Raw genomic sequence first — 144,179 nt, 5'->3', positions numbered from 1 at the left:
TGAGACTGCAGCCACCAATATGCTCTCCAACAGTGACACAGCCATTTCACAATGAATGAACATTAACAGCAATGATACTAGTTTCTTTTCCATGAAACAAATCCTATCCTCCAGTGGTGAATCTTCCCTGTACCACAGTGCTAGGGTATTGCAGCTGCAGAGCTATTTAACCCAGGCAAAACAGACAGCTCAGCCTCCTGCCAGCAAGAACCATTGCCATGTACATTCTGCCTAGCTGCAACGGCTGGCTAAGGGTGTAGACCGCTGAAGGAAACTGTGCCCAGCCTCAACGTATTATTGTTCTGTGCTTCAGTTTTCACATTTCAAAGTGGGCAGCTCAAACAAAGCTGCAAAACTTTAATATCTTCTTACAGAAAAATCACACATTAAGAAAGCCACATTAGAAAAACAGCATAGGATAATACACGTGAGCATCAAGGACAGCCAATAACAAAGACTAAGATAGAAACTTCCCCCAAATGTGACTGAAGAACAATATGCTTAAATAAGGTACAATTTGGAAAAGCAGTCATGGTATATTTGGATACTCTATACAATACAATGTTGAGCAAATGTTTTATAAATCTAGGATAAATTTCAAGTGATTGCCCTGGAAATCTCAGGCGAGAAGACTGTCCTGAGTGGCTTTTTTGCTGATGCTGCTCTAGCTGAATGAGCTCTAATCTGACACTCAAAAGTGACAATCCTGTTTAAGAAGAATAAAGAATAAAACATACATGAGAATAAACATTATGGCACAGCTCTCCACATCAGCAGCTAACCTAAAGGGCTGCTAGCAGAACTAACAAGTGCATGGCATTTGTTTCAGACTTCAAAACCCTTCAGACCTTTACTTACAACATGCTTTTCATAAAGACTCAGAAATTAGCACTTAATTTCATTCTTCATCTTCTGTGATGATTGTTCAATTCAATACTCTCACATTCGTGTCTATCTGCAGTCGACTACTACCAGTAAATTTTGGGACAGATTTTCACCTAACAATTAATGAGCGGTTAGCATCACTCAATTAATGCCAACTACATTGCATCAACATACACCAGATGAGTATATGGCTCTGTCAAATGGTGCGACCTCTTCTATAAAACAGAGAAAAGGATTCACTGAGTGGAAAAGTAATTCAGCAATTACTTGTTTAAATAGACAGCATACAGTCCATTTATCATTGGGGGACATTTTGTAAAGAATTTGCATCAGGCATTTACACATTTTAAAACATTCCTTTATTCCAAATAAAAGAAAGTTTGAATACACAAGAAATTCAAAAACATTTCAGAAAATTTCAGAGCAAGTTTTCTTCAGCTTCTCTACCTTCTCTCAAAAACTCCAAGATGCCTTGGATCTGTCATTACAACACATTTGAAATGCAAGAACGCTATCTTTCTTTGCAACAGCTTAGTCCTCAATTTAAAAGCCTACAGGGTTTGTTCGCATCTAGTTTCTTCAAAATCATTTCTTCCTTTCTCTCCACTGATAGAAGAGCTCTGGAGGCCCTGAGAGTCTAAAACATCTTCATGGGTGCTTGAGTAATGATTTAAAGCTGTCATGAGTCCAAGACTTCCTTGAGCCCTACGTCACAGGCAGTTTGAATGTAAACTAAAAGGGAGTCCAAAAGAAAACCTTCTTCCCTTCCACTACAGTAAACACAGCAAGATCAAGTAAGTGAACAATTCCTGTGGAATCGGAAATGAAAAGCATTAGCCTACTGGTGTTACATATTTCTGGCACTTCATACACTGACAGATTATTTATGGACTGTAGAACCGCAGAAACCAACTCAGATTTTGTAAGCGCAAACGTGTATCACATCACTAGAAGTGTGTATTACTTTCATTGTTATGTTCAGGTTTTTCTTCCACTCCCCCACTTAGTTCTCAAATTTTTATGTTGCTTTCTGAATTGCAGCAAACATCTATTGGGTTCTTATAAAAAGACAGGTGCCTCATTTGCAGAATGAGGAGAGTTAATTTTCAGAAGGAGGGGTGGGTGGAAATCTTTATATTTTCTTTTAATATAATATGGGTAAGAGTCTTGTACAAAATCATTCCTTGATAAACTAGTAGCTGGAGGAGCAATTTCTTTTCTGTATATGGTATTATGATATTGCAAGTAAAAATCCAACTTCCAATGACTAGGAAGTTTTCTATTTGTACAATTTGGTTCTTCTTGGGAAGCATCAATAATTTTATATAACCCTCATAAAGTAAAAGCAACAGCTTTTTAGATTAATTCTGCAATCCAGAAAACACAAAACCTTAATTAAAACATTCTTGGCACCAAACATAAATTAAAAACTACCTTCTGGCCTCTTTCACTCAAGGGCAGTATAGCCACTAGTTCAGGAGTTTGCATGACACATTTAAACTCTGATAATTTACAAAACATGCAAGTTGAGAACTTCCTCCAGGCAGAAGTGATACAAGGGAGAATGTAAAAAGAAGGATGCTATTTCCCTGGGTTTTTGGTCTCTCGCTCCAAGTTCTTTCCAGAAAAAACAAACATCTCGGACACTTCTTTTGAACTAAGTATAGGCCAATATGTAGCACTTCAGTTTTACTTTGGTTTAAGACCTTTGGGAGAAGAAAAGTATTCTCACTGCTTGGCCAGTGTATTTCCACAATACAAATCCTACACCTTACGTAGAAAACCTATGGCATGCACAGAACCGGCAGAGTCTTGGCAGATTTAAGTCAGCAAGCAACAGAGTATTCATACATCTTTTTAAAGCCTTAACACTCTGGTAAGGCACAACAATTTTTACTCAACCATCAGAAAGTTCATCTGCAATATTTGACCATCATTCAAATCATACTTTTTATTTTTTTTTTATTAATGCAGAAGCAATAAAAGCATCACAAAAATATTTTTCCGGGTAGAAGATGTTGCTCTCTTCAAACACCCTTTGTTTTGAAAACAAAACTGTATGTTTTTTCCTGGATCAAGAGTAAATTTGAGCTTTGGCTAAAAAGGAAGGAAATCAGAAAAACCTTAAGAGCAGAACCCTGACACAATATACAATACTAATACTTTTTTAAAAAATGCAACATGTAACCTACATGAAATGCAATTTAAGCCCAGTTTTATTACAGAGTTGTGAAAAGGTTAAACACTGAAGAACTTGCAAAAAATCATCTTTGTAATCCAAACAGACTCTCATCCCCACTGCTGCATCTCAGCAAACAGACTAGGTGGTTTTTGATTTTGGGGACCCATGACAACTACATATAAATGGAAAAGAGACTTGTCTCCTAGACATCACTAGGTTTATTTCAACTTGGAAGACCTAAACATCACTGACAGTGAATCAAATCATCTTATTCAATGCTTCCTCAGAAACAGAATAAAGCAGATTCAAATATGCTGAAGATAAAGTGATGAAGAATTCAGAGTTAAGCAAGCTCCTTTTCAGACTCAAATACTGCAACAATGATGTGTGATTTAGAGATGAATCTTCCGCAACTAAGATTGTCATTGCCTGTGCTGGTGGTTTAAGGGTACAACACCCAATATATCTTTCACATGAAATGATGGCAGCCATATGTAAAACATCACATCATTGTCAAACTCATACTTTTCAGAGCCCAAAAAGCATCATGCATTCTGTATCAGGATTGCTTGGCCACATTCACTCTGTTTCAATATGTTTTAGGATAAAATCTTAGAGATTCATTATTCAGGTCACTCCAAATGCGAGTTTTCAAGCAAATAAAGCACCAAGATTTTTTAAGAGACTAAATTTAAAATAAGCAGTTCACATGAAATGCTAATGCTGCCTTTGTTTCTGTGTGTTTACAGGCACATGGTAACAACACATACTGATATTTTTCATTGAAAAGTTTGATATTATATAAAAGATACATCCTGCCTCTCCCTTTGTGTGTAATTTGGACAAACGTGTTTTTCTTGGAGCCACGAATCACAGAGAAAGCCAAGCAAAACAAAATAAGATGACTAATGCACTCGTTCTGTTTTAAATCTAACCAACTGAAAAATACGCACTCATTACACATTACACTTCTTTGCAATATACTGTTCTGGGCAAGGCAAAGTTATTCTAAATAATAAGTTGCCTTTGTCACTGACAAAATTCAAGACATTCTGTTTCTTCTGAAGGGTTCACAACACTGAACAAATATGAAAAAGCATCCTTAAATTAACATGATTATAAAGATCTGTGACTCATTGTTCCTGTGAAAAATTAAAAATGCATCATTTGAGGCAAAGAAAGCTAAATCCATAACTGAAGACCCTGCAAGCAACCAAAAATATAGAACAGTAACTAGATCATGCACATACATTACAAATATGCCACAAATAAGAGCCACAAAGTTGCAGTCAAATCTGACACCTACTCCAGTTGCACTGTCCAAAGACCCTTACCAACTCATTTTAAAATGCAGTTACACACGACATGAGCAAAGCTTGGACTTCAGCCCTCCCAGCTCTGTTAAAACCTAACACTGATAATTATCTCAGCTATCTAAACGCACGGCCTCGCAGCGGATTCAAACCCACATTTCCTACCCTCTATGTTGCACAGGTGCTACTATGCAATATCTCGCATATATTGCGGTCTGGAATTAACCCTATTGCAAGATGCAGGATATTAAATATAGAGCCAAGCTACATAAGATGTCCCATGATAAGACCTTGTTTTAGTTGTGTAAAGGCAATTCCTGCCAATTAACAAACATCTGCCCTTACAATACATGCAGATGATTACCTTGAAAAACCATGGTATTGAAATAAGTTAGATATTCTTAAAGAACCTTAATTAAAACATAGGGGGAGACAGAACCAAAACTGAAGTTTAATACTAAACTGTACAGGTCATCCCAATCAAGACTTTTTTTTCAGTTGCTAGGTCATGTAAATACAGACAGGTCCTGCCAGGTGCCTGAATAGATTAACAGTGGCCAGGGGTTAAGAGTGAAGGGAGAGAAGGAGAATCAGAGATAAGAACTGAATTTTCAGTGAAATCCCAGTTTTATCTTCCTTATCTACTACTTGCATTAGATGTACATCAGCAACCAAAAATACCAGTCAAAAAGAATTCAGACATGCATCTTCCACTTCAACTAATCCCAAAGCTCTGGTTAAATTATATATGCTCCTTTAACAGGAAGAAAAAAAGGCTCAGCTTTCCTGTTTCATCTTCCCTTTTTTCATCTATTAAATGATAGGATCATACTGCAAAACCCTCAAACAAATTTTTGCTGATTATTTTTTTTAAAGTGTATTGTATCAGTCCAATGGACATTATAAGAGCAGCATTTTACCGATACTAAAGTCATTTGCAGAAATTAACGCAACCATTCATATCTTCACATCACATCCGCAACTGAAGACTACTGTTTCAACTATTTATTCTGTGTTTCTTCAAGCATAGAATAAATCCATGTTTTCTTTTGATTGTCTTTAAAAATGACAGCATGGCTTCTTGCAAGTCAGTCAGCCAGTTTTCCTAACAGAAATCAATTACTGCACTAAAAAAAAAACAAAGTTTAGCATGTGGCTTTATAATTTAATGTTTAAGGAGAATTTATTAGAGAGATTATTCTCCTGTCTGCATATAATTTTTTTTCCTTTGTAACACCTAACATATTATGGGAGAAGATAGGCATCTGAATACACAGCAACTCAGCACACAACTTCACATTTTCTAGACAAAAAATAACGTTTCTACCTAAAAGTGTATCTACATGTATTACCACCAAGTCAAACAAAGGGAGTCATATACATCTTAAAAGAAACCTGAGCTAGCAACTTTGTCTGAAAATGAGCAGAATTCATTTTAGACTGACTCATATTCCTAATTTTAGTACAAAACCTAAATTACTCTATTCAGAATTGCGTATGTTTATATTCATAAGGGATAAAAAAGTATTTTGTTAGACTACAGTTATGTTAATACACTAGTTTTGTTTTTATTGCAAAATAAATGCTACCAAAATAAACATTTAACTGAAATCTAGAGTAGCAGAAAACAATAAATCTCCCCACAATGTAAGTCAACATCAAACCAGCATCTCGATGAAACCGAGATCAGATCTGAGTTGCCAAATTTGACATGACATTTAGGGCACACTGTTTCCCAGTAAGTAAACATTCCTGAATGTTTAGTCACTATGGGATAAGTGACCACTTTTATTTATTTAAATAAAGCCAGTCTATTTATAAGTATCATTAATTGAATATATTATTAAGGAAATATATAATGACATTTTTGTGCATGTTACTGTAGCTTCATCATTATTTTATAGGAAAGCTGAGGCAAGCTAAAGAGAAGCAGTGGCAACAAAACTCGCAACAATCACATATGCCAAAAATTAGGATTTACTTAACATTAGCAGCAAGTATTAAAGGCCAACAATAAAGAGACTCCAGTTTCTAGCCAATCCACATACCCTTGAAGGGTTTGTGTTCTGGAAAAGTGGTAGTGGAGGAGCATTCATAAATCAGATAGTCAGTATCAACTAGGTTTTGAAAGCTGTTTTGAGGGGCATATATTTTTTTCCAAGTCATCCCCAAAACTTTGGTGCTTTTTCCGCCCCTCCCTTATTGTTGCTATCTTTAACACATCTTCTTAGACAAGCTTACTCAAGTGACCAGAAAAAAGCCCAGAAAATTTTAAATTTATCTTTCACTGTCTCTCTCTGGCTTTGTTTTTTTTAATCAGATATCTTTTTTTAAAATGTTCAAAGTTCAGAGAAATGGGGTTGGCAAACTCTGCTTCTCTAAAGCTGCTCTTTGCATCAGCAGTAGCTTTAGGCAACACAACAGCTTTTCCCACCAAAGCAAAAATGGAAGAAAAAAAGCCAGAAGTTGTCTAGTTTCTTTTCATGCACGTTTCTGTTCTTCTGTAAGCCAGCAGTATCATAGGTTTCTGTGCTGCTGAGCTGAGCCCTAATTAAACGTAACAAAAAAAAATTAGTTGCATGTTTTGAATCTCCTTTTGGCAAGTACAACAGTGCAATGTTAATAAAGGAAGTAAATTTAATAAAGAGAAATACTTCATCCAAGGCAGAATAATTAAAAGACATACTGTGCTGTCAGCTAAAGTGCTAGATCCTCTACACTTTAATCTGTAAGTTATTTCATGAGAAATACTCAGTGTTATGCAAAGATACCAAGAAAGTACTACAACGTAAATTGGATCAATCTTTTTCTTAAAACAAACTTGATATTTATCCATATCAGTTACACAAACAGTGAAAGATTTTTAAATGTATACTAGACATTTTACAGATAAATAATAAAACAAGGTTCTGTCCTAAACAGCTCACAATTTAGGTTACAAAAATAAGATGTCTTAGAGAATCAAACATACACAGCTAGGTCCTGTTCTAAAGAGCTCCCAGTTTGTGTCACGGTGGAAAGGAACAGATGAGCAGGTCGAAAATTAAAAACACAACTTGATTTCTGGCAGTCACTACCCACCTCTGTCTTTGGGCAACATGAGGTAAGACAATGTGTTTAGTTAAGCAGCAAAGGAAGATTCTAATACAAGAGTCATTTCAGGATCCTGTGAAAAGAACTGAATACAGGGAAGATGCAGTTCATTGTTCTTTCTAGTGCAAGCAAATAAAAACAGCAGATAAGAGACAGCTAGAAAACGGTGAGATAACAAGACATGCAGGTTTGGGAATTTATACAGTCTCGGGTTACTTCCTTAAATTCTACATTTTCTGGATTAGGTGGTATTCAGGATGGGTACCAATCTCCCAAGTTTCAAAACTGGCAAACCTTTTGGGTGTGCTTTAAACTATGAAGGAAAGAGGGAGATGGGGAGCTGTTACGTAACTCAAATGATCCATCATGTGGTTCCAACATACAAAGTAAGGCAGGAAATGGAGTTCTGAAACAAAAGATGAAGAATAAGAAGAGTATTACTAGAAAGTGTTAACAAAAGCAAGGAGAATGGAAAACAAGCAAGAATTAGGAGTCATTAAATTATAATGTACGGCCATGGGGGGCGGGGGGAAAAAAAAAAAAAAAAAAATCAAAGACCTCTTTGCCACACTGTCAAGAAGGGCATGAAAACATATCGTGCATCTTCTCACACCACAACTAACATATATTTCTTTAGATGACATTTAAGGTCTACCTGCTAACAGCTGGAACCCACCAGCAACCCACCCAAGAGCTCAATGACAGCAGCCTTCTTAAGCAAACGACCCATTACAGCTGCACGTTCTATACCAATTTTTTCTCATCTTCCAAGAAGTTAGACCTTGCCAGTTTGGGGAAGGGGATGTTAAATCCAAAACTATGTACGCCTACAAAACTTTACAACTGTAAAATAGGAAAAACTGGCAGGTGAACAAGCATATTAAATGTTTTCTAAAGCTTACTGGTTTTGTGATGATACTGTACTCTAAAACCTTGAGTCATGATTTGCAACATTACTGTGAATTCGGTAAAAAGCATTACTTCTACTGATAGCCAGAATCTAGTGTTGAACACTTCACTCAACATTACTGTACAGGCTGTACAATTCCCAATCTTATATTCAGTCTGTCATGTGTGTAACAAGTTCCCCAGTTAAATGACCAGATCTTAGGTTGTGTGTAAAGTCTAGTAAGTTATATTTATTAATCAAATTACATCATATACCATTATGAAGCATATCTCTGCCTTACATTCTAGATGCAAAACAAAATGTTATGTAAGAGACAAATGTTCAAAATACCAGATACAAAGACCAGAATCAGGAAGTCTAGGTCTCTATTCCTTTGACCATAGATTAGATTCAGAAACAGATCCAGTAAGACACCTTTTCACAGATCACAATCTTCATTCACCAAGGATGCCAAAAGTGTGCTGCCAAGTAGGTCAGGCACATTTTTATGTACTCATCACATATCTTAGTAAGGCACAAAATAGTCAAGTTTCTCTCAGAGTTAAAAATCCTTCAACAAGAGTTAGTTTTATACCCATCAGCAACTGCTCACAGCTGGATACAGACCCAAACAAATAAAGCACATTTTGGAAAAGCTAAAAGCCTTCTTTACTCAATTCTAGTTCCCATATTTTCTATTGCTGCTAAAGAATTAGAATAGCTTTCAGAAGAGTATACTTTTTATACTGTGACAGAACAATCCACCTCTCACTTTAAATTGGAATATGGACACAATCTGTAAACTTAGGTCAGTTACTGCAGCTATATGTTGCTCCATATTTAAAACAAAACTAATCTGGCATTTCTTAAAATCTTAAGTAGCATAGTTTAACATCTATAATGTACAAACCTATAGAAGCAAGAAAAGCTGCTCATGTTTGCCAATAGCGGAAGAGGAATATAACCAGAACATCTCACAGTTCCTGGATCTCTGAATACACAATATAATATTGTTTTCTTCAGTTTGGTTCTGTTAGAGGAGAATTACAGATGGTCCTCACAAACTTTTTAAACAAACAGTGAATTTTTGCACAAAAGCAGCTTTTTGACTAATCATCAAAAGAGGAAAATGCCCCACAAGTTTTATGAATTCGAGTTTAAATATAAAAAATAAAGAAAAACAAATTAGAGAATACACTAAAAAAGCTGCCTGAATAAAGAGTAAATAATGAGGACGCAAACGGACCTTCTACAAAGATAACATAACCTGGAAAAAATGAAAAATTTCTAAGCAACATCCATTTTTCTGAACCTCAAGTCACAGTGCATGCAAAAGATTTAAAAAAATATACCCAAACTGAACTGTCATAGTTTCTTGTTCACACAGATGTTATTACTATCAAGAAAGTACGATAAAACCAGAAAGCCTATCTTCACTTAGTTTTTAGTATAAAGGAGACACTAACTAAGAACAGGAAGTTAGAAATAGTGACCAAGGTAACTACTTAAATGAAGAGGAGAAGAAATGTAAAGCATATTACTGCAAAACTATTCATATTTCAAAACAGCTGGTTTGTAAAGAGCTTTCTGAAGCAACAGGTAAAGTACTAAAAGCCACCACGTAGAGGTACAGCAAGAAATCAAAACCAGCTAGATGTTACATGAACAGAAAAACAGATGTTATAGCTGAACAGAAGGCTACAAAGAGCTCACATATTAAATGGAAAAGCCTATAAAAGAAATGGAAAAAGGAGTAGAAATAAACAAATCTTTCCCTCACAGAAGAAAAATAAAAACAACAGGAAGGCATAAGACTTAGTGTGTGGTCAATAACAGAACTAAGAACTGCAAAGATCATTAATTAAAAAAAATACAGGAAGACAAAACTACTGTTGCTTTTTATGGTCTTCCTTTGAGAATTATTAAAAGAATGTGACATTTGATTGTTTATTTTCCTAAGTCACACACTGTCTTTTAGAAAGGTTTGCATATTGTAGACTTTAGGATGAATGCAAGATTAATTTCTTTCTCACAGTACTATTCCTATTCTGTAATTCAGGCAAAATTCTGGCCTCACTAATATTGAGGTCAGTAACAAGACTCCTGTTAATCAGGTCAAGATTTCAATGTTTATCTTTCCAAGTTCTTACCTGCCTCCTCTCACTTCCTTCTTGGTAGAGATTTACTGTTTCAGACTTGAGTTTCAAAACCTTATAAATCCTTGACACAATCAAGCATGACGAGCTTGAAAGGGACACAAGATACTGAAATCCTTTCTTCTTGTCACTCTGCACAGGTATAGACGCTACGAAATTTTCTGCTGGTAAGCCAAAAACATCATATCCATTTATGTATACCTTTATGCCGAAAATGGATTTGACAGTATGTAGAAAAGTCACTACATATCTCAGAAGATACTGCCATTAGAAGACAGTACACATTTATCAACTTTTTCTGTCCCCGCCATTTAACAAGCATTCCAAAGAAATACAAATGTACAGTTGAAACTATTCAAACTCTTGCAGTGCCATTAGCTTTCAAAACATGAAGACACAAGATGATGCAGAGAGTAAGTTCTGTGTTGCAGCGAGATAGACGATCACGCAAAAGGTCTTTTCATCTCTGGACTGTGAAATATGCATAAAATAATAAAATAATGAGAAAACCTTTGTGAAATTAAGTATTTCAAAAGACAGAAAAGTGACTGAGGTATGTTGCAGCCCACTGAAATCTTTTTTAACTCTTAGATAACAGACAAGAAAATAAGTACCACATATGAAGGTTCCTGTTCCACTAGTATGTTACTCCCCTGTAAAAGCAGCACCTGAAAGTACAAACACAGGCATATAGCTCAATCCCATCCTTTGTGAAAAGATTCCATTACAAGTAGTAATCATTATTGAACCTTTTAGCCCAGATGTAATTTCTTACATGTTACAACAAGTTTCACATGCATTGTGAATTTCAGCCAAGGTTGATGAAGTTCAATAACTTGGCTAACCAACCATGTGTACTACTCATTACAGAAGTAATAAATAGATTCATTAAAATAGACATGAAAAAGCAGTATGAACATCTGACACCATTTCCAGCTTACTCAATAAGAAAAATAGATTACAGAAGTCCAAGAGGACCTTTTAATATGTACAATATGTAACAAGTAGACAATTGGAGTCTATGTAAAGCACAGCAATATTAGTATTCCACAATATTAAGCCAGAGTGAAAACAGAGTGATAGTACTTATGGAAAACTCAATTGCTATAACCTACCATAAATTTTCAGAATACAGCACTGTAAATTAAAGGGAATCCTCTTCTATTAACATTTTTCAAAGTTTGAAAAAAATAGCTTTTAGTAGTTTTTTAATTGTTCAAAATACATCCAGGACTAGTCCCTGACTGACAGCTACAAAGCACACAACAGAATAAGTTAAAAGTTCCACCCCACAGACACGTTCCCCCCTGTAAACTGTGCTTTCCTACATCAATTACCCAGATAACGTATTCTGGCCAAAAATACACTTCCTGCAAGAATCAGGCTCTCCTGTAAAAGCACTGTACTCCCATTCCCCAAAAACACTGGTACAACAAAATTCATTCCTACTACGAAGTTTCGGACTTCCACAAAGAAAATACCTGGGAAAAAAATTAGTGACGTGTAAGTTTGTTTTTTAAGGTGTATTTAAGTAAGAAGCAAACACCAAAGCTCCTGTACAGACACCAACGTTTTTATGGCAGGGCTACTCGTGGTTTAAGATAACCCATGCTGAGTTTGGTCCACAGCACATGGATCACAGGACTTAAAAAATTCAGTCTTTTTCTGCAATACTTTTCCCATGATTTCTTCATTAAGCAAGCAGCTTTTTGTCAAGAAAATTAATAAGTCTGTTGAAGTCAGAGTAACAATATGAAACAAACAAACAAAAAAGATAGCTGCATACACATTACCAAACTGTATTAGGCTGAAGGATGATTATTTTTTCTCCCTCACCCTCCCCACCCAACCATATTTTAGAAGGGCTTAAACCCAAGCCTTCATTGTCACTATTCTGCTGGTGAAGGATGGCATGAAAACAGTCCCTAAACACAACTGTGGTAGCAGAAGACCCTGCGGTAGAAGTTACATCTGCAAAATTATATTTTTGTTGGGCAACTTATTTTTCTCATGAAAGGTTATTTTATGCTACTAGGGCAAAGTATACACACGCTGGCTACACCCAAGCCAGACATGCCTTTCTGTTAATAATAGTGAAACTTGTGATACATAGAGCCTAGAATTCACCAAAAAATTAAAATATACATGGAGGAACACCTCTTTCATGCTTTTAAGAGCCCAGTAAATACAAAAGTATCCCATGAAAACAATCTCAGGGAGAGCTAGGACTTGGCCAACAAAAATAATCCGATGTTATATATTCTGACCTTTCTGTCTGCCTCACAATAAGCTTTGAACCCAAAACTCCATAAAAAATATCTACGTCAGTTCTCCACATGTGAAACACTTCCAGCATGAAAACATGCAACCGTGCAAAGGCTGTAACAGTGCATTCACCACAAGTTATGCTGGTTTAGCAAGAACATAAGGACACATCTCCTTAGCAAAACCCCAGTATTTCCCTTCTCTCTGCACCATCAAGTTGCAACAGAATTACATACAGAAATTCATCTTAATAAAAATAGGCAGAAGTTTCAACTTATTAATCCACAGGAATTCATGCACTTATGAAAACTAATTTTGATTCAGACAAACTGTTTCTGGTAGATTCAGGAAAAGCTATAGATAATAGGAAAAGACCATTCAAAAAGTACTGTCACAAGCTTACTTTCCCATCCCTTTTTTCTGCTCTCATATGAAAAAGGGATGCAAATAATAGACAATTACTGGAAAGCCAACACCTTGCTGTTTATTTGCCATAATAAAACATACAAGAAAGAAGTTTACACTTAAAGAGCTTTGAGAAAAGTTAACATAGGAACAGAACTAAAAAACCAACAATACAGACCATAATAGACAGATGTATTTTCTCTTAAAATTTTTTTTTTCCAATACAAACTATCCAACAACAGGCTGACTTTTTCAAGGCTGACAAAATTCAGGTGTTACAGCATAAGAAAGATTCCAAAACCATACAAAAAAATCATAAAGTGAATCTGAAACAGAGGACTATCTTGAGCCGTTCCTTTGTAGAAGTCCTGCCAGTTGTGTAACCTTTAAATACTATTTCATCTGGAAACAGACAAGAGAAATTAGAAAATAAACTTTGTGCTTTCAAAGAAAAATTGCAGATTTTCATTGAAAAGTGTGCAAATCTAGCTTAAAAATAAAGCTGAACAATTCCTTACTGACAGATTCAGACAAGCATCTGTGGGCTTAGACCACCAAACTCCATGCAATACAGTGAAAGACAATGAACATATTTAAGACAGACTAATGCTATTAAAGTGAGAGTGCTCAATGGTATTTGTAAGGGTCTGTTTTATTCCTCCCATATGATCTGAGTTTGACTTAAATGAGACCATTCACTGATATAATTAGGATTCAGCAAATGTTACCTTCTTCGTGAAGGCTGACAAAACCAGCCTCAGTAAAAATGCTGTGCGCCCCACAAATAATCTCAGTAACTTTTGCAACTAGAATTGTTCCCCATATTCACAAAATTCTTTTCTCTGCAGGTACAGAGCAGTCAATTTTTGATTTCTTAAGAAATAAAGGTGTTCTGTTTCACCACACTTTTCCTGTCTCTCCACTGCCAATAGATATAGGGCATAGTGGTGAAAGCTAGCCAGCACCTATTGATGAGACCTTAAATGATCTTCACAAGACATGTAGAGAAGCTTTAAAAGTTTAATTTTGCTCCTCTTATGGGTAGTAGCTTAAATAGCCATTACTTGATTGGCACAACAAATGCAACAAAGGTTAACCACACCTGCCTCTATCAAGGCTCTGAAGGCAGATTCTGCTTTTTAAGTACAAAAAAGATTCAGAACAATACTAATCTAGGAAGTGCTCAAACACTACTACAGGACATACAGAAGCAATAGCTCACAAATCAGGAATTCAGAAATTTTGAAGCTATGCAATATGTCACTCCCCCAATAAAACAAGCTTTTATACTTCTTTGATAAACAGAAGAAAGTAAAAAGCTACCAAAAGTAACTACTTTTTTAAAAATACAATAAAATGATGACAGAAAAACAAATCTTGGGATCTTTCCAAATTAATGTAAGTACTGTATGCTTGCTGAAAAGAGAGATTCCTAGCTTTCCAATAGTTTAAAGTTCTATTTCCACCCTGACGTATCAGACCGTAGATGCTATTAATCCCAGAATTAACACAATTAATCCCACATCCTAGACCACTCAAACTTTACTGCTTTTTTCCCAGTAAGGGAGACAGAAAAGTTTCTAGTATTTTGGGAGCAGGATGATTTAAGAGGGGTAGCCATTCTACATTGCTCATGGATGTAAAGTGTTCAAATAATGTCCCATATGAGAGAGATTTCTGAGTTAGATGCAGGTGATACAGCAAAAGGCACATGATGAATTGCAGAGCTACATAATTTGTATTTATCACAAAAGCATCACTATGTGTGAACACATAAATCTAATTATCTACATGTTACCATGATGATTAATACTAAGTAAATTATCAAGTTATCCATTGTCAAAATGCTACCTTCTACAGTTTCACAATGTTCAGTTATGTTTGTGTATATATGCAAACCCTTGCTGCAATTAACTATGGCATTTGATACTGGGAATACAGCTCATTAAATATACAATACATCTGAAAAGCTGCGTAGGCTCTATTCTGATAGTTGAGCTCAAAACAGAGTTCAAGCTCTAAGTCTCTTCCCCTGAGTTCACATACCTGATCCTCAGGTATTGGCTACACTTGTTTAAGGAGATGCAAATCAGCCATAAATCAATTTAAAAAGAAAGAATTAAAGAATATAGCTGCTAACTCTATTTTAGTAGTTAAGAAAAAGAAGTAGGTTGCTTTGCACTTCCTTTGTTTTATTCAAATGTGTTTTTGCAAATGCCATCTGCTGCTAAAATTTACTAATCATTTTTAGCTGTAACTTAAACAGACTTTCAGAGTTTAAAAACATAATGGTATGCTATAACAACTTAAAAATGGCTATCGCAAAACTTGTGTTATTAACTATGTCAAGCCGGTTTTCCACACTTACAACATAATACACCAACAGCATCATCAGGAGAAAAAAGCTATGAGAGCGGGGAATAAAACAGGAAAACTTGTTTATCATTCATAAATTAAAGGGCCAGTTATTCAAAACAACTTCTTCAATCATAAAGCAGATGTTTAATTACAATAAATTATAAGCACATTTCCCAACCTTTTGCATCAGTATGACAAAAGTTGCTAATACTGAAGTTCTGTACAAGAAATAAATGAAAAAAAGATAACTTCTGACACCAGAAGTACATGTAGACTGAAAGCTCACTGGAGCAGTGACTCATCTTTTAAGTACTGATTAATAGTACTAATAACCTAACACACAACTTTTCTCCCGGTTAAGGCATCTTCATTGCATAGCAATAAAAGTGCCAGGGGAAAAAAAAAAAAAAAAAAAATCGCATGTAACCAAACGTTAACCGACAATTATTTTTAAGAAATAATCTAAAACATTTCCACAATTATAAAATTACATGCTTTACTCTGGTAAAACATAATCAAGAAAAGCAATATAGCAAGCCACATTATGACTGAAACTTCTGGATTTTCTTAAGTATTTGGGAAAAAAAAAAAAAAATGAAGCTGCTCAAAGCCAAAAACAGTTTTCATTTTCTTGAGATAATTTGTGCTTGTTCAGGGCAACCCTCACAAAAGCAATTAACAGATTTCTTTTGACCTTCATACAGCAGAAAAGTTACAACTGCAGTTTGAGCAACGGTTTGGTTGTGATTATCAATACAGTTTTGTGATAAAATCTTTGAAAATCATTAAGAAAAACCCTACTTTGTGGAATCTGCCTGACTGCACAGAACATACACATTTTACCGTTCCACAATATACTGCAATACTAGTTACAATTTGCCACTCATGCATACTCTAGCAGTCACAATAGGTTAGATGCAACTGCTTCCAATACAGAAAACAGAACATGTAGTTTCAAGGTCATATAGCTATATGAATCTTAAAAACAGATAGCAATATTGGTACAAGTTATAGAAAACCATGTTAGCTATACAACCGTCGCCCTGATATTAAAACATAGTAATATTCTTTTTAAAAAAAATTGTTTGATTTGAGGAGGTTGCTTACACACGCAGTTGGAAATACCACATCTTTTTATAAAATTAAATCTAGAGGAACAGCTAACACTTTTTAAAATTTAAAATTCTGGCCCTAATAATTATGAACACAAACAGCAAAATTACAAGAGCATTTACCAAAAAGCAGCAAAAAGCACCAGGTCGCCTTTGTTTAGTATTTTCAAAGAGCAACACAGCCCTCTAGTGGAAAAATAAGAACGTATGACTTTATTCATACAAGCAGCAAGCATGCTAGGGAAGTATTTTCCCCGTAACCTAACTGATGTTGAGACTTTTAAAACAAAAAAACCACACACAAAATTGCACGCTATCTTTAATTCTTCACAATGGAATAAGTCTTACTGACTTTAAGAGAAAATACTGACAATTTACACTACTCATGTCTAAATGTACATAGAACAGTAAGTTCTTAAAACCAGAAGGATTGACGCAAAAAGACTGTTAAGTCAGTCTTACTACTTTTTACTACATCAGCTTTACCATGACAAAAAGTTACCTCAACTTCTAATGTGATACTCAAACTAAAATTTTGATTGAGCTTAAAACACAGATGAGAAAAAATCTGAAGAATATTTGGACTGCACTGTCAGAAGAAAAAGCTTCCAAACTAAAAAAATAAGAAAACATTTTACTAATAATTCTGGATCTGCTATAATCTCTTTATATTTTAAGGACAGAATACTTCATTAACGTTTTCCAAGTTGCTAATGAAAACTAATGAAGTGTTTATAAATCTCATTTTTAGTACAACTTTTTTCCCACACACATTTTGCAGCAATTTTAAGGACTAAGTTAAGAAAGTGGGTATGTAAACTAGGAAAGTCATACAGTCCATATTCCTAGACAATAATTAAAAGAAGGTCCACAGAGCAGACAGTCTCCCCATTTTACAGACACATTAAGAGAAGTTAATGGCAATGAAGTAACATTTGAGAATCCAGTACGTGTGATACCACTAAAACTCTACCACTGTTGAAGTTATCCAAGTATTCCCCTAGTATTTAAGCAAGCTTCCCTATTTTTCAGAAGATGAAGAGATTTTTCAACTACAAGAAAAAAAAATGTCTGGCAAGCTACATTGGATTCCCTGTACTAGATTCACAAATAAAGTCAATTAACACATCATTCCATCTTTGCTGATCTGTTTTTAACTTTGCTATCTTAAAGCGGTGTATATGGATGAATAAGAAAATAACTTCTATGTTCATCCATGTTTCAAGGGTTCCTCAGCATTCTTCAAACTTTATCTTGAGCATCCAGGAATGCAGTAATTGAAAATGCATTTTTCTGCATTTTGATAGACTGCAGTCTACCAGCTTACATGTTGATCTTTGTTCTGCCCATGTTGAAATGAAAAATTTCTCAACAAATGTACGGATACCATAAAGTTAGGTTCAAATATACCACTGAAGGTGGTATACATATACATACAATGAAAGGGCTGAGTGATTTTTTTTCCCTCATATTGAGTACAAATGCTCAACAAGTAATCATTCTTTTTCAATCACTTTTTACTTAATGGACAGCAATATTTCCTTGGAAATATTTACACTTACCTCTTAAAGAAAGCATGTTAGTGTTCTGAAAACACAGTAATTGTTTACTTCTCAAAATACTCAGGGAAGGAAATACCAGCTCCAAAATACAAGAGTTTAAAAGGAGTATCTACAACACAAAATGGAGCACAGCACTGAAATCCTAAAATAACTGGGGAATAAGCTCCGAAGTTGGTAAGACTCCGCTTGAATTAGCTAATTAGTATTTCCACATGGAGTCTCAAAGAATTGTGTAGACATACTAAAGCTCACAGGGATCTCTACATTGCAATCCATTATATGACACTGACAAAGCAATTTGCCAAAAGTCACAAAGCATGGCTAAGAGTTAAGCTAAGACTGATACATTTTAAAGACTCAGACAACAGAGTTTCAAGAAAACTTCAGGTTCTGACAATTATGTCCAAATTAATTGGACAAGAGCACTGTTAGCCAACTCCAAAGGGGGAGCACTCCCTTCACATGCCACCAAGAAGTTTGAGCCTTATTTTTCTCCATTAAACAGGTCAATCAGAAGGCATAACCAGCACAAACCCAGCTCAGATTATATCCTCTCTCAGAAGCCCTTAGAGCTAGAAAAAAAAGAACATAGATTACATAAGAAGCATAAACCCTAGAACTGCTTTCTCCTTAATCCATGTTCCATGGCAATTTGTAAGTAATATCAGACACAAAGCCTAGGATTATAGCAATATTAAATGCAACATGGTATGCAAGAGTTTTGAGTTATATAGGCGTAACACCAACTTAATCACATACTTGCTACACCATCTTCATAGCTTTGGACTCTGTATGTCCTAACCTCATATAGCAGCACAAGCCCAAGGGTTATTTCACTAATGCTCCCACTCTTCTTGGTATGCTTCTGGCCAGGGGTGATATCCTTCCCTCACCTACTAATAGAAATCAAGGAAGTGCATCTGTGTATGTGCATATATCTCTGTGCATATATGTCACAAGCAAAGAAGATCTGGTGCAAGGATATGCTCGCTTACTTGTGATCAATCCAGATTATAAACGAGAAACAAGGGAAAAAAATCTTGACAAAAGCATCTTGGATTAATCTTTTGCCATATATGAAACACTTTCAGCTCATTCAGCAAGTCTGAACAGTAGCTCTTCTGCTGAAAGCAAACCCAGGTAAATTTTAAGTGTTCTGAGACTGCACAGTTGCATACAAAGCAAATTCTACTGCTGGATGCAATGTAAAGACATGCTGTACTAAGAATCTGGAACACAAACCTTACTAGAAAACACAAATTCCTCACTGAGACAGGTAAGTACAGCACTTCCTATCCTAACTGCAATACCAATCTGTAGCAGCATATCATGCGATGACAGCGGGACATGTGCTGTTAATGCCTAAATTACAAGCTACAATAAAGCTCTACATTTATCTGACTGCTGTGGGATAACATTCCCTTAAATAATTAAGAGGTAAAGACCAAGAGAATTCAGAGTGATAAGTCCTGCTATTAACACATTTTCCAGAACGTCTCCAAGGTTTTCCATGTCCTCATAAATACATTTAAGTCAAGATCCTGCACAAAAAAAAAGACACCAAATAATTTGCATAAAGACTGTTTCAATATTGATGTAATCCCACCATAAAGAAAAATGCAAACCACAAAAGGGAACAAAAGATTAACAGTTATCTAGGAATTGTGCAGACCCCCTCATTTACCAAAAAAAATTCAGATCTAGCACCAAACCACACCAGTGGTGTAATATTTGTGACTCCTCCACAAATCTAAGCCACAGAAAAAGATACATCCCGTGCAGGTTGCTGAGTGAAACTTCAAACAGCCTAGCAAATTAAGTAGCAGAAATCCTGTCTTCTGAGAAGAAAGGCAAAGCCCCCAAGCACCAAAGCTTCATTATAAAATGAAACAAAAGCAGATAATTAGATATCTCAAATACTCACCCGCTATAGAAGTAATACTATGTTACAGATACCTAAACAAGCTGAGTGTCTAAAAGGAGTTATGAACCTGCTAGAAAATACAATTAAAAGGGATTTCAAAAGGTCATAAACGTATTTTTTTCCCCGAAAGGAGCATCAAATATGACATTCTATCACACCATCACATTCATCAAGTTGACTCAAAAATACCCTCAGATAAAGGTTCCACAGCCTCCTTTACCTGAGTTTATTTACTGCCATTATGAAGTTTTTCTGAACACTTTATCTGAACCCCCCTGCAGCCATACAAACCTTACTCCTTGTCCTAGCCACCAAGATCATAAACACCATCCCTTCCCTTTCACAGCCATCCTTTATATATTTACATAATGCAAAATGCCTCCATCAATATTTTTCTAGACAAAAATCAGCTGTTCCAGACTTGATGTCTTTCCTGTGGTTCTCCTCTAAGCTCCAAATTCTCCACACTTTTAAAAAAAGTAGTACACAAAGAAGTTTTTTAACTAGAGGTTTTATATGGATAAAATACAAACCAAGTTTGAATACCAAAAGTGCATACATATTTAAACAACTGATGTCAAAGTAGCCTGTAAGATAAAGTCTGCCGTATATTACCTCATGTGTAATGTTAACCTACCTATTCCTGAATTTGCTCCTGTGATTATAACCACTTTTCCACTCAAGTCACGACCCTGAAGTATTTCCATTGCAGTACTGTTTCCATCATATTTTTGTCTAGCAGTAGGTTTTACTGGATTATCTTCAACTGTAAAGGCCAGTCTTGGGTCAAGGTAGGTAGTCCTTTTGTTTATGTGGCTGCAAAAGAACACAAAAATTCAACTGCTTGACCCTTCTGTACTCTGCATTTAGATGTTCAGTATTTCAACTGAATCAATTCCAGTTGATTATTTAAATTCCCAAAAATAAAATTATTTTTTCAGTTTTGTTAAAATGATCCCAATTACTTTTTTTATCAACCCATTTTTCCAATTGTGACAGCATCCATTATTAATTCTATTCACATACTTCACAACACCATTCTGAACTTCGTGTGAACCCCTGACATAGAAAGCAGAATTTTGTCAAGGGAAAAATAGCATCGTATTAGGGAAGATCATGTTCTCCTAGGAACTGTATTAAAAGCGGCCTACACTACTCCCTTGAAACAATATACCAATGAGAAATGTAGCTCAGTACTTTTTTTCTCAAACAACTGAAAACAAATAACTTCACATGAGCTCAGCAAATGGCACAATTTGGGTCAGGCTCACCTTTCTACATAAATGGAGTGTTAGTTTTCTTCAGACAATTATCAGAAAGCGACACTAAGCAACAACTTTCAGGCTTCAACCTTTAATTATAGGACAGAGAGGCTACACTTACTATTTTGGCCTGTGAATATTCTTCATTCTGCCAAGTAAATTTAAGATAACTACCCTGTTTTGACTCTACCATTGAAAAGATACAAAAGGAAACGTTCCCAGAAATCTCCCTCTGCTGCTGTGAACTTCCTCCTCCCTCACCTTTCTAAAAATCTTTGCTAGCTCAATCCCTGTCCTCTTTTCTTTCTGCGCTTTAGATTGCAAATGAATCAGAGCTGCAGAAATTTTGTTCTCTTCTTGCATGTTTAAAGCACTACTGCAATGTTAATAACCAGCCATGAAGTTCTGCGTATGTTTCTAAAGTTACGGGTACAGGGTTTATCCATAAAGGTGCACAAACAAAATGAGCCTATGTAAACATTGCCTGAGGGCCAGCTCACATTTTGAGATGTGGCTGTGCAAGTCACTTCAACCTGCCACCCAAGCTAGTATTTCTGTCACCCAAGCTGGTATTTCTGTGCACATGGAAGAATTCAGAAAACCACAAACGGGTGTTTAGACACTGCTACAACTGTAATATCTGCATATGGATTCTGAAGTTGTACTTATTAACTTCTTTGTCCTTCCACCTGATATTATCACAGTATCATAACTCAACAAGGCTACCCAACATGAAACACAGTTGTCCTACTTGTCCATATTCTACATTTGGACATACTTACTCTACAAAATAGACTTGTCCATTTTCATCAGTCTCCTGCTCCCATCCATATGGCAGACCTAGGAAACGTAAAACATTATCTTTTTGCAGGCATTAGAGTACACTGAGATTTGAAGTTTAAATGATTTCTGAGATAGATGTGGCAAAATTCTGCATTAATTCCGTAGGTAATGCAGCTACCTGCTGCACTTCAATACTGAAACTTAAAAGAAGGATTGCTTCCCTGATCACACGCAATTGCTCTCTATTAAGAGTACAATACACAGATCTAGTACAACTGTAATGACTAGTATATTAAATACATTCTAAAAATTTTTTATAGTTTATTTCATGTTATAGCACAAACTGGCAAAAAGCAACCATGTTTGCTAGTACACACACAAGTCTATACTGCACACAGTTTAGTATCTATCCCTGATAAAGTAAATAGCAAACACATTGAACAAAAATATAGGAAAAGTTACACATAGCACATACCAAAAGTTGGAAGACCATAACCCTCAAGTGGGTATGGGATATGTTAAATCAAAGTTGGAAGGACAGATAAAAGAACAAAAATGAAAAACGATTACTAAATAAATTCTTATATAAAAGACTCTACAGAAGAACTTAACAGGTAGCATTCCCAGTGTTTCTAATCCTGGCTCAAAAATACTCAATTATAATTCCATCAGCTCAAAATCTACTGAAAACATTCCAGTTAGTTATAGTCACATTAACAATGCCAAAAGAAATATGGCTTGCCAACAGCATAGTTCCCCTAGGTATGCCATACAGAAGCTTTAGGAAAATCTAAGTTAAGGCACTGATCCAAGGTCCTTAAGAAGTCATATACCTTTGGAAGTGCCCTGCAACACTGGCCGTCTTCTGTTATGGCACAAACATACAACCGGGTTAGGGAAAACAAGTAAAATGAAAACTAATGGGACTTCCTTCTGTGCCAGAGATATTCTTTGATCAAATATATTCTTTGAAGAACATAATCCAACTATAAATATTATCTGATGGACACCAGGACATCAGAACACAGTCAGGGAATTCCAGCCTTTGACTATATGCTTTACAAGCCCCAGTAAAACAATCCCTTCATCCTGGAATTAGTACTTTGGCTTTATGGACCAATACAAGAAAGCCATAAAATTGCAAAGTGACCACTCCACACAGACACAATCACATAGTTAAAACCCCACTGAAATCAGCTGTATTTTGCAAGCTCAGTTTTCCTAGGTGATCAGTGTCAACTAGAAGATAAAAACGAGATCTAGATCCTGCACAAATTCCAGCTGATGTTTGTAACATAATTTCAGTTCACTACAAAGGCTTAACACAAACCTCCTGCAACACGTTTCCTCTTCCCAGACTTAGGATGTTCCCACTGTGTTTTTTCTTCCAGGTGGCTGTAAGAAAAGAAAAGTTTAAGATTTTTAAAAATTGCCTAATAATTTTTCTGATGTAATCCAATTTTTTTCATACAGTAAACACAGTACAACTGTTGTTTTTTTTTAAATATGGTTCAGGAAATGGGTTGCCTTCTACAAAAAAAAAGAACATGTCAACCCTTTGTTTAAGAAAGTTGTTTAGACAGGCTTCCATATTGTCACAGTAACTGACTGTGTTCATACCTGACTCGTCACAAAGACCTTTAAAGGTCTTAAACCAAAATAACCCTATTCCTACTACGTTTAAAGTTCATATTATTGATAAAACACCTAAAAAAATTTTCCAGAATATGCAGAAGTATCACAGATATAGAGTTTATGTTCAAGGTAGCAGTAGTGTAACACCTCTTCATGTCGAGTATTTCTAGACACACCAGGCAAGATTTTCAGCTGATAAAGATATAGTAATGTTATATCATTAAACTAAATTGAATTAGTTCACTTTCAGAAAAGTTAAAAAACAGAACTATTCAATTGTTTGTGTAAAACTACTCTCAGCAACATATTATTTTCTAGGTTTGCTACTTTCACCAAGTGATTCCTTTTTGAAAGGGCTTTTGAAGTCAAAGGAAATGTAGCAAAACTTGAGCTAAGACAAACAAACATCTAGAGAGAATTTACAGTGTTTATAAACGAAGTGGTGACAAACTAAAGCATTCCGTCTAGTGTTTGTAAAGCAGAACTTGGGAGGAAGATACCAACTCACTACAGGTGAGAATGCACTATACTTTCCCCCTTTTTTGCAAAAGGGAATAAATCTTGCAGCTTTAAACAGACTGAAACAGATTCCAAGATCAGCATGGTTGCAGAAACCACAAGAGAGGAGAAAAATATATAAATATATATTCCACTGAGTTAGTGAGCCCTGTAGCACATCACCTTTTGTAACTCATTTTCCGAGTGGCACAAACAGATGGTGCCAAATGTAAATTTTTATCTCTTGTCAAAGGTGTGGTATACTGAAGAGCTGAGGGAATGCATTTATAACTTTTAATTTCCGTGGTACCTGTTTCTTCTCTATTCCTACAAGGAGGAAAACGAAAAACACCCTACAATATTGTCCAAGCCTCAACCGCCCGTACGTACGAAGACTACCCGCAGAACTATGAAGTGTACTCCCACAGCCGTGCGACAGCCCGCTCCCGTGTCCAGGAGTGCCTAGAGCTGCCCCCAGCATGGCTCCCACGCGCGGCAGGCGGCCGTGGCTCTGCCCGGCGGCGGGCAGCACAGCACAGACCCGCCCGCTGCCCGCGGACACCCGCGGCGCTCAGCAGCGGGAGGCTGCCGCTGGAGAGCCCAGCCCACACCCCCGCTCCCAGGACGCGAGAGGGCACCGCACGCGGAAATCGAGTCCCATCGAGAGCGGCCCCGCCGCCAAGCCCGGCTCCGGCCCCAGCCGCCCCACGGCGAGTGCTCGCCCCTGTGGTAAAGGGCAAGAAATGGCGGCTCCTGGCCCCCCCCGCCCCCACGCTGAGGGGGCAGCAGTGGCGGCTCCGGAGATGCTGCCCCAGGGCGAAGAGGCGGCTGGCCTGAGGGCTCCAGGCGTGCTCGCTCCCCTCCCTTACTTCGCGTAGTAAACCCAGCCGTCCCTGGTGGTGCGCTCCTCCCAGCCCGGCGGCAGCTCCTCCTCGCTGTCCGTGTCCTCCAGACCCGCGTACTTCAGCGCCGCCATTGGGACAAGCGCTCCACGCAGCCCCACACTGCCGCTGCCACCACCGCCAGCCAGCGGGAGCGCGACACACCGCCCCTTCCGGTCTGCCCAGCCAATGGCGCGGCGCGGCGGCCCAGGGGTACCATGGGAAGTGTAGTCCTTCGCCGTGGGGCGACTGAAGGAGCGGGAAGCGGTTTCCTCAGCTCGCGGGGGCCATGGCTGAATGGTGACTTCACCCTCAGTCTGGTGGGTTTTACCTGTGTCACTGAGTTTTTAACACCTAAAGGGCCCCGGACTGAGCAGAGATCGTCATAGATGCCACAAGAATCTCAGATTTCGGGGGCATTAAGTGTTTCCAGCCCTCTGTTTTCAGAAACATGCATTAATACAACGAGGTTCTGGAAAGCAATGAAAAATGAACTGTTTTTTAAGCTTTTTGCCATTAGTTGTCACTTCCTGGTCTCCGGGACGAGATTCTCCATCGTGGCCATGTTAGAGGTCCTCCGTGTCGCTTTGCTTGGTGAGAAGACCTGGCTGGAGAGAAGTACCTTGCTGCGCCAAACGCCCACCTTGGAGGCCACAGGCTGCCTCCCCCACCCAGCTGCACAGGCCCCTTTAGCCAAGCCTGTGTCACCTGGCGACGTAAATACAGGCAGCTGCAAAAACTGAAGCACTACAGGTCAGTGAAACGACAGTAACCTATAGTAACTCCTGTCCTGGCAGCTGAAGCCCAGGCAGCCCACTTTGCAGCTGTAACAGATGAAGAAATATCTGTTACGGTTACTCAGCTGACATGGCATATGCCCCCTGACCTACCTCAGTGCTTTTAATCCCGCACCCATATGCTGACATATTCATATCTATTTATATAAGAAAACCCAACTGTCAGCATTTGTAACAGCGACTACCTATTACAGTCCTTTGGCAGGTGTTTTGACAAAAAAAAACCTGTCCAAACCCCGTGTTGGACAGAGCCTGTAATCACTGAGGCCTGCACCAGGGGGCAGTGCAACCCCACAAATGCGTTAGAGTGCGCTGACTCCTTTTGGGTAACATTTTTACGCACTATTTGAGCCGCTGACCTATATGGCTCACTCACTCCCCATTAATGGCATTCATACCTGTGAAGAAAAAGCAGCTTGAACGTTCTCCTGCCCTGCTGCTCCCATCACTTTGCAGGATCGTCTGAGGAATTACACCTAAACTATCTCCTTCTGCTAGAAACAAAAACTCCTATATCATCAAGAGCCAGTTTTCATATGAGAGTATTACTGGGATTATTACAAAAGTCTGTAACCTTAATCTCTTGGGTAAACATATGGAAAGGGAAACGTCAGTGACATGCTCACTTCTAGTCTAGGAAGCTGCTGAAATACTCCGTAGGTGACTGAGTGGAAAGATGTGGCAGGTTGTCAAGAAAATAGATTATTCAAGTCAATATTTGAAGTACAGAAAAAGTGTATTCATCTAGCAGTAGTACTGTAGGAAAAGGCAGTTGTTGCTTTTCTTCCTGTTGCAGTCTGTTAGTATTCAGCATCCAGCATTCCATGAATTGCATTCAGTGGGAACACGGAAATCATTTGTCTGACAGTTGTCCTATCCCAACCATCTGTGTTGCATGAAGTATGCATTATGTCCTAATGTAAATGGCAGCATTACAGTTTTTCAGTGATAAGGTTGTATAGTGTACCTTAGATTAGAAAGAGAAATAGAATTTTAAAATTGGGCATACGTAAGTGTATGTGTCTATATACCCATTAAATAGAACTACTGCCTCTCATGTAAAAATATTTATCCTATGAATGAAAAAGCAAAGGCTTTACCTGACAGCACAACATGGATATTAACAAATTGCCTTGAAGTCCTTGGTACATGAGTAATATGATACCACAGAAGTTCTATGGGTTTATATTGTTTTCAGTGCAATTTCAGTTTCTACAAAAATATTTGAGAAACACAACACTTCCCTCTTTAAAACTTCAGAATGAACAGAGACTCCAACAGTTATGATACTTCTCACAAATATTTCTTCCCCTCTACTTTTAACCACCTCTTACTTTTCAGGAAGTTTTCACTGGGGGCAAAAAAGGTCACAGTTTTGATAATTTGGTGATTTGTGTTACTTACTTAATTGTTTCAAAGAATGTGGAAATTCAATTTCAATTTCAGGTTCTGGCAAATGGAAGATTCACCCTCTTTCAAATGGTTGGAAGTCATCCTTTGTCATCTTTTACAGCTCTTTCTTTTTACATCAATTACCTACATAATCCAAGTTATGTCCAGAAACTTCATGTGTACATAATGGGATTTAGGTATGATTTCAGTGGGGGTCCATGCAAGTTCAGGTTTCTGTCCATTTGTACTAAATTGCAGAACTAGTTCTGTTAGGTTTCTCAAATGCCAGAAGGAAATGGCCATGATTTCTGTAAGAGCAGGACTGTAACTTTAGGACATAGATTGAGGCCTGTAACAGTTTTACCACAAATTAAGACACTTTTTCGGATCCTAAAATGATAGGAGTAACACAGCCTTCCTCCTTATTACTTCTTCCCCATTAGCTCTGTGTTAGGAAAGCAAGAAATTGTATCTAAATTGACTAAGGGTATGCACTTATCTTTGAGGTATACACTATGTGCATTGTTTGGTTGTTTTTTGGGGTTTTGGGGTTTGTTTGCGTTTTTTTAGTAATAGCGGTTGTGTAAAGTTACTCTCCATTTTCTTGCACTGCAGAAAAAGAATGGGTCTCTGTATATTGCAGTGATCTCAGTCATCATGTGCATTCAGGCAGGGTAGTAAATAATCCATTCTGCTTAAAATCTTCTATCACTTTCTTTCACAGTCATATTTTTGCAAATAGTGTTTCAAAGATACCATTCTGATCCATTGCTGCAGCAATCCTGTAAATTAATTCCTCTGATGATTTTAAGCCTCACAGACCAAGATTAATTCCACAGCCTGCCAGAAAGTGGATAAATTAAAACAAGATGACTTTTAGAAATGGATGTTGATTTCACAACAACATAAATGTCAGTTAGAATCTTAATCTCATTTTCTGTTAGCCGTACTTTAAACCATCAAAATCAAATGTATTTGTCTAGCTTCTCCATGAGAAACATTGATAAAAATGTGGTCATATAATTACACTGGCAAGCCTAAGGCAGCAAAAACTTAACATTTCCTTAACATTAGTCACAGTCTTATATGCTTTGCTGAATCATGTCCATTGTCTGTCAAAATCTGAGTACTGATTTATCTGACAAGGATTTGCGCACTGAGAGTTAACTGGACAAGAGAAAAATAATCATGATATATTGCAAAACATCCAGATGACACAGCAAAAAGTTGATTCCCCCTTTTGATAGAGCACTTATCTATTTGTTAGAAATCATGATTCAGGAATATGACAAAAATCCGAACAGCCTTCAGATCATATATTTTCAGCAGCTGCAAAAACATGTTTGCATAGGCTACAGCTGTTTCTTTTCAGGTGAAAATTCTGCCTCTGTGACTCATGCCTTTCTTACCTAAGCATTAGACCAAAGCAGTGTAGTCTGCATAAGGCTATGATTTTAATCCACTGGGACATGATAAATGAGTATTTGAGCTACTGCCTAGTGTGAATGCACCATGTCCTTCAAGTGAACAAATCAATTATTTTTTTCTTGGTGGAGTTAAACTCAGATTTCCATAAAAATGTTTACAAGGTCACTTTTGACTTTCAAGTTATGAAAACTGTTTAAGCTTTTAAAATCCCTGAGCTTTTTACCCACATTTATTTTTAGATATCTCAAGAATTTTATCCTCCTTACTTATATATAATAATAATATTTTCAATATAATTTCAAAATTAATAGGATCCAAATAGACCTTGTTGTTGATGATCTTTCAGTTTCCTCTGAAAATAACCTACAGGACTTTTTGCATATGCAATCTATCTATGAAACCTCCATGGAAACTGCAGAGTTGGAATCCCAGTCATAAGAGTTTCTGTGTCTATTTTATGGTTCTACGATTATACTTCCAGAGAAAACAACATATTAGTGGGATGCACAAGATCATGGAATACAATTGTGCCTTGAAATGCTTGTGGCATCAAGAACCTCTGATAGGCCATGTTTGAATATTCTAAATTCTACCTTTTATATTTGATTTAATATTAATTTGTTCAGAATATGCATGGTGACAGAAATTAATGTGGAAAGAGATGTCCCTATCTGTAAAGTCTGATATGTGATTAATATAATTATTAAGCTTGTTCAACATGATTAAAAACATAATGGTAGGAAGGCATATGCAATATTTTTGGGATAAATACCAAAAAAGAAAATATTTTGTCTTTTTATTCATCATTCAGGTAAGAACTTTCTGTCACTCTCCAGGAGCAAACCTTACCCACGGCAGAAAAGTAAGTCAAATAATCCAAAAGATGAGGCAGTGTTCAGCCAAATTTTCAGCCTACATATGTGTTATTTCAAAAGTTTTAGTCTGTTTTGCCTTATACACTAGTAGTATTTCATGCTGATTGTTTCTTCCTAAGCTTTAAGTATCCTTAGCCTTAAAGTGCTCTGGTTCTCCCAGTAGTTGCACTTACAGGGACAAACAGACCGATAAAGCATTTCCTTTCTTGCATGTTACATGGTTAAGAGGCTTCTTTTTTCCTCATATCTTTATGTGTACATCAGCATGCATAAAAGCCTGTAAGGTAAATTTCAAACTTAGCAGTGTTAAAATTCATCATTCTGGGAACTTATTCTGCAATGACATTGACCCTCTCATTGAAGACAGTTGTAAATCTCTTGTGAGACACCATATCTCAGTGAGTCTCCTGACACATTGGATGTGATACAGAGTCAGTTCATTCATCCCAGATTCTATATCCATCTTGGAGACTTTGAAAGATTGATGGCATTTTCTTAGTGAGCTGGTAAAAAAAAAATAAACAATAGTCAAGCTTCCCTAGGTACAAAACCCATATTTGAACATACAGAGAAGTATTTGCTCACACCTACTAAGTAATTATTTGTCTTCCAGTTTGCAAAATTGGGCACTGATAAGCTAGTAAAAGAAACAAGTGGAAGTCAGATATCCAAACTTCTTTAAACATTTGGCTTTAATTGCTTTGCACAGACAAGAAAGCAAGAGGTAAATAAAATTAGTTGGTGAAAGAACAGATTAATGGTAAAGTACTTACACCTCAGTGCAACAAACACTTTTATTCACTCTTGGTTTGGCAATCTCTCTTTTTGAGTTCAGGGGTACTACACGCACGTTTAAAGTGAAACATGGAAATGTTTGCCGCATCAGACCTGGAGGTTATAGGAGAATGTCTGGTCCATTTTTCATTATTAGTTCAGCTCCTACCTGAGGCAACAGTGAGAAAGCTAGAACATGCATGTGTAACATTAATAGCAATGGAAGCAGAAGGGGAATTACAAGTATATTTTAAAATTAATATGAGAGTTGATATTTGACCACAGACATGAAGTTTTCATTCTGAGAGATTTTAAAGCATTCAGATAATTTGTCTATAATTACTCAGGAGAAATCAAAGAGATGGAGCATAACTAAAAGAAAATAGAAAAATCATTATAATAGTTTATAAATATTAATCACCAGTACCCTTTCTTAATCAAATGAGCTATCACTGCTGATTCATCTCATCTTTAATGAGCTTCTTCACACTCATAACAATGGATGCAATCCATGCACAATGAATACATTTCAAAAGAAGTTCTTTAGGTTAAACTCTAGCATTTTTCTTGGAAAAATTGTTCTCTCCTAAAAATTGTCCTCTCCCAAAATTATTTCAGCACAATAGCCCATTGTAACTAAGTAACCACATGTTCCTTTCCTTGATCTAGCAGGCTAGTGACCAGGACTGCCTTACTTATGAAAACAACTCATTAGAATAATTGAGCATTGATACGCAATCACTTTACAGCACTGTGGAAGAAAAGGTATTATATAGATACAGGATCAAGAAGATCAAAAGAATTTATCTTCGCTAAACAAAGCATTCTAATCCATATCAAACTGCTAGGGAAAAATAGAAAGAAAAACAGTATTTCTTATAAATTTTACAAAAATATTGTAGTGGCCATGTTGTGTTTTTTTTTCATGGGCTGGCTGCTAGATTATGTCAAGGAAAAACAGGACTAATATGTCAGAATAGTCAGTGCAGTATGGACTGCAGTAAATTTATTTTGGAAATACTCCGAAAAATCTTGAGTTGATTCTGATCTTGCTTAAACTATTGATAACTGACATAGTGGCATTTCACTTGTGAGAGACTTGAATCTAGCTTATATTTTAAAGGAACTCTAGTATTTGCAGAAAGAAGTATCATAAGTCCTTCTACACCCCCTCCTGGTTACCTTTAGATGACCGTACACGGTTTGTTTATCTGTTTGAAAATCTTGCTTTTGTTTCCTTCTCTCTCTGAACCTCTAACAGTCATCCCAGTGAAGCACATCACATCTGGTTTGCAGCAATAACTTTATTTCCTTGGTAAGACTGTGGGAATTCTTCCTCAATGCATGTTACATACAACCGTGTAACAGCATTTCAAGCTGTCCAATAGAACTTGATTTTAAAGATGCTTCACCAGCTGGTTCAGGATAACCATATGCTTGGCATGAGTGATACTGTGCCTCTTAGAAAAACATCCATGAATGCAGGGGAAAGGGACCAACTATCTAAATTCAGCTGGTCATTGCATATGACCTTCTGCAAAAAATATATCATGAAAATCTTGGTGTAAGGCCACCTGTAACAACAAAATCATGGCAAAACAATTCTTAGGGCATGCGTGGGTTATGATGGGCTAGCTAGTAGGTTTAGACACAATAGAAAAGGGCTCCTCATATGAGGCTTACTGAGTGTAAGAAGGGATGGAGAGAAGCCTGGCGGCACAAACTAGTGACAAGAACCTTGCTTTTGTAAAATACCTGTGTCAATCATTAGTCATTCTTCTTTCTTTGAAGTTAAATGGTCTACAGTCCCGCAGAGATGAAAATGTGTCCTGTAGAGTCAGACTTGTCATCTAAATAAAATAAATTAAATAGAGTGAGGCCTAATGCATGTCCCTGAGGCATTTTACTGGGTACTTCTCCTCAGTGGTCTATTATCGTCTGTTTATGTTCCTTCAGCCAATTTTCGTTCTGCCTGAAAATCAATTTGAATTCAGTAAAAGGCTAGCAGTACATTCACTTACATTCCTGAAATCTACTGATTCTGTAATTCAGTAACAAAAAAGCAGTTACAGTTGCTTAACCTACTAACTTAGTGTTAAGATGATCTAATGAGAACAAAAGCATTTATGGAAATGCAAATTAATGGATACATTGGATTTAATTTCAAATGCTACATAATGACCTGGAAAACACACTGCATTTCAATGAATGGTATGTCCCTGTCGGAGGAAAAATTTCAAATTACTAAAATCTCAAGTTGGTACCAAGTAGCTGGATTTTCAAAAGGGCTTAAGTTATTGAGTGTTGAACACTGTTGAACCTTGGGTCTTGAGTCTGAATGTACTCTTAAAAACCTGGTCATGAGTTCCCTTGAAAGTCAAGCTTTTATTGTACAAGATGTTTGAATTAAGGTATTCACCTTTCCTTACTGAATGAGAATATATGTTCTGTGGTTTTGAAGAGGGACCAAAGGGAAAGTTACTTCCAAAAATAGTCTGTGCTTGTGCAGCCTTTAAAAATGAAAAATAGATCTTTAAAGAGTAATGGTTAACAATGTGCCCTCATTACTCATGTTTAAATTGCTTTTCTTGGCATGGAACATTTCTGTGCTGGAGCCTCTATTCCGTAGTTGGAGAAAATCCAGCATGTTAAATCTCTGATCAAACTCACAAAACTCTTCACAATTACTCTATCTTTGGTGGTAAAATGAAAGCCTCAAAATGCGTTAATAAAAATCTTCAAACACACACTTTTCTATCCCTAAGCCTGACACAAGACTCTAATGGGGCTCTTCTGCTACAAATATTCAACAAGTGTTTGGAATACTCAAATGTAGTATATGACAGTGTTAAAAAGCAGATCTCAGTCCTCTCAGCTAAAGATCATATTCCTGAATGTTTTTCACATTACTCATTATCTTCTAGTACACAGTGTGATTTCTTTGGGAGCAGAGCTTGATAGCTTACTATTTATCTTTTTCCTCAATAAAAGTCAATTGTACCTTGATCTTACAGAAGAATGTGAGGACCCTTCCTAGTTCATGACACAAGACAGGGAGCAGAGATTCCTACATAGTATACATACCAGTGTCGAGCAAGAATGTGGGAAGAAGCACAAGTAAGAGAAGCAGAGATTCTTACCTTACCAAGATATTTCCAGCAAAGTTTACTGTATCATCACAAAAAGATAGTATTAGAATCACCTTTCAATACTGCCTGGTTGACATGGCAGCTAAGGAAGACTTGTCAAAGTCACAGATTATGGCAGGTGGTATGCTCTTGCTTTTGCAGGAATGAGTTTAAAGACAAAAGGTGCACCTCTAGCATCTGAGGCAGACAGTTGTTCTCAGCAGAGCTTCTCAGCTTGATGCTTAGTCACTACATAGCTTCCAAAAAGGAAACTCGTGTCTAGCTGTCTCAGGACATTTAACTTAGGTTTGACACCGTAGACACACCCCATTCATTCCATTCTGAAAAAAAGTATCTGTTCTCATCTGCTGCTTTGGAGACGATAGCTTGTACAGTTGCTACCAGAAAGAGCTGATCAGAGAACAGCTTTTCATTTTTTTTGTTCCTTTCTCCCTAACCTTCCTTTCCCTGCGTCCAGTCTCTCTTTCTTCTTCCCTCCAAGAAAATAAAATAAATAAAAAACCTCAAAATTTTCTGCTTAGTTTGATCATTTTTCCCCTCCTGGTTTTTCAGTTTGACCACAAAACCAGACAACCCATTATTCACCCAGCTCTACTAATGAGCTCCTTTCTCAGAGGCTTTGTATCCTGCATAACGAAGAACATCTGCATCTTGCGTAAGCTTAACATTTCCCTGCCTATCCACCAATGGCCTTTTTCTCTTTTCTTTCAATGACTGAGTGGATTAACACTGCAGTAGTGCTAATGCAATGCACAGGAAAGGAAACTGGCAGAGTCTCCAGAACATTCTATTCTTATCACCTTCCCTTAATACTTCAGTAGAATTACCCAATTCATATTGGGGTAATCATTTCCTTCTAATCAATGTTTCATATGTAACCTTGCTTATTCACTCCTACTTATTCCTACTTGCCAAAAGAGTTGAATGAGACTGTTGGGGGTATCTGCCTTTCATGATATTGAGAACAGATTAATAATGCTGGCAGCATGCTAACAAAAAGATGTTTTTCATTAATTAACACTTATAAATAATTTGTTAAAGGTTACAGAGTGCTTAATGTATGCCTTAATAAACAACTATTACAGGGACCAGCCAACCAATAAATTGCATATAACTGTAAAAGCTCTTCTGATGTGCTTAAAACACTTCTCAACCTTTCTAAAAACAAAGGGCCACCTACTACCCTGAGAAAAAATGCTGACTGCCTAGTTCTGTAGAAATTGAGTATCTTGTGCATCACTGCCATAATGTGTTTCATATGAATTTATAATAGCTTATTATTCACATTAACGTATCTCTTTTTATTTTTTCTTGATGGTTTTCGTCATGTGCATAGGATTGCTTGTGAGATCGTTTTTTTGGAAGAGAGAGAGACCATTTTGCAGGCTTCCTTGTGATGTCTGGCAAACCATCAGTGATCTAGGTTGAGGCATAGTGCTGTGTGGTACACGCTGCTCATGTAAAGTGCTATTAGCAGTTTCTTTATTAAGTCTTACTAGAAGTGTACTCATGGACTTAGATTACAGTCATTGACATTATTGAACAGCTGCATACACACACATACATGCAGATACAGTTTATATTTCCTAAGAAACCTCTGGGTTTAATGTAGCACTAGTAGAATATCAAGTTTCAGTAGGGCATCTAGTGAAGAATGAAAAATCTGGATATAGAACTTTGAAAAAAGGCAGAAAAGCTTTTATTCTGGTGGGTAAGGACTACATTAAATCTCCTAGTGTCCCTGCTATGTCAGCAAGATCCAGTAGATGTTACTTAATTGCCATGTATTGGCAAAAATATTGTAGGAAAAAATCATAGTGCTGTGCAGACTCAAATTTGGGAAGATTCACATGCTTATAAAATCCCGATGAGCCCATTGTCTTCCATTTATCACAGTATCTCTATTGCAGAGTATATGAAAGAAAGCTGAAGCTGTTTTCTTTGTTACTTGTCTCTGATCTTGGAAGCTGCATTGGCTCCATATGCATTGCGAGGTTCCACAGTGTAATCTGGGCTGATCCCAAGAACTGAACTGGATTCTCCAAAAGATCCATCCACTACCACAGGTTTTTTGGCCAGTCTCAAGATAAATACTTCCTTACAGAATCACCTGAAAAATAATCTTAAAGAAGGATATTCATATGTGATTATTTTGCATCTGCTAAGGAAAATGCATGAAGTAGTTAATGTTCTTTACAAAGAGTATTGAAGTAAAACTACCTATGAAAATGTAGTCCTATGTCAGTTAAACTCGTTAGAAATAATTTACAAGAAAACATAAACAAAAATTTTATGCCTTGTTTGAAAGGACTCTTGTCCAGACTAAACATACCTTCCAATTCTTTAGAAAGATCTCAAAATAACGCAGCAGTATGAGTAAAATTTTGCACCTGATAACACCTTGAACTAGTTATGTATGTTCCATTTTATAGATATGGGATGAAGCTAAGGAGATTAAGCAGATAGAATTCTTTTTCTTTTAAAGCAGTGGAGAAATTCCACTGAGGTCTTTGCATAGAATTAGTGACAAAGTTTTCATGAACTGGAGACTAAGCGATGTTCACGTAATTGTCTTTACACAACAGATTTTATGAAATGTAGGATTTATCGTAGCCAAAGGGCTTCTTACCAGTGCCATTCAACTACCTTTTATAATGTTGCAAAATGGTTACAGTGAGTCTTAGTGAGCAATGTTCTCAGCAAATGTTGTGTTTTAATCAGCAAAAGAACATATTAGATGGTTGCAGGTAATATGTGTGATGATTAACAATAAAAACAGATTGATAATGTCAGTAACTCCAGAGTCAAGATAAAGTTGGGCATAGTAAAGATCTTTGAAGATAATGTTTGAACCTCTGACCTTAGTGCTTGGAACAGAGGAAGCTGTTTCTCATCTAGAGTATCAACATAATTATGCCTATAAGACTACAGACTACACAGTCTTAAATCTTTACATTAGCCATATTTTTATATGAAATGGTTTAACTTTGTATAGCATGTATGAAATATATTTGCAATAGGAACAGAAGTGGTTCTATCTTCTTTCCATTTCTCTAACCAATTAAAATTATAACATTATAAATATGTAATACATATTTGAACCAAGACAAATATCTCAGTCTTCAGCAGACTGCAGTGAAATTAACTGAAATAGTGCCTGATCAAACTTGGACAGGTTTCCAAAAATAAATCTGCCTGCAGTATCCATGTTTGCACTTCACCATGTTGTTCCCTCATTAATTAGATACTAGCCACAATTTGTTTCATGCTTTTTATCTTGATATTTTTCACATTGCTTTAGCTAGCTTAGACTGATTGCTCAGCTAAATATATAAGATGATAATTAGTTTAACAGTGTGTTAGATTTATAGAGCAGTCCAACAGTAACTCATTAGTGGCTACACTAATCACGTAGTGCACGCTAACATGCTAACTGATAAATATTATATTTCATGTTTTCTCCACTACTCTAGACGTAGTGGAGAAAACATGAAATATAATATTTATCAGTTGAATGTTTGACACAGCATTACCTGACCCAAGAATCAAAAATAAACATAATTTGATACTGGCTTTTTCACAGGAGGGAAATTCAGGGTCTCTGTCAGAGGATGGGGTAGTTCTGGCAGGAACAGTCCTTCCCTTCCTCCCTCTCCCAGCTGCCATCTTTGTTATCTGGCACCCAGATCCTTCAGCCCAGCCAGTCCCTGTGCTACTCCCACACATGCACACTCAACTGCTGAGCTCAGGGTGGAGATATACATTTGTTATAACTCATCACCCCCCTCAGAGCTGACTCTTGGGAAAGAAAGATAACCTAGCGGCTGAGATACTGGGTCCAGAAGATTTCATTTTCTTTTCCTTGCTCTATGATGCTTTATTTCAATCCTGAATTTCTTAATGCTTCAGCTTCCTCTTTGTAAAATGGGGATAATAATCTTCCTTTTGTCTATCAAGACTGTAAATTTTTTGGAACAGACACTTTGTTTTACCATGTACACAAGGCCCTGAACACTGGACATGCTAATAGTTTAAGTTAGAATAAGTAACTCTGATTACATATAGGGAAAAATAAAACAAATTGATCATCTTTTAAAAAGGGCTAGTTCTGCAGCTGCTGGGCACTTCTGGTTGAAGCTGATTCTGCCCTAAGAAAACAGCTTGCTTTTTTAATCTTTACATCTTTCCTTTCTCAAGAGTCCCACAAATCCTCTTTCTCCTTCTTCTGATGTTGTTTTCGTACTCCATTCCTTCAAAAGCAGGCAGCAGGACTAGCAGGGATACATTTTCCTACTGACATGTTTAATACATGGTAAATATCTTTTTGTCTAGACAGAAACTGTGATCAAAAACATGTTTCAATGGATTTTCTAGATGTCTTGAACAGCATCTCACAGAAGAACAACATCCCTGATATTGCACGCTAACTCCCGCTCAGCAACAAATCGGCAGAAGCTACCCCAAAAACTTAAAGAACATTTCCTAAAATCCTACGTGCACCGACGGGTGCCTCGCAGGAGATGCAGCCCTCCCTCGGGAACAGAGGCTGGAGGGTGAACACTCCGGAGGGAGTCTGGGGGCTCAGCGCAGACGCGCTGCTCCCAGCGGGGCTCGGGACGAAACTCCACCCAGGCCCAGCCGTACAGCCACAGGGAGCTTCCCGGCTTGGCGGACCCCTCTGGGGCAGTCCCCGGGCAAGGGGCGCTCCCCCGCGGCGGACTCGGCGGAGAAGCCCTCCTGGTCTCCAGCGCGGCCGCTGCGCGCCGGCTCCGCGAGCAGCTTCAGCACCGGGCGCGACGGACAGCGCCCCGCGCAACACCGCCCCCAGCGCCGTCCCGGCGCCAGCCCCTGCGCTTCGGCACGGCCGCATCTCTGTCACCGCTGAGCTCGGGGGACGAGGAAATCACAGAATCACAGAATCACAGAATCACTAGGTTGGAAAGGACCTTTAAGATCATCAAGTCCAACCATTAATCCAGAACCACCATGTCCCCTAAACCATGTCCTGAAGCGCCACATCCACACGTTTTTTGAACACTTCCAGGGATGGCGACTCCACCACCTCCCTGGGCAGCCTGTTCCAATGCCTGACCACCCTCTCAGTGAAGAAATTTTTCCTAATATCCAATCTAAACCTCCCCTGGCGCAACTTGAGGCCATTTCCTCTCGTCCTATCACTAGTTACTTGGGAGAAGAGACCAACACCCTCATCGCCACAACCCCCTTTCAGGTAGTTGTAGAGAGCGATAAGGTCTCCCCTCAGCCTCCTCTTCTCCAGACTAAACAACCCCAGTTCCCTCAGCCGCTCCTCATAAGACATGTGCTCCAGACCCCTCACCAGCTTCGTTGCCCTTCTCTGGACACGCTCCAGCACCTCAACATCCTTCTTGTAGTGAGGGGCCCAAAACTGAACACAGTATTCAAGGTGCGGCCTCACCAGTGCCGAGTACAGGGGCACAATCACTTCCCTACTCCTGCTGGCCACACTATTGCTGATACAGGCCAGGACGCTGTTGGCCTTCTTGGCCACCTGGGCACACTGCCGGCTCATATTCAGCCGGCTGTCAACCAGCACCCCCAGGTCCCTTTCCGCCGGGCTGCTCTCCAGCCACTCCTCCCCAAGCCTGTAGCATTGCATGGGGTTGTTGTGGCCAAAGTGCAGGACCCTGCACTTGGCCTTATTAAACCTCATACAGTTGGCCTCTGCCCATTGATCCAGCCTGTCCAGATCCCTCTGCAGAGCCCTCCTACCCTCCAGCAGATCAACACTCCCACTCAGCTTGGTGTCATCTGCAGACTTACTGAGGGAGCACTCAATTCCCTCATCCAGATCATCTATAAAGATATTGAACAAGACTGGTCCCAGAACCGAGCCCTGGGGAACACCACTCGTGACCGGCCGCCAGCCGGATTTAACGCCATTCACCACAACTCTCTGGGCTCGGCCATCCAGCCAGTTCCTCACCCAGCGAAGAGTAAACCCGTCTAAGCCACGAGCCGCCAGTTTCTCCAGGAGAATGCTGTGGGAGACGCTGTCAAAGGCTTTACTAAAGTCCAGGTAGACAACGTCCACTGCCTTTCCCTCATCCACTAGGCGGGTCACCTGGTCATAGAAGGAGATCAGGTTGGTCAAGCAGGACCTGCCTTTCATGAACCCATGCTGGCTGGGCCTGATCCTTTGGCTGTTCTGCAGATGCCCTGTGAGCACTCTCAAAACCAACCGCTCCATAATCTTCCCTGGAACAGAGGTCAGGCTGACAGGCCTGTAGTTCCCAGGATCCTCCTTCCGGCCTTTCTTGTAGACGGGCGTCACATTGGCAAGCCTCCAGTCTTCTGGGACCTCCCCTGTTAACCAGGACTGCTGATAAACGATGGAGAGTGGCTTGGCAAGCTCCTCCGCCAGCTCTCTCAGTACTCTCGGGTGGATCCCATCAGGCCCCATAGACTTGTGGGTGTCCAGGTGGCTTAGCATGTCCTTGACTGCTTCCTCCTGGATTATGAGGAGTACATTGTGCTCTCCATCCCCGTCTTCCATCTCAGGGGGCTGAATATCCTGTGGATACCTGGAGTGGCTATTAAAGACTGAGGCGAAGAAGGCATTAAGTACCTCAGCCTTGTCCTCCTCCTTGGAGACAATGTTCCCCGCCATATCCAGTAGGGGATGGAGATTCTCCTTGCCTCTCTTTTTGTTGTTAATATATTTGTAAAAACATTTTTTATTATCCTTCACGACTGTGGCCAGACTGAGCTCTAGCTGGGCTTTTGCCTTTCTAATTTTGTCCCTGCTTGACCTAACGAGATCCTTGTACTCTTCGTGAGTTGCCTTCCCCTTCTTCCAGAGGTGATAAACTCTCCTCTTTTCCCTGAGTCCCAGCAAAATCTCCCTGTTCAGCCAGGCCGGTCGCCTTCCCCGCCAGCTCTTCTTATGGCACATGGGGACCGCCTGTTCCTGCGCCTTTAAGATTTCCTTCTTGAAGACTGTCCAGCCTTCCTGGACCCCTTTGTCCTTCAGGACTGTCTCCCAAGGGACTCTCTCAACCAGTGACCTGAACAGGCCAAAGTCTGCCCTCCGGAAGTCCATGATAACAGTTTTGCTGAGTCCTCTCCTTACTTCACTCACAACTGAGAATTCTATCATGTCGTGGTCGCTAAGCCCAAGATGGCCTCCGACCACCACATCTCTCACCAGTCCTTCTCTGTTTGTAAACAGCAGGTCCAGCAAGGCACCTCCCCTGGTGGGCTCACTCACCAGCTGCATCAGGAAGTTATCCTCCACACACTCCAGGAACCTCCTAGACTGTTTCCTCTCTGCCGTGTTATACTTCCAGCAGATGTCCGGTAGGTTGAAGTCCCCCACAAGAACAAGGGCCAGCGAATGCGAGACCTCCGCCAGTCACTTATAGAATGTCTCATCCGTCTCTTCATCCTGAATACTGTGTTCATCCTCCCAAACAGCAAACAAAAGCCCAGCTGGTAGCGGGCCGGCCATTCTGGACCCCTGCGTTTCGCGGACCGGCAGGTTCCGCTGCCCTGGGATGAGGCTCGGTGCCCCGGGATGCGGCTCGGTGCCCCGGGAGCCGCCATCGGGTGGGCGGTGAGTGCTGTCTGCGTACACGGGGGAAGCGCGCAAGCAGCGTGGAAACAGCTCCTCCGGCACGCAGCAGCTTCCCTCAAAAGCCCCCTTAGCTCTTGCCCATCAACAGCTCCCTCTGGGTCCTAGCAGAACAGGCGGGAGAGCCGCTCTCCCGGGGCAGATTTCTGGGCAGGGACCATCGAGCAACAGCGGTGGTGTAGCAGAGGGCATCGGTATTTAGCGCAGCCAGCACTCATGGGCTCAGCTATGCTGGAAGACGAAATCTCTTGCTGCTCAGATACCCCCTTAGCCCACTGAGGATTCACGCCTCTTTGGGGCTGGGAAATCATAGGAAAAATATCAGGATTTTCTCTGCTCTTTTCATTCTTGAGCTGATGTCTGCATTTACTAGTTTAAACATCTCCAGAAATGAAACCAGGGTGATAGCCAGTAAAAATAGAAGAAGGATGACAAGTTCCTGTTTTGACCCAAAGTCTGTTGAAGTAAATTAAAAAGCAGTCCTTTTCCTTCAATAGTTTGCAGATCAGGCCTCTGCACCCTGAATGGACTGAAAGATCTCACTAGTGAATACATCGCCAAAGCAAACACCACTAAGACCTAGTTCTGCTTCTGTGTTTCCTTCAGTGGGAAGGAAAAATTCACTGCTATTGAAGGAGAAATTAGTCTTTTCATTTACAGCCTGATCTTCTGAAAAAGGAAAAGCGTCTGGCAACACCATCTTTTGAACAGCCATCTTCTGCAGGAGCACTTGAGAATGCTTGCCTTAAAGCAAATTGTACTTCAACATTTGTGTACTAAGAGTTTGGGATAATCTGGCTGAAGCCTCCTTGACTTCAACAGAAAACTTTCCATTCACTTTAAAGAACTTTGAGGTGTGCCCTAATAATGCAACATTAGGAGGTTTCTGCTCCATTTTCCTGGAGGATGTACATTTTATTTTTACAAAATGATTACAATTACATGGGCAAATAATGTTGTACTTCAGTAGAACAAAGAGAAATACCACTGTGCTGCTGAGGAGGTTGAGTATCTCTGGAAAAGCTACTTTTCATTATATTTGTTTAAATTAACAAGAGCGAGATTAATTTCAAAGGGTTTATTAATGGCTAACAGCTCTCACAGCTGTGATACAGTACAGAGAAAAGACAGATCATTTAAAAGTACATCATTCACTTTAAGAACTAAATCATCTTTAGAGTCTTGTCCCTGCTGCACTGCTGCTTTTCTTTTTAACTACACCTATAATCATCTTTGGCTATCCTGACAGAAGGGATCTGTGTTTGTGGAATTTTCCACATTGCTTCTGCATAAGCATGGGAGAATAAATCATGGTGCTTTAGTACATGTATCATGTTCCCATGTTTTAGGTCTGAATATATCTATCTTATAAGCAGCCTGTCCAATTAAATGTGCCATCTGCAGGCACCTGGCCATACTGTATCAGTAACAGGCTTTATTCACTACGAAAAAAAGTTTTTAAACTTCTTTTCTACTTAGTTGACTGCAAGTATGAGCCAAAGTAATAATCTGAATGTGATAGGGTGATTTTCTCAAGAAAAACTGCAAGTATTACAAGTTTGCTCAAACTAGATTATTTACATGCAAACCCCTGTACTATAAATTCTCCTTCTTTTCCGCACAGGCATTGCAAAGAAGCAATGCTCCGCGTGCACCCCAGCCTCTGGGCTATTCCTTCCTGGCAAGTGAGAGTTTGGCCATCTGTATCCTCATCTCAAGTGCTGCTGAAAGAGGAGAAGAGGCTATCTGGCACAGTGCAATACTGTGTGTCTCTCTCTCTCTGAGCCTATAGACAACTGCAACCTGAGAGAGCGAAGTTATCTTTAAAATACTCTCAAGCCATTCCTCCTGCCTAAAATGAGGCTCATGGGAGGAATGCTGTATCAAGACCATCACTCCAGGGAAGTTATCTTTTGTTTAGACAACACTAAGTGAGATTGGTGTTATATTTATCAGTGCAATAAACTGTTTCTAAGGTACCCGTCATTTAGTTTCCAAGATCTAGTACTGCTTTTATCCTTCTCTAAAGTGATCCACAAGATGGAATTTAACAAGAAAAGAGAAGCTATGGAGGCTTTGTAGTAGAAAGTCTATAAAAAAACCTCCCATATAGTAAATAGAAAATGAATAAAGAAGGAAATATTTCCAAACTTTGAGGAGTAATTGCAGGCCACAGAGGGGAATAAATAAACAGAAAAAGACGTAGGGTTCCTTCAAAGAAGGAAGTATGCATAGTTAAGCCTTACTTCCCCACCCCCCCCCCGAAAATAATGCCAGAACTATTACAGGTTTAGCTAAGCCTACTTGGGCCAAATTCTGCCTCAATTTGTAAGCAGTCATCCAGCTGTTACGACAAATACAAGCAATCTAAGATTGTGCATCGCTTTTTTATTTTAAAACGTGATCTTCAACAGCCTATCTGCAAGTTACTTGGTCACTAGTAAAGCTAGTCTGATTCATGGCAGATATTCCTTTTCCATGTGTTGATACTGATCAGTAAGAGTATTTGGGGCTCCTTGAAGCAGATTGTTTGCCTCTTTCCAAAGGAGGAGGGACAAGGCTAATGAGAAAATGTACTAATGATAAAATTCTTGTGTAGTTCAAATGAGGCACAGCAAAACCCCTATAGTACTTTTGCTCTGCATAGCATGTTTCTCCTCAGAGAGGCTGCAAGGCAGGAAGCTACATGCCTGTAAACAGGCTTTTTGTATACAGGTTGTGCATGTAACCTCCATCTGTGTCCTGTGCTCAGTAACCTCATGCTCCCACTGGGCTAATCCAGCTCCTGCTGAAGGCTTTGAGCTCTCCTAGCCTGTACACACATGCCTGGTCTGCTGAGCACAGAAAGGTGCTTCCAGCTGGGGTGCAGAAATTTTACCTGGAATTACATCCTCCAAACCCCTATCTTGGAGGCTGGTACAAGAGGATTTTCTCCTTTTATAAACACATCTACAGTGGATGGAACACAGCTTTCCCAACAGCACAGCCATCTCTGTGGTCTGTAGAGCTCGCTTAATCCCAGAAGAAGGCTTAAATTGGAGATTAAGACCAAGAAAGATGAAATTTGAAACAATTTCACAACATTTTAATGGATTTCCAGTTAGTTTTACTTAGTAAACATTTGACTAGTTCCCATTTTTAAAGCTTCTGCTGCTGAAATCCACAGCACACATTAATCCATCAGACAACCTGTGCCTCAAGCACAGCTGAGAACTTTTCACTGCAGCCCAAGCATTCAACTGGGGATGGGTGCTTGTTGTATGCTAACAAGCTTGGGCTGAGCTTAAATGTGAGCAGAGGTTTTAGCTGATGTTCTTTGCTGAAAGAGGAGCTCCCCTTGCTCATTGCTATTCAAAGGTAACACTATCTGAGGTTGTTTCATGTTGTTTTCAGTACAGTTGCTGTCCGTTAGTAGTTACCCAGATTTAGGCATTTGCAGTATGTGATTCAGACAAATCATATGTCCCTGTGACAGCAACAGATGATTTCATAACTGGTTTGAGCTTACTGAGACACATCTGTGCCTAAGAAACACTGAGTGTCCCCCAAGGTACTAGGATGTTGCTGAAGATCAACCTGGTTTAATATACACAGACAGGGCTGAGGTGGTCAAAAAGAGAGAGGAAGGAATAAAGCTGAGTTGTTGAAAATCCCGTAAGATGTAGCACAACTGAAGCCAGACCAAATGATACTGGGTGTATATCATGTGTAATGAACAGGATGAAAGAGTTTCTTGTAACTATGAGCTCTTATGCTAGAAAGAAATTACTGCTAAAACACATAGCAAGGCAGAAGCAAAGAGATATGAAAGCTGTAAGCAACAATGTCTTGCTCTAATAAGTGATGAGTTGCCTAGGAACAGAGCAGAGAATGGTGACCTGACGGTATGATAACTTGACTGTGAATGTCTCCTGTCACCAAGTCATCAAGGCTGGGGAGGGAACTTGCTCTCGTAGGTGCCCACAGCCAGCTTTGCATTCCTCTAGGGCAGGAAGGTGGCAGAATGAGACCTCCCTTGGGGTGAGACAAGGGAGGAGGGAAATGCATGGACACATCAGATGCGAAGTAGGAGGACAAATATAAGTATGAAATAAGTGGGGAGAAAAGTCACATGTTATTTAACCTGTTGTGGTGCTGCAATGCAAGGAGTGGTTTTAGGGTTTGGTTTTTTTTTATGTTGTCATATCATATATTCAGGGCACCATTCCTGAGGTTTTAATCACAACAACTGCTTGTTCTGCCAAGAGAGAGTCCATGAAACAGTTTGAGTTTTAAATAACTTTTTTTTCTGTCTAAAATGAAAATTTGCTAATATTTATCAAAAAGAATAAAAAGAATGTAGGTATAGCAGCTGCTGAATGTTAAAGACTTTTGAAAATTAGTATAAAGTCTCTAAAAAAATTTATTTTCTGTTTTCTTGCAAAGATGCTAGTAGATGTTTGGACATGTTACACTGGACCTTTTGCCTTTAGTAAGCAACTAGAAGCAGTATTTGTTACAGCAATTGCATTTAAGTGGCACTTCAAACTTTGTAAATTCTGCATTCTTCTGTTATACCACTAGGTGTGAGTGTTGAAGCTTTTTCGGTTGGTTTTGCAGTAATGTGTATAAAAGTTGCTACCGTGTGTCCTGTTGAACTCCCAGTCACCTAAGCAATTCCCAGACGAACCGTGATGACTCTCCAGTGTGCAAATGGGAAATCATTCCATGATACAGCACCCACCTGCCAAGCAGAATACCCCAGCTGCACGTGGAACTCCTGGTCTTGCATCCCTTTTGCCAGTTGTACATGCATGTACTGGGGAGTAGGGGGTCCCTGGTGCACAGTTTTGTGCGACTTTTGCAGACATGAGGAGACCAGAGTTGGAATTCGAAGGGCAAACGTCACTGGGGGATCTCAGAGGATTTCAGCAACTAATTGCGGGAGACTGGTGTGGAGAAGGGAGCCTATTCTGCTTGACTGGAAAAGATGGGCAATACCACGTGTTTATCAGGAGAGAGGACGGATAGGGAGCGAAGGTCTGGGGACAAGAACTGGTGCAGCAGTGGGTCAGAACAGGCTCACCAGGCAGCAAATATTCATCTCACTCCGAGGTCGCTTAGCACAGGCACATTCAGTCATTGAAAGGAAAGATAGTGGAAAAGAAGTATAGTATGATGTGCCTAGAGCCGGTACCCCTTTTGAATCCCCAAGAAAAGTCCTAGGAAAGAATGGCCTTCACATGGATGCATAAGTTGTCAATAATACTACTACAATTAAATATCAGTAATTGCAAATTTATTGCATAATTTAAGAAAATCTTGCACGACTAAAAGATAAAAAGTAGGTATTAGCCTCCAAGCAGCAATATATTTAAATATTTAAATGAAATTCCTTTACACAAGAGAGAAACTGCTATTTCTAACATGAAGGCAAATCTCTATTGTGAGGTTAAGAACAGTAAAAAATAACCAGCACATTTTGCTTCAGTTTCAAATGTCAGGTGTTAAATTGGGAAAATTTGCATGTGGCCAAATGAGCTGCAGTTTGGCCCCACTCTTTTGTGCCAGTGAGGTGTGCCGCCTGCTATGCGGAGAGAGGGGAATGAGTGAGCGGTGGTGATGTGCCCAGAAAGGGGACCCTTCCTCTCTCCTTGTGCTTTCAGGCAGCGTTACTGTCTGAATTATAAAGCCTCTCTCTGATCCCGCAGGAGAGAAGGCTTTTGCACATCTTATTAAGGTGTCACTAGGTAGAGGCATGATCTAGTCCCAGATCATACCTGGGTTTCTTCTGTGGGAATGTTCCAAATGACATCTAATATTTAACCATAATTGAGACATTTAGAAGCAAACATGTTTAGACTAACTGATGTTTTAGATCAGCTACTCCCCCCATTTTCTAGCAGTGTATCACTTTTAACTCCATGTAGTTTAAAAATTAACATCAGATTTTTGTTTCGTTTGGCTTTCTTAACCCATAGGTAAAACTCTTGGTCACAGATCGATCCTGTTAAACTTTACAAGGATGATGGCCATTTTTCATAGGAGCTCAGATGATCCCAAAGTCTCTCTTAAGCACTGGAACCGAAAGGGTCCCTACACCTTATATTAGGACATGTCACCATACAGCAATCTTTTGTAAACTTTCAATAAATCCACTAGAGTTCTGAGTTCAAGTAAATACTATCCTACCATGGAGATACAAAGTACAGAAATAGGAGGTGAATCCCAGCAACCTGAACATCAGGCTGAAATAATACGCCAAAATATGATACAATGTAGGTCAAAACATAATATATATTCCTGTACATAATGAGACCATTCACTAAACATAACATTTTTAGCATCTGAATAGAAAATAAATTAATAGAGAAAACTTCTGTTTCAGGAAAGGGTGAGTACAATGCAGGAAATGGATATTTTTAACTCGGCACTGTTTAAGTGGGAGGTGTTACTAACAAGCAAAACTGCATGTTAATAGACCAAAACATGGTCATGCTCATTTGTATATGTAATTATGGGATCAGAAACTCACAAATATACCTCTTGGCAGTGCGGCAGACTTCATCCACCCACTTGCCTTGTGATGACTGAGAAAAAAAGACACAGTTTTCACGCTTCCCCCCATTTGGTTGGGCACGATCCCAGTTGAAGTATTGTAGAGCCATGCCATTGACATCAACAAATTTCCCTTCATCTATCATGTCATTGATACCCAACCAAAACTCAGACACTCTAGGCATACTTTTCTTGCCATAATCTCGAAGAATGTTTGTTTCATCATTATTCCTTGGGATAGCCAGTGTCCCTCCCTTGGCTATGCAGTCTTCGTTGGCTTCATGAAAATATTTGGTGCCTTCTGATATGAGATAGCACTTCTTATGGGCCTTTGTCCCACGAAGACAGACTGTGAATAGATATTGGTTTGCATGTTCAGTAAAAGCTTGGGCTATAGCTTTGATTAATGTTTCCTAAAATTGTAATTTTCTAAAAGTATGTTGGGAATTAAGCAGGCAAGTCCCTCAGCAAGTGAAAGGCTCTTGCCTCCACAGAGTGGGCCTGAAAGTAGCAGTAAAGTTAGTCTTCCCTGCTATTCCTCCTGTTCATGTAGGACCTTGTATGTAGCCAGCATGTTAGTGTGCCTTTGGGAAGTCTGAACAGACTGCTCATAGGCACTCTGCAAAGCACCTTGGACTACAAGGGATGGCCAAAAGCAGAGCATCCTCTTGTAGATGCTCCAGAGGCACTTAAGAGGAAGGATAGGCAAAGCTGTGATCTTAACACCATAAATTGCTTTGGAGAACCTTTCCTGTGTTTATGCTGATAAACCTCAGGCCTGATTTTGAGCCCCAGATTCCCTCCAGCAATGTAAATCTCTCAAGAATTTTTTTAATTTTGCTGTTTCAGAATGCTAAAATATAAGCCAGGCCTGTTGTCAGTGTATCTTATGTCTTCTTTTAGCAAATAGTCCTGCTTTCACACATTTCTACCTTATTTCATCAGTCTTAAAACTGATGGAATGGATGAGGTATGGATGTTTGTATTGTTGGCAGATATGAGTTGGTCATCAGGAAATCTATACTTGGCTTTATAGTAAAGAGACAGATCTAAAGGACTTTTCATATTTATGATATTTAAGTGCCAAAGAAATGTAAAGTTTTATGCATTAACTAAGCCTAGTTCCTAGCAAACAAAGGCAGGGCAGAAAAGTGCTATTTTAAATGTGTCCTCACCACAAAAATATTGATTTGAAATTCATAATGCAAATCTCTGTCTGGATGATTGATAAAAGTATGTTTCCACCCGTAGAAGAGTATGCTTTCGCCTGTTTAGTTCTTAATTTCTGGTCTTTCCAGCAAAGTCTATCCCTTCAAACTCTAAATTCAAATGAGGTAAAATGACTTCAATCTAACAGTGCTTTTTCAAAGTGTAAACTTATTACTGAGCTTGCATGACAATCTGAACCGAATAATCTAAACATTTGCATTTATAAATATGTTTGCTTTTAGTTCTACTGGAACATACCAGGGAAGTCTTGATGTAAAGTCCAAATGTACTAGAACATTAATTTGGCATAGCTATATAACTGGAATTGCCTTGCAGAACTGCTGTCAGGGTTCTTCCAGCCCAAGATCTGTGTGGGCAGGCTTGCAGGAGTGAATCCTTAAACTTTGCTTTCCAGCTCTCCTAATGCAGATATGTGAAAAACTGATTCTCCCAAGAAAAATACGAGAACCGTCCTTGAGGGAGCATTCCTTCTGAGCTGACAAAGGTAGCAAAGGCCTGGAATAAACTCCTGTAAGAACTACTTTTAGAATCCTGCATGTCACTACATCCAGATTATTTCATTTATTGCTTAAGCTCATCTTGTTCTTATATTAGAAATATGTCATGAAACAATATGAACATATTCTGTCCTGACATTTTCTATAATCTGCTTCTAATTCCTGTCATCTGTTCTTGTAAAAAAGTAATTATGTATCCCATCAACAGGATATAGAAATCCACTTTGGACCATATCCTATATGTCTGAGATTTTTAGTATTTCCAGTTGTGGTATTCATTGTATTCCTTAGCTGCATTTTCAGGGTCATCATTTTATACTAGGACTTGTCCTTTAAATTTTTCCTTTCCAATTGCTAATGGCCAAAGAAGAGTAATGAACATATTTGCTAAATGTTGAATTCTTTAACAAATTTATATTCATGGGAAAGATCAGAGACTTCTTATCTACTTCAGCAATGCTGCAGTAATGATGGAGACTGTCCCTCTTTAGGGAGAAAGTATGTGCTGCTAAATGGTGTGTAGCAACATTTCATGGTATGTAGAAAGGAGGCCTGGGGAATTCAAGCAAAGGAAGAAATCAGATTGTAATGTGTGTCTTGTAAATGTCCATAAACTAAAAAAGCAGCTGCTTTTTCAAATATCATAAGGTCATTAATAAATACAGATAGAGTCGGAGGGGTCATAGTTCTCTTTTTGCCAAATTTGGAATCCAGTTGAATAGTGTGGTTTCTGAATTTAGAATATAGCTCAAAATAAGTTTTGAGGATAAAAAATCTCCTGGCTCTGGCTTCATTTCTAAGCCACTGCATGCTTACTCTCAAGCTCCTTCTGGAAGCAATACAAGAACTACTTTTAAACAAGAGTTACTTGTCTAGCACATGATCCCTCTTTTAAGAAACTTCTAAAGTCTTCTTATAAGAAATCTAAAATGAAAATATTTTGTAAAGCTCAAAAAGCTCTGTGTGACCCAAGACGTAAAACAGGACAACCCAGATGTTACCATCCCTAGGGAAAATATGTTCTGTTTCATATGAATGATGTAATTTCCTATGTAGTGTCCTCTTGTACATGTCTAAACACCAAGTTTTGTGTCAACAGCTGTGAAAAAGCACAACTGTCTAGTAGGTACATGTGTATTTACCAGTCTTATTTTGTTTGGAAATTTCCATCTGCCTATTAAATACCTAAAGGACTCTGCACATTGATGAGGAATATTTCTGAACTCACAGTGGGTATTACTTTGAAGTTTTATGGCAACATTCACATTTGAATGTCGCAATCTGCACACATTAAAAAAGCTCAGTCCTTTCAGCTTCCATTTGGGGGTATTCTGAGCCTTTTCCATGAATATTTTTGCTTTGATAGTTAGCCCATGTTCATATCAAAGCTTGGTACCTAACTCATTGACTGTCTAAACTCTTAAACCCAGCAACCCTCATTGTGTTGCCTTTATACCTAAGAATCACAGCTTGGGCTTGTGCGTAGCAAAGACAAAAGCAGTTCTTGCTCCAGATTAATTCTTGCTCTTAGCTCAGTCTTGATTTTACTTGAATTCTTTCTTCAACATTTGTCTCACCATTACAGCTATAGCTTACCACGCTCTTAAGGACTTGTATTGCTCAGTCACAAATCCTCATTAAAGAGAAGGATGGGAGTGAAGGAGAGAGGAAAGGCAGTGATAAGTTTTGGAAGCCATTGACCAGTGTAAGTTGCTTTACCTGTCTGAAGTGCCTGCATTTCTTTCAGAGCATTTACTTCTCGCCACAATTTGTCAATCTGGGTCTTTAGGTCATCTTTTTCTTAAATAAAAGAAATACAGAGAAATTAACAGATATGCATGTAAAAAAAAATTTTTTTTAATTACATGTTAAAAGCTGTGTCAAAATATCATGGCTTTCTGCATTGAGACATGTTTTGATTTCTTTTGAAGATTTTCTTCCTTGATGAAAGGATTCTTGTAGGGTTCCTATTAAAAACAGGAGGAACCCACTTTACCTTTCATCCTCATAGTTTAAATCTCATTTTCAGCTGGACTGTATCCTAGTAACTGTTTGCAGTTAATAATTATTTAGTGTGCCAGTATCTAATTTGCAGCAAAATTTGCCTATTTACTTTTGAACCTCTATACCATGGTGTGTATATATATGGCATACAAAATAATAGCAGGACACAAGTTGTGTTTATTCAAAGAAATGTTATTTCTGTGACCATGAAAGTTTCACACAACTTTTGTTTTAACAAGGTGAGGAACAGCTAATATAATCCAACTTCACAGTCTGAATGTATGCAGACAAGCTTGCTGAGCTGCAATTTCCCCTCACCAGGAGGAGCCTTCCTCTCTCCAGCAGTACATGAGGGCCTGGTGACACGAATGACACAAATACAGTCTGAATCGCCATTTTGTAGCACTAACAAAAGCACCAAGGCGATGGTGGGACAAGAAAAACTAATTTGCATATAACTCCACTTTCATGGTCTCTCTTCCATTCTTTTTTCTTAATCATTATAATATTCCACCACCATCAAACAACTAGCAGGCATGTTTCCATTGCAGAAGATGACAATTTGATTGCATTAGTAACCAGACCTTCCAGAAGCCACAGTAATGCACATGAGGAATAAATAAGCTCTCTCACATGTAGCACAACTAACAAAACCACAGTTCCTACAGATCTGTGTAACATCACCTAATCCTCCAGCTGCACCCCAGGAAGCTCATCTCTTCTCCATATTCCCTACTGCCTGTGAGGATAACCCCAGCTGTCCTTCGTGACTCCCTGGTTCCCCATGGCAGGACTCCCAGTTCCTCAATCCATGCTCTTCCCTGAGATTCCCAGTTCACAGTAGCCTCTCCATGTCCCCTGTTCGCTTCAAAAGAGGCAAAAAGCAGAACAAGCTGAGCTCCTGATGCAACCTTTTCACTAATGCAGAGCTCTTCCCCCCCCCCCCCCCCTTTCCCCCCATCGTCATTCTGAATTTCATAAAATATTGGGAAATTTATCCTCAGGATCTCCATTCCTCTGCAAAATTGTTTCAAGTTCAAAAGCAGTGGAAGATTGACAGACAAATGTGCTGGCAAAACAAATGTATAAGCAGCCTGTCCTTAGGACATCAAGCTAAAAACTGCATGTAAAAGGTTCAAAAGGAGAAGGAAGTATATATAACTGTATAGCTCCAAAGCAGTGTAATCATGTGGTGCAATGGCTTTATCAAAGCTGTGGCTTTTTTCATTGACTAGGAGTTTAAATATTTGCTATTAGTGTAACCTCCATTATACCCTCTTTTATTAGAAATAAGTCTTTAAATTAAATACACAGGCATTTCCAAGCAACATTAAGTGTTTTTCTATTTGCTCTGTAAGCTTTGCTCTGGGAATATGTGCTTTATCTTTTTCTGCTAATTCTTTTTCATTCGTTTGACTTGCCATTTCACAGTACTTATCATGCAGGTAAAGTTATATTCCACAAATATTAGACCGACATTCTGTTAAAATTAGGAAATGGTACAAAAATCAGAACAATAAACCTTGGAGAGTGAATATTTTATTCTGCTCTCTTTTACCATATGTACATGAATTTCCATTCTTCTGATTTTAGTCAATATAACTACATAACAAGGAATGATTGGCCAGAGTCCTCTCAGCTGTACCTCTGAGTCCTAAATAATATTGACAGAGATTAATAGGTATAACAAAGCAATATATTTACAACAGTTACACAGCTCTATTTCCATAACTCATTCTGCCACCTTATTTTTAGCTTTGCTAGCTCACATAAAAATATTTTAAAGACAGATATAATATAGACTCAACTGTCCTTTGTTAATAAGCATTTGTATCATGTTAGTTTCTGGTTTATGCAATGGTATTTAAGTACATAGTAAACTTGCATAAGTTTCTATCCCTCCTCCCAGTTAAAACCCAGTACCTTTCACTCTACGTTTGCTGTGCTTTCTGGCTTTGAATTTGGCAGCCTGGCTGATGGTCTGATCCAGCAGTAGTATGCTTATGAGTAGAAAAATCATAAGTCCAGTTTGTGCCATGTCTCTTCTTCAGAACTTAACAAGAAGCTTCAAGAGATTCTCTTTAGCAGCTCTGAAAGCAAGACACATAGACACATCTCAATAGGAACTGACTGAGATCAGTTTTATAAAAGTGTAGTGATAGGGTTGGCTGTAATCCTTGCTTACGAAATGTGTTTAATACTTAATCTGGCTGTAGCATAAGGCACCTCCTTGTTCTCAGTTCTCATCTAAAATTCCTATTGCTGTTTTGAGTTCAGCTGGGACAGGTTGCTTTTACAGGGGCTGTACCAGCACTGAGCAGTGCACTGATTGCTACTAATGAGCACCACATCTCCTGTTTTATCTTTGAAGACAAAATGTATGGAAAAGCAGATGGATGCTCAAAAACACCTCGTGCAATGCCAGCTTCAAGGAGGGGTAGCCAAAAGATTTCTGTAAATATAACAGGCTCACCCAGCATGGCTCTGACCCAAGCTGGCTAAGTCATGACAATGGTCATGATCTCATTTACATTGAAACAAAAAGAGAATTTACTCACTCCTGAGTAAACACAAACATTGCAGCTACATACACATATATACACACACACCCCAAAATCACATCATGTGAGGAGTGTATTTCTTAGGTATTTATTAACTCTTCATAAATTAAGAGATATGACTGCATTTCTGATTAAGAACAGCATGGGCTATCATCAGGGTCTAATCAGGGGAACAAAAGATAGCAATACTCTTCCAAAGGTTCCCAAGTCTTGACTGTATGGTTAGAGGAAGAGGTGCTGCTCTCAGTAAAGCACAAGATGCTTGAAGCAGGAGTGTCTCTACTCTGGAGAGCTCTCTGCATTTGGATCTCTTTCATTTGCCCTTGGGCTCTGTTGAGTTTTGTGGAGCTGCCTTTTAATTGGGATTGCTATAAGTCGTAGAACCTCTCACTGGTTTTGGTGGACAAATGAAATTGCCACAATAATGTGCCCATCCATCACACTTCCACCCCCCCCCCTGCCCCCGCTCCAGTAAGAGAGGGTTTATTTAAAACATTGACACTGAAGTCATCACTGGCTGCTGGGGTGCTGGCAGGCGCAGTTCATGCCTCCCAGAGTTGTTGTTCCAGACATCTCTTTGCTATCTCTGCCTTGGTTACATTCTGATCAGGTTGCCAGATTTTTTCAGAACTGTTACAGCAAGAGATATATTACTTTATTAAATGAAAGCTGAGAATTAGGGATGTGCTGTTATACTACATGAATGCATGCTTTTTCCAGCCCCCACATACAGTCTAAAAGCACTTCAGTACTTATAATGTAAAACACACCTACAGCATCTGTTTTGGATACCTTTAAACAACTAGCTATATTCTAATAATCTCTAACTAGTAAGCATCTATTAACCATTAGTTAATAAACTTTTCATAAATACATCCTGATAGGATAAAACTTCATTTCAGTGGTCCTGCTTCAAAATATAAGTATGTTACATTGTGTAGGGAAACTTCTGGATCAACAATGCTAAGTCCTAAGCGTTATTATGGACTGTAGCACACCAGAGATGGTTATTACAGGGCCCCCCCCCAGGACTTTAACAAATCACTCACACAGTCGCACATTTCAGTACACAGTTAAATGTGGAAAAAGCTCTCATTCCAACTAGCACACGAGAAACTGAAATGTGAGCTGTCAGAGAGAAAAACAAGAAGCTTTGTAAGGCTCTAGTTCAAGATTTAATCTGTCATTTAGAACTAACCCTAAATTCAGGGTTGATCTATATTTTATCCCAGTAATATTGGGGCATCAATGTAAGTTAATTAAGGGCAGGCAGCTGAATCAATAACTGCCTCCAGTGAGTTTTTCACTTGGTCCTTTCTCAGAAGTTGTGGAATTGCACATGAAGCTGTTCTTGAACCGCTGCAACTTGTAGCCTGACATATTAAACTTGTGCTAATTTTGGGTTACCTCAGTAAGGGAGCTGTAAGCCCCTGGAGCTGTTTCACGTGGGGCTTAGCTGTCCCACAGGCTCTGAGAGGATCATAGCTGGGGTCAGCAAGCATTTTAGTGTGTGTGTTTGAGGATTCAGTACCAGAACGTATTTGTTCCTGCTCCTAGGAACTTGAGTTTTCTAACACAGGCTTTCTTTTCTTTCTGTGAAATGAGTCTGACAGAAAAAGATTTCTACTCTACTGAGGCAAGCACACAAGTCACTAGAAATGGAGGTATAAAGAAAACATAGATTTGGTATTCTGAGAGTTCTTGGCCAAGAGCCTGAGTAAAAACCTGTCCTTTTTGAAGTATGCCATGTTATGGCCTTTTAAGAACGGACTGAAACTCTGTTTTGAAAGCTTCATTACTCTCCTTCAGTAGTGTCTTTGAGCATTTTACCAGTCTGCAAGCAACTCAGCTGGACTTCACTCCTAAAACCTGAATCGCAAAGCTGTCCATGCAGCTACTGTGAGAGACCACAGGGTATAGAGTCTTGTTTGTCTAGAATTTGTCTAGAGTACCTGAGAAATAGGTTTCACACTTATGATTAATCTGTACCAACTGGAGAAGCAAGTTTAACTTCTTGTATACGGTGTGTGGGTGGGAGAGTCAGAGAAAAGTCAAAATATGTTTGCTGCGAAGAGATAAACTCCCAGGGCTACTGTGAGGAAGCAGGAAATGGAACCACATAGAAGGTCTAGAGCCTTGCTGAAGTGACTGACTGCTCTGTGTATGGTCTTGAAACCAGCATTACAATGTCATTTAGAGTTGTAATTTTTCTTTTACTAATATAGTTATAGTAATATAATACAGCCCCATATACCTATGTATAGGTGTATTTTTTCCTGGGGCAAATTATTCCTCTTTCCATATCAGAACGTGCTATATAAGTATAATAGCCTCATACCTTTATAGCTACATCCAGACTAGGACGGGATTGCGCTTTTTTATTTACACCAATATAGATGAACTTCTGCATACAGATAAAATCATAGTTTCTCTTGAAGTGCTTAGTTCACTTCAAAGCACTCTTGAAGTGCTTTGTTTGATAAGAAACATCTTGCAAAAGCCATAGCTGCTGTACTGCACAGGCGCCTGATTTTATGGCTCCCGTCTCCCCACCTCATTCCGTTTGCTTTCAGACAACTGAACCATTCAGAGTATAAGCATCTTTTGGTAAAAGGTTTATTTCAGTTTCTCTACAGAGGCTCTTCAAGGTAAAAAGTCTATTCCCTTTGGAGACAGTTCTACCTTTATATGCTCCTGTAAACTGGCTCAAAAAACCTCTTCATACAGTTGTTTTTTCCTCTCCATTCTCAGCCATCACTGGGTTTATGGAAAGAACACGCAATTGGGCACAGAGTATGAGAAGTCAGTGTGAGATGAGGACTGGATACTGAACTGAGATCCTGAAATAGGTCTGGCTGCAGAAACCATTTCCTGTTGTATGGAGTAAGATCCTATGTGGGGAGATCGATGTCCCTTACTTATCTCCTGAGGTAGCAGAGCTACAAATAAAACATTACTTGTAAAAAATAGCTTTCAAGAAAACTAATGCTTTGGTCTGAAAAGCAAACTGCTCACATATTGCTAGTAGACTGGCTATGTTTTACTAAGATATACAGCCCCCTCCATGCTTCAGAGCTGACTGTGTTGCAGCATGTTTGACCAAATGGGAAACTGATGGGCTGTATCTGCTACCGAAATCATAGCAAACTTCCGCCCCCCCCCCCCCCCAGCATTTCAGTTATGGAAATACTCAGCATAGGATTTGGAAAAAAAGCTTGTATGTGGGGGACTATTTGCCCCTTCTACTGAGAGTATAAAGAGAAAATGAAAACTGATCAGAGCTGTTGCCAGGCTAAGGAATTTCAAGTGGGGCAATCTGAAAAGCCAGTATAGCCAACAGAAGTAGGTAACACAAAGGTTAGTAAAAGGTTTATCAAATCCCATACATCAGTAATTATGACTGTCTTGGGTAATAAATGGGATCCACTGGTTGATTTTCATGTGTTTCAATTAAATGTAACAAATTTTGCAAATTCTGCTACTCGCGGATTATATCATGCTTGGAAAATTACTGCATACTTGGTTTCTTTCGCCTTGAAAAATCTTGTGAAGTCTTTCTTAAGGATTTGATCGCAGTCCAACCAGGTATGAGGTGGGATTATGGCTGACATCCCAACACCAAAGTTATTTTGGGGAAATTTGTGCAAACAAACTGTGTTTAGAAAAGGGAAGGGCTAACCTTATGGTATGTGAGTTTCTGTGAAACTTATTAATGATATTTTGGGTTTTTGCAATAAGTTCAAGATTTTTCCTGTCATGCTAATTTGCCCTTTTGGAAGGAAATTTTCTGGCTACAAGTGTTCTGCTCTATTAGAATTAAATGATGTTCCAGGTTTATTGCAAAATGAGGCTGCCCAGCAGTGACCTGCACTGAAGGTCACTGAGTATTGAAATTAGGGCATTCATGTCTTCTTTAGATATGTGATGCTGCTATTCCAAATGCCTCACCTTGGCACTGTGGCACTGATAATGGGATTGATCAAGAAATAGGATTCTTGAGGTGGTATTTTCAGTTCCAAACTGAGCTGTTATTACCTACAGGTCAGGTGCTTTTCACTTCCCATCCTGTAAATACAAGCTTCAAAAAATGAAGAAATCTGAGATATAAATAATGTATATGTGCTGAAAAGATTAATCAGGGCGGTATTTTGAGCTTCCAGAGTAAGCAATTTTTGTATCTCTTATTTGGGGACTTTGTCACAACATCATCTCACAGCTTCATCTTAGCAAGCAGAGAAGAGGGCAAACAATTTGCAAGAGGCAGCAGAAAGACTTGTGTTACATCTATCACACATGTTTAAAGCAAATCTTATAATCTTGTTTGTGTGACCAAACTCTCTCACCTGTACTCCTTTCATTCTCTTGCAATGGCAGGGAATATAGATTATAGGTTGTAAAGCTGAGAAAATACTGTTTATCAAAGTCAGAACAGATTCAGAATTCAGAAGAGATTCACCAAATCTACATGAAGCAATGTTAGCACAGCCATTGTATGCTTTTTTTTTGATTACCTATCCACTCTGCACTGACAAAGTTGCCTTCTTACAGGGTTCAGATATCTCAAAGGAATGGCACAGTTGCCAAATCCTTTTTACTTCAGGCCTTTAGCTGCAAAAATAAGTAGGTGCTGAGTGTTTTGCTGACTGTCATTGCCTATTTCTTTAGGCAGGAAGGAACTCAAAGAAATAGCTATTTATTTAGACATGAATGTTTTGATGGCTATGTGAAATGTCCAAAGAGAACAAACCATAATCCCCCTCAAAACAGACTTCTGATCAGCTGACTCTGTCATGTCTAAAGATAAAGGACTTTAGGAGAAAATTTAAAGCCATTTCTTTGCAGTCCAGGTGCAAATAGAGTTGAATGGGGTCTTTTAAACTGTTACTCCTGTGGACTTGGCAGAGTTTCTATGTTGGGAATTACTGGCAGCAGCTCAGCTTGTTTAGCTCTTGGGATGCATGTGAGAATGTGTCTCTCTTTCTCTTTCGTAAACACAAATTACCTGTTGTGTTAATTTTTCTCCTGTAATGTGTGCTGCCTTTTTTCCTTCCTGGAAATGATCTGAAAATATCCTGAGCATTTAATTCCCCACTTAAAATATTTTATTTTTGATCATCACAGTCTCCCTAATATGAGGTTTTCCAGCTTCACATTAACACGATCTTAATAGGTTCTGCTCATCCTTCCATATGGCAGACAAAACGATTTGGACAAAGCCTTGATTTAGGCACTCTGAAGCTCTCCAGACAGTCTGAATTGCACATTCACAGGCTCACGGCAGGTTACCAACAGTGCAGCTTTGCGTATTGCCAGTAGGGCTGGCCAGAGCGAGGATTACTTTTTGGCTTGTGTAGATGTTTGTAGGGTTTTCCTATACCAGATGGAAAATCAGACCTGTTCAAGGAGTATGATCTTGTGTCCCTTTGGTGGCTGCACTTCACTGAGGACTCAAAGGTTCTCTTCAAGGGCTGGGCATTCTACTTTGCCAACCCAGATATTTGAGTTCCCACCTCATGTACAGCCATATGACCTTTGAGGTCCCTAACTTCTGCGCCATGGCCCTCAGAGAGGGCTCTGAGACACCCAGCTGGTGTGGCTGTCCTCTGACAAGGAGATGCTTCAGTTGGGGGCTGCCAGCCTGGCTTGGGGCAAGAAGCCAAACCACGGCCCTGTAGTTAAGGCTGTCACAGGATCTGCAAACAGCTGACCCTGTTTTACCGTGTCTTAGAAGCAGCACTACCCCCATGCACAGGCATAATCAGCTCATGCACCAGGCCCCAGGATTGGAAAACATGTGATGTGATCCAAGTAAAACACCATTCTCTAAAATTTAAAGGAAGTTTTTAGCTGGGAAAGGGGCAGCTGGGGGCAGTGCCTAGCTCCTACCTAGCAAGTTCCTACCTAGCAAGCTTTATCACCACACACCCTGCACATTCCTGACACCATGGCGGGATAAAAGTGAAAATCACACATCACCTACTGGATGCTGAGGGTGGAAAAGAAAAAATAACCTTTATCAGTGCAATTTTCTTTAGCAGCCCAATATGTCTATTGAGAAGTAACACTCGGTTCTGGGAATGCTGCCCTCTCATGAAGGGTCAGCAGTGGAACATTCCCTCCCATCTTCAGCTATCCTACCCTTAAAGCTGTTTTGATGATACACAGACGAGTTATATGCTGTTACTGTATTAGGTGTTGCTGTCCCTAAAATTTTCCTGCTTACAACACAGAAATTTATGAGGGCTTTTTCGAAGTCTTGGTTACTTCTCCCTGCTGCATTCTAGCTTGGGCAGAAAGAACCGTGATGAGGTAACACAGCATCTGCCTTTCCTGCTAGCTTCTGTCTTTAAGGATTTGAAATCTTAGTACATGCCTTGGGTGGGTATTGTAGCCAGACTAGCATGGCCTGCAGCGCAAACTAGAAAAACACATATTTACCTGTCTTTTCTGATATGTTCTGTAGCTTGTTTGCTGATAGCGCTCAAGCTATCTAGTATAAAGCCAGCTTGTTAATGTCTATGTAAAACACACTTACTGCACTGTCTACACTGTCTATGCAGATAGACCCTGGCTGAGCTGCTGGCAATATTTCGTGAGTATTAGTCTGTTTCAGAAATTGTGGGATGTGCCAGCTCCTGCACTACGTGGTTGGGAGGAAAAACCCCCAGATTTTTTTAACGAAATGTTGAAGGGATGAGCAAGAGGGTAGCTGCAGATATACCTGAGAGGGTGCACTCATCTGCAGCTTAGGGAAATTTCAGAAGCAGGGGTTATGGGTCTGCCCATGGCATTCTTTGGGATTCAGAACTGAAGGAATTCACGTTATAATATTGTAACTAGCTAAAAGTGGCTGTTGGTTGTGAAAAGGGGGATACAAATCCCTACTTCTCATCTTCCTTTCTTCCTGAAAAATAAGATTCCTCTGGTAGAGTTGGGGGATGCCGTAAAACATATATCTCTCTGTGCACTGCTTGGACTATGTGTGAACCTCATGTCATGCTCCCAGATCATTGTCCATCTTCCATGTATTTCCAGCCTGCTGCTGCATCCTCTCCCTGCACCATGACCCCACAAGCCAGGTACCACCAGAAAAATTGAGCTGTGGGATTATAGTGTGGGATTAAGCAGCTGAGGATGTGCAAGTGGCAGGGCCACACATCTTGACAAAATATACAGTGTTCTGGGAATCTCTTTAAAGAGGACTTGGAGTCATTACTGTCTGCAAGCAAGACATTTGTAAGCAAGATTTGTAAGTAAAGGGGAAAGAGAGATTTGTGTGATGCCCTGTATCCAACTACGAAGGCAGCTGATGCTCATATCCATCCAAAGCATGACACCTGGCCCGTACTTTAGTGTCAGAGCTTCTTCCCAACACGTGATGCTACATACTGTTCATGTATGTCTGTTGTGTGACCTTGCACATCAAGGAAGAAGGGCATTCAAAGACTGCATTCAGACTTGAAGTTTTTTAAGACTGAAATTTGATTGCTTGGTGGCAACTAGAACAGCAGGAATAAACAGGCTATTTATTCAAATATTTTTAAATAGTGCTTTCAAATGGAAAATATTCTGGCATTTGCCAAGTAATTTAGACACTGCGTAAATGTAAACTTCACAGAATTTTTCATTATTTCATTATTCATTCTGTCATGTACGTTCTTACTGCAGTTTATACTCATTTCCAGCAGATGTCTTAAGTGCCCTAAGAATGATTAGGAGAGCTCTGATGTTATATTGCTTGTCCATCAAAGTAAAAGAGAAAAGACCTGGCTCTCCTCTGTCTGCTTAATACTCAGGGTAAATCCATTTTATTGTGTGGCCTTACACCACTGTTACTCAGTAGAGGATCAGGCTCAGTCTGATTATACAGTTTCTACATGCGTCCTTACTGTAGGAAGAACAGTTGCAGACAGACACCCATCATGTCAAACATGCTTGTACAGTTGGGGTTTCAGAAGGAATGAGAGATCGTTTGTACTGGCTTTATCAATATTGTTTCCTAAAATAATGCTATGGGCTCTGTGCAGATTAAATCAGCTACATATAAAAAGGTGACATGATTTCACAAGTTACATGGACATCTGACTGATTAAATTGGCTGACTAATCTTCTAAAGATCTTTGAATCTCAGGATCATATGTGTTTGACACCACTTCATTGCAGTGGGAGAACGAACAGATTTGGTTTGCCTGGATTTGACATTCACTGCTCATGTTCATTCTCAGTGCGGGTCCAGCCACAGGACAAATCTTTGCAGTTCTCATACCCATCCCTGCAGGGCCAGGTTCCCCGCTGACAGGGAGGCCTGCAGCTAACCTGGACTTGCCAAGTCTTACACTTTACCCTGCTCCTTGCCTTGTGCTTCTCCTCTCGCAGCCCTGGCAGCTGAACACAGCAGCAGAGCAGTGCTGGCAAGGGCAGGCCCAGGCTGCAGCCATGTGCTGTGGTTCCTCCCCTTGCAATGCACTGGGCAATCAAATAGTGGAGAGAGCTGCTCTTTTATGGCTTTATCAAGGCCTGTGCTGTCCCTTGCTCAACAGACTTGCACGTTACTGGAAGGCTCTCAGCCCACAGAAATGGGGAAGGGGAAGTTCCTGTGAATGAAATCCTCACTAAAGGCAACAGAGTTTTGCTTGCACAAGGAATGGCAAAACAGTCAGGGACCATCTCCCCATGCAGAGGAAAAGTGGTGCCAAGTCACCAAAGCTGAACATGTACAAGTGAGCCAGTAATATTCATGCAGTACCAGATCTGAGCTCATCCAGCCTGCTGAGGTGGCAAGACTGCTACTAAACACAAACTGGCAGGTTTGTGCAGAGCTACATGCTGCTGCATAGACTTAACAGCTTGGGTCTCCATCAGTTTGAGGAACTGCACACTGCTGCTTGATGTAGATGCTTCCCAGGCTGCAAGCAATGAATGGCCTCTTAAGGCAGTCCCTTTGCCAATCCAACGTGACCAGGAAACAAAACAGCTGTTCTAAAGAAAGGCTAGCAAATTCATTTCTCAATGCAGGACCTGTCAGAGAAGTGCTTTACATGTCCAGGCTTCTTATACAACCTGGCACTTGATGCAGGAGCTTGGCTGGCCTTTGCACGCTGCCTCTGGTAGAGTGGGGGGCTGCAAGTCCCCTAGAGTGTCAGAAGCAGCACAGCTGCAAATGCAGAGGAGCAGCTGTATTCTCTGTGCAAAGTTTTTTCCATTTTGTACTTCACTTACTTGCTCCAGTGGCTCTGTAAAACCACTATAAAGCAATACTGCATCCTCAAGAAAGATAACTGGGTTTGGCAATGCATATAGTGCATTTTGGTATGGGCAACTGTGTAAGAATTAAAAAAAATAGAAACCTGGGGTTTTTTTCCACCCACCAAAAAAAGTTATGATGTGGAAATAAATACTACTCCCTGAATTTTTAATACTGCAGCTATGACTAGGTTCATTTAGAGGATCAGTCACCTTGATGCTGTCCCTATCAGAGCCAGTGGTAAAACTCCCGTGAGATTCCAGTTTGAGTTGAATTTACCATCTTAATGGGAATAAAGAAGGAAGCTTGCAACAATTACCCTTTTATTATCCTGTTTTGCTTGATGATTAGCAAACAGAACATGTAATAAATCTATACATCACTGACATGTTGAACAAAATGTAGATCAAAAGTCTCACATGAATCATATTATGTATGCTTTATTAATCTACAATACCACGAAATGCGCTGCAAGAAAGACAATATTGAAATGAGACTAACATTTCACATGTGAACTGTGAGAATTGTTTAGAGCAAGTGTCACGCAGCACAGCCGATGGCATCTAATACGTTTAGGTGAGCGGTTGCAGATTGATCATTCAGGTGAGACCTTATAGACAATTCCTTCTGTAACTCTCCTGTCGCATGCCTATGCTGAGTCTCTGAGTACCGCCTCTCGCCAGTGACACGCTGCATAAACACAGTGCTGATATATGGGTCCAACATCACTTGGCAATCAATCAGACTTTATTATGGCACTCATTTCTACAGCCCAGCATCCCACACCATTTCCCATCTGATCCTCAGATGGAGCAAGCCAGTTCCACCCATGAGGTGAGGATGAGCCAGAATGGCGGGATCTGCAGTCTCATCTGAATCCAGGCACTGCTTGTCAGAGAAGGCTGGGTTCAAGGATCCGGGTTGCTCCTTTTCCTCTGATGCCCTATCAGAGGCAATTTAGTCAGGTACACATGGAGATGATGTTCAAGAAAATAGTAGAAAATGCTTGTAATGGCCACATTCAGTGTTAGCTCAGGCTCTGTGCTATCGTATTTGATGAGAAAGCATGGAAAATTTAGACTATCGTCTCTCAGCTGCATATATTTCTATGGAGCTTTGCTGACAGGGTCTCAGCTGAGGGTATTCAGCATAAGGTTCTGTGCATCTCCTTTGCTTTGGAGCAGGTATGACTTGAGACAAAGCTTTCGGCCATGGAGGCAAAACTTCCAGCTCAGCTGCTAAGTCTAATCAGGATTCCTTCAGTAAGTGGAGAATTAAAAGCCAGAGGACCGTAGGTCTTTAAACCAAAAGGCAGTAACATGGCATCGGACAAGTCACTTAATTTCATTTTTCCTGTCTACAACAGAAATGGTCCAGGAACTCAAAGGGATGCTTTTATAGGACCAGTGAGATTCTTGGTGAGTCACAGGAGACTTGGTTTGACTTTTTTTTTTTTTACAGTGGGAAAATATTCCTAATATAAAATGCAGACACTAGAAGGAAAAAACAGCAGCAGAGAAATAGAAAAATAATCTGCCAAGGCAAACTGCCTTAGGAAAGAAAAACACTTCACTTGTCATCATCTCTCTTCTGTGTTAGCAACAAAAGAATAGTTTCCACCTAGAAGCCTCTGGAAAACATCACTGATCTGACAGGTCCTCCAGGCCACATGATGCCTGTATCAGCAGAAGACACCCCAGTCACCGTTCAGATAACTTCACCCACCAGCCTTTACAAATATTGTTTGGTTATTAGCTTATCACCTGGCCAGCCCAAGGGCTAGCCATTTCAGGGAAAGTACAGAAATCCTTATCATAAATAATGCATCTAGCATATCTGCCATCTCACTCTGTTCTTCTAGGGCAGCTAAGATGCTGCATCATTTACTGCTGCACTATGTAGTAGAAACAAATCTCTCCATGTGGGGAATGTATTTACAAAGATTACCCAGCAGAAGAGCACAAAATGATTTGTACTGGAACCTGTAGCTTATCAGGAAAATGATATTTGGCAGGGACACAGCTAATGTCTGGCAGAACGTAGCACGTTTCCAGTTCTGGCAGTTGCAGAGGCAGAGCTGCTTCCAGCAGTGCTGCAGGTAGCAGGAGGCTGATTGATGGCAGCCGGGCCTTGGAGCTGGGACCAGCAGAGAGCCCCCGTGCCTGGTGGGCACGGCAGCTCACAGGAGCTGTGGCCATGGGTGGCGTAAGTACTTCACAGCTGCAGCTATAAGAGCAAACCTGCCCCCAGAGATGCACTCACCTCCCATTCCCCAGCCCCTCAGCCCTCACAGGAGAACAGTTTTCCCTTCACTATTTTTCCCAGTTCTTCTGGGCTAACTGTAGCATCTCAGCATGGTCACTAAGCAAGAAAAAAAGCAGCTCTTCCAGACAGATCAAAGCCCTCCTAACCTCAGAAGGAAAACAAGCAGACCTCCACCCCTGCAGCCCTCCCCCACAGACCCCATCCACATAAACCACAACCCTCTTCCCCTTTTTATAGATGGCAGCTGCTGTTCCTAAATTAACAAGTGCCTGTGTCATCTCTTAGCCCACCCATTTAATCCCTGGCTGCCCAGTGTGCAACTTCGCCTAGTGGTGTCCTGTACCAAGCATAAAATATCATGAGGGTTCAGAACTGTGAGATTAAAGAGTCTTCCTTTGTCTTTTTAGATGATGGTTTAGTTTAGTCAGTTTTAAAGTTTTTACCAACAACTGTGAAGACTGTTCCTTTCTAAATGAAAGCTGATCTTATATGATGGCAGGTGTTTGAGTTTTTAAGAGACAGGCCAGTCACTATGAAGGCTGTCAATGCTTGTTCCTGGCTTTTTTTTTCTCATCTTGCCCAAAGTGTCTGTGGAAGCCATAAGGTTCCCATATGTGAAGGGTTAATCTACCTGTGTTAAATCCACTAGGAGTTTCTCTGCCACTCTCTGGGAGATGGAAGTGGGCATAACCCAGTATTTTTCAGGAGGTAAAAAATTAATTTTCTTGAAGTGCTACTAGAGAACGATGATGATTATTGAGTATTGCAGAGATTCTAGAAATCCTGCAGAGAAAGGCTGGGACCCCCATGTCAAACCTGGCGAGAGGTGGGGGCTGTTAAAGCAGGTCCAAGCAGGATTCTGGCTTCAGCAACAGCAGTGTCAGGCACCCCTTTATACAGTAAAAAGCCGCATCTTCTGAACCTTCCCTTTTTTGGCTTTGCGCAGGCCTGGCTGGCTGGGGTAGGAAGCAATGGGGCAGCTGCCCTGCTTACCTCCCAGGTGTGTGTTGATGGGCTGTTCTGCAGCCTGGTAGACACGCGTGGGTTCATACAGAGAGACAGGAGCTAAACTGAACACTTTCCCTGACGCAAGTCAGGTTTCCAGTGATGTGGCAAAAAACAGAGCAAGACCAGAAAGACTTAGAGGCTGCTGCACAGGAGTGCGACAGCCTGGGCAGTGACCAAACCCCACACCTGTAACAAACCACCCCACAGCCTCCCTTTCAGGCATACAAATAAATCAACAGATCACATGCTGCAAATTCTACTCACTTGTTTACTTTTGGGCCGAGACACACATGATTCATTTCTTTTCATACATTCATCCTCTAACTCCTCATCACCTGCACTGTTCTCACACCACCTTCTGGTTTCTTCAGAGCGCACTGGTGGTGAGGTGCCCAACACAGCATTGACAGAAATAGCAAAGATCAAGGCAATGTTCAGAAAACCAGGCCATTTGCTGCAGAGGCAGTTGACAGAGATGGGCCAGGTAAACATGAAAGGCATGGCTTGCTTGGGATCACCTGAGCGCAATCAATCAGCATGACAGCTCAGACTGAGGAGATAAAGCTATATTTGCATCTATCCTCTAACCTGTTCTCTCAAAGGAGAACATTAGGATGTTTGCCTAGATGTTACAAATTACTTGGAAAAAAGGTGCCTTGATGCAGATAGCAATTATGGTGTGTTGATTGTTTTGGCTCTTTCTGCAGCGAAACAAAACACCAGCTCACACCAAGGGACTTAGGTGCTGCCAGGGGGAGGAACTCCTGAATGGTTCAGGAGCTGGAGGTTTTAAGTATGTTATGTGCCGGCAAACGTGGCCATACTAGAAGAATCTTTTCTGACAAAAACCAACCAGGATTAATCACTCAGCTCACAGAAAATGAGAAGGGAAGAACAAAATGGAGGATGAGGTGAGACCAAGGGATATTCAGTATCCTAGGATGATTTTTGCATTTTATCTGGCCAGACGCCACAAAAAGGCAGCCTGCTGCAACCCTGCCTGGTAGCAGGCTCTGTGTGTTAGATTGTGTGACAGTCGAGTATAGATGGCCCAGTGGGAAGGCTGATAAAAGGCAGAGCTTTATTTGTAATCACAGAGAGTTTGCAAAAGGCTATGGCTGTTTGCTTTCAGCCTTATCCTGACCCTGATTAGGGATGCACTGATCATTATTTGCTTATTAAGACTTGAAAACAGGGCAGAAATTTACTCTGCTCCTCTTCACAATCAGCAAGTGTTCATATGAGCTTTTAGATTATAGAGCAGATGTAGTAAGTACTGAAGTGAGATTTTCCAGGGACATTATAGGCTTTAGAAGATGTCCTGCATGACTGGAATGACCCAAAGCTAACATTTCCTCTTTGTTTAGATATTAAACTGAAGTTCATTGAACCATTTCTTCCTTTCATGCAGGGAGACCTTCAAAGCCATGTACTCAAGCACAGGCTTGAGATGACTTGTAAGGTTTGGTAACCAGAATCAGTTCTTTGAAAGAAAAGGTGTAAGCCTCCTTGCAGCCCTGAGTCAAGACCAAGAATCAGGGAGAGTGGGATTTTCAATTCAGTCATGTCCTCCTGCTTTCTATTAGCCAATTTGGTGGTGGCTGTAGTGGATCCTATTTTAAGATTATTCCCTTAGACTATCTTCATTTCTGAAAGGAACTGTCTCTCTGAAGATAACTTGTGTGTCAATCCATCCCCCAGTGCAACCCGAGTGCTAAAATTCTGGAAACTAGTTTCTATCCATATCAAAATACACTTCCCTGAAGACTTCATGAATGGTGCTTATATAATGTTTTGTATTTCTTAGACTGTAACATTCAACATTTTATATCTACATTGTTACTGTTCTGTAAAGTAGCATACTCAGCCATTTTAATAACCTCGATATACTCTGTAGTAAAAAAAAATTCTTTGTATATCCCTCAGTGACCAAAATGAAAAATAAGACCTCAAATTTTCCTCTTAACCAATGCCAAGTCAGTTCCCTAATGTCACCATAATACTAGAAAAAAACATGTAAGACAAGGATAATGCTATGCTCAATATTTTATTTATATTTTTATGTAAACATAATTTGCTTTGTAGGCACAATATAACAAAAGCTCTAAAGCAACAAATACAATTAAACAGTGTTTCAATTCACTTCAATCAGGCTTAAGTTAAAGAGAAGCTTTCACAGTTCCTTTAAGGCAAATTGAGAAATAATTTGTTTCACTTGAAGAAACTATCCAATTGTCTTATAGTTGTTTAAACAACACTGTCAGTAGTAAGCACAAACCTTCATTTCTACTACAGTAAGACTTGGTCAGTAACAAGTCTCAGCATTGTCATTTTGTATAGCATGCCCTCTACCACTTCAGATGCGATACTACTGCTCGTGGTATTCTAAATGGTACTTGGGGCTTGTGGGCCAAATTCTGCTAGCACAAATCCTGCTTCCAGAACAGATACCTGAAAGATTTCCATTCATTTCAGTAGTTAACTTCATGCATGCCATATTAATACCAATAAAACACAGAGCAGAGTTTAGCTTGCCAATGGTAATACTCATCTGTGTTGCACTTTGCTAGATCCAGAAGTATTCCTTTGTACTCACTGCAATTACCTGATATTCTGCTGATCAGAAAATGGCCCTAAAATTGGTATGAATTAGCATGAAGATTATTTTTGCCTTGCTAACAAAACCAGAAAGAACTAGCCAAAATTATTTCACTTGATTGTTGTCCCTATGGTGTCTGTGGCCATGACCAAGATCACCCATCTTTATTTGTCTTGAAGGGTAATTTAACTGTAGCGCCAACCATACTGCGGTTTATAACAGAAGAACAGATTTGCTATTCTGCTTGCCCTACTAATTTAAGGCCTTGAGAATGCCACTTTACTGCCAGCTCGAAGGTCACCAGCAATATTGCTCACTTTGGCGTCAAATCAAAAATCCTAGTTATGTTAAGTTTTGTTGCAGGACAACATTGTTACACTAAATGCAAAACAAAATTGGGTATGATTCCTACTGTTGTCAGCTTATGAGTCATGAAAACTTAATGGCTTTTCTTAAAAGCCCAACTGGCAAGCCCAATACATTGAAAACTCTCACTGAGTATATATTTTTTTCTGTGGATAAAGTCCCTGTTTGGGCCTGATATGGCACTGGAAGTGTAGGCAAGTCCAGCTTGAAAAGAAAATCAACTATAGTGAAGTTCTGCATCAACATCTAGAGAAAACTGAAGTTCTGGTTTGATTAATATTTCAGAAGCTTTTTTGGCATTTTTTTCCATAACTATATCCTCTCGTTATTTTTTAATTTGTTTAACCCTAACTCCTTCAGAATGAACATTCTGCACAATTATCTGGTATTGGAACAGCAACTTCATGAGTACACTGTAAAGAGATGGACATTAATACTCAGGCAGCAAGATGAAACAAACAGAAAAAAAAAAATCTTCCAAAACCACACAGAAGTCATCCAGGCCCACAAATCCTTTCACACTGAGAAAAGCCCGAGAAACCCTCTGTCTCCACTTTTCTGTACTAGTTTTTAACTTCTATCACTACAGGATACTTGGAGGTTTAGGTGAACAACTAGCCATGTCTGGGGAAATTCTTTTGAAAAAAATATATTAATTCAAAGATATATGGCATAATACAAGGTCTCTGACATTCCTTTAGCATTTCTACTGTAGGTGGTTGCAGTCATTTTAAAATAATTGTTTTAACAAGACAATTGAGGACCTGAGTAGCTACTGCTTGGGTAGGTGAAAGACATGGAAAAAATACTTACTTTTGTCATGTTTAGATATAGTTTCCACTAGTGGGAGGTAGATACGACTAGCTGGTCTTTGAATACTTGATCTGCAAATAATTACAAACCTAAGTGTACATATGGAACAGAGCTTTGGATAGAACTACTCACCTAGATAAAGTTATCCCTGTGCATAATTTCTGATGGGATTAAGGCCTAAAACTCATTTTTAACAGGGTTAACTTCTGTAGGAGTTCAGCTCCAGCTTGGTGGTTGATCAACGCATTAGCGATTTCAGAACAGTAAACTCCATCAACAAATTTATTTCCACATACTGATGAGTGATCCTTACCAATATGATTTAAAAATGAAATTTAAAATTGGTTTGGATTTTGGACACAGATGAGTCAATGCGTCCTTAGCAGAAGATGTTGATCTGTCAGTAACAATGCTAATTGCTACAGGCAATTACAGTTCTGGATCTAAAAAGAGTGTTTCACTGACCTTGTTCGTTCTCTGTAATGTACGGGGTGACAGCTCAGATCAACAGGAAAGCATGATAGTTGGCACTCTGAATTAAGTGTTTAATTACTGGTGCTGATGACTAATGGGATTACACAATACTTATCAAAGTCTCTCAATTAATGATTTCTTCAACAATTTCAGATTCCACAGTGCTAAATGAGGTATTTTTTAAAATGAAGATAGGATTGCTTATAAAATGATAAAGCATGACTGAGGAAAATGAAAACTCATCTTTTTTGCAACTTTTATCTGTGGTTCATAAAAGGAAAACTATTTTAACACTGAAAATCCACAAACTTAAAATTCTCCCTCCAGTTACTAGAATCTTCCAGACAGCAAGTGGGGACTTTTTTTTGTTACTGTTTCCAACTTGCAAAAAAAGCCCAAACGCCCCCAAATAACTTGATGCAAAATGTTGGAATTTGCATGAGAAAGATGCCCATCTAAAATTACACAGTTAGTTAATAAGGCTTTTGAACTGGAACAGAAAAATCCATGGGACTCCTACAGGGAAATCGGGTATTACACAGGAATGTCGTAATACTGCACTGGATGAGAATGGCACTTGAGTTCAAAACAACAATGATCAACAGCTCATAGCTCAGCTGACTGCAGACAAATACAACACACACTGTACTACAGCATTTGTTCACTGATGCACAGAATAGATTTCCCAGTCTTGTTCCCTTCTACTTCATCAATCTTTCTGCTTCCACCACCTCTGCTGTTACTGGATGAATGGCATGCGCTCTTTATTCTCATTGTCCCCTTCATGGTCTTCTTCCTCTTCTCCGGCCTCACTTGTCTCTGTGCTGTCGTTGGCCATCTGTAGAATGAAAGATGAAGAACATCAGAGCACCTTTCGCATTGTTTTATTCATTCTTATTTCAGTTTGATTAATTTGATAAAGTGACTTTAAAAAGGAAAGAAGACATGGTTGCAACATGAAAATAAACATTCTGTCTGTGCAAAACTTTTGCTGGCACTGCACTGCTTCCAGCTAAAATTGTGGGCTGTTCCCTCACAGCTTACAGCTGAATTACGTAACAGAAAGCTGCTGACGGTTGCACAAGCAGACTGATCTGTGCACTTGTAGCAAACTGATACTAAGGCTCTCAGATAGGAAATACAGCAGATCAGGCAGTTTACAGCATGTGTGAGACCTCTGGTTTACAGCTCCTTCTGTATCTGCCCTTCTAGAAACAGGTAACACTGTGCTTTAATGCCAGCTAATGGATAGCATCTGGTCCTGCATGAGGCATAGTGTCATGAAAACTCAGAGAGCAACTGTTCTATATAAAAGACTATGAAACTTTATAGAGCGGTGGATATGCAGATGCTGGCAGAATATACCCATGACAGAGTGCCAATCTTGGATCACACAGGAGCGGGAAGAAACTGCATTTCCATGTTTTGTTGAAGTTGCCTGTACAGGTAGTAGGCAGTTGCAGAAATTTGTAGTTCAGGATGGCATCTAAGGAGCGTGTCATGTTTTTTCATGTGAGAATATTTATTACAAGCTGTGTAAAGGTGCAAGACCCTCCTGTACTTCACCTGGTCAGTTTGACTTGTCTCTGGAGGCACAAGAGTCTGGTTAACAGGACAGGCAGTGGTGTTTAACAGCATAGACTAGTGTGACTCAATTTTCTTATACACAAACATTACCTCTCTTAAGACACAAGAAGATTCTTGTATTAGCCTATAACTGTTTCAAAACCAACTAAGCAAGGGACCCATTTACTTTTTAAAGAGAAATGCAGTTACATTATACCTTCCGTGTTTGATTACTAGCCTCTGCTGGAAGTAAAAAAAAAAAAAAAAAAGCTCAAACACAACCTGATTTTAATGGAGAAAAGCAATGCTCTGAAGTTACCCATATTTTTAAATTAACACCTGTTTGTGAAAGTGTATCAGATTTGTTCTCATCTTCTAACCAATGGCTATTGTGAATGTACAATATCAAGAGAACAGATGGAATAAATGTATTAATGTTGTGTTAGGGATTCTTGTTTACAGTTTTAAGATGCCATTCAACTACAAAATAATGCCAGTTTCCATGTGTGAGGTCCCAAAAGCCTTCCTTTTCCTTGCAGTGATTTTGTATGAGATTTGGGGCCAATTTTAAAGTAAAAGCAAGTAAGAGCCTAACTGTAATTCCAGGTTATTTTCTGTTCTTTCAAAACAGGAGATAACTCAGGTCTGAAAGCAGACTTCATACATCAGCACTGATTTGAAGTCAGTTTTTCATTATCTTCTTTCCTACTCTTTCCTACATCATCAGTGAATGTTTAGGCAGGAGCCTGACTTTCATTTACTACTGCTCTCTGTCATGTTTCAGTACCATGTTAAGTGCTTCAAATCCAGTGGACCAGAGCTCCATCATAACTATCTTTCTTCACAACATTTCTAGAAGGAAGTATTTCAATATTATACTTCACATATTATAATAGAAGTAGAAGAAATTCCTACCAAAGGTACACTCCGACTTCTGTATGGGAATCAGAAAACACTTCTACAGTGGTACACTGAAGTAGTATTGACTGTGTCATCTTCTGTTCAATCCATTTATTCTTACTAATACAGGAATTTTGTATTACATGAAATGTCTGTTTTCAATCACAGGGGCAGAAATAGATGTGGCAGTTTTGCCCTGGTCTAAGACTTACAGACACATTTTTGGAGAGGCAGATAGCCATTCAGTACAAAAAATTAACTGCTGGGACTCTAGGAATTACAATTGCATTTCACTTTGGGTTAAAAATATAAATTATGATTATTGGTTCTCTTTAGGTGCTATGGATTTAGAAGAAAACAGTATTGAAAAAAAAATCTTAAGGGACATTTATCCAAAGGTCACTCCCATGCTTCAACTTGTATGACTGTACACCATGTATGTAGTGGTTGGTACTGACCAGGGGAGTGGGTGCTTTCTCCACATCCAGAATTAGTTTTCCTATATTTCCTCGGTCATGGATTCTCTGCATGGCCTCCTTCACCTGAAAGAGAGATAACCTATTGGTAATTTTCAGGCACATACTAATAGAAACCTGAATTCCTTCCTTCCAAAACCAGCAATACATTTAAGGCATACTATGTGCAAGATCATTCAAACAGTTGCTTGAAACAAAATTAATAGTTAAACATTTTTTAAATGAATTTGTAAAGGCTGATTTTTGAATTGGGTTTCAAAAATGGGATGTGAGGCTTGATGACAGTTTCTGAATAGCGTAATACATACATAATGTTAATGCAGTAAAAAAGTAATGGTTACTTGAAGTGAAAAGGGAAATAGAGGCTCAAGGAGTTAATTCTTACAGGTTGTTCTTTGCAGAATATTTATCAAGAAACCCTACTTTCACTGAAAGTATGAAATGTTTTTCTAATTGACCTATGATATTTTTCAATTAATTTCTTTTGCATTCCTATAGAGGGAATGCTACATCCAGGCAGTAGCTGTGATTAACACAATACTGTCGTTCTCACTGCATAAGCAACTATTTCTTTCCTTCTTTTTTCCACTTTTTAAAAAAAAATTTAAATAAGTAGTGTCCTACAGATATCACTAAGACTCGACATTTAACACCTGGATGCAATTAGCACACATGAGAAAGGAACAGAAACCTCTTCTTACTAATGCGCTGGACAAGAGCTTATTTTGATGTATGAAGTTTCAGCACTCATGAGAGCTCACTGGTGATGTACTGAAATTGTCTGTGTGTTGCAGCATGCAGACCACTGTTAAATCACTGAAAATGGGAAGATGTCAAGAGTTCCCTCACTTTCATTGTGGAAAACTTCAGGAACTTGAAATATACACATAAAGGCTGTTTCATATCCTCATCACACTATTTTTTGCTGGCATAATAGGACATGTTGAAGCAAGAAAGAGTTATATGTTAATAGGATCTACCATCTGCAACATAGTTTTATTGAATATTTTAAGAATAATGGCATAGAAGTTTGAAACAATATGCTGACTTGGGAACAGGTGGGTCCCACAGTACATTTAAAAGCCTGAATGGGGGTCCAGGCACTTAAGATCATTACTGAATGTCTAATACAGAAGGAGGTATGAGATTTTTAAAGATACTAAGCAAATACAGCTTTCAACTTCCTATTAAACTTAATGGATGCTGGGCACAAAATGTCTTTACCTTCTGTCAGCCTGACTTTGAAAGCTGACTGCAACGAACTCAATATCACAACCTTAATTTTGCTAAGTGGTTCCCTTAATTAGTAAATACCAGACTCAAAAAACGCCTGTTAGAGCAAAAGAAAAATTGCACTGCAAAACAGAATGACTTTTTAACTTAGGGCATATCTGTAAATTAATCCTGGAAAACACAATCTTATGAATCCCACTGGATAGAAAGTTGACCTCGAAACGTAGTCCACAAAATCACAGTAACTTTTATGAAGTTACCTTACAGCATAAACAATACCTAACTATCCTATAAGACTTGTTCTGCACTACAGACAATATTTAAGAATATCCAACAAAGATGCTAAAGAAGAAGCAGCTGTAGTATTTTTTATGACTCTTATTAGCCAAATCAAGCTTTTAGGAATCTATAGCACAGCATAAATAACCAATGTAGATGTGACAGAATTGGAGAAATCAGCAAACACACTTGCCTGTCCATTGAAATTTATTACCAGCACATCATGTGGAAAGCAGGGCATGCAACATTTATTTTAATTTGTACCATATCGTATGTAGCAAGGCAAATTTGAGAAAATGTGCTTTCCCTGCATTTTGCACATGCACAGTATCAAATTAATACTCTGGAGAAAGGTTCAGGAGTTGTTTCCAGGACACTTGTAAGTACCTTTCAAATGCAAACAGCAGGCAGAGGCAAAGGGAACAATAAAATTTACAACAATAATAGTGGCTATGGAATCCAGATGGAAGTATTAAAATACATTAAAAAAATGGAAAAAAGTTTGAAGAGCTGATACAACATCTGTATATTTTAGTGTTATTTTCAACTTACCCAGTTAGTCAAATTCTGTACTAGCACAATGCCATTCAGTACGCTATGTCTGAGCTAAGAGACCATGAGCTATTTTATAAATGAGTAATTTTTATGTTTATGGCTGCTAACAGTCCACTTTAACAGTCCATTTATTCAACCAAGACTGCAACTACCTGTTTCCCAAGATGCCTGAATGTTAAAACTATTCCCTCTTATACTATAGAGGGCAGAGAGCATTAAAAACCTTTGCTATGCAAGTATGGTTAAGGCTTAAGCTGTTCTATGCAGGCTATACAAAAGCATTCATTTTTTAATGTGAACATTTAAGCGCTGCATATAGTCTGCCTTTTGCAGACTATGGTATGGAGCTTAGGCTAAGTCAGTGCCTGAGTGTTTGCACATTACCAATGAAGACAGTGAATCACTCCACACGGTTAAAATCAGACCCAGGTTTAACTGGTAGTACAGTGAGGCATGTGGAAATCCTGGAATTTATTGGAGGTTCTCTGAAGTGGTTGAAGTTTGATTCAACATAAATATCCTTTCCAGTAGCAAGGATCAAAAGATTTCCCCCTCTTACAGAATCATGTCCCTAAATTGCTTTTCACCAATTATTCTATATTGGTTGCTATTTGTTTTTGTCAGCTCAAATCCAAGTAAATGGATCTAATGTACTTTTGTTTATATAGACGAGTTAGTTGAATTTCTTCTTGTGCAGTATCATAAGCAGACAACTCTTGGACTGGAAATAGAGCATGGGAGTGTTTACTAATATAAAGAGTTTCCATTGGAATAAAGGACACAAATTCTGTTGGCCTTTCTTTGCTTTCAGTATAGCTCAGCCCTTAAAGGGTTTGTGTCTAAACTAACACTGAACTACAGATCTAAGCCTTGAGATGCCCCAGATTGACACAGTATGTATTACAGAGCTCTGCACTGGAATCAGAACTATATTTACACATTAGTGGACAATTAGAAAATGCTTCCACTTTCCATGTTATTTATGTAAGGAAAGCTGGCTAACCAGTTACTGAAAAACAAGATAGACCCAGAATGCTGCACAGCTGTGCACTGTCTAATGAATCCAACATAGGCCCTCCTAGGCAGCAGTAGAGGAAAACGATTAATAGCAAAGGAGAAATAAAAGGAATCCCAATTTTGCCTTTTCCCTCAAGCACAGCTGCATTAATTCGTACCTAAGTTTGACATACTGTTTTTAAGCATACTCTAGAGCAGAATCGCCTTCCCCTATCTGTTCAGTCTAGTGGAAAAGTATAACAAACACAACAAAAGGACCTTTCTAGTATGAAACAATTTGCATTTGCTTTAGGGAATATGCTTTTATAATTGGAAAAACAATTTTGATCAAGTGTGTTTCTCCTATTCCTTTCAGCTCTACAGATGGTAGAGTCATGGATATGTTATCATATATCCTTATTCAAGTGTTTTTCAGCAATGACAGTGAATCTGGAATTAAGATGACCTATGCAATAACGAGGTCATCTGTAAAACAAAAAACATGGTCTAGAAAGACAAAACCAATGTACTGCAAGGTCCTTTACAAGTAATGCTTACTATGATCTCTGAGAAATATTCAAATTCTCATTTTCCCCCATAACTCCCCTTGTGCTGCAGACTCCCTGAACCTTCCACAAGCTACTTCCTTATACCACCCTGCTGGACCCAAGCAGAGAGGCAAGGAATATAAGATATATAGAGCTTAGTTGGGAACATACAGAACCATTGCACTGTGTTAGCATTATAAGCAAAATTGAGCAGCTTTAACATTTCTTAGAAAATTTTAATCTATTAACACACACACTTGCACATTTAAAGAGGTGTTATGCTACCAATGCTATCAACAGAATTCCTCAAAGAAGTCTTGTTACAAACATAGGATAAAAAAATTACAAAGCTGGCAAAGAAGCCCTGTTGTGAAAAAGCCTATTCAAGTGTATTTTCCTGAGGGAACGTTATGGTTGGGATCTCAGAGCTTCTCTTGGATCAGAGCCATTTCTGTCCATCTGTATTGTGTATTGTACCGAGAAGAGCAACAATTACTGTCAATAGGCCTTGGTAGGAGAGTAAGGGCAGACATGCCTTCATATTACTGGTCAGAGAATGTTCTAGAAGAGGTTTCATGACAGCTGTGTTCTCTGGAATTATAAAGCCTGACAGCTGTACTGAACCCTCTCCGACACCACTGTAGTGTCTCTCTTGGGATACTCCTCAAAAGGACCAAGAACTTTGGATATGGTGTCATCTTTAAAATTCCTTATTCTGCTTCAAAGAGACTCATCTTCTCCAGCCTCAAATCTTTTCAAAATCAAGCCAAGCCACTTATCTTAATCAACAATGGTAATTTTCAGAATACTGTTTAATACTTTAATCTCCTACCAGACTAGATTTTCTTTGTCTTCAAAAACAAGCTGTAACAATAAGGCCCCTCTAACAATTTTTATACAGAGAAGTATTGCAGAAAGTTAGTGTTTTTAAAATTCTGCATACAAACTAAAACAGAAAAGACAGTAAAAATCAAGTTGACCAGACACACTGGGTTCTAGATTCAAGGGACAGGTATCTGCCTTGTCTTTCTACTTTCAAACATCTGAGCACTACAGGCTTTCAAAGACAATGCAGATAAAGATGTACACTAAAGAATAGGATTTTGGAAATTCTAACAATGGATAAATCTGGAATTCAATGTGGGTCTAACAGACTTTTAAAACCTGGATTGAGAAAGCTCAATAGTTGTTCCTCTCAGTGAGAACTTCGACAATAACTGGCTGTGCCAATAGTTGTTTGCAAATTCAGAAATGATGCCATACCTAGGGTAATGGCATGCAACATTCTGCTCAACTTTCCTTCACTGATTAAAAATTAAAATTGTTGAATATTATAATCCTGTCCAGTTCATACAAGCGCAACACAAAGAAACCAACAGGAAAATCTCAGCACATCTCAGGACAATGCTTAGACTAGACAGGTGTATGCATTTTGGGGTACTCTGTGTGGTTTGGGTGAGTGTTTATTTCTGTGCTTTGTGATGGGGAAAAGATCAGTCTGGTCTTTACTTTGTGGGTTTTTTTTAAAAGATATCCTTCCAAAGGAGGAGGTTGTTAAAATGATTCATTCAGTGTTGCTGGTTCTATTGGATTGGGGGAATTTGGTAACATTTTAGAAGGAATGATTATGTACCTTGAAGTTACTGATACTTAGGTCTTGATGCTACTTATTAACAAAATAAGCCAAAAAAGAAGACACAAAAATTAAATAATTTTTAAGTTGCTCTGTGGAATTTTAAAATAGTATCTTTTTGTTGTCATGGCCACAAAGGGAATGTTTTCAACTAGGTTGTAGTTCACAGAGATGCCTATATAGTCTCAGCTTAACAAAACAACTAATTTACTAGTATCACATTAGCTCTAGAGATTGCTGAAGAGAAATAGCATGGTATTACAAATACAAAAGATTTCCTGTTCCTTGTAGCAATGATATACTAAATTGATTTAGTATCTCTAAAAGAAAGACTTTAGCTAATACCTCATGGCGGACCATATGCAAAGTTTTTATTTCACTGAAAGCAAAAGAGAATATACTACAGTAACAGCCATTAATTATTTTTCTCTGCTGAATACAACAGCAGTGTATGCACTGGGAACATGGTATGATTTTATTGTAGCCATTTGGTCATAAGTGAGCTGATAGCAGTTCTAATTTAAAATTAAGTACAAGCTTGCATAAAAAAGAGAAAAACAAAAATTATTTTGGTTTCTTACTAGCATTTCTAAAACAGTAATGTACTAATAACAGCAGAGTACTAATATTAAAGTACTAATACTGCAACTAAGAAACAAGCTCTTTTAGGAATCTCATTACATCCACAAATGACTTACATAAGATTAATGAAGTGTTCTTCATTAAGTCAGCACTCCTGCCTAATTTGCAATACATTTTTATGTGGGAAATACATGTAAAAAAAGCCCAAAATTAAGCATGTCATTACCTGTAACCACTCAGACTGGAAAAAAGATCATACTGAAATTAAAAATAGCAACCACAACATATTTTTTTAGTCAAATAATTTCTGCAAATCTAAAGTCATTAAAAACAAGGTAAATTCCAAACAGAGCAAGCAACATAATACACTTTCAGATTTCAGACATTATATTTGGATATTTGCAGCAAGCTTCTGATTATATTGGTTTTCTATAGCTTTTGATGGGAGTGTGTAAAAACACTCCATTTTAAATTGACTAAAAGACTTTTTTTCCTGAAATGCATCTTGTACACTCACCTTAGTACTAGTATTTTTCCTATGTTCTCCTTGGATTTTTTCTTATTGTTCTTAGCACAGTTTTTTTCCCCAGGTGAAATTAGTAACTTGGACAGATCTCTTGCCTGGCTTTTCATCTTAAGTCATTCATTTCAGGTCTCCACCTCTACTGTCCTGTGTAGTCACGGCACTGATCCTTCAATTTGCTGAAGGCTGCAACTGAAGCGCGGAGTGCAGTGCCTTACAGGAGACCTCTTATGATTTAAGAGATCTTGGATCTCCATTACAGACCAAGCTTGCAAAGTGTACTGAGACCATGATTACTTTGGCAAGTTCCTGAATAGAGATTTTTCCTGGATGTAAGTCCAACTCTTTATAAATAATATATGCCTGAAACAAACAATTATGCTTCAACTTTGTGTTGCTATAGTCAAGCTTCCACTTATTTATCCATTTTACTTCAAACTAATTTGTTGGCAGTTCTGCATTTGAAATCAAGAGCCAACAGTAATCTCTACTGAGGCATTCATAAATGCTTGATGACATTCAGTGCAACTTCATTTTGTTGTTAGAATATAGCAAAAGCAGTCTACTGCTTTATAAATATAGGAAAAGTTAAATGGAAAATATATTTCTAATTATCTGTTGCACCATTTCACAGTGTGAAAGATAAACGCAGCCTGCCTAAGAAACGGATGCTATTTTCAAGCCTTTGGATATTATTTTAAGCATAATGATCCATTTCTGTATTTGGCTCTTATAAGGAACCAATCTCAGGAGTAAAATAAAAGACTGCAAACTTGGAACACTAAACTGCTTATGTAACACACTGGGGGCTTTAGGCCCATGTTAGTAATATGGAAGTTTAGTAGAGAGAAACAATGAAGGCAACATGCCATGGAAAAACTTCCTAGTGTGAATGTCAAAACATAATGCTTTCATCCTACACGAAGCTGTTCAGCTCAGTAACATAATGAATTTTATCTTTTCTTTTTTTTTGGGGGGGTGAAGTTATACATTTACTTCAGGGAAAAAAATGTAATTGAAAGACAGTGGTGCAATAGAAGAGTGGATATTCTTTTCACTCCATGAGGCTCAATGCAGTTTGTTGCACAAACTGCCATCTACAGATTAGTTTCATTTTTGCAGATGACTTCTTTACCCCTCACTGTCAGCTAAGGCAGGTTTATTGGATGGTGGCAGAGGACTGTGTACTTTCTTTTCCTGGGCCCCTCTGGTGAGAGTGGGTTTCCCTGAGGTATATGAAAGGATTTCTCCTTATAATAAAGGAATCCTTCATTCCCTTTTTTGGTGAATTAGGCTGTAGTATGAAAGGCTAAAGAATCACCAATCATTCTAATGCTGTATCATTATGTGTTGTCAAAAAGGTGATCAGCACCCAAATAAAGGGAATGTCCCTCACCCTCCAGAAGGGCACAGTGGAACAGAGCATCACTTTAGTTTATGATCTACAATTGTAATTTTCCCTCTCATTAGTTCCACACCTTTAGGTTCCATATTGCTGTTTATTTTCACACATTATCTCAGAGAATCACCTTTTGTCCTCTGTTTACACACTGAAAACGTCTAAGCCTTCCAGCGTGTCAAGATGGTTCCCCTCTAGCCCTATTGAAATAATCCCTTCATCCATTGAAACCTGTGCTGCAAAGATCACCCCAAAGTCTTACTTTTCCGGCTATGTCTCTTCCCTCCTTAATCCTTCAGCTGATTCTTCAGACTAAAAGCGAAGATGTACATAGCAACATTTACTCTCTGCATCTGGCCATCAATCCAAGTCTTTTCTGCCCACATCACCTCCTATGAGCACTTTCACGCAGTATTATTTTAAGCACCTGCACAATTTTTCCTGTGGTGCATTTACGCATGAGAGAGAGTTCAACAAAGACATCTGCAAAGCTGGTGCTTTAGTGCATCTTTACAGTAATCCCCAAAATGGCAATGTCACTACATCCCTCAAATTCTTACTAAGTCTCTTTTGGTATGTATACAGGAGGCTGAAAGCAGCTGATTATTTGAAAAGCAGCAGCCATAGTCATATAACAGTTACCCCGTGCTCCCTCACTTACTGGATCATACCATGTGATGCTCTTGGACAGTTTTTGAAGTAGAGACTGTGTCTTCTTAGGGGTGTGTGTATCATGTCAACAGAACTCCCACCTGATCATAGCCAAGTGCGCTAATCACAGGTGTAGCACACAGAAACAGTAACAGCACCGTTTAACCATCCATCATTGTACAGCCAGTTTCATACAGAAGTAAAAAGACGTGGAACAAAGCATTTTGCAACAGCAAAATACCTTTATCCTGAGGCTCTCCTATTTCTGTTCTCCAAAGAATATAGGGAGAAAGGAGGGAGCACCCATTCAGCCTGCTTAACCATCAGAAACAGAATCATGTCTTTTCTCAAAGGTTTTGTTTGTTTGCTTTAACTGTATTGTTGATAAAAGATCTTTTAAGTTCAGGAGAGAAAGAAATAGCAGTAACGTAGAGGCCAAATACAAGAAATGCAGAAGCTAGCAAAGGGATTTAGATAATTGTCTAAATATACAGGCATGTGCTAGAACTTAAAATGAGAAGCCTTGGTTCAGAAATAGGTTGGAAAAGACAAAGAAATACAGATTTTCTCATGGGATCTAATACTCTGTGCTCTTTGGTTTGGTATTGCTGTGCAGAGCAGATCCAAAATCTATCTTGTAGTGCTATTGTGAGATTCAGTAGATGTTGGAAAGTGCATAACAGCTACTTTTTGAGGAGCATTTGGAATATTCTGTGTAAATAAACGAATTGCACTCCCTGTTCCGCTGCTGTGACTTCCCCAACATCACTAGGCTTCATATGAATGAGAAAAGCAGGTACTGGGAAAGGATAAAAGTCTCAGTTGATAAAGGAATACTAGTAGTGTTCAAGAGGCTTCAATTAATCAAACATACATTCCATAAATAAATGTTATCCTTCAAACATGGTTTTTACACAGTTCAGCACTTTCTGATCACTCCTCCAATCTTGGCATGACCCTTCCATCAGAAGAATTCAGTATTTCCTTACGAAAGTTGAGAGAGCTTCCTCCTATTACCCTTGCCTATCCCTCTATATGGGGCTAAATCAAGGAGAAGTTTAGCTTCTGCATTACTTGCGTGCAGGCATGCTCTGACAGAGAGAAGAGCTGTCTGCGAGAGCATTCCTTACCAATAATTAATTCCCCTCTTGCTCACTGCCGTGTGTCTGAGAAGCCTGCAACTGCATCATGCCTGCAAAATCACATGGACCGGATCTCCATGGTGATAGTGTCATGAGGTATGCAAACATCAGCTGGCTGGTCAAGGTTACTTTGGCAACCCAAGTGTCACAGGTAATGATCCAAATCTTGTTCAGATTTATGAAAAAATAGTCTGAATTAAAAACTTGCCTGTTTTTCATTCTAGGGCTGGTTCTGTTCTGTTGCTGTTCATAACAGCCACTATTTCAATGAGCCCCAAGCTATCTCCATTAGAATTACAAACACTAATATCAATAATATTTATTTAAGCATCGTTTGTATACAGTAATGAAGAAAAAGATGCATACTGCAGTCTATTCTAGCTGAGATACTGCATAAACAAAGCTTTAATACTGTAGCTTTCATTAGTGCCATGAGGCAATATGATTTTTATTATCAGAGTCACTGCTGTGGTGTGTTACAAAGCTATGTTGTCTTTAACATGTCTTGTGAGCTGCATTATAATTGCAGATGCTCTTCTTAGGCCAGGAAAAGAGTTTTATTTCATGTCATCGGCATATATGGCTTCTAAAACTGAACACAGCACTCCATACAAAGAAAAATCATGTTGTCTCTGTCTTCTGGGTTATGCCTGTTTAGCTTTGGTCTGTGGAAGGGAGAAAACTCAAGAAACCAAGGACAACTGTTTCGTAGCTTGCTGGCAGCTCTGGAGGGAACTGAACTGGTATACTGTTCCATGTAGATTTCACCAGGGCATAAGGGCACAGAAGTATAGAGCAAAAGTAAATCTCCCTTTTAGGCTACATTTGCCACAGCCCTGCTACGTGGCTTGGGCTAAGAGAAGGGACAGGACACGGGTCCCTGGATATCCTGCAACACACACGCAGTCACTGGGGTCCTTTGCACTGACTGTGTCCTTCTACTCTCAAAACTGACAGCTGTCAAAATGTAGTCTTACGGCTTTGCTGGCATATTTTCTCCTTGTTAATCTTGAAATGTCTCTCTCATATGCAATATAATTTAGTGGAGTAATATTTCACTGAGAAACATGCTGACTTTTTTTAAAGATTTTTTTTTTTTAATGAGTTTGCAATACTTTCCTTTCTCAGTCTAATTCTTCTGTACAAGCTTTTGTAGAAAAGCAGTTTGCCTGGGTGTGATTACTGACAATTACCCTACCACAGACGCAGTTATTTGGACCTTTTTGCTGGTAGGCATTATTTCCCTTGGGAACAATGGAATAACCTGTATTGACCACAACACACTTCCAAAGGAATGATCTGCACTCATGACAGGAATATTTTCCTTGCACAGTGCAGCAGAATAGCTAGCAGAAAAGTGCTTCTAGTATTTAATTGACCTAACTGCTGTGACAAAATCCTCCAATTATCTGTTTGCATGGGAGCTGGGTATATGGGAGGCTGGCAAACCCACATCTGCAATCGGCCTGGGTTATCCTCTCTTTTCCAGGCTGATTCTCCTCTTACCTACACCATTAACTCTGAGGAGACCTCTCAAACTCTCTTTGTTCTCCTGGAGGCTGAGGATATGCACCATCTTGCAAGACAGATGGAAAAGCAGTATAATATTTACAGGATTTTGCATAGGCTCTAAACCTGCCCATGGTGAATACAGTCAGCTCTTAACATGCCGAAATCAATCACTGAGCATACGCAAGAAGACACATCAAACTCAGGGTATCTGAGGCACAATTTTCATAAACACCTACTGGAAAAAAAAAAAGTGCATGGGGAAAACATGGATACAATCAAAATCAACTGCTGAAGTGTTAAAAAGTTAGTATCATTAGCAATGACTTTGAACTGGTTAGAGTATTTTAGACACAGCAGTAGAAAAATAACTTGGGTCATGGAGTCTATTTCCTTGCTGTGAAGCTAACATGTCATCCTGCTAGTATCTGTGAAATCAAAAATTATTTTATCCAACTCACCTGTTTATGCTCTGTTACGCTGAGCTTTTGCACCAATGGTTTTTCTTGCATACATGCAAACAGAAAGTACTTTTTAAACCCCTTTCATTCCTCCATTGCTATTCACAGCTGCAAACAGCAGCTCTGGCCTCTATTCCCTTCTGCTGTCTGGCAGTGAAGAGAGACCTTTTCTCTGGAATACCTTTTAGCCTCACTGTATGTTGCCATGGCAGCAAGACTAAAACCAGACCCAAGATGAAAAAATGTCAAAGGAATAAAAACTGACGCTACAGGCAGATTCTGACTCCTCAGCTACCGAAGATATCTATTAAGTTACACATCTTTTAGATAGAGCGCTACAGCTGCAGAACTGTGCTGTTTTCACTCTTCCCTTATTCCTATAAGCTCCTGCTGACGTCAATGAGTATTTGTTTTGCCTCAGTGAAATTCAAAGAAAAAGAGATTTAAAGCCTTGTAATTACAGAATAACTGAGCCAAATCTTGCCAGTTTTTACTTACAGAGTCAACAGGGATAAAGCAGAAAAAAGGCAGAACCAACATCAAATTAAATATTTAGAAGTACTAAACAGCAGTACGTAGATTATCAATACGGTGAGAGCTTTCTTACATGGTAAAAGAGGAGAAAAAACCTTGAAGTTTGATCCATCTACACAGAGAATTCCAGCCAGTTATGACAGCTCAGTGCCATTCAGCACTTTGACAGTTAAAGACTAGCATTTTGGTTAAGTGCTATAGAAAGAACATCTCTATAAAACTATGCATATTACCTTAGAAAAACCTGCACAGAGTGCGAAGGAAAGCTATTTTTGATTTAAGCTGGCACGGCACAGCACAGTTTTTCTCATTATCACTTGTTATTAACATAAGCTTGAAGAAAAAGGGATTTTTTTCTGCGTTAATATGGGAAATAATTACCTTTTTACTTTCAAAGTCAAGGGTTGTTTCTGAAGGGTAGATATTTGGTGAAGAAACCCCTGGAACACACTTGAGCGGAAATGCAACATCTTGTGAATCAGGATGAAGCTCTAAGGATTCTGTGCTGGAATTTCTTTTAGAGCAGCAACAAAACCAAAACTCCTGGACCCAAATCTTCTGCAGCACTCTGCCCAGTTAGTAGCACAATACAATCACATTGACTCTATACTGAGATTAACCAGTCTGAAGATGAGCACAGTGTTGTGTGGAAGGGATATAGAACTATTGTGATAAAGTTAAGAAGTTCCTCAAATCCACTGACCAAAGTGGTATCCCTCCTACATCACACTTCTGGTTGCCGCTATATACCCAGGAGCCACTGACTCCCAGCTGCTGCCCAAGTCTTTGGGATTGCTGGTAGAAATTACAATTTATACAAGGAAGATGGCCACGAGTAGGGGAGCTCAGAACTGGTCACCTTTTGGCACCATTCTGAGCAATAATGAATTATATAGTAAGTTGAAGCCAACTGTGCACACATGGATGCCCCAGACACTCCTGAACCTGGGGGCATTCAAAAGTGTAGTGGTTCAGATTCCACTCCAGTGAGTCTGGTTTGGTCCACAGCTGCAGCTCTTACACTGGGGAAAATTCTTTGGCTGCAAAGGAGTTTTGGCAGTTGCAGGCAAAAGGAACAGGCCCTCTGTATTTGGTTAAGATGCAGCAGTCTCCTGCCTAAATTGAATCAATATATAATGTTCAGTTTGGTGTATTCCTGTATTCCATCACAGTCTGTTATAACAATTTATGGCAGGAAATAAAGTTTATGACATTCATCACTATGCAATAAAAAGAAGACATTTTATGTTGTTATTGACTACCAAGCTCCATGACATCGGTTTCTAAACTCTTGCCTCAGCAATGTTGCCTTGTGATCTCTTTGAAAAAAGTATTTGGAGAAAAAAATGCACCAACCCACAAGTATGTCCCATTTGTTCTCCTTCACAGAAGCACGCTCTAATACAGTGTCATTACACTCTCCACCTCCTTCACCCCCAGAACACGCAGACTTAATTACAAGCACACCGCTTTGCGTAGCGTTGTATTGTTGTCTTTCTAATTGTAACACCTAGACTGCAGAAGGTGAATGTTGTTGACTTCCTCTGCACAGCCTTACAGCAGCAACACTGTCTGGTTACTCCTCTGCAGGAATCTGGCAGACAGAGATCCCTCTTCACACACAAGTGAAAGATCAGACAGCCTTTCTGGAACTATACTGTTTCACAGCCATACAAGAACTCAAAGTCTGAAATACTTCCACAGCCACAGCTTTTCACACAGACTGTCTAGACACTTGCAGGACACTATTTAAAGACAGAAGAATCTTTTCTTTGACACCATATTCTGAATGGCCTCTGAGCTAACTAGCTGCAAGGCGTTCCAAGTCAATCCATGTCTTAACTCTGCCTCTGGGCAAATGGGCACCCAACAAACCACTTTGCAAGACATTAGGCAATGCTTGAACATGCGTTTATCAAGAAGCGATGCCAATCCTACCATGTTTTTGTACATGTATGCAGTTACATCAGACTATAAATGCAATACCAAAGACTAGGCTCTTTTCTGCAGGGACCCTGCTTCATCTGATCAATGGGATTGGGACTGTGGGGCCTCAATTCCTGAGGCTTCCAGGCCCATCAGACTTTACCTTAATGGAAGTGTTAAACCTTCACAGTGACAGCACCTGTTGTTCCAGACTCATGGATAATTTTTGTGGGTGTAACCCTGCTTCACTGTATGGCTATGAGCAAAACATTTGAATTACATGCCATGGTTTCTTTGTCTTTACAACACCACTAAATATTTACGTAGTTCATAGGAATACCGCTTTGTGTTAGTGCATCAGTCAGGTGCCCCTTTAAACCACACCACAGCTTTAGTGTACAGGCTATTACAATTTTCAGCATTCCATTTAATTATTATTTAATTATTCCAGAAAGCTCTCCTCTTTGTCTTGCAGTAATAAGGGTTGCTGACTGTGCCATGCTTTTTTCTATTTCTTGAACCTTGTAATAAGATCTTGCCTCATGAAAACACGTGCTCCTTTCTCTACCCTTCCCAAACAGCAGGTGATTTTTTTGGAAGTCAAGCACAAAACCTGTGACCAACATGACTTCTGCCACTGTAACTTTTCATCACGTTTTCTAAACAATTCAAGTGAGTCAGATATTTTCACTCCCAAAGACCTTCTATTACATATTCCTCAGACCCTTCCTTGAGCCCTATTTTGAGCTTTAATATGGGATCTTAAAGTCAGTAATATAAAATTAGAAATTCCTGTACTACCTGTCTGCTTATCCCAAGGAACTTTAAGTCCTCCTTAATTGTTACTATGGAGAAGAAATTGTGCTGTATTCCAGAACTACTATTCCAAACCATGGGAAATAAACTTATCGGTTACAAAATACAGTAAGCATTCAGTCTTCCAGATAATAAAAGACGTAATCATTAAAAAGTCTTGACACTATAATTGCCAAAGTCTGAGAAGCTTTATACACAAATCCACCAACTAGGTTCAGATTACAAGAGCACATTAATATTGTGTCTTTGAAAAAATTTTCTGTGTTCTTTCTTAACAATGGATTCTCTCCAATAAAATCCATCCTTAATCAGTAAACCAATTCTGTAAATTCTTGAAACTCATCAACGTAAATCCCAAAGGTCTCTAAAGATCCAAATGAGAAAATATTTCTCTCTTGATTTCTTGGGTTTTTTTTTTTTTTTTTGTTTCACAAAGTAGTATCATGAGGATTGCAAATCTAATTATTTGTAAGCCATCATGATATTTTTCTGATTATTCAAGAAGGTAAGTCAGATCTTACCTTTGGGTGCCAGTCCGTAACTTCATTAAAACTATACTTAAACAAAAACAACCAACATATTAAATTGTAATACAGTTGTAATGTTAGAGGGAATGATTCATCCTTATCCTCAGTTTGAGCTACATCAGTTTACAGTAAGATTGAAATTGTTCATGTAGGTAAGATGAAAGGTATTTGAATTTATCTTGTTCACTAGTTGACAGTTTTACAATATATTTTGCAGTCCTATTTGCTTTATTACTTAATATTTATCCCAGCACTGTTAGAGAATGTTTCATTCTAAGCCCATGTTAGACCTTAACTCCACGTAAGTATTGTACAAATGTGATTGCTATAAAAATTGATTTAGTTTACAAGTAGCTTAATGTTCATGTGTGAATACTGATTCAGCTTAGCATTACTTTGTATCGACTAAAATCAAATTGCTATGTAATTGGTAGCAGGGAAGCTAAAGCAGAAGTATTCATGTGATAGCTGAATCAGTGACGTTCTGAGACAGTTTTTAATCTAATTCAATTAAATCTGCATGTGTAGACGCACCAAGAAGAGCAAACTGCATGTATGCTAGCTACAATAATTCAGGAAAATAGGCAAGAACTTTAATAACACAGATTGCACTAGCTCTAGGCTAATGTAGGCTTAACTGTAGGAACTCTTAGAATTACACTGGATGTTTCCTTCAAATTGAAGGAAAATATCTAGCATTGTGTTAATTCTGCTAAAGAATTGAAAGGTTATACCCTTTTTCCTCAGGAAGGTTTAAGATCTTTAAGGTATTTTACCCAGGACATAACCACAGCATATAATAGAAAATAACTCAGGTTCTCCTCAAGTTTGTTGGTATTTGGTGATGGTAGGGAATTCGCTTTTACACAACCTTACTCTACTAAACCAAATGCATTTAAACAAAGATTTAGAGCTGCCTGTGATGTGCGAGGCTTTATTTCTTATAGATATGGCCCACATTTTCAAATGTGTGAGCTTATCAAAGCCTGAACTTTGATACTCAAACTAGCACATTCAGTAAAATCTTAACAGTGGAAAACCAGTTGTTCATTTGACATGTAATCTTAAATTACATTGCTTTCTTTTAGTACTGTTTTCTCCAAGTCAGTGATCGCAACATACAGATTTGCCCTACAAAATATCATTGTGTTTGATCATTCACAGCAGGCTAATATATATGTAGGAACCTTTTAGTATCGACAATGTATCTGCTTTGCTGCCTTCATATTAATTCATATCATTATCTGTAATGAGCAACAATATCATTACTAAACTGCAATACTGTATAAAACTCTCAATTATCACATTAAATTTGGATTATATTATGCTAAGAGATGCCTTTATGCCCAAGAGTAACTTTGCTTTTACATCTCATCAGTATTTAAAACGATTGAAAAGAATAAATGAGCCATTTTCATTAGGTAAGAATGTTTATCTTGATTAATGGTTGTTATGCACTAAATAAAGTGTTATTTTGGATACAATCATTGCATTTTGTTCAGGGTAAAATTATGTAAATCAGAAAAGTAAACTCGTTTCCAAATAAAGTTCCCCACTATACTTAGAAAAGGAAAATTTAATCATAGGATGAATTAGTGTTGTAGAATGTTATAAAATCTTAAAGCTTTAAGACTTTAAAAAAATCACACAACAGGGAATTTTGGATAATTAAAAAAAATCCAATTCAGAACACACTAGTAATCAGGTGGCATCAGAACAGATTTGTACATAGTGTGTGCTGCTACTACTACTGAGTAAGTGCCCATGACCAGTAACTTTCACAGCCTTTGGGGACACTGCACGAGTGTCTTTGTGAACCCTAAGAGTGGGCTGAAAGTACAACCTGGAAGATGCTAGTTTCCACTGACTGGGATATTCATTCTCTTGCTCTCTAGAGAGTAATGAATTGATCCATGTTGTAATGGGCCAGTAATGAATCTCAAGGTGTGTAAGGTAGGACTCAAACATGCAGTATGTTGACTCATAAACTTTAATACTCATTCAGCTGTCCTTCCTAATTACAATCACTACCAGCAATGGATCATCTGGTTAATATGTAGAAGATTATCTACATAAAACTACAAAATTTTCTTATCTACAAGTCTTGTAGATAAGAAAGTAATAAGTGCTTTCTTTTGGGTTATTGGCAAAATTGTATGAACTAGAACACAAAACTTGTCTCTTCCTTGCAATAAAGAGAATCTAGTAACCTAATTAGACTATTAGTATGAAAATAAAAAAAAGTTGAAAACAACAATCCAAGAGATTAATTTTGTGCTACAGCTCATGAGATTAGCTGCTGAGACAAACTTGGTTTTGCTGATGGAACTAATAAATTTACTTTTCTTTGGCTATTGTTACATAGATACACTGATAAGCAAAGCCCAGGAGAAGAGCTAGAATGTCCACGTTAGAAAGGCATTTCTAAAACGAAAAAGGCCCACTGAATTTCATTTACCAGAGCTCTGCGTCTACTGACAACTAAACACCCCTCTACTATAGCTAAAAGCTTATGTCAGTGTTATCTCTTCATAGGCCAAGCACCCAAAATCCCCAAAAGCAGAAAAATGTGAGCTAGAATACACAGCAGAAACGCAGAAGGCATAGTATCTACTGATCTTTCTCACCACAGTAATTTTGCAGTCTCTGAAAGCATCTCATTCCCTTCTGCTCTATTAACCTTTCTGCTCACTGTCAGTCATGGCAATTGGCCACAGGTACCAATGCTGCCAATTAGGTCCATTTCGTCTAAATGCTATCACATTTAAATATATATAGAGATTTTCCTTATTCTTATCTCCCACTCCCTTTTGATTGTTTAGTGACTCCTTAGATGGCTTTCTAGGCATTCATCAATTAATGAAGTATTAGAGTTATAGATTACAGCCAGAAAAAAACCCCAAAATAACTAGTCTGACTTTTTGCAAATCAAGAGGCCAAAACCTCATCCAAAATCATCAGGGATCTCTTTCCAGTCTGAAAATGTGAAGGTTTCAAAGGTAGAAGGAATCTGAATTATTTGTATTCTGTATTATGCCAGACATACAGGATGACATCTCTCAGCATTACCAAGTAGACGTCATTATTTCTATCTCACTTTTAAAAAAAATCCTTAGCACGTGGGAAAATAGGTCTTTTTAAATTTGAACTGAGACCAAAAAAAAGTTTCTGAGAGAATGAAAACAATCACCAGGAATTGTTAACATAAACCTCAGATTTCTCCTTCATGATACCCTGGGAGAAAGGCTGAATTTCTCGCATTAGCAGTCCCTGCCAGTTCAAGTTGAACAACCCAGAGCTTTCTTTCTGAACCAGTCAACTAATTAACAAAGAAGCGTGAGTGGAATTTTTTTGACACAGAGGATAATCCTAGGTTGCATTCACAGGCTCTGTGGCTGAAAACTACATGTGCTAATAGTGCATAGCACAAGAATGAAATAGCATCTAAATGTGCCTTAAAAAACTTAGTTTCTAATAGTTTCCCCTAGTACCTGCTATTTATCTAGTATCTTTCATTTATGGCATCCAATAGTTATTTCTTTGAGTGATAGAAAACACTCACTGTTCCAAATCTTAAGAATTCCTTGCCAGTTAGTGGTACTACCAACACTGTGGAACAGGAGATAAAGTAAACTTTCTTTTAGAATCCATTTAAAATTATTTCTGCTGGTGGATGTAATATATTGGCACATATTTAATCAACCTGCCTACAAGACTGGAGAATAAAGGCAGATGTTTCATTGCATTATCATCAGGTAGAAATAAAAAGGAATGGATTGAAGCACGTTTGGATCAAGGGTATAAAAGCAAGTAGCTTTTGTTCTCTAATACTTCACGAAGAGTCTAGAAATTGTTTCTGAATAGGGAAATGACTCCATGAAACCCTGTTTTCCTGACTCTTCAGAACAGCTTAAATTCCATGACACAAACAGTAAAATTAAAGTGTAAACCAAACATGTTGGAGTCAAACATTCAAGATAAATACAGAAGAAATATACTTTATCTCCTGGAGTTATGCACACACATTGGTGTTTTTAAAGGTGTCCTTGATGTCTAAAGTACATCCCCTCTGCTTTGGTAAAGCTTTCCCTAGCAAGGTCTCTGGTTATTTTCCTGCAAGGATACAGTATCACCATATCAGTTCAATACATAAGGAATGTGTGACAATTTATTACTTAAAAGCCAGATAATATATTCCAGTAAGCAGACTCTGGTAACATAATGCTTCATCACAGTAATTAATCAGCAGCTTGCTGCATGTAATAGGTTTGTTCTTACTTTTTCTAATAAAAGACAAACCAGTTTTTTCCCACATACAATCTCCTGTTGCTAATTCAATTAATGGGAAGCATGTGACTAGTTTATCTTTAACAGTGCACACTTTCTTGAGTGGAATCTATCAAGGCTTCATATATTATTTTCCTGCCTATTTCCCCCCGCCCTCACATTATCCATCAGGAACCAAGTCTACATGTTGTTTTCCTTCAGCCTGCCATTACAGAAAGCCTTTATCTCTGTGGCACACCAGGGCAAACAGGAATGACAATCTGTCCCGACCCAGAAACACGTATCATGACTCACCACTGCTCTTTCAACTTCCAGTGTCTCATGCCTTCTAGAAAAGCATTTTCTGCCTGTGTATCTCCATAACTAATTAATTCTTAGCAGAGGGCTTACTAAGTAGATTAGAAAAGTGCTGTAGCTGCGGGCTGTATTTATGTTAATTGAGAGAGGTTTAGTCTCACACTAGTCAGCTTCTAACCTTTGTAACAGCAATATTTGAACACAGAATCAATGTTCATCAGAAATACTGCCAAAATACTTTTCCATGTCTGCTATTTCATTCCAAAACATTAAGACACTATTCCCCTGAACGGAAACAGCTTACTGAAATTTGGTAGAACACATACCATTCTGAGATTAGAGCCCCCAACAAATGCTCAATCAAAGGCTCGCAGAGATGCTGAGACACAGACCAGGGGTTTGGCTGTTGGAGACCAGAACTAGAAATTAGAGATTTTTCAGGCCGATCCATGATCTTTGTACTAACATGCTGCATGGTATCAGGCAAGTGAAGATATTCATCGTCTCTTTTGTTATTTATCTATTAAATGAGTCTTATGGCGTGAATATTCTCAGCATGCACAAAGGAACATTCTGAAGACTCTGGATGGCAAAACTGTTTAAACACAGGTATTCAGCTGGCAGGACTAGACAAAACAAGCTAGATTTCAGAAGCTGTAAAGAAAATAAAAGAAAGCACAGAGATGAAATTAATTACTTGTTTAATTAAATTCCATTCATGTAGCTTGACTTTCATGCAGTTTATGAATAATATATGGCAATTGAAAATAATTGACTTCTGCTTACATACTTAACAGACTTAACAAGTGAAGTCTGAGTTTCCTAAAACAGCTCATTTACTCAACCTGATTTTGTGATATTCATAGCTAATGTCATGTATCTATCTGAGGCCTTGTTATGGAGCCACAGTGCCTATATCTAAGTCTTGTCTTGCTTCTTTCTATCTCACTCTTAACAAAATCATATTACATTGCCATCAACAGTGTGTGAAGCCAAAGAGACTACTGGGTTATGCCATCACTTGCTGATACGGGTAGGAAGGGTAGACTGAATTATGAAGTCTATTAAACAGCATTAAACGGGGAAGAAATGTAAATGAAATTATATAGGCATTTAGCAGAAACTTAATAATTCATGTAAGAGCAGCCAGGATCCCATAATCAGGTATGCATAAAGTTTTAGAGGGAAAAAAACTGCAAGACCTAATTAATCTCCAGTACTTTCAAAATATGTTTTATTCCTCTAAGCATATGGCACTGAACCTATTAGGAGTTTTAATTAATATTTACTTCAGATAAGCATCTTGAATTCTTTGCAAAGTTTTATTAAAAATCACCTTACTCATGGCTCAATTTTCATTTATTTAGAACTTGTGTTCATTACATTAAAAGCTAGTGACGTAAAATTTAAGTGGAATAGCTTTCCCCTTACTCTTCCCAAAATATGAAAGATATTTTGGCCTATAACTTGTATATAATTTGATCGTGAACATAGAAACAAGCTACCCTGAATTATTCAGGTTTTGCTTCTCAGTCTGCTTTCCCCACATCTCTATTTCGAAACCTGTTACATCAGTAAGACATAGCTCCTCGCATTTTTGTAAGCTTTGATATCTGCATGAAGTTTGTATTAAACATGTTGTGTTAGACTTGTTTGTATACAGAGAAACAACAATGATGTACAGATAAAACATTTAAATTTACTTTGAACTACAGATATTTATTTTACACAGTCAAAGGGAACAGAATCTCTCACATAGGAAGAACAAAGAGAGTCCTAAGGCAGCATCACAAGACAGTATATACGCGCAGCTAATACCTGTAAATCAGGAAAGCAGTTCATGAGCAACTGCAAATGAAGTACTGTCAAAGAAATATTTGCAGCATCAAAACAAGCAGACTCTGCACTGTAATGCTAAAGGACCAGTCATAGAAAAGGAAACACCGATATGCTCGTGGGAGTTTTCACAGACTGAGTTACATTTCCCTCTTTCTACAATGTAATACTGCAAAGTAAATTGTTTTACGCTTATGGGAAAATTATTCTCTTCTGTATTTCAAGGTGGATTATTACTTTAGTTATAAATGAACTTCCACTTTTATCATGTTACTCTAGATTATTTTGCATACCTTGAAGAACAAATACAGGTTCTAAATGCTATAGAAGTCACTTGACTTCAAAAAAGGTGTAGTTTGTTCAGCTGCAGAATGTTTTCATCAAGCAGAAAAGAGAAAAACTTGCACATGCCATTAGTATATAATCACTAAAAAAAAGACAGACATGAGATGGTATGTAGTATTCATAACAAGGTAGCAGTCTGACCTGATATTATCAGATTGCCCTCTTACTATGTTAAAACTAACTAATGGGTCAATTTTCTCTATGTCTTACTATAGTGATACATGAAAGGCTTTTTGCCCTAAAGCTAAGATCAGTGAGAGGCATGAATAGCTTTTGATGAAATTAAAGTTTCTTCTTTAGAGAGTTCACTGTTATTATTCTGCTGTCATAGGTTTGATATTTCCCATCCCCTGCCCCAAACACTGCTCATATCTAAAAGCATACACCAAGAGGGTAGTTTGTATGAGAGGATGAGTTCAGTGGAAAACAAACAGGTTTACGGTACCTGAACCCTTTGAAGCCACAGAGCAGTGCTAAAAACAGACATATTGTGACGGCTTTGCCCTCCCCAAGGCGTGCTATAAATTCTGTATGGAAAGCGTTCCTTCATCCAGTTCTTGTCACTGGACTGCCACTTGGTAAGGCTGTGACCTTAGATGTAAGGTTTCTACTGTCATCCTTTGCATGCTAATAACATTGAAAGCTAATGCAGAGAAGAGAAAGTGTGCGAGAACACCAACGTATGAGAAAACGTTTCTTTTAAAGGAAATTATTGTATCAGCAGGTATTCTACAATGTTACTACAGTGTGATCAGTTGCACTGCACTCCTTTCAGGGTTAGGTTCTCATACACAGCTTGATTTTTCCTCAGCAATTTACTATAGAGAAAAGCTCTGGCTTCAAGACAAGGGAATCCCACTTTTATAAAAATTGCACTTAGAGCTAGACACACAACATCTCTCATAATTACTGAGCCAAACAAATTGCAGCTGATGGTGCAGTGATCCTTACAAACTAAATTAAGGTACAGGGCTCTTTCCAGTCAAAAACATTCATTGCACGGACCACGATGCACAGTCATTAGCATCCTCTGATACTCATATCAAGATACAAAGGGCTTGATCCATAAGTGTTTTATTGCCTTGATTCCACTGATTTCAATCACAGCTGAGTGCCACAGTACATTCCTGGATCTGGGATACAGTTGTTGCTAAGTATTGTTGATACTTATTTTCTAAGTAAGGAGTTGCTAAAGACATGACGACATTGCCACTACAAAACAGTGGGATGGGGTGATGTTCAGTGCCTACTATAAGGTACCAGCTTGATCTTGTAATATTATCAGATTATCCTCTTACTCTTCAAGAATAAGTAGCAACTCTATTCCACAGGTTTCAGTATCTTCATCATTCTTACTGGCCCTAAGGCAGAGCAGGTCTTTGATACCATTATTACTACATAAGAATGCACTCCTTTAAATCATCTTAGACAAGAATGCAATGAATCCTTCAGTACCCAACACAGACCTGTAGTCAGGATGTTTTTCTATAATCTCACTGGTGGTCCACATGGACCAAAATAGCCCAGATCTGAAAACTTTCTGACATACTGAGAGTCCTTTTTGCAACAGGTAGTCTAGCATGAGGGAAAGGGGCCTACAAATATTTTCATGACCTAGACCATATTTTGGATTGCCACTTTCGTGGCTGGCAGTTTACATGCAAGAATTTGTGAGTTTTGTTTTACATGCTATCAGTGCTACTTTTAACTGCTGTAAATCACCCAAGAAGGTGCATATAACTTCTCTGTCAATAACATGTTCTACCTTGAGTATATATTTTCTTTTGCAATTATAAAAAGCCGAAGAAAACAGACTTTTAATAGAAAAGTGCAATGTGTACATTTTTATTCAACACACTGGATTTTTTGAGAACCTTCAGTTTTCAATCCTGCTTAATAATCTAGAATCATCTACTGTGTAAAGCCAAAGATTCACAGACCCTCAGAAGAATGCTAACGCATAAATGCACACTACAAGTTAATCAGAATGAAGAAGAGTGACTAACTGCAAATTAAGGATTAGTTAAGTAGTTACTAACAAAGAAAAAAAACACAAAGCTCAACAAATATTCACTGAATACTAATTCTGTTTTAAATTCTCCTATTTGTAATGAAATGCAATCTTACCAATCAGCTTGTTATAGAATACAGAACAGTATTTTAAGCATGCACCAGCTACACATTATCTCATCTTTTAAACACTTGAACGCATAAACAAATAGCTGCAAAATAGTGAGACATCTCAACAGCTGCTAATTTATTGTATGACTTCACTCATCTCATAAGGTATAATTCCCAGGTTAGACTTCCATTTATAAGTATCTATGGATTTTATTACTGTCTCTCTCAGTTAAATCTTTCTTGCATTAACATCATAAAATGGCTCTAATGGCCTACTTGAGAACAGACTTGACTTTACTAGGACCTATGCATGTAAACTTGAAATAAAAATTATCCTTCCCAAGCCAACAGCAACAGATAACACAGCAATACAAGTAGTTTTGCTCCATAGCAGTAGTCAGTAGTCTAGATCCTGATCTCCCTTATGTCAGCAATCATCTCGTGCACTGAAGAAAATGAAGTCACTTCTAAGTTTCCATCCAGAATAAATTCTGCCCCACTCTCTCTTCAGTCACAAATTCATTTAAGCAGACTGTCCTGAAGAGGCAGTGCAATCCTCATCCTAAAACAGAGGCCAGTGAAACTAGGAGTCCTTCCATTGGCTTCCATGACCTTTGGATGAGGCCCTAAAACAGAGAAATCAGAACACCAAAAGGGACCATATCCTAATTAGAATAATCTCAGTGACACTCAGACAAACCTTCATTGTTCAACAGGAACAGTACCAAGCTAAGTCAAGGAATTTCTGAACACTGCTATCTTGAATATTACTCAACAATCAGCTAGACATCACTTTAACATACACTACAACATGACAGACAAATGGGAATCTAACAACTTTCTCAAAACCCTGTATTACTGGCACTTGAAGCACTTTAAAATGCAAAATCTCACTGCAATTACAATAGTCTCTAATCAGTATATTCTTTTAAATTCAAACTGTGTACTCCTGCAGAAAGCATTAAGAAATAAATGCTGTTCAAAGAACCATACCAGGCTTTCAGAACAATGAAATCTCTTTTTACACAGTTCACAGAGACTTAAAACAGACACAAAATCTTTCTCTGGCTATTCTCACAAGCACTAGAACACAAAGCCCTCAATTTTGGGGTTATCATGCAAGGAAGTGGTCCTGTAGCAACCAGCCTTAAGCAGCAAAGGGGAACACCACTGTAGATTTAACTCATTGTCTTCTAAGACTGCAAAGATGCTTTTCAGCTCTGATACGTAGATGGCTATTGCAACTGAAACAGGATTGAAAAGGTAAGGGTTTGTACTGCAATACCATTTTGGAAGAAAACCAGGTGTATTCCATGTTAGCTTTTGAGAATCTGCATTAATCTGTGAGTTTATATTTGCACAAAGAAAGAATACACGAAAACAAATGCAGAGTGAAAAAAGCAACCTGAAGGGATATGTTGGGGATATGCCTTTCATATATATAGATCAAAACTTTATGGTGATGGTACATTTAGGTATTTAAGATTAAATATTTGGAAAGGTGTCCCATTGTTGAGGCTCCTCTTGAGATTTTTCTGTAAAATATTTTGATTTTGCATGTCACTTACTGGATTCAAGCTCATCTCCACAACAGAATTAGTAGTCAGAGGACAAACAGATGCTCATATGAGCTTTTGGAGAGGGTGATATTCTTCCACCGAAAACTATTCATTCATTTTCAAATGCCATGCAGGGAGTCCACCTTTCTGTCACTCTAGTTAAACATACTTATTCCCAACACTCCTATGGGTCAGGAAATTTCCTCAGGAAACATGAGCAGTAAAAATTGGTCATAGTGGTTTAGTCTCTAATGAAGACTACTGAGAATGGTCAAATGAAAACGGACATTTGGAGAAAATCAGGCTTACTCAAAGGAAATGAAAAGCAATCAAAATGCCAAACTCTAAAGAGGGGAGATGTTAGAGCTGTGGAGTTAAAAACAGAAATCTCCCAAAACAGAAAAAAATACATACCAACCTTTCTTCAGCCCTCAGCTATGACACATTTTTCTGTATATCATATTAACCTGAGAGTCAGCCGTAAGTTATATTTATACCCACAAAAATATATGCCCAAAATGTTAATGTCCTAAATATTTCAGTAGTACTTTGCAATCGATTAAGGACACCTCTAGCACTGTTATATCCCTGAATGTACTAGCCAGACATTTCCTTTGTAAGTCACCAGATAGCTCATGGAAAGTGAGCAGGCGTGATAAATGAGCTGTAGTTTTCTAAATTTTTCTAAACCGTGCTTCTTAACAGATGTATTTACACATTTCACAATCTAACGGTAGGGATGGTGCATGTTACTGCCAAATGTTAGATTAAATGTTATCAAACAGGAGGCTCCCAACAAATTCCCATCATGTTGAATATTAAGATCAGCCTGCCGTGTGTAATTTTTCATGTTATGTCCTCAATCAAGATTTTTTTAAGCTAATTGTTACTGTTTTAATTATCCTTTTCTTACTCACCAATACATGAGAAGTACATATTTACATGAACAAAGAAATTGCAGAATGCTTATCTAGAGGCTTGTTCCACTTAAATTTTTAAATTACTTTGTAAGCTTAATTTGATAATTAAATAAGAAAAACCCACATCAAAAACCTAAATCTGATCTCGTTTTTATTTTACGCTGCTCTTCAAAGTGCCTTCCCTTTCAGACAACAGCAGAGGATTTTGCCTCGTCTGAAGCAGCTGCTCTGTGTCACAACATCTGATTTCCCTTAAGCAGTTTGATGGTGAGAATTACCAAAATGGCTGAACGCCACTCCCGTGCCACTGGCTGGTAAAACCCCAAGGTGTTACCAAGTTGCTGTCAGTGACAGTATGGCCTCAGGCAGACATTTTAGAGAAACAGGACGAAATTCCTGAGGAAGTTGTCATTCCTCTCTGTTTTGCTGGAGAGGAAAAGGTGGAACCTGTATCATGCTGGACCATTTGTATCTGCTGTAGCATATGAAGCAGCACACTGGGGTACACTGGGGCAGATGTAGCGATGAGCATAACCTGAGGCAGTACACGCCTTGTGTAACCTGGGCCAGGCACATACAAGCCCCAGTGAACACGCAACGCATCCTGCTCCAAGAGTCCCGCCACGCAACTCAAGATACCTTACCTGTGTCCATGACAATGGTGGTGCTTTAATGCCACTTGAATAATGAGCAACCTGCTGGACTCAAAGCCCTGACCATAGGGCATTCAAAATCTTAATAAAATACAATATTATTGATGCATTAAGTCTGATGGTTACTCTTTCCTCATGGATGCATGGTAATACCAGCTAACGTGTTCAGATACAGAATTTTGTGGCAGCACGTTCTGAATAGCAACCACACAATGATACAACCACATTTCACATTCAGCAGAGCCCTTGGAGATCACGCATCTTAAGTGCATCACAAACACATAAAACAAATATTAATCTGGCAATGCTACTATAATCATGCTGTTTCTTTATATGTTAATGTCTGTTCACACCTTGAAAAATAGTTGCGTTCATATATCAGCACCTAAAGTCTAAAGGTCTCGGGAAACAGTGCTCTGGTGAAGGGGCTTATAACTGCCCAGGCTATGATCAGATTAGTTTCTTTACATGTCTTCAAGGAGAGCTGAGCAATTAGAAGGAACAAGAGAACCAAAGAAAACACACTCCACAAACGTAACTTACATTAGAAGTGATTTCTGATTTGACTGCCTGCAATACATTTTCAGTAACTTCCTGAAAACCTCCAAGCTTCCAAGGGTTGCTAGCACAAATGTAACACTGAAACTAAAGCCTATGTATTAGATCTTTTCCTCAGAATACATTTTAAGTTTTTTTCAATTATAATGTCGGCATTTCATGCGGCATTTGTTGGTCACATGTTTCATGCACTTGGGAAACGTAAACCATTTTCTAAGACTGAAAAACCACATTTATTAGTAGTATTTTCAAGAACTTTGCACAGAGCGTTTGAAACTCCAGAAATATTTATTAAGGAGAAATGTGTGGGTAACTCTAGATCATGGAATTTCTGAATAGCAGGGGCTTGTTTTAGTTTGGGCACTAACTAAAAAGCAGAATATATTAATAACTAGAAAACATATTTAAATCTAATTTCACATCTAAAAGTGCATATATTTCAGAAATTTTGAAATGGGGAAAGGAATTTTGCTCCTACCTCTTCCAAAGCCCACAATGAGTCAACCACAGGCTTGATCTTCTTATTGTTATATAGATTTAGGAGTTTGTCCATCACACCCTTTATCAGGCCACCTCGATTCTGTTTGAAAAGTAGATTCAACAGGGAAAATCCAGCAATGACTTTGTTCTCCTCATACAGCTTGATAGGATTTACTTTCTCAACTTGCCACCACTGGAAAGCAATAAACAGCAGCACGGTTAGAAAAACACTTTTCAAGAAATGTACAGGAAAGTTCACAAGAAAACTGTCTGGGCAGATGTGACACACAACACATCTGTCAGATCTGAAGCAACAGCCAAGAGAAGCAGTAAGGGTTTTAGTTAAGGAAGAGGCAAAAAAGCATGCAGCTGACTGACATGTGGAAATAAATACAGACTTGTGCTGCCTGAGATTAGGGCGCTAGAAGAATGGTGAACAGATCTGGTTTTAGGACGTGGGTCTAGAAGTAAGGAATTTGGACCTTCCTTCTTACTTCTGCTATCCTTCTTTGTTATCTCAAGAGAGCCATGCAAGCTTCCCAAACGTTCGCAAGCAACTCTTGCTACCGCTCTTCTTTCAAAAACAAGGAAGCCATGCACTGCTTATCAGCTTCCATTTCCTTTTCACCCATTATTATGTCTGTGATATTTGAACAAGCCTCATATTATCTAATGAAATTATTTTATCTCATTTAGCCCAAGAGCATCCTTGAGACTGAGATTCTTCTTCCTAGCAAGTTTTATTTGAATGGGTCAGTTTTTCATTAAAATTTTCATACCATTTTGATGAGTTAATTTTACAGTATAATTACATAAAGAAACAAGTTTTTTATATCAAATTGGATCTACTGTTTTTTTATTAATTCATTTTATTCATATGTATTCTGTCAATAAACACCAGTACTATCTGAAAAACGTTTCAGTCAAAATTCATTTTATTGGGCCAACCTACCCTACAAATTACGTAGGGATCTGGATATGTTTATATTAACTGTAAAAAGGTTGCACAGTAAAGATTATCTTGTTTTAGTTCACAAATGCCTGATGATAACAAAGATCGTGCCACTACAACCATTAAGAAAATGTAGGAGGCAAAGAATAGCTTCTTGCTACAATCTTTGATTTATCTTGTTTTCAACTACATTGAGACTTTTGAAGCTAATTTCTCCTGGGAAGGAGTTGTTGCTGGAAGGTGTAAATGTGCTCTTGGCACAAAGATCGTATGATAGGTCTTCAACCAAGACTTGACCCTCTGATTTTCTTGTTTGAAAGAATCACTTTTTTCTCGCTAGCAGCTTATGTGATGTATTTGTCCCTTTTTCAATCTCCAGGATTTCTGAGCAGATTTTTTGTTGGTTTTGTAAGCTGAAGACAAAAAATGAACATCTGAATTTTGGATTTGTCATCATCATTTCGGAAACAAATGCAACATCATCATCTCCAATGTCACTGGACATAAACACAAACAACAGAAAAATGCATATCTGTATGGAACTAACTTCTAAAAAGCTGCAAATGACTGGACGCAAGCTCCATCTTAAGAGATACATCACCTTTACTATCTCCTTTAATTCACTGCACTGTCCTGACAGTGTTTTCAGATACAAGGTACCTACAGGGTACAGTTATCCATATCCATGGATATGATATTCTGCCGTAAGTAAGTAATGTAGTCTAACTTTAAACTTAGCTGTAGAAGAGATTATGTCTGATAGCTAACAATTTAAATATGTATTGCACACAGATCCAATTCCTGTCTAGCTGTCATATCAGAAAACATGTCAGACCACACTGCAGTCAGAAAAATGGTTTCTTTAGCAACATCAGAAGTAACAACTTAGTAGAGATAAATGAGAATGACAAAGACGAAAATGCTACAGAAAAACTGAAGCTAGAGGAAAGAGCAGAATCACTGGGACACTTACTGATTTTGCAAAACTGAAGAAGCTTTTAGTCTCCCCAGTAACCATGTTAGATGAACCTGTAAAAGATGAGTATATTCACACACAACTTTTTACATGCTGACAAGACGACCATTTATTATACGTAAAATCATTTCCATTATTCATATTTACGAAAAAAAAGTTCCCCAGGTTTAAAAGGAATTAGTAGACATCCTTATATGTTGGTAATAAATAACGAGAGGCCAAGGTGACTGAGCCCTACAAGCTTATAGATATTCTGAGATGACAAAAACAATCTACCAAATCTTCCAAAACCAGGAACGGGTTAAGTGCTACTAGGCATCTTGACACCGAAACTCTTCTACAGTGCTCTCCTCCTCTGCAGTAAAATGCCACTTGTCTCTGACACACTAGTGTATAGCACTGACCACCACACAGGTGGCCCTGCTCTGTGTCTGTGAAGATACATTTATCTGACCACTGCACGTGTGAACATAGATGCATTGTACACTACAACCTGTTAACGAATGTAATGACAATTCACTGGCAGGGACTTCGTTACAAACAGGCACCCAGGTTGGCTTGTACAGTCCAAGCAGATATCTGAGTGACAACAGGTTCGTCGTTGCCACCCTGCTACCTAGATGAAAGCCCAAGGAAGCAGGTATGCTTATCTACGATGCCACTGCACCTTCCACTGCAATACAGATTATTAATTTCAAAAGTTTAGCAATGCCTTCAGCTGTCCTCCTACAGAAGCTTGTCCTGCTTTATCAACACACAACACGGCAGCCTGGCAGAACTGCAGGAAAGACATGTTTACTCAGCATCTGGAGCAGTCTATGTACATGAACGGAAATTTGTGAACAGAAGCAGCCCAGGCTTGAATTCCTCAAAGTTCTATCAAATAAAAACAACATCATTCTTCCTAAAATCCTCCTCCAAGCTTCTCTCCCACAAGAACTATACTACAGTTGCCTTGGCCACACTGTGATTCCTATGGCGTGTAGAATGACAGATCCAAGTCTTCTCCTACACTTCTCCTGTATCACTCAATAATGTTTAACAATCTGAAACATATGTTCACTTTTCTATTTTAAGAGTTTCTTTATATTACCTATTGTTTCTCAGTAATTTAGTCCATGCTCAGCTTCACTAACATCCTTGACTGGAAATGGCCAAATTGAAAAAGTATAACATGGCAGCCTCCAGTTCTGGAACGAGTGGCATAGATGATTTTAAGAAATTTTAAGCTTTGCAAAGCTTTAGTTTTGAAATACGTAGCCGGCTTTTTCCACTCACCATATAAAATGTAAGTCCCAAGTGGTTTGAGAAGACTGAGGCCTTTCCCAGTATTTTCTCCACATAGACAGTCCAAAACAATATCTACTCCATCTGTTGAGATTCTAAAAAGCAAGAAAGAAATCTCACTTTGCAATAGGATCCACAGGACTGGTCAGCCAGCATGATACAGGCTGATTATTAACTTAATACTAACATTTTCCAGGTACTTTAGAAAGGACTCTAACGCTGTGGCTTTGACTACATGAAAACCTCATCAAAAGGAAATTCAAACTCATTCAATGCTGGAACACGAGTGTGTTCGGCTAGCCAAACCAGGCCTTTCAAGCTTAGAAGAGTGGGAAACCATCTTCTTCCCCCTTTTTGAGGGCTTTCAGTAAAATTATATTATTGAAAAACAGGTGATTGATATAAAGCTCTTTTTCAGTGAACGCAAATGTCAGAGATTGTTGGGGTTTTTTTGGTCAATAATTTCATAGAGAAAAAGGACATTTTTGTTATTCACATAATCTTATATTCTTTTTCTGAATTCATAAGGAAACAGATCTTCTCCTAGCTTCTCCTCAGATAAAATGATGTCCTCGTAAAGTTATTTAAAGAGTCTTCTGCTACAGACTTTGTTTCAACTAGATACCGTTAGCAAGGAGTTAAGTCAAGCATGAAGAGAAGTCATCAGGAGCTAGGAACCCAGCTCTAAGGATACAATTAGGCCACATTATAGAAAACAGACAGTATTTACACTATTCCAATAAATTCCTTGCATATTTATAATTTTCCAATAAATAGCTTTGTGAATGCAGTGCCACTATGATGCTGAAGAAGAAATAAATACACACAAATATCCTGATTTAGTTCTTTTTTTCCTGGCAAAACAGGGGTGGTGTCAGGGAACTGTCCCAGAAAGAACTGTCCTGATGAAGGGCAGAAAGAGCCAAGATTATCTGCAATCAAAAGTTATCAGAAGTTAAAGGGGCTTTATTGCTTTTTTTAAGCACTGATTTCTCTTACATCCGTTCCGACATCACAATACCCCCTTAGATCAGATCTTCTTGCTTCCCCTGCCAAGAGTTAGGATTAAGGTTGGTGTTGAACTCTGATCAATGTTTTCAAGTGTTCTTTCTTGCTGAATCAACATTTGTAAAGTGGGGATTTGCTAGAATTCAGTCTTCATCTCACCACAGCAATTTTCCAGGGGCAGCAAAGCACTTAGGTATGCATACTTCCCCAAGAGAAAGGCTATCAAAGTGATGAAGAAATGTGCTGCAATTCTTCTGAGCTGTAAGAAAATGGTAGAGGTGTCATCTGCTGGACAAGTCCTATCTTTTTTGATGAAATTTCCCATATGGAAAAACTTTCCTTTGATATAAAACATCTTTTGTGATGGATCATTTCAAATGTTCTCCTAAGCCATTGTGAGTGCTGCAGAAACAGTAGTGAGACACCCTGCTTTCTCCACCAACACCAGTTGGGATTGATAACAGCTCAGACAAAAGTCTGCTATGTACTGAAAGCCCTCTTCGAGGGCTAGTAACCCTTGCACTAGAAGACCTTCTGAGACTTTGCACGTCACTCTGAAGAATGTCTGAGTTTGACAGGAAGCCCATCAACTGTCCTACCTTGGGGTGCCCCTTTGAGAAACTTCTTGGCTTACGTCCAGCTACATAATCTAGTATTTTAACAGATACAAGATGAAGGGAAAATATTATTCTTATCTGTCTGACAAGCAAAATCAAAAAGACTTTTTTTACTAAGATTTTCTTATCAATTCTTAAGTTTTGCCACCTGTATCAACATCAATATCTAAAAATGGTTAGACAAATTGGAAAACAAAGTATTTGAAAGCATGTAAATAAAAACACACATGATGACTTCAAAAGGCAACAGGATGATTCTAATCTGAATGCAAACAAACAACATCTAAGGATCTGGAATTAAAACACATGTGCTCTGATATCAGTCCCTGGCAGAGGATAAAAACCCAGGCAGATGGAAACACACCAGAGAACTCCAAAACCTGGGTAACTTACAGATCCACTGAAAATGTCTTAGTGCACTACAGTGAGCTACTACATAAGCAGATCACAACAAAGCACATACTTCTGTTAAGACCTGTATTCTTTTTCACTTAATTTACTTTGCTTGCAACAGATGTCCAAGTATGAACATGGACTAACAAAGCTTATGTTGCTTATAAATTGGGAGGTGCTTGCTATCTTGTCCCTTGTAGTGGATGGATGGAATATCTGGAATAAACTATGTTCCCAAATTCACAAATGTAATCTCTTCCCACAAATATGATCAGCCCAGTGTCTTTCACAGTATTTTGCCAGATATTATACAACCCTTATTCAGGAAAATAAAAGATTACCTTTTTACTTCTTGAACATAGTCTGCATTTCTGTCAAACAGGTGAGTTACTGAGTCTTTGATTGCTTCATGTTTGAAAGACGAAGCTGTTCCAAAAACAGTAACATTGGGAATAGTTGAACAGAGCTGAGCAACAGCTTGACCCTGCAAACACATTATTTTGTTAGTTCACTGACTTGGAAGTTCGTTGACAGACTTTGCAACTGCCAGTTCACTCATGACACAGCAAAATCCAAGACCAAACATGTGCAAGGACTTCCCAAACTAATTTCTTGCCAGTGCAATGCAGTTCAGCCACAGGAAAAACAAAACAAAACAAAACAACCCAACACAACAACACCACTTAAATCAAAAGGATATTCTGAAGACAAAGCAACTGCAGGGCTAAAGTGAATTTAATCTAATCAAAAATTGTATTGGAAAAGAGTTCTTGTTCTTTTAACAATGACAGTGTAATTTAAGGGAAATGGCATTAATTTACAAGGACCACCAAAAACGATTATTCAAAGAGCGCACGAGAAATATTTCTTATTCCCTGCTTTGCATCCTATGTGTATTTCCCCCAGAGCCCCCTGAGTAATGTCAGCCATCCTCTTTGCACTTCATACCTCAGAACAGTGCTGACCACTTCCACAGAGGACTGAAACCCCCTCTGCTCACAGGGAAGGCCTTGTGGCATCTGATGCCAGAAAAGAATTTCTGGCCAATAAGGTAAAAGCAGTTGGTTCCTCTGGTACTCAGGTACAGCTTTTATTGTTCGGGTGTTTGCAGCACTAACACAGAAGGTCAGTCCCAATACAGCAGGTAGTCTGCCATTACTAAGCAATCGTATTTTCTTACGGTTGCCAGTTGGTGTAACAAATACTGCAGAGTAAAACAAATCTGGTTTATCTCTTATTAATAACAGTAATTATTGCTGATACAGGTCTACTTAGGCCAGTGCCCCAACCTCAAAACTGATCAACAGCAAAAGGGAGAAAATGGCCTAGAGCATGTACAGGGAAATCATTCTCCTCATATATCCTCTCAGCTTCCACAACTTCCACGTTGTAAGCTTTGCTGATGTTTAAATGAGCTTGTAGGAAGTTCTTGCAGCATATAACATGCAAATTTCATGTCACATTTTTAATTTCTGAGCTTTGAAACAGAACCATGATTTCTTTCAAATGCCATGATGAAAATTACAAGGCTGAAAAAGAGAAGCCATCTTGCTCTGACAGGCAGGCCCAACTCGGCCCCATCCCCACAAACATACACATGCATCCACTCACATGCACAGGTATTCAAGCCGTGTAACTACTCCCATGTTAGAGTAATTGGTACAACAGCAAAAACTTGTCAGGGTAGAAAAGAAGTTGTGCAAAATATTTCTACCAAAGCTTGCTTTTGCCCTACTTCATGCAGGTATTTGCCCAAATTCATGGAGGTGTTCCTTAGGATTTCAAGCTGGTTGGGGTAAAATTCTGAGTGGAAGTAAATTTGCTGGCTGGAGTCATGGAGGCAAAGATAGGGAGAGGATTCTACCTTCACAGCAGACTCTCTTCCGGCTCATGTTTTTCAGAAAACAATAGATAATACTGAGATGCCTCTCTGCCCCAAAGCAAGAGTCCATGAACAATTCCCACCTTGCAAGCCCTCTGCACACAGATCCCTGCCAGAAATCAAACGGAGCAGCGTGCTCCTGTGAGCTCACTGAACACAAACTACTGGAGAGCTTTCACAGAGGAAGACATGGCCTCTGCAGGCACCTCCTACAGGATGGAGGATTTGGCATCTGGGCAGGAATCCAGTGGAGTCAATCAGATGCCATGTCAGTGTTTAGGTAGGACTTGGGGTGTTAGAAAATCTGCGCACTCAAATGTCTGTACTTTGGCTTTCTAGCTTTGAGCCCCAGAAAGCTTTAACTTCTCAAAGTTATAACCTCAAATTTCATGAAGCTGAGAGAAGAAGGCTGAGCCATATGGATTTCAAAAAAGATCCTAACAGGTCATCCCTTTACAACCCTGTTTTTTGTTTTACTCTTAGCACACTAACAAACAGAAGACAGACTTTTGGTAGCCAAATTCTGCCTCTTGTCGCAATGACATTATTCCCCTGGAGCTAGCATGGTTACACAGATATGCCCAGAAGCATGAAATGGCACTATCATTCTAAAAATACTAACTGAGAGAATTCAGCAGATTCTTACTTACATTCACACTCAAAAGACTGTAGTTTGTAAACTGTATGCATGACCAGTAAAAACATCCGTGGATAAACACATTTCTATTCATTCCAGCCAGAAAACCTGATTATTAGTACGTAAACACCAGTAATCAGTTCTTGGGTTTTATTTACAGTAGAATAATTAGATAACCCTGCACACCCTCGGGGTCTTGGCATACTCACATATAACGCTGAATATAATTGCTAGTGACAATCCTGTGAACTGAACATCGCAAGACAGGACAATATATATGGTGGCATCCAGGAGTTTCAGATTGGTTTCCTACTGGGTTAGTCAGTAAACAGCTACTCAGCAAGGCACAGTTTATGTGATCCTTTGGACAGGTACCAATAGACACAGAGAGGAGAGCCGGAGAACGGATGCATTCTCATTCTAACTTTACAGAAACGGACTAGCACAGCAAACTGAACAACCCGTCCAACAGCTCAGAGAACCTTATACTGGGACCCAGGTATGACTGCTGGTTTGTAGCATGGTAAACCAAAACCAAACATAAATGACCTGTTCTTTTTAAAATCATACACCATTTTCCTGGGTTGGAATCCCTAATCTCTTAAACATCATACGAAAATCCATTCCTGAGGGGCCTCATCTCAAAAGATGTAATGTCTCCTGGGAGCAGAAAGTTTCACTCTTCTCATACTTCATTTTTCTATTACCATCTCATTCTAAAGCTGAGCTTTTAGCCTCCACAAATATTGTAACATAAAATTACAAGAAAAACTAATCTGGATTTTATATGTCTCCTTTTCTTAGTCATTTTCATTAGCAATCCTCTTTTCTCGCTTTCTGTGTCTCCCAGAAAACCATCATCCACAGTGATTTAGATAAGTCAGTATTTTATAATGTATGCAAGTTGAGCGAAATTCTGACACTATTGATCTATTCTCTACTTAGTTTTCTGCATTTTCAGTCTAACTTGGGAAGATTAGGAATAATAAGTATATCCCAAATCAAAAACACTGAATGCTTAAAAGGTCAAATATTTGAGTAGGAAACATGTTGATTTTTATCCTGCAGAAGATGATTTAACATTTAACAAACTGACACTCAAATGAATAGGAGAGAAATGCACGAATACCCCAGGATGTATGTGCAAAAACTATCTTCCTCCTGACTCAAACTTGCTAGTACACCCCGCACAGAGATAAGCTTATCTAAAATCCCACATCAGAATACTTTCCAGCTTTCTGTAGATATTTAAAGCCTAGAACTGACTCGTATGACCAGTACTTTTATAGTTGGATGAACAACATCACTGAAGTGTTTTGAGACAATTCCAGAAAATATTCTTCTACAGCTTTCTGAAGACCTTAATTTGACATTGACTCTTACTTATTTTTGTACAAAGTATTCTTAGTATTGATATTTCAGAAATCTTGGAGTAAAGGCTGATACTGGAACTTTCATGCTTTCCCCAACAAAACAGGAGAATTGAACTCAACCTATGAACTCAAACATTTCACCAATTTCTGTGGAATTCAACTAAGCTCCAAAACAGCACTGTGGCTATGCAAGTCACTCCTAAGTCTCCTTTCTAATCCCTTAAGTCATCTAGCTACCTCTGGATTAGTAGCTAGCGTTTAGAGAGCTATACATTTTAATTGCAAGTATGTGAGGCCCTGGTGTTCAGAATGGCCACAGTTCACAAATGAAGCATGCACAAAGGGTTTTGCAGCTGGAAGGAAGAACATCCTCTTCCCAGGGCTGTGGCAGGGCAGGCGAGGTATCCATGCCGGCTCCTGTCCCACCGCACACTCTCGCCAGGAAGCACCTTTGGATCACAGGGGCACACGAGCCCTCTCCTGTTTTTAGATTCCAAAGCCATTCCCCTCCTAAAAACTGCTTTGTGGTAGACAGAGACAAGAGAGCTTTCTGCCTCCTCCCTGCTCAGACAAAACAGCATCATCTCTACTACTAGCTTTCACCACAGAGACCACTTGGATATGGATGCAGGCACCATGTTATCAGGAATAATGTATGAACTCTCAAACCTTCTGAGAGGGTGTATAATTTAAAAAAATGAAAATAAAACTCCTCACATATCTAATTTTTCATATATGATGCAACTTTCTGCACATAAGTACAGACCAGATACTTGCATCCTGAACCTGGGAAAATTAATAAGTGGCAAAAGATAATTCTCACTTGGACATTTAATTTTACTTGTAACAGGATTTAGCAGTCTTTAAAAAAAAACTGCTTCACTGAAGGGATAGACATGGTTATAAAATATTTCCTTAAAATGGAATTAATCTCCTTTAAAATACGTATACTACTTATCATGCAGAACTCCACATGGTGAGTCCTAGAAGAAATTAACAACTTGGACTAAAGCATTCTGTGAAAATGAAGCATGTCTCCTAATACATTTGGCACAGAAGTCTTGTGTCTCTTTAGCTTCAAAGTTTGTTTGATGGATTCCTTTTCAAGGTATCCTGTCAATTCATAAAACCAGTATGTTGGATCTAATCTACACATATGTCTATTACAGAATTTATTATAAATGGATATGTTTGCAGTAGTTTTAAATCCAGTAAAAAGATGCAGATGTCTTTACATTCCATTGCTTTAAAACTGAAATTTAAAAGTCAATATAGAAAGCATAAATAGAAGAAAACTTACCAATCTAATTATCTTCTTAATATTAATTTAACACTGGATAAAATATAAATAAAGTGTATAAGTTAGCAGATTTCTGAAAGGGTATGACCTAATGGCACAAGCCAGACCTCAGTCTGATGTGCAAGCTGTGCACTGAATTACAGCAGTTGCAGATCAGTATACTTTCAAGAAAGCTTCTTTTTTGCTAGTATGTAAACTGAGCCCAGCTTTATAGCACGAGAGCGCAAACCATCTACAAGATACCACCCTGCAAAACTACATCTATTAGAACCAATAGCATCAGTGAGAAGCTATACTTTCTAGGGTATATTTTAGCAGCCCAAAGCTGCTACAGCAGTTTAAAAAAAAAATCATTTAGACTTAATCTTGCACAAGAAACCTCTCTGGAACAAAACGTGAGGAGAATCCACATTTCCAAAATGCTTAGATGTCACATAACCATATCTGAAGGTGGTACGAAGTACACAAACTACAAAAGACGACATCTACTAATCTCCTGGCATCAAGGAAAACTTTTCTCTGGTGTTTGGAGAAGTCAGACACACAACACTCCATCTCCTGAAGGTCGTGTTTTTCCAATTACAGCAGAGGAAATTGGAAACCAAACACTAAGGTGAGCACTGCGGAGTGGACAAACTGAAACGCAATTCTTGAACAAACGTAAGGCAGCATCTGCTACACTCAGAGCACCACAAATAAGTTTTGGAGTAGAGGGAGGGGAAGAAAGAGTCACCATGAGATAACGATCTCTTTTACCCTCAAAATCTCTTATTTTCTGCAGCAATTAGCAGGGTGTGTTTTTTCCTACGCCCTTGCAAAATTGTGCAGCTGAGGCACATTCAAAAAACTCGGGTCTGACTCTCCACGTGGTCTAAGTCCTCTTCAGTTTACTGGAGCTACGACAACATCCCCCAGCCAAGATCCTCACTCAGAGGATATAAGCTCTCTCTGAAAAGGCAGAGCAGCCAAGGCAGAGTTAAGCACTGCCCGCCTGTGACATGACTCAGCGGGGGATTCAGGGAAAGGACGTCCTCTGGGGAGTGCAGGGCTTCGGGAGGCAAAAAGAAAGGCCTTCAGAGACTGCAGCCTGCTTTGGTCAGGGAAATTGCTTTTTGTGTATGACTCGCCAGGCTTTTGTGTTTGATTAACAGATTATGCTCTGAGGCAGCGTCTGCAAACAGGCTCAGCCATGGCACTGGGACTCTCCTGAGCTGCTGAGGGAGCACATCCATTGCTTTAGAGGCATTCAGCAGCACAGGGCAGCTCGGCGTGGAGATACCCTGTCCGGCAGTGAGTGAGATAGCTTGGGTACTTAAAGCAGCCTAGACTTGGTTACACAGAGCTCTGTGTGAGCTGATTTATTCCTTTCCTTGGCTGCTGGAGATGAAATAAGAGGAAAGCACTTCATCAAATGCAGAATGGCTATGAACTGCGAATATGAAAAGAGCAAGTGCAGTTCTGGGAGGTATCAGCAAAGACTTCAGCAAAGTGGGGAGTATGAATGCCATTGTACAGAATGCTGGCCAGGACCATCAGAAGAGAGGAGTAAATTCTAATTATTCACATTCAAGAAGGACTGACTCAAACATGAGTGCTATATAATGTGCTCCTACCTGCTAGGTGCAGACAGACCTGAATTCAGTCTACCCATACAATGTTTAAAAGGATCAGGGATGCTGTGACACCTATTTTAAAAGGCTCTAAGCTTTCACACCCGCTTACTGCTTCTTTGCTGCCAACCAGCTCAGAGCCCAGGAAATGTGTATATATCTGCCTGGACCAGAGTCTGTAGGATGACCAAGGAAACAGACACCTAACCTTACAAAAAAGGTACCAAGAACAAACCAACCTGCTTTCAGCCTGAAAAACACAGGCCAAGGAGCAAATTGATCCTGTGCTTGTTCTAGCCATATACACACGTACATCCTACCAAAAAGATGTGAAAGAAGTGCCCCAGGAGGAAAGAGTAGCTAATTTTAATTAACGGACACCAGCAGAATAACAATGATATACTAACCGGCCACAAATAGTCTGGAAATGAGAAAGATTTCTCACCGAGCAAGACAGAGCACAAAGAATTTGAAGGGATAAACACACTGGTTGTGATTTTTTGTTTTTGGGGGGTTTTTTGTTTGTTTGGTTTGGTTTGGTTTTTTTAAGAAGAAATTTAATAATTCTCTACAAAGGGTTCCTATACACTGCCTGTGATAGCAGGTGACTAGATTTACTACAGAGTGCCAGTTCTTTGTCAGATAAAACATCACCACTTCAGTGATTCAGTTTGGAACACATCCTCAAATATTTGCAATTTATGCAGGGGAGACACAAAAAGAGGGTTCCTGCCAAGCAGTAACCAATCCTGCCAGGATGACCTAAATCTGTTGCCAAGTCAGATTTACCCTTCAAATTCAAACATGGGAGCTGCATTTCTAACTTACTCTGCTTGCAATTCCTCTGCTGCTAAGCCTGAAAGGGAAGGTCAGATCACAGCTTCAGGATAACAATAGATGCTCCTGCATGAAAAGCAGCTTAATTTTAGCACCTGTAAAATCAAAATACTAAAGAATTGGCTAATAATTCTGCCTTGCGTCTGAGGGGTTAAGCGATGAAATTAAAGTGTTTACACAATCTTGGTAAATGACCAAAGTTTTGTGCTCTAAATATTCAGAATAGGAAGTACATAAAGAGCAAACAAACAAGTAAATGGGCATAATGGCTGTCTCTCACAAATCTAAATCCCTGAAAGAATTCATTTTCCAGGGAGATGCTAGAGATAGAGACTGGCTTTACCAAGGCTAGAAGAGATGAGCCTAAGGTTTTTTGCCTTTTTTTTTTTTTAATACAACAGTCCTGTATTTACAGTAATTCAACTAATCCAGGGTACAGTTTACAAGTTTACATTAATAATTTTAAGAGCAACTTTATAATCTTGTACAAGCCTGTGCTGTGGCTTGCACTGCACGCACTGACTTAAACAGTCACCATTTTAAAGAACTAATTGCTTCATACAGCAGATCAGTCACAGCAGGGTGCACGCTACTGCTCAGTTTTCTCAGTGTATTTTCTTCAGTCGCCACTTTGCTTCACTTGGGGGGGGCGCGGAGAGAAGACGTGGGAGTATATTTGTGAAGGGAGCTACTCTACCATTGTCTTACAGTTATTTCAAACATAAATTACAGCATTTTACAGTTACGAGAGGCCAATATATGTCCCACAGTAAGTCGTATGTTCTTGCAAACTTGTATTTCTGAGCATTAGTTTCTATACGTGGAAAATAGAAAGTTTTTGAAGTTCAGTGTTAGCTGACTTTCTCCTTATTTTACTAATCAGTTCAGAAGGGCACTTAACATTTCCGTAGCTTTAAGCATTTAAACTTACACAATTATATCTTTTGTAAATTATTGAGCCGCCCTGCTACTCAATATAACAGTTTAAGCAGAAGAGTTCAGCATCCTGCCAAGCAGAGGCCTGAAAGAGCGTATGACAACCCTTGCGCTTGTTAGATCTTGGTCAGTAGCAGCTCATGCAATGATAACAGAATGCTTTGCAAAGTCTTAATTTCTCATCAAAGTTTGATTGAATCATGCAATGCAACTGTAAGCCTGTACCACAAGGGCCCCTAAAGTTTCTCCAGCCTACCTCACTGCCCAGGTTGAGCAGTGAGAGTCAGTCTCTCTTAACTGCCCCATCTCAAGAGGGGAATAAAAAAAAAACAAAAACCCCCAAAAAACAGGAAAACCAAACCAAGACCCAAAGTAGCCCCTTTCCAAACCATCAAAATCAACAAGCTGGCTAGGAAACAAAAGCAAGTACAATCCTTCCTTTCAAACCGACTTTCTAAAGCACTGCAGCAGGTCCTCCTCTTCAGATGGAAGGCTACAATATACCAACAGTGTCAGAAGCAGAGTTTGTGAGTGTCCACCTCTCCTCCTGGTTCAGAGAGACAAGGTGCTTCCCTACAACTAGCCATGTTTCCTACCATGAACTGGGAAGATCGTATGACGCCCTGCCCACTCAGTGGGTGGCAAGGAGGGTACTCATTTGGTATGTGGAACAGGATTCAAGTCTCTGTAACAGACACAGGTACATGAGTCTTTTTTCAAGGTAAATTATCTTGGTACATTTCCTTTTTTTTCTTTACATCATCTTCTGATGTCCCCTGAAACTTCTGGAAATAAGTAAACTGACTTATCTAAAGTATCCTGTCAGACATTAAGGGATGCTGTCACATACTAATTATATGCCAGGCATAGATTGGAAGAAATTGCTATAGTTACCTCACTACCAAAAATAGGGCCACATAAATAAACTGAGGCAAAACATAAGTAAAGGTCCTAGAGAATTTTCCCAGACTCAATTTATTGAAAAAGCTGCAGGATCCTCCTAAAGCAGACTGGGGAGCCAGAACAAAGAAGCTCACAAACAGTTTTGAAGCAACAAGTTCTTTTTCATAAACTGCCTGAGGCAGCTAAAATAATGATCTTGCATAATGAGAAAGGAACAATTACAAACTTCTAGTCCCACAGGGAGCCTATTGTCTCATTCAAGCATTCTGGAATTTCTATGACATTTAGAAACAAATTGGACAGGTTTCCTACTTGCTGAAAGTGGGAATAGGCCTTCTATCTATTAAAGCAACAGCACAAAAAAATACCTCTTCCCATAGTGATTTCAGTGCCAGTTTTCTGGTTTATTAACTAAGAACTTTGTGAAAGTGATTTGTTTGATTGAGGCTGTTAAACTCTTCCAAGTATTAATAGTCAGATTATTAGAGCGGTTTAAAGAGCAACACAGACCCCTCTGAAATCATTATGTCTCGTTAACAGAAAGGAAAAAATTCCACGCGTCTGCAGAATGATATTTCACCTGTATGACGCATCAAGCGATGGGAGAAGTCTTTCCTTTCCAATTCTAGCTAGACGTGCCCTTCCCTTACAAGGAACAGCAGGCTGCATGAGACTTTCTCCCCGGTGACACAGTGATCAGCATCCTGCCTTGTAGGCCCACCAGCCCCTTTCTCCCTCTTAGGCACAGTCCCCCCTGGATCATACACAGACCTATGTCAGTTTTTGGCCAACTTGGCTCTTCTTCCTGCATTTCTAGTCTTTCCTTTGGAAACTGTTTTATTTAACTACTTAGCATGTGATGGATCTGGTTCCTCCTTGCTCTCCCGGCAGTCAGCAAGGACCCATCCTTCCTTTAGCTTCTCTCAGAGGTCCACAAGCAGTCATGGCAGAGGACCAGGCAAAAGCTGCTCATTGAGCATCTGTGATGAGAGAGGAAGCCAGCAGCTCCTTACAGAGCAGCCCAGCACAGAGGTTGGATGCTACTGAACACAACTACGTGGAGGTTGGTAGAGCATTAACAGTGCTCCAGGAAGAGAAGGAAGAAATAACCGAGGCAAGTCAGGTGAGAAAAAGGAAGAGAAATAAAGAAATTTAGCAAGGATGCTTTATCTTAATAAGGAGGAGTTCATTTTCTCATACATGCATATGCGCAGGGACTGCTTTTGGGTGTTTTGCTAATTCTGTATGCTCAGCCTCCGTCTGTATAATGTCAGCTGGGCAAATGGCCTTACAGCTAAAGTTGAGCCTTCGATTCCTGTAGAATATACATTCCCCCTGAACATGTGGCCTCACATTGCTTTAACAGGCCTAAATTCCACATGAAAAGATTTAATATTAAAGAACAATAAAGTCAGCCATAACGCTCTAGGTTGTACTGTGCCGAAGCATAATAAGATTATAAATTCCATTCATTTCCAGAAGTATTCCAAGAGGACCATTTACTGCAAGTAGGATTATCGTTAGTTAAAAATACTTTGTACAGGGAACTCATGAATTTATTCCTTTGATTACAGCTCGCTTTTGTATAAGACCCTGAAAGAAGGTCTAAGGGCATAGAATTAGGGATAAGGTGTTTGAGGCTGGCCACCAGACCTCAGTAGACAACAGAATATTAATTTAGCATAAATAAGGTATAACACAAAAACAGAAGCGGTACCCCAATTTGAAAGGCTGAGATCTGTTAATGTTCTCAGGTCATAAAAAAATCTGTCTTATGGAAAAGGACTGCATAATTTCAAATGTGAACAAACTCTCTTGTCAGTATCTTAACATTTTGCACAAGCTTAAATATTTTCCAAAGGAGAGAGATTTTCCGAAAAGATAGTTCAAAGAACTGGTAACACAATATGCTGACGTTTTATTTCATTGTGTGGCCTGCTATTTCACTGAATTCATCCTACTGTTGCTTTGCTTATGCAATGCAATGCCTCCTTACTAATGATCCAAACCATGACATGCTTGCAGCCACCACTGACTCAAGTTCAGCATTTGTATATTTTCCTCAGGGTTGGCATGATAATGCTTTCAATATCTCTATAACAAAGGAAAAAAAAAAAAGTCTTTCACAGAGAAAGCATGACACACACTCACACACAGTATTTGCAGGAATATTCCAAGAGGGCCATTTACTGCAAGGAGGATTATGGTTACCTACGAACATCTTGCGCAGGGAGTTGATTTATTTATTCCTTTCATTAAAGCCTTCTTTTACACAGAAGTACAAGGTGCATAGGCTCAAGAATGCAATGTTTGGGACAACACTTGCTCCATGATCTCTGACAACTGATTAGAGGATTTTGGAGGGGTCTTTGGGTAGAGTTTATTGTCAGAACATTTTTATTTCACCAGAAGCTCCTGCCAACTGTTCACATCAGCATTTTGATGGGAAAACAGACGCAGTTCCTCCCACCACAATGCCTCACATAGGCAAGTCCAATACCAAATCAAACTGCGGAGTCTGGCTCATTTCAGAACTCAAGATCCATCAGAGTGCTTCAGTTACTTGGTGACAGCAAAGTAAGAGAAGTTCCAACTTACCACCCCACCTCCTGCCGAGTGAACCAGCACAGACATGCCTTCTCTTAGGTTAGCAACTTCAAAGAGCATCATGTAGGCAGTTACAAAGTTCATGGGAAACGCAGCAGCTTCAGAAAAACTCATGTCATCTGGGATCTTGTAGACAAATTCTACTGGGGTACATACTACTTCAGCCCATGCATTGTAGTTTACAAAAGCCATGACTCTGTCTCCAATCTACAAACAAGGAAGAAAACAACGTTAGCGGTATGGCTGCAATTGAGACTGTAGAAAGCAAATTGTAAGACCTGCAACTCTGCTGTTCAAGCTGTGGGTCACTGACGGATGGTGAAGATAATGGTGCTCCACATGTTTGGCAAAATAGCAGTTAAGCTGCTCAGCTTTGGGCTTTTACCATTTTTCAATTGTATTTATTTAAAAAGCTGAATTTCACAAAAATATCCAAACAAAGTTAAAGCCACCTTTTTTGCTACATTGCTTCTCTGATGGAGCAGTATTCCATCATCACTAATACAGATCGTATTTTGCTAGCAGAGCTCCTAAATAACAAATGAGGCTGTAAAGCAATAAAACCAGCATTCTTACTAATAACCAGGAAATTTTCTTACAGGAAAAAAAAAAGGAAGAAAGGAAAAAATATTATATTGAGATACATGGCATAAACAAAATTACACCTAAGATAATTTGCACTTTGCTTTCTCAGTCTTCATGCTAACATAGAGCTACTTTTCCTCTCTGTGGATTGAGAAGGGGAGGCCTTGTACTCTGGTAGATAGAACACATGAAAGGACTTGGAAACCACTCATTTAGAAGATCATACCATCTGTATCCACTCTGTATTTTTATTATCTTAATAACTGATTCTACCAATACATTTCCACGACTGTCATTTCTACAGCCACACATCAGAGCGGAATTTGATCCTGCAACTTCAAACAAGCCACCTCAAAAATATGCCTCTGGATTCTGAGGCACTACCAAACCTACAAAGTGAATTTGACAGGATTTAAAGGAGCAATGAAATATTCCCTTTGAATGCAACATTTCTCTACTCAATTTTTTGGGAAAACGTATAGTAGTGAAAGGCTGTTTCACTATGGAGAAATAAAGATTTAATGTTAATATTAGATACAGTTGGTTGCTCCTAGGAACTTTCCAGGGGTCCAGGCACATCAAATTCATACGTTTGTATAATGGCCTTCATTGCAGTTTCAGGTTTTTAAAATGGAGATAGTGACTCCCCACAGATGGACAAGAATAATACCAAGGTAACTGGAGCTCTGAGGCTCCTGCAGGGGTACAGTCATACTTGGAAAGCAACACCAGCATAGAAGTAGAAATTGGTCTGCTGGGGCTACTAGGGAGAGTCACCATGAGCAAATGTTTGGCCAATATATATTAAAGCCTTCACAGGCACGACTCTTACAAACTCTCAATAATGGCTTGTCAACAGCAGCCCCTATGTATCTTTTACCTTGTCTTAGACCTCTTTGCCATTCTATAATACACCAACAAAAATAGCATCCTTAACCATGAAAGACACTCTTCAATGGAGCCACAGTATAAGTAATAAGACAGGAACAGCATCAAACTTTAGGACTTCATGTTTTAATCAAAACTAACAGCAGCTGTCCCTCTAAAATTCCTTTGCTTATCTGCCTGATATTCTCTAGCTTACATTCTACTGATATCCACTAATGCTTTAGAAATATTACAGGTTGTTCTCAGAATATTTCAACTATATTCCACAGCAATGGACTAAAGAACAACACTGTTACCTTCAGGCAAACGTTTATACCACAAGCACATTTTGGTCTCCCAAGTACTTGTCATCACTTTGGCTTTGGGATGTTGTGGGTTTGCTAAAAGCTGAAGTGCTGCTGACAGTTCCGAAGGGTTTGTCCCTTAGAATGAGGATGCTGAAACAGAACTGTCATTCCGATTTCACTGAAATGACGCCTCCTTTTGAAAAACACATTCAAATTAACAATGCCTCACTGGTAACCACTCTGTGGTTCCCTTTTGCTGTTAGAGAAGGGTCTAAAATCTGAAGTCTGCTAGGATTAATTAGTGAAGATGTTAGTATGTCCTATATCCTTTCAAGCAAACATAAATGATTACCAAACAGAATGCAGAGAAGTCTCTCTTGGCAATTCCCAAGGGATTTCTTAGTAATAATAAATACCATATTTTAAGTCAAACACTATACAGAGCCTAGTCATCATGCCAGATTAGGCCTTAGCTTCCAAGAATCATCCCCACAATTAGAGAGAGCAGGCCTGATACATTTGAGCTCAGCAGAAAATAGCTTTTTCTTTTAATGGGAGCAGGAATAGGCATTATTCCTTAAAATTATTCTTCCGTTATTATTCCACAAAAAAGACTTTCTTTCAATGTAAAATGTGTTCTTACACATTGCTGTCAAAATGGACTGCCATTCAAGGCTGTCATCTGTCATACAATAACACCATCACAGCAAATGAAGACAATAAATGGCTGGCAATCTCTCAGGTGTAGTATCTCAGGTAGTACAGACTAAAGGCCAATAAGACACATTTTTGCAGAGCATGAAATGCCCACGACGTTAACTGGAAGAGATCTATAAAGGGAAAGAAGGTCAGAAGATGTAGGGTGCAATCTTTGCCACTCCTGCCACTGTCATGGACAGCGGTAACAGCATGTCAAGGAGACAACAAGCATCTGGTGTGCTCCTGTTCTGTGCAAGAAATCCATAAATAAACTGACAGTGTTCATGCATTTTCCTCATGGTATGTTCTCCTGTTGATGGGTTCATACCTGTGCACAGCAGTTATTCTGAGTGTTGACCCTTCTTCTAGATCACTCAAACACTACCATGGCTGTTCAGATTGTATGCAAAAAATAAAACACCACAAGCCTCTCTCAATTTCAGGGAGTACAGCAGAGCACAAACATGTTCTATAGTCAGAACAAAGATATAACGTTAAAAGAGACCCAGTATATTCAGTCAGGTGCAATATTAGTCAAACAAGCACCATACGCTGTAGCCTCATGATGCCCTTTAGAACAGCAAGAACTTTTGAACTGAGAATGCTGATCTAGAGCACAGACTTTCTACAGTCCTTTCATAGAATATTCTTTGATATGGAGCGTAGCTATAAACCACATACTAGAGCCGAACAACCAAAGTAGTAGAGTTTTTCAAACAGTGAAGTTATTGTTCATCACAAAAAACACTGGAAGATTATGACTTGTTTCAAGGCAGAGATGGGACAGGAAGGGGAAGGCAGAGAAATGTCCTAAGAAGAACTAATCACTGAGACCCCACTAGAAACTAAATTGGCCATTATCTTGACTCAGCTGAGAAATTTTACACCTTTTCTAGAAGAACAAAAATGTTACCTTTAAACAAAAGTATTTTAGGTAATTGCCTTCTTAAGATCAAGATACAATAAGAATTCAGAAAATGCAATTACTTGATGACACGACTGATTCAGCAAATAGCTAAGATAGGATTGATGTGCATTAACTCAGTTTTTATTTCAAAATTTTTCTATCTACTTAGGAAATAAAGTGCAAGATTCGAGGGAATATAGATGTTTCCATCAATAATGGAATAGCAGGTAGGACAGAATGCTGTTTATATGTAATAAGAGATACCGAAGACTACATAATGCCAACCAGTTATGAAAGCTTTATTATATACATTAACTATTTGTCATTTATCACTGTTCCATTAGGTGAAATAGATCCTTTTCCCAAGTGATCAGGTTAAGTCAAATACCCACAATCAGAGTCCCAGTTTTATCTGTGTCTCATGAATGCACATGGTTGTAAGAAGCAATGCTTATTGTAGATGGGTGTCTTGTTATTCAAGGTCAAAAGTTGGAACTAAAATCAGCAGCGCATGGGTTTTCAGGAACAGAGCAACGATGACAGCAAACATGGCCAAGAAGACACTTCACAAGTCAACCCAATTTCTTTTACTTTCTTAACGCACATCAGTCATGCTTTCCAGTTCCTGTTTAGCCATCACGATATGCACATGGCACAAGTGACTTTTCAGGCAGGATTTAAAGGAGATGACAGTGGTGGCTTTAGAAACTAATTCAAGAGGTCATTCTCATGCTTGGGAAGCAACAAGGAAAAATTACCCTTTCAAATCTCAACGCGGTGGTGAAGGCTGCTGTCACTGGCAGACCAGAAGGGATTAGGGACAACATGCTCAGTGAACTGGTGATTATTTAGTCTTGCTCTGAAAATAAAGAAAATATTACCTCAAATCCTTTCACGCTATCTCCAAGAGCTTCTACAATTCCAGAACATTCAAACCCAGGAACAAGTGGTGTCTTAGGAGGGTTGTCGATATTCCCCTGTCGCACCATCAAATCAATGAAGTTCAAACCACTGTAAAACACAGGGGGAAAAAAAAAAAAAAAATCAAGGCTATTACCAAAGATCAGAGAAAGAAAACTTGACCTGAGTGATGGGAAAGTCAGAGAACTTCAGGGCAGCATTAAAAAGCTGCGCTCCACAGCATAAGAGGGACCCAGTAGACATTCACATTCTTCACGCATGGAACAGACCGACTACACTGTTCTGTACGAGCCTCGGGCAGAAGAACACACATGCAAGGCAGCCACATCTGTCATTAGCTCCAAAGCTTACAAGACTGTTTAGGAGTCACACACAGCAATTCACAAAGGGCATTTAAAAATTCAGTACAGGGAAACATCACAATTTCCATGAATGCATTACTAGTTGGCAAGTAAACCCAGTTCAATTTAAGAAGAAAACCCCAAACCTCACACACTATATAGATGTTTTGGGCCAGGAGCAACCTGATGTTACAGTCCTAACCTCTGATGTAACTACAGGAATGAATCTTGTGTTCATCCCAGGCAGGAGTCCAAACTTTGACATGAACTTATTAAGCAGCAGATAGGCTGTTCTTTTTGAAAATGTTCCTCCTGGATCACTTTTGTTCAGTTTTGCAAAGGTGATTTAGGTCTTTGGAGCCCTCAAGGTTGCTGCTCAGAAAAAACAGAGGTCTTCCCCTGTAGCCTCAATTTTGCAAAAATCTTGAAGCATCTTTGCTTTGTCTTTTATATACTATCCAATCTTATTAAGTAAAATTTTGTGGTTTGCTAGGCAGCCACAAAAAAACCCCCACAACTAAAAAAGGTACTGTTTATCTACTATGTATATATACTGATTACTGGCACAAATGCCATACATAGTTAAAACTTCTAAAACTCCTAACTAGCCAAAATACGCTTCAGCCTTAATCCATTGTTCCAAAACACAGCCCTGTATTTATTGTTAGCTGAAAGTGCTGCATACTAACCCTCCCAACTCTGTGAAGCTATGCACACAGCCAGACGTACTCACACATATGATACCAGCAGCTGCTTAGATACATAAAATTAGTGATGTGCACAAGTATTTATAAGATGGAGCTTTAGTCAGATACTAATCAAGACACAAACAGATTGAACAGACCCAACAAACAAAAAGACAGAGTAGGCACACAGCGTAAGCACAACGACAAGACAGCGTTTAGGAGATGTAGGTCACTGGGGGGAACAAAAAAGGAAATTCCACCAACTGTAAATATTTGTAATTGTGGTGGAGGGTTTACCAGCAACCTGAATCCACAACTTGTAGCTCTGTAAAAGCAAGATGATACATTATTTTTGAAAAATCTGACTTTGACAATCTAGCTTGACAAACTCAGGAGAAAAATAAAATAAAAAAACCCAAAACACCACCAAAGAAAACCCTCAACATGCTCATACACAAAGCTCATAACATCAACCACAGGGAAGGTTAGGAGGAGTATGGCAGAATTAAGTTGGAAGCTTTGAAATTATTTTAGAAAGGCCATTTATCCAGTAGCTAAGACCACCTCCTACATCACCACTGTAATGTTGATAATGAAAGAGAAATTCCGAAGAACAAAATGCCTGCAAGGCATCATTGGGGAGGAACCAACAAAAAACCCACACCACAAAACCAGACACCCACAACATACACGGTGGCAACAATTGTCTGTTTACATGAACTTCAGTGATGATCTTTTGAATGCATCTTTCCATACTATGAGCATTTTACAAAAAGTTAATTTTTTCTACATTCCTGCAAGAAAGGGCAGCTGGAAGCAGAACTGTGATGCAGAAATCTGTGCAGGAACATGCACCATGATGTCATAACAAGTCAGCAACAAGCAGACAGGTGGATATGGCAAAAACCATAGCTATTTGATCACAGAATCACAGAATCACTGAATCACTAAGGTTGGAAAGGACCTTCAAGATCATCAAGTCCAACCATTAATCCAGCGCCACCATGTCCCCTAAACCATGTCCTGAAGTGCCACATCCACATGTTTTTTGAACACTTCCAGAGATGGTGACTCCACCACCTCCCTGGGCAGCCTGTTCCAATGCTTGACCACCCTCTGAGTGAAGAAATTTTTCCTAATATCCAATCTAAACCTCCCCTGGCGCAATTTGAGGCCATTTCCTCTCGTCCTATCACTAGTTACTTGGGAGAAGAGACCAACACCCGCGTCGCCACAACCCCCTTTCAGGTAGTTGTAGAGAGCAATAAGGTCTCCTCTCAGCCTCCTCTTCTTCAGACTGAACAACCCCAGTTCCCTCAGCCGCTCCTCATAAGACTTGTGCTCCAGACCCCTCACCAGCAAATGAATTTTACAAATTACAAATACATTATTGCGGCTCTTTCTAGAAACATTCATTCCTATGAAATAACTTGTCAGACAATTTTTGAAAGGGCATATACTCAGTTTTGCATCTAACGACATAATACTAGCAATTCGGTTCTGTTCTGGTTCCATTTCTCTTTCGTCTGCCTTTATCCTCAATAAAAGGCAGCAATATTAAATAAAATAGAGTTCATCTCTATTACAATGAACTTAGAAGACTTGATACTTGAACAGGTGTGATAAGGAAAGCAAAAAACCCACAACATAAGGTATGTAATACCTAAGTCATATATTTTTATCATTTTTAATGACTAGCTGGAACAGAGTGTTGATTAGCATTTCTAATAATTTCTAGTCACTTTACAGAGTTTCTTCTTCATTCACTTCACCTTTAATCTCCTGCATGTCCACGTGTTGTCATATTCTGTCACTCTTATACATGCATTTGTTTCCATTCTTTCCACTTTCAAATAAGGACAGAAATAAGTTGTTTTATTCTACCTGCCAAATTCGAACAAGACTTATCAACACCAATAGACCTGAAAGCACAATTACGTTGTATGGTAAAACGAGCAACATTTTTTTTTTCCTTTGGATAACCTGGAGGGCCCAAAGATGAACGGCTAGTTTAGTAACTACCTCCAAGACACCCAAACTTATCAAGACCTTCATTGAGATTCAACCTATAGCAGACACAGGAAAAGGGAAGTTTGGTTGCCCAGAACATCACAAGAAAACAGGTCTCATGAAGAGTGATGGTTTTAGAGAATAAGCACAATTTATTTCTTGTATCAGTACAAACCAGCATAACTTGATCTGGTGTGTAGCCAGAGAAAGTGACCCCTGAACTTCAAGTAAAGGCATATGTAGAGGGAGAAGTGTAAGTGCAAAGTAATTCAGTGACAAAAATTGCACAACTTTTTGCAGTCGTGTGTTTTTAATCCTAAATCAAGAGCTGGATGCAAATGAAGATAGGGAAGGATATAAATTACCAAGATCAATACATTGACATCAGGGTTCTGCAAGAACCTTTCTGTGAAAGAACAGGGATATTGGTGTGAGCTGCATAGACTGAACTACCTGTGCATCTCTGGAGGCAGAGTTTATCAAACATGGAAGCATCTTTGAATTTGACTTTCTAAGTCTGCAATGCTCTGCCTTAACACCAATTTTGAGGATCGTGAGTATTATTTTCTATACTTGTGGTTTAGTTTTGCTGCTTTTTTTTTTTTTTTTTAAAGTGTGAAAAGTCCTGTGGCTAGAAAGCTGTATTCTGGACTTCTTTCACCATCAGACCAGCAATGGCCAACTTGGTACTCTTTGCTCTGTCCCGTGCCCTCAAGGACGTCCAATACATTCCACTGCAAAATACCAAATCATGCAGACCATCCTTCACACTTTGGTTAGGAGAGGTGCTGCTTTTGATCTGTCTTTCTTATTTCACTGTAAGTCTCCACTGAAATTAATTACTGAAGTTAATCAAAGACAACAGAGCAAATAAGAGGACCACAGAGTTTTACATTCGTAAAAATCCTTCCTCTTACCCCTAGCCAGCAAATTGCCTGACAATCTTAAAAAAAAAAAAAAGGTTTAAAATGATCAGTTCTCATGCTTTTTATCCATAAACACTCACAGTATATGAACAAGACTGCCTTTAAGAACAAAATTGATACACTGTCTGCTACTCTGCTATACTCAGGATTTTTTTTATCTGATACCAGTTTTTTTAAATTGCTGTTATCTCACAGTCAGAAAGGTCATTTCTGCTTCATTCCTCATGATGCACATGTATAGTGGCACGCGGAAGAAATAAGTATAACAGAAAATAAAAATAAAGGGAGATAATTACAGGACGCCATTCCTATTCACACACCCCATTTGAAATACTGCTTCAGTTTGTTCTAGCTACTTGGCTAATCTTTCAAACAAGATGTATACTAGTGTTCTGCAGACTGCAAATTACAATACAAACAAATATAGCAATTTCAAGTGTTCTGTCATTATCAATCAAAAATTATTTCATGAAATATGCAGAAGCTGTGACTCAGCTTGGACATCGATGGCTGTTCCACTTCTTAGTCACTGAATGAGGCTAACACATGACTCAGCTGACACATTCTCAATTGGATCATTGATATTCCAGACCTTCAAAAGAATTATTCATCTGGCTTAGTGCTAATAGCAACATATCCTCCATTTATAGTACCATACTACAAAATGTATACAGATTATTTAATTGGTGTACATATATGATTCAACTGGTTTCATCTTCCGGTGAATGCAGAGACCACTTAGAACTTGCACTTTTTAACCAACATACACTATTTATCATGTATGCACACATTCTTCATAAAGACTGTTTTTCTCCACAAGTTGATGGAGAAAAAAAAAAATCATCATCTATAATGACGGTCAACTGCAAAACCAAATCAACTAAACCCATGATTTGCCATCAATACATCTTGCTAGAGCAGCTCATTTTTGGTGCGTTCGGCACTGCATTAACATGGGGACACTACACTGGGCAAAGCCAATAAACGTTTTCCTCGCTCAACCTCCCAGACTAGACCACAAGTCCATCATCATCCTGATTAATCTCCTGTGTTTACGACTCAGGTCAAGATGATCGGCAAATTGATTTTGCCTTGTTTGGAAGCACACTTTGGTGACCTGATCACGTTTCAGCCCTACGGCCATTTCCAGCCAGGAATGACAAGCAGACGCTATACAGCCTACAGGCTCCTCTGGCACGAAGGGAAGCTTCCAAAACGCACAGGGTATTGCACAACCCGGCAGGAACTATGAAGCAGTTGAGCGGGTCTGCTGATGTCAAACGGCAAGCGTGCCACTCACACAGCTCACTAGTGATAATGCGACACTGGAAAACAACTGTAGTTGTAGCAGAGATGAATGTTACTATTTTACAGCCAAGTGTTGTTTTGCAGGTAATTTGTTATTTGTGATATACACCTATCTACTGCTTTGATGAAAGCGGAATTCATACAGGTACTGGAGAGTGCTGTAAACCCCTCAGGCATTTAAAGGAATAAGTCCACATGCTCAGAACACTGTAAGTTTTGCATGTTAACTTTTTTTAACTAAACGGCTGGGAAAAAACAACATTACTCAGAAAAAACCACAGCCTATTCTCAAATGGAATTACAGCCCTGCTTCATAGCAAGATGAGCTACCCAGCAACTATTATGCTACCGTTATTTCTTATATTCATCTAGCATGGAATTTCTTGTGTTTCCCATTGTGACTAACAGAAAAAATAAAAACCAAATAAGAACACAAAAAATCTCAACCCTTAATTCATTAGTCTTCATTCAGACTGATGGATATCACCTTTTTTCATGGGCAACACCTTGCGGTGGGGTGGACTCCCATAGGTCACAAACCTTATGATCCCCATTAAGTACAGGATGAAAAGCCCAGTATCTCAACAGGCCAAGACATTCAGCTGCGTTAAGCCACCAGGATGTTCCAAGATCTGAGGCACATCTGCTGGACACATAGTTCAAAACAAGCTTGCTGCCCCATTATCAGCATCATTTTAAATGGAAGTTACTTCTAAAATAAACAAGTTGGCCTTCACCTTGGAATTTATCTTTTGGAAGCACCATGTTTCTACATAGCAGAAAAAGACAACAAAAGATAAATCCCTGCCTAGGCAAAATTAAATTGGTCTTTGGAACACATCAAGCTGTGTAATAAGAGCCTACTGTTGCTTCTGTCACTTAAAAAAAAAAATCCTATTTTCATGAAGGAACATGTGCACTGAGAACCAGCTATCTAGGAAGAACAGTCTGCTCCAATTGTCTAGGGGGGAAAAAAAAAAAAAATATTAGCCTTCTAGGAAAGCTCGTTTCAGGATGCTACCAGATTGCTAGCCACTTGTCAACTGGGCACAGGAATTAGTCGCTGGTAAGTTAGCTTTACCAGCTAACTTCAGCTCCAGCCATGCTGTCACAGAGGCTCCGAAGAAAAATTATGACTGAAGTGATTCCCAGGAGAAGAGTAACAGCTAGTACCAGAAGGGAAAGGGGCAGGTGCTGAGCAACACGCACAGGCTGGCACCCGCATTTCTCAGAAAGATAACAACAAAACCCTGAACACAGCCAGGTTTTCTTCCCCCATTTCTCCCCGCTGGTGCCGTGAAAAATCGATGACAATTCCCCCCCCCTCCCCCGGCTGCTTGCTGACAGCGCGCAGCCCCCGGCCGCTCCATGCCCGCCTGCTACCAAGCGACCCGGGGCTCAGCCCCGGCCCCGGTGGGCTCCCCGGGCGAGCGGGGCGGAGAGCGGCGGGGGCTCCCAGCCAGGGGAAGCCACGCGTGAGGGAAGTTCAGCGCGACAGCCGCCCGCCCGGGCCGCGGGAGCGGAGGCCAAGGGCCCACGCCCGACCCCGGCCCCCTCCGCCGCCAGGCCAGCCCCGCCGCGGGGCAACGCCGGCAGCGCGGGGACAGGCGGGTGGCGCGACGCGGGTGGGCGTGGGGGAGCCCCCCCCGGCTCCCGCCCGCCCGAAGGGGCCAGCACCCCGCCCGGCCCCCGCCCCAGAGCGAAGGAGAGGGCAAGAGGCGATACTGGACCAGGCTTTGACGCGGATCTTCAGCTCCCCCTCCTGCGGCTCCGGCATGGCTTTCTTGGAGACGCGGAGCTTGTTGAGCCCCCCGAAGGCGGACAGCACCACGGCTCTCATCTCCTTCGTGTCCCCGGCCCGCAGGCTGCCGACGGCGCTGCCCTCGGCGGCTTCCTTGCCGCCCTCCTTCTCGATCATCTGCTCCGTCTCCTCCGCTCGCTGCGCTCCCTCCTTGGCCATGGCGGGGCTGCGGCAGCGCGGCTCCCGCCGGCTACTCCTGTGCGAGGCGCGCTGCCGCCGTGTGGAATGGCCGGGGGCGCGGCGCGGCACGGTACCGCACGGTACGGCACGGCGGTCCGCCCGCGCGCCGCAATGCACCGACTAGCTGCGCAGCGCCATCCGCCGCTCCGGCGCGGCGGGAAGCGCCCCCCGCGGGTGCCCTGTCCTCGCCCGGCCGCCGGCGCGGGAGAGGGCCGCCGCCGCCGCCGCCGCCGTGAGGGGGGCGCGCGGGGCCGCCGCCGTGCCGAAAGGCGCACCTGGGCGGGCCTTCCCCTGAGGCGGCCCGCGCTCGCGCCCGTGTGAGGGACCGGCGGCCTGGAGCGCGGCGCCTGCCGCCGCAGGTAAGAGCCTGCCGCCGCGGGCCCAGGGGCCCGGTGCTGGAGGTGCTCCCACGCCCCTACGAGGAAAAGCTGAAAAATCCCTCCCGGCACTTTAATCACAGGCCCGAAGCCCCAGAGGAGCTTGGTGCGCGAGCTGGGACCCGTGAAGGGCTGTCTAATCGGACTGGCCTGCCCTAACACCTGCACCCACCCCCTTGCCCCACACCTCCTGGCATCATGGCTTAAGTCCCCACTTAAGGTGCCCAGGCCTTGATCAGCGCTGGGGAACCGGGTGTGCAAAGCTGCTCCTTACCCACTGCTTGGCCTGAAGCTGTTCCCGGGGCCAGCTAAGCATCTACTCTCAGCACCAGGAAAATCATACAGGCAGGCAGTCACCCTGCGACTGACACACACACGTGCAAGCAAGAGCCCCAAGCTTGCGACTCTGCTATAATGAGCATTGAAGCCTTTAAGCAAGAGGTCTCTTCCCAGTGATCGATGCTGGTGTTTGATGGTTTCTGCAGGGAGCTTGATCCTCTAACACGAGCACAGGGTGTGCTGTAAGGCATCCGCCAGCTGGAGCTTCCTGGGGCTGGCCTGGTTTGGGGGCCCTAACGAGGCTCAGGCATCAGCCTCTGAGCTCCCTGTTAACAAGGGTAGGTGCCTGCAGCTTTACCTATGGCAGCTGAATGTAGATTTTGGGGGATCACTAGTTGTGGTTCTATGGGTGTCTAAATTTTGTCTCTTGACTTCAGTGTTAGATGCCTGCATCAGTTTGTTGATGGCTCCTGGGTCTGAATAAATCCACTTCTTAGGCGCATGTATTTATGGAGTTTCAAAATTCATTGCAGTGTGCTGTGTGTATAGCGAGCGTTCCTGCAGACCGCTTTGTGGACACAGTTCTTCCATCAACCCCCCTTCAGCAACCAAGTTCTTCTTAAGTTTCAGGATGTTTCTGACTCATGGTAGGGATTATCACCACCACCTCTTTGGGCTGTGGATTTGTTGCTAAGTTCATCAATATTCCTTAATTTCACAGTATCCATTGATTTCATCATGGGTTTTTTATTCAGTGTATTGTATTTAGAGGGAGGAAAAAAACTTGGAAATGTCTTAGAGTAATGGGATAAAACATTTTCATTCACATTAACAAACAAAGTAAGATAGTGGAGGAATGGATAAAGTTTTCCTATTTCTTTGTACTTGGTATGTAACATGTTTGGGTTTTTTTGGTCTGTCTGTAAAAAGTTTGCAGACAAAGTATTTTTTAAAGCCTGTCTCTAAGAATTTGTCATGTAAGCCTGTCATAAATGAAAAGCAGTAAACAAACGCATGTTAGGAGCAAAGGAGAAAGAGTATTAGCCACAGGGATGCTTCACTAGCTTCATTATCTCAAGAAGTTCAAACAGATTTTATCAAAATTGAAGTCTGATGCCTCAAACACCTCTTACATTGTCCTTAAGATATGTTTTGGACAAAGATTCAAAACCAGCTCATTAACACCATTGAGAATTTTCCATGTGACCTATTAAAGTGGTGCCACCCGCTTCATTCTAAATAACAGCTTCTGGAGGGATCTAACTATTTTAAAGGTCAGGAAGCTTTTTTCCTCCCTTGCTCCCCTGGTAATACCGTGAATATTGCCTTTCCTGTTCCCTGTACTTAGCTAATTCAGTGCTGTAATAGGGAATACAAAGTTCTGTCACTTTAGATCTGGCCATTTGAATGCATGACCAGGCAGGCAGCAGCTGAATAAAGAATAACATGCATTTGACTCCAGATGATTCACTCAGCTGGCATCTTATTACTTTACTCGAATGGTAAAGTGCAGAATGACTGGGGAAAGTGAAGCAGATAGCATACATCAAGTAAGTGACATCCAGAATAGTGAAGAGGCCATGGCACAGCTCCCTCGCATCACTCCAGCGGTCTGAAACATCCAGAGAAGTGAATCGGGACCTTTAGACTGCATTTGGTTTGCCTTGGTTTGTCTGCTGCTGTAGTCCTGCTTTATGCTGATTGACCCTACCCGTACTGATTTAAAGCTATTTCAAGCTATTCCTCCTTGATCCTGAACCAGAAGTAATTTCTCCTAAGTGATTTAACCATGTGCTGTTTGCAAGTCAAAATGATTGAAGGATAGCCATTTTGTAGAAACATAATGTCTTGCTTATGGTAGAACCAGTACTTGCACACATGAGTTGTGGCAACTGTGGTAACATGTGGCAGATATTTTTGCATAATCCTGATTCCATTATTTTGATTTAATTCCTAACCACTTCTTTAAGAATATTAGGTGATGTGGTACAGAAGGTCACACTAAGATGTAAAAGCAGGATTTATTCTGACAGTTGACTATAAATTTAACCGCTCTAGAAATAGGCTGTGGGATGGCCATTCATATCACTTAAGACTTCAATAAAAACATTCTAATGGTGGCTTTCCATTGACTTCAGTGGCCAGTGGATTAGACCTGTAAAAGTGAAAACATAGGACTTGAATTGATGGATGTAGTCAAGTAGTGACAATATTAATGAACCTGAACAAAAGGGAATTAAGAGTTCTTTGATCACCATCTTTCTCTGCTGGTCAAGTTGGTGCCATCTATTCTTTGCAATAGTGATTTTTAAAAATGCTATCTAGAAAATAAAGGTAATGGAACAGTGTATGTGTGGATAAATGCTGGCAGTTACAGTCAACACCTCTTCCCGATTCAGATCCTTTATTTTCAGAACATAATCATTTATCCAGGAAAAGAACCTATGCCAGGGGCAAAACAGTCATCTTCACAGATACTGCTCTGAGAGTTCATGCCTGAATTTCATGGAGGGGAGCAGCCATTCAGGATAAATCTAATTGTAGTATTAACATACTTCGGGAGTAGTATAGCTGAAGAAATAGAAGTTGTAACTGGAAACACAGACCACATGGAATGTCAATCAAAAACTAAAGTAGGTGAGTTAAGTGCAAGGTTTGATTCTGTGTGGAGATGGAAAAAACAAATCAAACCAAACAGCCCTTGGACCTTTGTGCAATAGAACTACCCTGTATTAGATACTTAATAGGTACTTTGTGTCAGGGGTTTTTTTGGAAGAAAAACAACAAGGTTTGTGTTCAAGAAGGACTTGGTGTCATTGTATCAGTTTCCCTTCTTAGCAGGAACAACATTTAAGACCCTGAATAATGGCTAACCACTTTGCTTAAAGGAAGTAACACACAGAGGGCAAAACCAGGCTCAGTTAGAATGGGCAATATTGCATTCTTTGTCTCAGGAGTTTTCTCTGGGGCATAAGTCGTATTTTGTCTTAACAAGTAAAGTATTTAAAATATTTTTAAGCTAAATGATGCATTTTTCTAATAGTTATAAATAACATTAGTAAAATCACATTGATATATGTTCTGGCTGCTTTAATGCATGAACAGGGCAGCTCTTAATATGTTGTGTCCCAAAACATTGTTTTCTTTACAGTCTACTGTTATAAAATTCTGCTTAGTGCAGGGACAGACAGCAAATCCTCCGGACATCTTAACTTTTCAGTCTTATTCAACATCTCCCTACAGCTCTGTGTGCTATAAAACATCCATATTGCTTGAATGAAGATGCATCTTATGTATTATGTTTCGAGAGCATGTTCAGAATAGCTATTTCAGCTGTTGCTATAACATATAATTCACAACATCTCTTATCAATAAGAAAATGGTTTTAGTGACTTTTTCCCCCTGTATCCGTGTGTAGAATGTATTAACAGAGAAAGAAATTTCCAAAGGAATCTCTAAGAGTATAGGATGATAGATTTATTTGTTTGGTTTTTTTAAAAACAAAGGAGACCTCTATTTCCTAAGGTTAATTCACACTGAGATAATTGTTTTATTTTATTTTATCGTAGCCAGGGGCTTTCTTTTACTGGTGGAGCTACGTAAGCAATAGAAGCATAGAAGCAATGAAGCAATTTTCTGTTTACAGTCACCAAAAAGAACTATACGTTTCCCTACGTATAGTAGAGAGAAGCAGTTTAAAGCTCCTCAGAATCCTCTGGAGTAATGAAAATGTGTTGCATTTTAAATTAAAGAGGAAAAGAAATCAAAGCATTCACACAAGATTTGGCAAGGCCAATGTATGCCAATATCCTGTTGACTGCTCAGTTATTGTATTCCTTCATTATTTTACCGTTTGTCTTGTATGGAAATGGTGCTCAGATAATTCAGTGGTGGGCACAATACAAATTAAATAAAGGGATGACATCATTGTTATTAAGAAACAAGACAATTTAAGAAAAATTAAATCGATTGTGAAATCTTTACATCATGGTGATGATAGCTGTCAATAAATACAGACAGACCAAAGTAACCCTTTTTAACAAAGCTTTATTTATATATCTATTTTTAGACCCAGGCTAACTGAATACATGGTATAATGAAAAAAATACTGTTCAGTATCTTCACCTACTGTCTGTACAGTCTAACACTTCTGTTGTGTTTTCCAAATGCTCTGAGTATTTTTTACACTGGAAAAAATACTATTATTTTTTTTTTTATAGTAAAATTGAAGCTGTATGTTTCCTTTTTGGACTCGACTCTGAGAAATGAAGAAACAAAAAAGGGCAGGAAACAGTTACAGAGATGGCTAGTAAATTACAATGAGCAAAGTTACAGGAGATGAGTACATTAGCACTGTCTTTTCTTAAAAGCATCTTTCAAGACATAAGCAGACTGGCTATACTGTCCTGACTCCATCATTTCAACTCTTTATGGCTTGTTTCCCTCTTTGTAAAGCAGAGGTCAATCATGTTCACCCCATATGAATAATGACTAGTAATACACACTTACAGTTCACTTGTGGTACTGTGCAAGCACTAAGCACCCTTAGACTTTTTTAGGATATTACAACGCCATCCCTGAATTTCAGCAGGTTCGGGACCTTATTCATACCTTGTTCTTTAAGGTAATTCATAGCAGAAGTAAAAAATATTGCACGTTAAACCTCCTATTGAAAGTACTGTGGCCAGTAACTGGACTGTTATATATCTGGGGATGCACAGGCTTTATGCACTTACTCGTTCTGTGTGACTCCAAGCGTTGAAAGAGAGTAATCCCGCTTGGCATTTTGGTCTCAGTAATTATGGATCCAGAGTAACTTGCTAGAAGCTTGTGAAAAAATGTCTCTGAACTTTATAGCAGAGCTGAAGTGTACAGAAGAATGAGAATTCAATGAATACTGAGAATAAGTTTGAAAAGCATATCCAGTTGTTAGACTGGATATATCCAGTTATTATACTGGTTATATCCAGTTATTATCCACTGTTACGACACAGTGCACAGTATCATCAGGAACATCTGTCTGTGAATGTTATCTTCCAGAATGATTACATCTAATAATGCATTGTATTTTTGATTAAAATTACCTTATACAAATTACCAAGCTGTTTTACCATTTTGTAGCTCTTGTTTTTTTCCTGTTAAGTATTTGTACATATGATACAGTTAGCTCCTGAATCTGCTCAAGGAAGTGAAAAGGAGCTTTTAGGTTTACTAAGCTGAGCTCTGTTCTGTGCATTACTGAAGTTGCAGTCCAAGAGCGACATAAAGGCTGCTGCTCTGGAAGCAGTGATGCTTCTAGTCTGAATTTAAACTTGAAGGCCTTATACTAATCTACAGCTCTTGTGAGAGCCCTGTCACAGCACAGAATTTCCATAGGGTTTACAATACAAAGAAGTCTCCTTTTGCCCGCACAAGCTCTTGATGCAGCTTTCGGTACCACTCTGGTTGTGCACTCTGTGATGGGCTGTTTGAAGACAGGAACAGGACGCTCTTCCGCATAATTGTGTTTTCTGTGGAGTGTTTTATCATGGTCTGTTGCTGGTCTCTTCAGTTCCATAGCTGGTTACTGCTTTCTAACTCACTGATTTTAATAAACCAACTGAGCATGCTGCTGTATTATCTTCTACTCTCCCTCTGGAGATAAAAAAATACCCATAACAAAAACCATAAATACCAACTTACTAGGAGATTGGTTTACTCTGAGCACTCAAGATGCTAATGAAACTGCTCATTACAAAGCTGCTAGGTTAGATCTCACTTGGGCTGGCAGAAGCAGGAATTTTCACTGAATAAGAGCATATGAGTTTGCAGGCAAGGTTTAGAACCTGTATTCCTTTTGGCTGGGATGGAGTTACTTCTCTTCACAGCAGCTCATATGATGCTATGTTTTGGATTGGTGACCACAACAGTGCTGACAACACACCAGTGTTTCAGCTATTGCTGAGCAGTGCTTACACAGCGTCAAGGCCACCTCTATTTCTCACGCTGACCCAGCAGCGAGGAGGCTGGGGGTGCACAAAAAGTTGTGAGGGGACACCGCTGGGACAGCTGACCCCGACTGATGGAAGGGGTATCCTATACAATGTGACATCAGGCTGAGCAATAAAAGCTGGGGGAAAGGAGGAGAGAGGGGGGACATCTGGGGTTACAGCTGAGGCCCTGCTGTCCTGGAAATGGCTAAACATCTGCCTGCCTGGGAAGTAGTGAATAAATTCCTTATTTTGCTTTGCTTGCACACAAAGCTTTGCTTCATATATTAATCTGTCTTTATCTCAACCCACAAGTTTTCTCAGTTTTGCCCTTCTGATCCTCTTCCCCCATCCCACTGCAGGGGAGAGAGCGAGCATCTGTGTAGAGCTTATTTGCCTGTCAGTTAACACACAACACAACCAAAAAGACAGCTGTTGTCTTTTTATAGTAATTTTAACAGGTAAACTGATAAATTAGGAAACAGGCCTGAAAAATCTCAATGCCTTTTCCACCTAAAGAGGTAGTTCCATAGACCACAGTTAAGCATACTAGTGAAATACTTTAGATAAGCTTATATTATTGATAATGGCACTGTACCTAATATTTATAATAGCACTAGAATAAGTGTTCTAGTTTTCTGACTTACTTATTGCATTTGTAGCTGTATTTCACAGTACTGGAAGACAACTGAAATGGGGCCCATTTGCTGACACCAGTGTTACTACAGAAGAGGACTGACTGTGCCATTCTTAGGGGCTTTGAAGAAGTATTGGCTTAATTTCCAAAGTGCTTTTCAATAATAATCAGCTAAATGTTAGATAAAGGTGATTTCTGGAGACAAACTTAATGTAAACCTTGCATAGCAAACCTCCATAGTTGCAGCCAAGACAAACGATTCTTCAGTGCTTCCAGTCTTGAGAAATCAGATCTGGTCCAATAGACTCCATGGTTCCTAAGTGCATTTGGAACTTACGGGGGAAAAAAGTCAGGAGTCGAGAGCCCATACAGCTTTCTCACGCTTCTTTCACTGATAATAAGTCTGTGTGGTAGGAGATGTCTTGGTAGGAGATGTCTTAGTAGGAGGGTAAGGCGTGGGTGTAGGCTCAAGGTAGGCAACATATCTTGTTGCATAAGGGAAGCATTCCTATTTTTCTCTCTCTAGAACTTGTGCAGATGGATTCTCATTTTGGTAACTTGTGAACTATCAGGAATAAGTATTCAGGGAAAGTATTTAAAAATAAATTGTAGAACTTGGCCACAGTGGACATTAGACCTTGAAGTCCCAACTAAGGGGTCAAAGTGGGGACTACTTACTGCTATGCTGTAATCGCATTACATGATTGTGATTGCTGTCCATTTCAAAATTTTCTGTCCTTTTGAGACATTGTTATATGTTAAAGTTAAATGTTTCAAAGTCCTGATGAAATGATCTTTTATGCGGAAGCTTTAGATGGTACCAGCTCTCTCCCTGTATGACCTAACACAATTAGATATCCATGTAAACAATCATTTTCTTGATCTTTTGTCCAGTCTAAGAAAAACTGCAAGAAAATTTGGGCACTCTGTATAAATCTTTTTCTTTTAGGGTAAAAAAACTACTTTCTGAGCATGCAGTTTGATTCCCCTTCACTTTGAGATAATTTTATATCTAAAGTCTAGCCGGTCGATATATGGGATAATTTAAATTAAAATTGGAAACCATTTTAGGCAAGAGTTTGGAATGCAGCTAAGAGTCACTTTGTGAAATCACAGGACAAGATGGGCTACACAAGTGCTGGCATTTGCCATACTCTAAAGAAATAATTCAAAATGCAGTCTACATCTACAGTTAAAAATAGAACTTGGGAAAGGCTGACATGGAGAGTGAAGCCAAGACAAAGGAAATCAAGATTTCTAGATGGGTATTTTGCACTATACAAATAGTAAAGCTCTTCCTTTTTCTTTTTCCTCTGAGAAAAATAAACAGAAACTTTCTGCTTGATATTTTAACCATGAGCTAAGCAATGTCCTTTCATGGTAGGTAACCAGCCAGCTTCTGTCTTTAAGTGTGGAGATGCTGACTAATATCTGGAATCCCAGGTAGAGAAGAAGAGGGATTGTGTTACTGAATCAGATCCAAATAGGATCTTGGTTAAGCTGTGGCATCAGAATTATTTCTGCTGAATGTCACCCAAGTTTCCTCAGAGACCTTGAAATCAGTGGGATGGTCAGGCATGTGTAGTCCCAAAAGATTATGAAAAAATGAGTTTTTCCAGTAAAGAGACCAGACATCTAGTTGCCTTGAAGTCACCTCCTTAGTAGGAAGGTGGAACAGGCTGAAACTACTTTCAATTCTTTAACCAAAGGGCTTAAGTTCTCCAGTTTAGAAAAGATAAAGCTACTGTTGGGTTAATCAAGTTAAAGGAGGAGCAAGAACCTATCCACAATTATTAGCTAGGTTCAGAAAAGATGAACAGTGCTCCAGAAAGTCAACATTGTAGGATTTTTCTGTTATTGCAATAAATTTTAACAAGGTGGTCATGGAGGGAGGGGATGTTGAACTTGCTGAAAGGAACATGAAGGAACGAAGAGAGAAGGCAGTGCCCTACAGACACACCTAAGCAAAAGAATCTGGTATAATTTCATAGGAAGTAAGCACATCAAAAAAGAAATCCACGTGAAACTGTTCAAAAAAGGTTACTTTTGAGAATGCATGCCCTAACCAAATAAAACATTCCTTTAAGAGAGGGAAGAAATCCTTTAAATAGCACGACAAGTGTTCAGTGGTCTGAGGTACTGCGGATGAGGACCATCAGGGACCCAGGACAATACTTCCTTTAGTGATGCTCCAGCTTCAAGGCTACGGAGACTGACCTCTGCAGGAGACTTCCAAAGTTACACAGAAACAACTGAACAGAACAGCTATCAGCAAGCTTTCTGGAGGAGCGGGCAACTGTGAATTTTGTGACCCAAGCCGCCCCCAAATAAAAATACAGAGTCAAGTCTTGTCAACTTTTGGAGGGAACTGCTAAGAATTTTAGCAAAGATTCTGACAGACAGTTATAGTGATCACAGCCCATGCTGCTGCTGAGCAACCTCAGAAATGGAGCAACTGAAGTTGAAGTGAAGGGAAGAGATAATTTTAATCATTAAAATAATAGGAAATTAGGAGGTCTTTAATTGGGAGCCTGTGACAGAGACACGTCAATGTCGAATGCAGTGACAGTACATCATACAGCATTGCTGTGCAAGAGACAGAGTGGCCTCAGAAGGAATGAGTTCCTGCCAGGCTCTGATTTTTCTGCTCGAGCACCTCAGCCAGGAGCTGGGTTTCTTTGCCAGAGTGGAGAACACAAGATTGCTTCATCAGGAAAAAGCCATTCTGAGAGGGTTAGTCCAGCCTAATAGCAGCATAACCTTATCCTGAACATACGTGCTCCTTGACAGAATTACAGAGTACACTTACTGATGGTAACTCCCCTTTATCATTGCTCTCTCCTTTGAATTGTGCCATCTAAGAAGGAAATGCTTGTGCAGTAGATCTTGTAATACACCAACCAGTGTGTTCATGATGCCTGTATCACAACCTACACAACATGCATATGCTGCTAATCAGTGATAGAGCTTAAAACAACCCTTAAGTCACAACTTCCAGTCCTTCTCTTATTGATTTATGCCTGTGATTGATATCATGCCTTGCTGCGTTACTTCCTATCATCTGAGCTGCTGTAGTCGATTTTGCACATGCACAGATCACCCAATCGGTGAGGTAAACCTCTTTCAAACCTCAGTCCAACACATTGTACCTTTCCTACCTTGGGTAGGAAAAGAGCACATTATTAGTCCACAAAGAGTATGGAAGATTAGCTGTCACGAACTAATTAACTAACTAACTATAAATGAAGCTGCAACTCATGACGACAAAGTTTGCAGCAGTTCAGGGTATTCTCACTTACCCCTTGTTCAGCTGCTCATTCCCACAACCTGCCGCAAGGTGTTGCCTCCTCAGCTGGGCTGACCCAGCTGCTTATGTGGCCACACTGTGAGACTCACCAGGGAACTGCTGGGGCTGAAAACGCCCCAGAGTGTCAACTACGGGAAAATAAATGTCCATGCAACAAGAACTTAGAGGAACAGTTTCCATACTTTTTTACTCAATGATCTCTTTCCCAGACCTTTTTATTTCCTATGCAGTACCACAGATCCTCTTCCATAAAATATGTCACCTTATGTGCCAAACTGAGGACAAGCAAATGTATGGGATTCCTGCTGTTAAGTATTTTCCCCCTCTCTGCAGTTACAAAGGTGCCCTTCAGCCAGGACCAGGCCTGGTGCTGCAGCTCTTCCTCTACCTTACAGACACTTTCCCATCAATCAATACTAAGATTTCAAACTCAAGGAGAGGAGCCTCAGTAAGGTGCACTCCCAAAGGCAAGGATTCTCTAAAGTGAAAAACACTGCCATAACTTGTGCCACTTTGCTTCTGAGCTTAACAAGAGGAACATCCCCACAAGCGCCCATTTTTGCCTGCTCTCTAGCTCCGGACTCTTAACTGCAGAAGCGCCAGTTGTGCCAAGGAACGTGGATTTCTAGCTGTGAATGCTTGCCAGGTTGTGAGGACAGGGATATTCCAGTTGGACTTTGTTCAGTCGTAAGCATTATCACAACGAATCGTAGCTCACTGTAAATGAAGCAATACTCACTTGTGAAAAATGGTAGTATTTTATTTCTTGACTCAAATTTAAATTGCTTTATCTTTTCTTCAGGTTACAGGGTATTTAATATTGAGCAGTCAGTCATCTACATTATATACTCAGAGGCTCTCCTGAGCATCACCAGTCTCTTACAATTCTTTATTGGCTTATTTTGTAGGTTCTGAACAACTCTCCATTGTTTCATATTTTGTGGGTTACAAGATGAAATGCCAGCTCTTCTGGATGAGCCAGAAGAGCGCTTCCAGCCTGAAGCTGAACTCACTAAAATCAAGCTGTGGTGTGCTACTATTAACAAGTAAGTAAGGTGGTTTTTTTCTTTTCTCCCATTAAAACTACATTCTTTAACACTAGTTGTAAGCAGACTGAACAGTTTGCCGATTTTGTTGGAAAGTATGATGGTTTGTGTAGAGTCAGCAGGTGCCGATGACAACCTATATACTGGAGCAGTTTAGATGAAGTAGTTGTCATGACAACTCAATTAACTAAATAAACATATCTGAATGCAGCAGGAGCTCATGTCCTCTGCATCATCTTTACCTCAGCACAAAGCATTTTGAGTATATGTGCAAATGAATCCGTCCCCCACCTCTTTGCCTTTCCTCCTCCCGTCCCAACCAGGCAACGATGAAAATGAGGTACCATGCAGTACTGCTCACTTCTCCTGAGCACCTCAACTGAAATCATTACACTAGTATAGCTGCTTCTGACAGTGCAGAAATCCAGGTCAAACCATTGTCACCTTCCTCTTCCTTCCACTCCTCCCCATTCCCCTTGAGGCTGTCTGATTAGGTCATGTTTCCAGAACTGGCTTCTAGTTCTACTATTATTAAAGGAAAAAAGGACATTTGTGGATAAATACACAGTAAACTACATGCTCATCAATAAAATCTGTTTTCACACAAAGAACTAGCACAATCAAATATGAGAGCCAGCCTGAGTTTGTCTTTAAATCAGCAGGGTTTAGTAATGCATGCTCTTTTAGAAATATGAAGCATAGCAACTTATGTTACTGATAGCTCCACACACCAAAGACCTGTGGGCTCTGGAATAATTGACATATCTAAGTGAATGGTCAGGTCACAACTAAGTTTTAATTACCTTCACTACAAAAGGAATGTAATGTTGCTTCATAAAGGAATAACTGTTCCAATACTTCCCTCAAAACACAAAGCACCAAGGAAAAGAATAGATAGAAAAGAAGGGTTCCTTATTAGAACATTGTTGAGGTTACTACAGGTTGAGGCCCTAAATGCAATATAAAGTACAGATAACATCCACCTGCAATCATCTAGCACCAATGGCTTTTTTTTTTTATGTTTGAGAGCATCAATTTTCTTGTTACATCCTTTACCTGCTGTATATTTATCTGTCACAAAATATTGTGAGAGACTTAACAATAGCAATAAATAGCGCCCAGGTAAGTAAGGCATAAACCAGAAGGAACATGGATGAGAAATAACAAAACAAAGCACAAAGGTACATGCCATAGTCTTAACAGAGCACTGATAGACTTTAACTCTTAGCACTATCATCATGTTCATCCCTGTCACATCCTGGTAGTGCCCAGACTGATTTTTCATCCTGAAAGAAGAATCAGATCTATGGCAAAGTCCTATTTAGCCCAGGGAAATGTTCAGCGAAACCACATTTGAATTTTAAGAAGAGACTTAAGTGGCCCTTGTCTGGTTTGCATTATTCTGTGCAGAACAGTTTACACTGGGGTGAATTTTATCCAATATTGCATCTGATATTTTCAAAACAGGATATTTTCAAGAATATAATATAGGATCTCATTCAGGAAAGCATTTAAGCCACTTACTTTTGTCCTTCTTGGCTTTGTTGTTTTTCTAATGGGATACAAA

At 39.4% G+C, this 144,179-nt stretch overlaps 3 protein-coding genes across 4 annotated transcripts in view; all 3 read right to left on the bottom strand.

The window, feature by feature from the left end:
* WWOX (WW domain containing oxidoreductase) overlaps positions 1–25,298 on the bottom strand; it is a gene marked incomplete at both ends in the record, with an annotated part of 530,600 nt that extends 505,302 nt beyond the window's left edge. For both annotated transcript variants that reach the window (XM_082005833.1, XM_082005832.1), the window contains 4 exons: positions 20,782–20,960; positions 22,189–22,246; positions 23,520–23,584; positions 25,192–25,298. In XM_082005833.1, coding sequence (XP_081861959.1) covers positions 20,782–20,960; positions 22,189–22,246; positions 23,520–23,584; positions 25,192–25,298 — 409 coding nt within the window. The remainder of the gene's footprint in view (positions 1–20,781; positions 20,961–22,188; positions 22,247–23,519; positions 23,585–25,191) is intronic.
* Positions 25,299–47,548: 22,250 nt separating this feature from the next.
* CLEC3A (C-type lectin domain family 3 member A) lies at positions 47,549–53,536 on the bottom strand (the record flags this gene model as incomplete). Its single annotated transcript, XM_082005911.1, has 3 exons — positions 47,549–48,116; positions 51,214–51,294; positions 53,422–53,536. 3 exons carry the CDS (start codon positions 53,534–53,536, stop codon positions 47,725–47,727), a joined length of 588 nt encoding a protein of 195 aa, XP_081862037.1. The 3' UTR covers positions 47,549–47,724.
* An 18,031-nt stretch (positions 53,537–71,567) lies between these two features.
* VAT1L (vesicle amine transport 1 like) lies at positions 71,568–130,976 on the bottom strand (the record flags this gene model as incomplete). Its single annotated transcript, XM_082005933.1, has 9 exons — positions 71,568–71,666; positions 73,753–73,836; positions 102,139–102,333; positions 104,066–104,121; positions 105,347–105,450; positions 107,715–107,857; positions 119,450–119,665; positions 123,706–123,835; positions 130,747–130,976. 9 exons carry the CDS (start codon positions 130,974–130,976, stop codon positions 71,568–71,570), a joined length of 1,257 nt encoding a protein of 418 aa, XP_081862059.1.
* Between the last annotated feature and the right edge of the window lie 13,203 nt (positions 130,977–144,179).

This window comes from Phaethon aethereus (assembly GCF_964289735.1).
Source record: "Phaethon aethereus genome assembly, chromosome: 13".
In the NCBI taxonomy this organism is placed as follows: Eukaryota; Metazoa; Chordata; class Aves; order Phaethontiformes; family Phaethontidae; genus Phaethon; species Phaethon aethereus.
The sequence above is the reverse complement of the archived record's forward strand: the minus strand, read 5'-3'. Positions and strand labels throughout refer to the sequence as shown.